Here is a 140922-nt window from a genome sequence, read left to right as displayed (position 1 = left end):
TTAATTTGCTGAGTTTTTTATTGGTTTGTAGGAGCTTTTTGTATATTACAGACATTAGCTTTTATCTTTTAAAAATGTATGTAAATATTTTCTGGAAGTCTGTTTCTTGTCCTTTAATATTTTCTGGAAGTCTATTGCTTGTCCTTTAAAAGGACTTTGGTGGTTCCTACTTACATAGTGGTTTTTTTTTTTTTTCATTTTAAAAAAAGTGTTTAACCCTTCTGTACTCACAGTTGCTAATTATTTTATTATGACTTGATATTTCTGGACTTGCTTAAGAAGGCCTTGAAAAAATAGGGCTTCTCTGGTTTGTGGGAGTTGAAGAGTGTGTACACATTCTACAGTGATATCCAAGAAGATGGAAGAGCAAAGGAAACATTCCTTTAACATTGAAAGGCTGTATTTCATAGAATAAAATATATGAAAATTGAATTATTCTTAAAAGTTAAAAAGGATTTTTAAAAATTAATATTTAGACTAAAGATCATCTACCTATACCAGAGAAGGATTACTTGCCACAAGAAACTGCCTATTAAAATCAATTTGAAAGTGAAGTTTAAATGCAAAGAAAACCACTAGTTTATAATCTCCTTATAGAAAATGGTTAAAAATATTGATCTTAGTTAAACAAAATCAAAGGAAATAAAAATAAAAGATGCTATTTTCATTCATCATAAAAATGGATAAAATCTAGAATTGAGGAGGAGGTGAGAAAATAAGCATTCATTTTCATCCATTGTTGACATCAACATAAACTGGACCAACATCTTTTCAAAGGACGATTTGGTAATACCCACCAAAAGTTAAAATGTATGCCTTCTTACACCCAGCAATTAAAAAAAAAATTAAATTAAAAAATAATAATAAAAAAAAGGCTGGAAGCAGCTCATGCCTGTATTCCCAGCACTTTGGGAGGCCTAGGTGGGCGGATCTCTTGAGTCCAGGAGTTTGAGACCAGCCTGGGCAGCATGGTGAAACCCCGTCTCTACAGAAAACACAAAAATTAGCCAAGTGTGGTAGAACCAACCTATAGTCCCAGCTACTCCAGAGGCTGAGGCAGGAGGATCACTTGCACTTGGGAGGCAGGGGTTGCAGTGAGCTGAGATCACACCACTGCCCCCCAGCCTGGGCAACAGAGCAAGACCCTGTCTCAAAAAATTTTAAAAAATTTTAAATTTTTAAAAAAGCTTATCCATCTGGAATTTATGATTAAATGTTAGCTCTATCATTTTGGTTTTCCAATTGGAGTACCAGTATACCACAACACTAAATGACCATCTTTTCCTCGCTGATTTAAAATGCTTTATGGCAGGGTGCGGTGGCTCACGCCTGTAATCCCAGCACTTTGGGAGGCCGAGGCAGGCGGATCACAAGGTCAGGAGATCGAGACCACGGTGAAACCCCGTCTCTACTAAAAATACAAAAAATTAGCTGGGCGCGGTGGGGGGTGCCTGTAGTCCCAGCTACTTAGGAGGCTGAGGCAGGAGAATGGCGTGAACCTGGGAGGCGGAGCTTGCAGTGAGCCAAGATCCTGCCACTGCACTCCAACCTGGGCACAGAGCGAGACTCCGTCTCAAAAAAAAAAAAAAATGCTTTATTTATCATATATATAATTTTCATGTAACTGTTGTCTGGGCTGTCTGTTGATGTGCTTGTCTATTCACTTCATTATATTCTATTACCTTATTGTCTACATCAGTATCACACTGTTTTAAATACTACAGCACTAAAGTGTCCCAAATTCTACCACTCACTGACTATAAGACCTCAGTAAACCTCTCTAAGTCTCATTTTTTTACATTGTTGTTTTAAGAAACAATACATAAAAGACTCAGTAAATCAGTGTTCTACACATGTCTCACACAAAATAGACATTCAATAAATGGCTGTTATTATAATTCATAATTATATAATGGAGGTAATAAAGAATTATAATTCATAATTATGTAATGAAGGTAATAATGAATTATATTATAATGCATACTTATATAATGAAGATAATGAATTATATTATAATTCATAATTATATAATGAAGGTAATAATGAATTATAATTCATAATTTTTATTACAACTCATAATTCATGATGAGATTAGATGGCAAAAATTTATGATAATAAGTTACGAAATATTTTCAAAATACAACTACCCTTGCTTCTCTTTTACTTCTCCCTGTGTGTTCAAGCTCCAACGAAACTTGTCCCTGTGGAGAGATCATTCGGATTCTGGAAGATGCTCTGTTCTCCTAGGCTAATGGTGTGAACAGCAGAAGGAACAAAGAGTAGCTTATGTAGGACGCTATGGAAGGGGAGATTGGGTCAGTAACAAAGAGGAGAGCTGGCACTCCACTAAGTTTCCCATAGGAAAGACTGAAAGCCTGCTGTTCACAGTTGCTTAGCAACAGGCAAATGTACAAGAAAGAAGTCAAAGACATCATAAAATCAGGCAAATGTTACTCTCTCACTCACTCATTTATTATTTCTACATTGTGCATAAGTCAAAGTGTGACTTCCAAAAAATAAGCCAGCCAGACAGTAAAGGAAATGCAGCTCAAACATAGGCATAAAAATATAGTAGGTACCCCAGAGATAAATGTACAGATGAAAGTACATGTGCTTCTAGCTGGATTCCAGCTTATAGAACCATTCTGCTCAGTGCAGCAAGTACTTGTAAGTGCTTCAGAGGATGCATGGAAGAGTATGAGGCAGCCCATGCCGGTAAGAAGTTTAAGATCTTCTAGGGTGGGAGAGACAACTATGCAGACAGCAACATCACAGGCAGGACTAATGTCACAACTGAGGAACTGCAACTTATATGTCCTCAAAGGTGGGAGAGATTAAGGCTTGCAGGGCATCCAGAAAAGCTTCACTGAAGAGACACCATTTGAATTAATAAGAGTTAAACAGAAAAAAAAGTTAAGTAGGATTTTTGACAGGTACATGGGGGAATAGGGAGTGCTTTTCAGGATATCAGGGAGGAAGTTTTAGACATGCCCAGAACAATAATCCAAATTTGCTGCAAGATAGGATTCTACTAGAATGACAGTGAAAGATAAAGTTGCTGCCAGACTGTGGAGGTTCTTGAACGCCACATTTAGGGGGGCTGTGCTTCATTTAATAGGCACTGAGAGGCTGAGTGTGGTGGCTTATGCCTGTAATCCCAGCACTTTGAGAGGCTCAGGCAGGTAGGTCACTTGAGGTCAGGAGTTTGAAACCAGCCTGGCCAACATGGCAAAACGCTGTCTCTACTAAAAATACAAAAATTAGCTAGACATGGTGGTATGCACCGTAGTTCCAGCTACTAAGGAGGCTGAGGCAAGAGAATCACTTGAACCTGGGAGGTGAAGTTTGCAGTGAACCAAAATCGGGTAGCAGTGAGCCAAGATCATGCCACTGCACGCCAGCCTGGGTGACAGAGCAAGACTCTGTCTTTAAAACCAAAAAACAAAAAAGGCACTGAGAGATGATTCAGGTGATACACCTTCAGGAGATTAATGTGGAAATGATAGTTCTGACTGGAGTGGCAGCAAACCATGAAATGAAGCAAGTAGGGAAGAAGAAATCTCAGCAGTGCAGGTAGAAGAGGAAGATAGTCTAATCTCAACAAGGATCAGGAATGGGAAGAAGCAGACAGATGATGGGGACGTCACAGAGATAAAATTTGAAAATGGTTACCTATTAGGTACCAGGGCTCAGCAGAGAGAAGAGGGTGAAAATTAACTCAGAGGTTGATAGCCTGATTTACTGAATAGCTGGAATAGATGGACGGATTCATCTGAGCAGGGGACGTGCTGGTGGGAAGAGGAGGGAGGGAAAAGAAGAGGAGGAGGAGGAGGAAATAAAGAAGGAAATACTTTGAACTTGATAAATTTGCTCATGGTACTATCAGGTGGTAATGTCCAATAAGTGGAAGAAAATATAGGATTGGAGTTTAGAGAAAGATCAAGGCTTTGGTAATTATCGACATGAAGGGCATAATTGAAGGTATGTGAGTAGATTCAAACACAAAGGAAAGAGATTAGATATCATCTTAAAGGAAGAAGAGAGCTGGCTAAGGACAGAACCAAGGGGCAGGAGGATGAGTGGTTAGTGAAGGGGACACAAAAAGAAGTGGTGGGAACTGGAAGGAGATCCTGGCATCCATTGCCAAGAGAACAACTTTTAGAAAGATGTGCAGATGGGCAATTATGGGGTAAGGTTTCCCCTTTTTTTTTTTTTTTTTTTTTTTTTTTTGAGACGGAGTTTTGTTCTTGTTGCCCAGGCTGGAGTGGAATGGTGCGATCTCAGCTCACCGCAACCTCCACCTCCCAGGTTCAAGCGATTCTCCTGCCTCAGCCTCCCGAGTAGCTGAGATTACAGGCATGTGCCACCACACCCGGCTAATTTTGTATTTTTAGGAGAGACGAGGTTTCACCATGTTGGTCAGGCTGGTCTCCAACTCCCAACCTCAGGTAATCCACCAGCCTTGGCCTCCCAAAGTGCTGGGATTACAGGCGTGAGCCACTGCGCCTGGACTATTTTCCTTTTAAAAAAAAAAAAATCTTTCACCAAAATCAGTAGTACTTTTGTAAAAATATTTTTAATCCGTTTATTTTAAAGAAATCATTTGTTATCAACAGAGGCAAATACCACAGAGACATGGGAGGAGAAGGGCTGGGGACAATATCACATTTAGTGACAAAGAGATTGTGTGTGCCCCTGTAGAAATAAACATGTTTCAGCAGAACAGGGAAGCAGGAGAGGATTGGAAGGCACACGGGAGGATCCTGCAAGTGACTCATTGGCAGCACAGGGGCATGGGGGCACAGGGGCACAGGGGCACAGGAGCACAGGAGCACAGGAGCACAGGGGCATGGGGGAACAGGGGCATGGGGGCACAGGGGCACAGGAGCACAGGGGCACAGGAGCACAGGGTCACAGGGGCACAGGAGCAAAGGGGCACAGGGGCGGGCAGAGGGGCACAGGAGCACAGGGGCACGGGGCACAGGGGCACAGGAACACAGGAGCACAGGGGCACGGGGCACAGGGGCACAGGGGCACAGGAGCACAGGAGCACAGGGGCACGGGGCACAGGGTCACAGGGGCACAGGAGCACAGGGGCACAGGAGCAAAGGGGCACGGGGCACAGGAGCAAAGGGGCACAGGAGCACAGGAGCAAAGGGGCACAGGGGCACAGTAGCACAGGAGCACAGGGGCACGGGGCACAAGGGCACAGGAGCAAAGGGGCACAGGGGCACAGGAGCACAGGGGCACAGGAGCACAGGGGCACGGGGGAACAGGGGCACGGGGGCACAGGGGCACAGGAGCACAGGGGCACAGGAGCACAGGGTCACAGGGGCACAGGAGCAAAGGGGCACAGGGGCAGGCACAGGGGCACAGGGACACAGGAGCACAGGGGCACGGGGCACAGGGGCACAGGAGCACAGGAGCACAGGGGCATGGGGCACAGGGGCACAGGGGCACAGGAGCACAGGAGCACAGGGGCACGGGGCACAGGGGCACAGGGGCACAGGAGCACAGGAGCACAGGGGCACGGGGCACAGGGGCACAGGGGCACAGGAGCACAGGAGCACAGGGGCACGGGGCACAGGGTCACGGGGCACAGGAGCACAGGGGCACAGGAGCAAAGGGTCACGGGGCACAGGAGCAAAGGGGCACAGGAGCACAGGAGCAAAGGGGCACAGGAGTAAAGGGGCACAGGGGCACGGGGGCACAGGGGCACAGGAGCACAGGGGCACAGGAGCACAGGGGCACGGAGGAACAGGGGCATGGGGGCACAGGGGCACAGGAGCACAGGGGCACAGGAGCACAGGGTCACAGGGGCACAGGAGCAAAGGGGCACAGGGGCGGGCACAGGGGCACAGGGGCACAGGAGCACAGGGGCACGGGGCACAGGGGCACAGGAGCACAGAAGCACAGGGGCACGGGGCACAGGGTCACAGGGGCACAGGAGCACAGGAGCACAGAGGCATGGGGCACAGGGTCACAGGGGCACAGGAGCACAGGGGCACAGGTGCAAAGGGGCACGGGGCACAGGAGCAAAGGGGCACAGGAGCACAGGAGCAAAGGGGCACAGGGGCACAGTAGCACAGGAGCACGGGGGCACGGGGCACAAGGGCACAGGAGCAAAGGGGCACAGGAGCAAAGGGGCACGGGGCACAGGAGCAAAGGGGCACAGGGGCACAGGAGCACAGGGGCACAGGGGCACAGGGTCAGGGAGGAGCGAGATAGATAAGGGGATTGTTTTCAGGGAAAAAGTTTAGAGGCACATTTGTTGAAGAAGGGAAGGATAATAAAGAGGGAAAGTTGGAAGATTTGTGTAGAAGTAGAAATTCTTGACCTAGCAGCAGAGAGAAAACGGGCAGGAGCAGGTGGGCTAGGAGCACAGATGTCAGCCTTGAAAAGCCAAAAACAGAGACCAGTCCTCTAATGTAGAGGAGTGTGGTGAGGTAAAAACTAGGAAAGGAGGCCGAGAGATTTTAAAGTGAATGGAGGAGAGTTGAGGGTTGTCCTGTATGAATGATTCAAGGCATAGCTGAACTTAAGGAGCGTTTGAGAGGAGCTGGGAAAAGCAGAAAGGCAGTCTGCACATTGTTCAGCAAACACAAAGGCTTTTTCTTCTTAAATCTTAGGTCTTAGACAGATATAGATAAACTTCCCCATGTGAGTAGGGGAATTACAATAGGCCCCAATATCAACCAAAAGAAGTTACATCTGAACCCACAGACCTTAACAAATACAGAGGAGACTAACAGGCTGGGCTACTATAGAGAACATGAACCACATAAAAATCATGGACACCTAGCACTCAGAGGGATCTCCAAAGGTCGTCGGAGAATGCACACATCCCTGACAACACACACGACTGCACACATGCACCAATTACACTATGCTCTGTGTACAGAGTTTAAACACCAGAAAGTCTTCTATGGAAAGAAGGAGAGAGGCACCACAGTAGATGGCCGGAAAACTGTGAATTGATGAGAAGGGAAAGATGGTTCACAGGACAAAGCCTGAGAAAACTGCAGTTCCAAAACTATGCCCCAGTTCGATTCAACAGATAAAATATTGCATGATGTTTGAGGATCTTTGTATCCAGTTCCCAGAACGATTATTTTAAACACCAAGAGATCGATCACAGGAAAAATAAAGGCTTCTGGATTCTTTGACCACATCAAGTCCCACAGGAACCATGGACACGTGAACTACACACTTGCTGAGTACATAACGTGACACTAGCCCATATTTCAGGACCTTTACTCTCACCTTGAATCCTATTTCACTGAAGTCATTTTTCTAATCGTTAACTGTAGCAACAGGGAGAAAACATTCAATGTGGCAAAGAGAGAAGCTACGATCCTTTGAGTCCATGCCTTCTCCACAGGAATCTCCTTGAAGTTTTTCATCAGCTGTGGCTCAAGGTGTCCCGCACCTCGAGGAACGGCACCTCTCCAGCACAGCTCTCAGCCTGCGGTTGCTGAAGAGCAGAATGATGGGGTGAACTGCTGCACACAGATAAATCACTGACTCCGCCACCCAGAATTTAAAGTCCAGAGGTGGAAAAATACCTGCAGCACTGAGCACCAGTGACAGGAAATACGAGATGAAGAGCATGGCAAAAGAGAGGAGAGCCAGCAGAGCCTTTACGTGTGCCTGCACACTGGGTTCTCGGAATCCTGAGGTTGTAAGGAGAGCCTTCTCCATGTGTCTTCCCAGAGACGTGATGAGCAAAATCATGCAAATGAAAAAGACAGCAGTGGGCATTGTCCAAGTAATCATTTTTAAAGGGAAAAAGTAGAATTTCTCACAGTAGCTCCGTATGCTATTGCCAGTGACATTCCAAGGTTGTAGATGGTTCCTTAAATAATTCTGATATATTCTGTGGTTGCCTATGAAAAATAGAATGGTGGTGAAGCTGGAGAGCCCTACAGAGCTGAAGAACATCCATGGTACCCACTCAGACAACTTGTGCTTTAGCCAGAGGAACACAGGGTGGGTGAAGGTGGCAATTTTCACACAATAGAAGACACTGAGCCAGCTAGAGAACCACAAGGTGGCAGCATTCAGGAAGTCCCACTGGAAAGCTAGAAACTGCAGTACAGGGTTGTATGGGAAGGCCGTCGGATACAGCAAAACATAAATGGTCTTACCCATTACCACCCACTGCAAACAAAAGCGAGAGGCCCCTAGGCTAACCAGTAACTTATCACAAGGCAACAACGTTCCCTGTAGCACCCACTCCACACCCAGAGCAGCAGTGATGAAGCCATTGCCTGCTATTGCTACCAGGCACAAAAGGAGTAAAATGATAACCAAGATGATGGCCTTCTCGTCAGTCACCGAAGATCCTAGAACCATGTGATCTCCATTCATCTCTCCGGTGGACAAGATGGGTCCCAAAGCTTCAAGGGCTATTTCTGTTGGGTTGCTCTGGAAGGTCTTGTAGGATATGGTTGTCCCTCCACCTGCCCCGAGTGCAGAGGCTAGGCCAGAGTAGAGGACACAGGCTATCAGCGGAGGGTGGAGATGTTTTTCTTCTCAGAGTAGATGCAAATACTGTGAAGGCTCAATTTTCAAAGTCCCCATACCTGCCCAAAAATTTGCCTGCTCTTCTGCCTATTCTCTGCCCATGTCAACATCAAAGTGGATAATATATCAGGCCCTGGCATTTAGTGTCCTTCCACAGGAGGTTATACTTCTCTAAGCTGACACCTAAGACAGGACCATGCACCTGCCGGCTCAGTAGTATCATCTGTGGGACACACCTGCTACTGAGCGCTCACATCCACAGAGCGAGGTGATTGTCATGTTGCAGAAATTGTTCTGAGTGCTCTCCTTAGTCTCACAACAACTCTATGAGGGAAGTGGTATGGCAAGACCCCTCTAACCAAGACAGAGAGAAAACTGAGCAAACCTTTACAGAGAAAGGTTAATTCAAGTCTTATTACTCACAGTGACCATCATCATAAAAAAGAACACAGGAGACAATTATACATAATGAGGCAGGCAAATTTTTTCAAAATTTAAAAATATATATTTTATAACTGGTGGCCTCTAAAATAGCAATTCACAGAGGAACCCCCAGTAGCGATAAGCCAATGGGATATGGCAGAATGAGCCCTGTACTAGGAGTCAAGACAGCCTTTAGTCCAAGCTTCACCCTTTATTGTGAGTTGTTGGATATGTCAACCCCTCTGCCCCTCATTTTGTCCATCTATAAAATATGAAAAGTATCCTATGTTCTAATTCACAAAGATGTCTTAGAATCTCAGCTTAGAACAAAAGAAGATACTAAAGATAATCTTACAGATAAAAGAAATAAGGCCCCAAATTATATATTAAGACTCCCACCTAAAGTCACAGTTACGCAAAGGAAAGAACAAGATCCAAACTGATTCCAGGACCAGGAATCTCTGCCATGGTTAGCAATACATGTTACATCTCCATCTTCTTCATCCCTAGCTGAACTCAGAAACCCAAAGTTTTGAGTCTTGTCACAATCACCACGGATCCTCAAGCAGTTAACCTCTCTGAACACCCACCTTTCTTCACCTATAAAAAATATGGATCACAAATAAATATGACCATGAATATGGTAAATATATTGGAAACTATGAATCTCTGCATATGGACAAGCAGCAATGATGATGATGACAATGACTTTATTAGAATGGCTGTCTTCTATTCCATCCATCCTGTGGCATAATAAGTAGCATAAGGAGAATTCAGGAGAGCATCAGGGATGCAATAGAAGTTCAGGGCACCAAATGTCAGACCATTGACATCAACCAGAGAAGGGCAGAGTAAAAAAAGACCTCATTCTTTATGGAAATGAGCTTCAAAGAGTCAAAAAAAATCAGCAATCAACACTCAGGTGAGTGTAAGTAGGTTAACGTGTCACAGGGAGATAGAAAAGCAGAAATTGTTCTGGGTCAAATACAGCAGTATTGAAGGCTCAGGATCAAGTAACATGACAGTAAGGGGGGTTTTAATAGAATACACATCTTCTGGCCGGCACCACAACCTACCAGTTCCGTATATAGGACCCCCACAAAATGGGAATAAAATGCATGTCAGCATCTCTTCCCAGTTCTCAGTCCACTTCCCAGTCCCCAGTCCACTTCCAGATGAAATTGTTTCTTCAACAGATAGGCGAACCATAGTGGACACAGTTCTTCTGGGTAAATGAAAGCAGATGAACTTAGGTAACTCACTCTGCCTTTCTGTGAAGATGCAAATTTCCAGGAGATAGAGTTCCCAACTGCTCTCTTCCTTGCCCTTTTTCTTCTGGCTGACATTTGGCTGTTTTCTCTTGGAACCTGGAGACATGGGGCAAACTTCAGGCTTATAGTTCTGGAGTATGGCCACCTACAAACCTCCCATGTGGAAAACTTGAATCTTTTTCATCCACCTCACACACCTTCAATGATAAAGATGTGCATTTAACCTTCAGTTCATTTAATAATAATTTATTAAGCATATCCTACATGCCATGATAACCCTTTGAAAGGGCTACAACAATGAATCAGATATCTGCCCTCAAAGCATTTTTATGAGCTAAACATAAACCACAAACACTTACTGGATGTATACTATGTGCAGAGTAAGTTAATCCAAAAGAGGGAATAATCATTTGAATTTAATTATGCAATGTATTTCGTGGTGATTCTTTTGTTGTTTGTCTGTTTGTTGCATTTGGCTTTCTCATGGCTAGATTTATCTTCTTAGCTAAAAGCCAAGTCTGAGAGTTTTTAACTTTTCATAACCAGTCTTTACAAGTGTAATCATGAGGATAGTAGGATAGGGATTCTGAGTTGGCTCTCTATATGGAATACCTTCAACTCAGTACTCTCAACAAGTGACTCCCAGTCTGTGGCTCTGTGTGTTAGGGATCATGCTATTCCCATCCCAAGATTTCTCAGAAGAGTTTAGCAGTAACAGCCCCATAATTGTGAGACAACAAATATGCTGTCTTGTATGTTGGAAGGAAAAAGATGAGGCATCAGTAAAGGAGGGGGATACATGATTATATCCAGAACAATTAGATACATTTAGCCACAACAGAGGACTTACACAGAGAAGATGGCATATCAAGCCTAAAAGGTAGGCTGGAGAGAGATCACAGAAATTTTTGGAAGCCTTGATGAGATATTAGATTGTATCTTTAGTCAAGATAGAGCCACCAAGTGTTTTGGGGCTTTTATGAGCTAGAGTTTAAAAAAGGAGATTGAGAACATCAATCAATCAGGAACTCCTGAGACAAGTCCACTTAACCTGGTATCACTCAGCTGTGAAGATGGAGCAGAACATGAGAGTTGAATCACCATCCACTTCCCGTCCAAACACCTTCGGTAAACTTCTGGAGCTCTGCCCAAGGGAAGGGCAGTCTTCCAGGTGCTCACAGTTGAGTAGAAGGGATACAGGAGAAAGATCTCCCCACCCCCGCCATGCTCCTGCCTTCCCTGCCTCCAACTAACTTGTGGCTTGAGCCCCAAGGCTCAGTCCCATAATTTATTATTAATCTACCTGTAGGAAGTCATTAACTCACTCATGTTGCTACAAAGAAAAAGAAAAATTCTTCATGATTGATGATGAGAATAATACCTGTTCTCTAGGTGGGATAATTCATAGACTTTAGGTGTCTATTTAATTTAAAGCCCGGCCACAGTGCCAGCTTCCCACAGGTTCCTCCGTCCTGCCTCACCCTCACTCTACCCTCTGGGGAAATCCCCCTAGGTTCCTCACCAACAACTTGAGAATCTCCTCTTTTAAACCTTTAATCATCTTCTTGCAAGAGAAAATTCTTGATCTTGTTATCTTGCCTCCGGTCATCCCTCTCTCTTCTCTTGCCATATCTTGGCCTCCAGCTAGCATTGTAGCATAATGTTTTGGGGCCTCAGCTTCCCAGTATTATTGGACATTTGACTATAAATGCATTTATCTATTTGAAAATTCTTTGTAACCTCGGTTCTGTCCTGTTATTTACTGCTTCTATTTTGACTAGTTCAAACATATGAATCTCTCTTAACTATGTGTAGAGTTTTTCCCAATCTCTTTTAGTCTATTGGTCTCCATACTTTTTTTTTATCATGAATTCCATCAGTAAAATATATATATATATATATATATATATATATATATATATATATGAACATGCAACCCACCAGCTATGAATTGAATGTTTGTGTCCTCCCAAAATTCATACACTGAAACCTTAACCCTCAATGTGATAACATTTAGAGATAAGGCTTTCAGGAGGTAATTAGTTCATATGGGTGAAACCCTCATGAATGGGATTGGTGTCCTTATAAGAAGAAACACAAGACAGATAAGTCTCTCTGCCATGTGAGAACACAACAAGAAGATATCTGTCTGCAACCCAGAAGAGGGCCCTCACTAGAACCCAGCCATGCTGGCACCCTCAGTTTCAGCCTCCAGAACTGTGAGAAATAAATGTTTGTTGCATAAACACCCAGTTTATGGTATTCTGTCACAGCAGCCTAGGCTAAGACACTACCATATGCATGTTTATTTTTAATTATATGCGTGTATATTTTACTAATACATTATGTGCATCATAAAATACCCCAAAAAATAGGGATTAAAAGAAAAAGAAAAATATAAATTGAAACTGAAATTGCTACAGGCCTAGTGGATCATCTTGCACAAGCTCTGGCATGCAGACATCCCAATCTGGAGATTCCCATCCTCAGCAGCAGCATCTGGGATCCACCTCCTGAGTGAGCGGACAGGAAGAGTAGGATCATCAAAATTAAGAACTGTAGGACATTTCCTTTGTTTTCCATCTATCTTCTGTTGGCCAAAACCTAAAAGCATTTTTACATCAGACAATTCCTTTTCATTCGACATGAACACATGAAGTTATGGATGTGACAGACAGTGGCACCAAACTACTATGTGTCCTTAGCCTTCTGTGAGATACAGCTGGAAAAGTTCCTTGGGTGGAATCAGTCTTAAGCAGAGCACAAAGGAAGGAAATGGTGGAGATTGGCAGAGAAAGGAAAGAAGGAAGTATTGCGTGGGCCCAAGAAGCACATGAGGAAGAAAAGGACTTGGGGGAAGAGGGGAAGAAGATTTATTGGGCTGAAGTGGAGACACGAGGCCGAGAGCACAGGCGTGGAGCAGAAGGGCAGGCGATGTCAAGTGGATGATGATAGACAATCCATGTCACTATAAAAAAAAAAAGCTTCAAGGGCAGGGCGCGGTGGCTCACGCCTGTAATCCCAGAGGTGGGTGAATCACTCGAGATGAGGAGATTGAGACCAGCCTGGCCAAAATGGTGAAACTCCATCTCTACTAAAAATACAAAAATTAGCCAGGTGTGGTGGTGCATGCCTGTAGTCCCAGCTACTTGGGAGACTGAGGCAGGAGAATTGCTTGAACACAGGAGGAGGTGGAGGTGCGATGAGATCGCACCACTGCACTCCAGCTTGGGCAATAGAGTAAGACTCCATCTCTAAAGTAAAATAAAATATATTAAAAACAAGCTTCAGTTTGCCAATAGAGACAACTGCTGACAGTTACAGTTCTCTATAAAGGGCATACAGACCAAAATGATGCTTGGCAAATATTAGGGTTGCTTACCTGTAGATTCATGGGGCTCCATGAGGAAATGAGGCCACCGGCAAAGGCCAACGTGATTGAAGGCTAGGGCTAGAGACTCACAGCAGTGGAGGGGATGGTAAGAACACAGACAGCAAGATGGAAAAGGGATTCTGAGGCATGGACAAAGTGGGAGAGAAAGAAGAAACTGGAAAGAGAAAGACAGAACCCAAACCATATGCATTCCTGCCAGAACCAGGATCATTCATCACAGGACTGGTTATTGACACGGATGACTCAGGAGCAGAACCACCCTATGGCCAGCACCTTCCAAAGCCCTATGAGCCAGCAGCACATGGGCACTGCAGCTGAGGCCATGTCTTCAGGCCCTTTTTCAGTTTGGGGCTCCTCAGCACCAGGAAGGTAGAGTGCAGACAGATGTTGGCATAGATTAGCACTTCCCAGGCCCAGTGCCAGTGATTCTGAAAGTTTATGATTTTCAAAGCAGAAACAAACAAGAACAGGAAGTACAATGTACAGAAGATGAGGGAAACGGTGAGTGACTTTAGAGCCACGGTGTAAGCCTGGGTGCTGGGATGACAGGGCCCGGGCCTGCGGTCCCTCATCTGCCCCAAGTGCCAGCACAGTGAGACTATGAGCAAGACAGTGGACACTAGGAACAGGAGGAATGGAATCAACAACACAAACCCTTCATAAAGGAAAAAGTAGAGCTCAAATGAAGCCTGCACTCTATAAACTAGAGTTTCGTTTCCGTAGGAATTCAGGGAGACCTTCCTCGGACCAAACAGTACATTCCCAGTGGCTGATGAGATGACTTCCAGGCCACAGATGATCAGGGAGACCTGGATCAGCCTGGGCACTGACCGAGAGATCCTCCACTTCAGCCAGGCGAAGGTGGGGTGGGAGAAAGATGAGATCTTCACACAGTAGAAAGCAGCAAGCAAGGCAGTAAACCACAAAGTGAGGGCATTGAAAAGGTCCCAGAAGGTGTTCACATAGGGAACTGTGCGCCAAAAATCTGAGGCCAGGAAGTTGTTCACCATGGCTACCCCATGGAGGCAGAACCGGGAGGCAGCGAGACAGGCCACAATCATGTCACTTGCGGACAGAGTCCGGCACCTTACCCACTCCCTGCCCAGCACTGTGACCAAGAAGCCATTCTGCAGCATTGCAGCCAATGACTCCAGGCAAAAGATGGCCATGAAGATCAATGTGGGCGAGGAGGGCATCTTCTCCAGGGAGGTTCTGCTAAGTCTCGGCTCCTACTGCAGAGGACTGGGACACATCTGCAGGGAAAAACAGTCTCTCTGGCCAAGTCAAGCCACCCTGTTGACACCAGAGACTCAGAAGCCCTTGTCCCTGGATTCATAGAAAATCCCAGCCACCAGCAAACACCCCCAGTCCCCAACATTTGAAAAGATAATTTCTGTAATCTCCTTTGGCATGCAAACCACTCCCAGCTCAAGGACACCGTCTCTATTTGCATAACCTGTATTTGCCTATCCTTTCTCAGAGCCAGATGCAGGGAAATGCTCACAGAACAGAGGCTGCCAGGGTGACTGAAAATACCCACATTCTGTACATTATGTCTTAACTGTACTATTTCTTTCCTAACTCTTCTTTAAAAGACTTTGTTACTCTTATTGTTCTCCCCAAACCACAAATCTTCCCTTCGCGTCCTGCCTTAATATTTTATTCAGTAGCCTCTATACACTGCCTTAGCTCACCTCCTGAATGGGTGGAACAGAAAACTCATTCACATGCACAAGGCTTCAGATTACCAAGAAAAGGCTCCCTAACCACTGACCTCTCATGCTGCCTAAAATTTCACTGTCAAGCTCCATATTGGAGTTCATGGAATCTCCAGTTAAAATGTGGATTTCTCTGATGTGTTACCATCAAATCTATTAACTATTATCCCCTTGGCTCCAGTGTGCTTGATCAACCAAAAGTAATCAGTTCCTAAGAAGCCTCTGAGGAAATGAGAGAGAGTAGATAAGTCATAATGAGAAGACGAGAAAGACAGAGAAGGGAAATTGACCCAGAGAGGACATCACCATAGGAGCTGGGGGAAGCAAGAGTTGGTAGAATGACAAGAGGAGCTCAGGGCAAAGCTGGGCCACACGGTAAGTTCTGCTTTATGTGGACTGAGCCCTGTCCTATAACAATCCTGAAGATATAATAGTAAAAACCATCCTGCTGGAACACCTTGTCTCTTTTTTTTGAGACAGAGTCTCACTCTGTCGCCAGACTGGAGTGCAGTGACGTGATCTCGGCTCACTGCAACCTCCGCCTCCCGGGTTCAAGCAATTCTCCTGCCTCAGCCTCCTGAGTAGCTGGGACTACAGGCGCCCATCACCACGCCTGGCTAATTTTTGTATTTTTAGTAGAGACAGGGTTTCATCATGTTGGCCAGGATGTTCTCGATCTCTTGACCTTGTGATCTGCCCAACTTGGCCTCCCAAAGTGCTGGGATTACAGGTGTGAGCCACTGCACATGGCCCTACCTTGTCATTTTAAAAGTGATTTCACACATGTTACATTTCGCCTTTACTGACAACCACACAAAATGACACTGGTTCAGATTAGCCAACCCAGGCTCAGGGAGCCATGAGGACAGGTTCAACTGAGGAAAGAATGCCTATGACCATGGAAAAAGTAAAAACAAAAAGGTTAAGAGGGAAGAGAGAGAAGGAGGGTAGAAGAAAGCAGAGATGTGGGTAGAAAAACAGGGAAGGGAATCCCCCGGCAAATGTCTCAGATCTTGGAGTCAGGGCTCTCCACCAAGAGGAGTCATAGAAAATGGCCTTGCCTACTTCCCATGGTCTCAGTCAAGATTTTACAGGTGACAGAGGCCTGTGTGTGAAAGATTAAAGAGAAGTAAAAACAAGGACAAACATTTATGACGGCAACTTCAAGAAAAAGAGGTTCAGTTCTCGAATACAGCAATTGCTTGAAGAGCTGTTTGTTTGTTTGTTTGTTTGTGTGTGTGTTTGTTTTGAGATGGAGTCTCACTCCATTTCCCAGGCTGGAGTGCAGTAGCTCGATCTTGCCTCACTGCAAGCTCCACCTCCCAGGTTCACGCCATTCTCCTGCCTCAACCTCCGGAGTAGCTAGGATTACAGGCACTGCCACCACACCCGGCTAGTTGAAGAGCTGCTAGTTTTTATTGAACTCTCAAAAGATTGTTAGAGAGCAGATAATTCAACCTGATCAACTGTTTTGTAACACAGCTTCAGTGTCTTTATTTAATTCTTTGCACGTCTTCCTCTGGCTTCTTGAAGACAACAGCAATGAGTGGCTTCTGCATGCTCCACAACATTTTGGCTCATCTCAAAATCCTTTGGCCGGAGCCCAGCTTCATGACGTCATCAAGAAGGGAGCCGAGGCCATGGTACACACGCCCTGTTGCGGTCACGTGTAACCAAGTAGACATTCAATGTTTGTGGGCAACCTTCATGTTCTCTGCAGAGGTGCCAAAGTGTGCACTTTGCCAGAGCAAGTCTTCCCCAGGACTTTTCCTTTCCTACAGTTGATAGCTCTAGAAAGTAAACATTTTCTCCTGTTTCAATACTCTTCTATAAGAAGGCTGACAGGCCGGGTGCGGTGGCTCAAGCCTGTAATCCCAGCACTTTGGGAGGCCGAGACGGGCGGATCACGAGGTCAGGAGATCGAGACCATCCTGGCTAACACGGTGAAACCCCGTCTCTACTAAAAAATACAAAAAAAAACTAGCCAGGCGAAGTGGCGGGCGCCTGTAGTCCCAGCTACTCGGGAGGCTGAGACAGGAGAATGGCTAAACCCAGGAGGCGGAGCTTGCAGTAAGCTGAGATCCGGCCACTGCACTCCAGCCTGGGTGACAGAGCGAGACTCCGTCTCAAAAAAAAAAAAAAAAAAAAAAAAAAGAAGGCTGACAGAGTACCTTTCCCACAGTCACCTGTTTATCCATCTCTCAATAGATATATCTTATGGGGGTCCCATGTCCCATTCATAGTCTGCCACCAAAAGAGGTCATAAGCAAGACGATGTTTTAGGTTTTCTCAGTTTTTCAAGACTCCTCCAAATATGAAATAGCAATCAAAATACAAGTTGTTTCTCACAAAAGTTTGGGTCACATTTCTCTTTTTTAAAGGTGTCCCATTCCTACAGCTGAAGCTAACGAATTCTTTTCTGCAGCATGATTGGAGATATTTTTTTTAGGATGAAGCCTGAGTCTTCTGTGAAATGGCAGTAATGGTAAACAAGTAACAGCAGAAGACTGGATTAAAATGGAAGATTCTGCAAAGAGCTACTAGCACTTCCCTCACGTTAGCCCTCGACACTAGTAAAGCGCTTTTTGGTTTCTGTTGATTCATTTGTTTTTTGTTTTTATTTTCTTATCACATTCAATAATACATTGGTTCATCTTAGAGACATACAAAAACACATTTCATTTGACAAGGTTTCTCAATCTTGGCACCCATTCCCAACTGGACCTTTGAGTGATGTGCATTGCAGAACTACTTCCACATATTTCCATGGCTTTATCAGGTAACTGATGGCCCACTCCAGGAAAAGGTGGAGGAAGAAGGAAATAACAATGTTTTTAATGGCTAGGCTGTGCATAAATGTTAAGCTAAACTATGCACAAATTTAATAATGATTTCTCTGCAGGATAAGTCCTAAATATTTTTTTCACACCCTGAAGACCTCCTCTGACTCTTATATTTAAGTAAGTAATTTAGAATAAACATTGGCTCTAATAGCAATCCAGCATAAAAGAGAATTTTAGCTTTCTGAAAGTAAATTTGGGAATTTCTAACATCTTCCATTATCAAAATGTGAATGTATAGTTAAATATTGTTTAATATTCAGGTAAATCTACAGACTTTCCTCTCAAATAAAAATAGCATTTGACAGTTATTTTTTATCATTATAAAGTTAGCCTGCAAGGAAGTTGAGTCCAATTGTATTTCAACTAAAAGATCTTTAGAATAAATCTTTCTCTTTGCCTTGCTCCATTCGAGCATTTAGAAACAATAAAATTAATATCTAAAGGAATAAATCGAATGTTCTTTCCATACTGCCATGAACTTCACTCAATGTCTAACATCTACTGGAGGGATAAGTTATGTTCAGTAACTTCTAAATCAGTGGTTTACAAATTATGCTTTCCAGGGCGTTCTCATGGTAGGGAAAGGGTAAGAGGAGAACTGAGAAAGTAAAACCACAAACCCTCATTTCCTTTTCAAACAGAGCAGTCCTGCTTATATGTATTTTATATACTGAGCTTCTACATACTATTTCAAAGAAAGAATTCCATTGCAAGAAACAAATTTAAACTGCTGCCATAGATAGATCCAAAGTCAACAAGAGCGGTAAGGACAGACTGCATCAACGCACCTTCTTTCCTTTCCTCCCCAAAACTCTTCTAAATTAACTGTGAAAGATTTTTGAGGCCAGGTACAGTGGCTCACACCAGTAATCCCAACACTTTGGGAGGCCAAGGCAGGCAGATCACAAGGTCAGGCGTTCAAGACCAGCCTGGCCAACATGGTGAAATCCCGTCTCTACTAAAAATACAAAAAAAAAAATCAGCTGGGCATGGTGGCATGTGCCTGTAATCCCAGCTACTCGGGAGGCTGAGGCAGGAGAATTGCTTGAATTGGAACCCAGGAGGCAGAGGTTGCAGTGAGCCAAGATCACGCCACACTCCAGCTTGACCTACAGAGAGAGACTCCGTCTCAAAAAAAAAAAAAAAAAAAAAAATATATATATATATATATATAGAGAGAGAGAGAGAGAGAGAGAGAGAGAGAAATTAAGGCATAAATTCAAATAAAATAGTTGGAAGAGTGATCAAAGATACAACAGCCCTATGAAAACAGAATCCTATCCAAGCAGAAGGAAAAGTCAAGAATGAACCTGAGTTTTACCCAAGATTTGCCATACCAGGTTCCTCTAGAGAAAAATTAGTTAAAAGTCAGTTTAAGATTCAGATTCCCAAATCACTGTTCCCCTTTTGTATACCTGGGCAACCACCACTCTCTCACCCTAGTATTCTCTGGAAAGGATAAAACAGGATCACTGAGCTGGATACATCTATAGCACAGTTGAGACAAGGGTACTATACTGAAACAGGGACATTAGGTGAGCAAATGCTCTCCTCTCATGTGGTTTTCAGAACTCTGGAACCCAGGCTTTTACCCTACAGGCAGATGAGTATAGTCTTTTCCAAGAACTCAAACATTCTAAAAGGAAGACATAAAGACAATGTCAGATATTCCTCAAATAATTGGTCCAGCCAATCACTTTATAGTGAAGCCCATAGTTAACAAGTCCCATTCATGAGTTCAGAGTTTCCAGTCAGCCTTTCCATCTCTTTTACAACAGGAGCAGGCAACAAGGAGCTTGCGACATCTGAGAATGGCACCTAGCATGGAAAATAAGACTGAAACAAAACAGGCATTTGGAGGAAGAAAACAATGCAAGAAGAAGAAAGCTTTCCCAAAATGATATCAGTATCTTTAGATTTATGAGAATATAATAGTAACATACAAAACAACAGGTTACTGTTTAAAAGAAATCCTCAAAATTTTTTAAAAGAAGGTTCTTGGAATTAAAATGACAAATCTGAGATTAAATGTCAATAGAAGAGGTGAAAGCTAAAATTTATTAAATATCTCAGAAAAGAGAGGAAATAAACCCATAGGTTAAAAACAAAAGAAAATGCCAATCCAGGATGTCTAATAACCAAGAAACAGGAGTTCTAAACAGAGAGATGTCATAAATGGGCGGAAAAAAATCAACAAAATAGAAGAAAAGTTCCCAAAGCTAAAGAACATGACTCTTCATATTAGAAAGACTCACCAAATTTCTGTCTCATTTCATATACTTTTAGAAAACTGAGCACAAAGAGAAGTTCCTACAAGCTTTTAGAGAGGGGAAAAAAAAGGAGAGGAAAAATACTAAATTCAAAATATAATATTAGGAATTCAAGTTATTTTAGACTTTTCCATAGTAATTTTGGAAGCTAGAAGGCAACAGAGCAATGTCTTCAATATGCAGAAGGAAAATTATCTCTACCTTGGAATTCTCTATCTGGATACTCAAATACAAGGACAAAATAAAGACTTTTCAGACAAGCAAAGTCTCCAAATAAAGTTAATTTTCTATGTTCTCTTTTTCTGGAGGATGCTGGAGAATATGTCCTTCCAAAGTGGGAGAGTAGGCACGATAAAGGAAGACATGAGTCCAGGCAACATGAGGTGAAAGGTGAGAGATAGGCAGAGGAGGCCACCACGCGGACTGTAAGGGCAGACCCAGGATGGAGGGAGGTGCATCAAGCCTGGGCATAAGTCCAGACTGGAGCAGGATATGAAGATCCAGGAGAAATTTTCTCAGGCAAATAAAATTTGAGGATACTTGATGATGGAATTGAGGACAAAAAGCAAACAAAACAAGGTAATTGTTAAATCAATGGAAACAAAAATGTGTACAGGAAAGAAAAATTAATTGCAGTTTAATACATGATTTCACCACGAATAGCATTTGCATTGGCATAATATTTTAAACACTAAATATTGATTTTACCATTACAATAAAACTATACTGAAAAGTGGGAGACAGAAGGGGTTTGCCAGGGGAATGAGGGTGAGAAAGAACTAAGGGTTCATATTCCACAGTGGAAAGCACACACGTGCACACATGCACACACACACGTGCACATGCACACACACGTAAACACACACACACATCAGGTAAAAGAGTTGAAAGTAGTTGCCTTGGGAAACAGAAATTGGAGGAGGATGGAAACTAAATCCTCTATTTTTAAAAAAATAAACAGAGAAATATCTGGCCCTTTAAGTAGAAATACCTGACTCTTTAGTCTAGATGCATATATCACTTTGATAAAATCTTAAGAAAAAAAATGCGAAAAGTCAAGAAAGAGAGGGGTACAAGTAAAAACAGTCAAACTGGTCGTCTTTGGTTTTCGTAAATGATGGTGCCCCCTAGAAGCAAAGACTCATTTTCCTCTCACAGTTAGATACTGGACTGCTGTCCTCTGTAAACAGGAATTAAAGTGATCTAATATTGCTCATAATTTTATTAGAATCTTCCAAGTATATGTTCTTCATAATTACTTGAAGGAAGAAAGGGCAGAAGACAATATGAGTCATGTTTCTAAAATGGCTTAATCATCTTGCAAAAAAAAATCCTAATCCAAGATTTCCATTTCTCAAATAATAACTTTTCTCCTGATTTTTTTTTTATCTCCACTCTGTTCCATCTTATTTCCCCCTCCCATCCTCAGACAGCCCCCGCCCGCCACTCAGCAGCCCAGCCCTTCCTTAAGGCACCAGGGGTGAGGGGAGTATTGGTGGTGGTAGATGATGAAACACTTTTTCTTAGAACAAGGCCCGAATGCAGCAACCTACATACTCACTCTTAGTGGTAGGACAGTACTGGGCATGGGAGGGTAAAATAAAGAGGTAAATGAAGAGGCATCTGCTGTCTTTCCAAAATAATGGGAAAACTAGCCCATTTCCTCTTAAACTCAATGGAGAAGGAGTTTTAAAAAGCATTCCCAATCTTTCAGCTCCTGACAACGCCCACAGAAATCCCTATGGTTTTACTTGCCTGCACGTGCAGAAATGAAGAATGTAGAGGAACTTCAGTGTGGCTAAGGTAGTGGCGTTTCCAGCTGGGTAAAACTAGGAAGGGATTTCAGAGTGGCGCAGGAGCACTAAGGAGTGAATGTGGAACCAATAGGAAATGAGCACCAGGCTCCCAGTAAGTCGGTTGATAGATGAGTTCATTTTCTTCCTCCATCAGATAATGGGAACAAAAGTAAGAAAAAAAAATTTTTTAAAAGATCACAAGGCCAAGCACAGTGGCTCAAGCCTGTAATCCCAGCATTTTGGGAGTCGAGGCAGGTGGATTACCTGAGGTCAGGAGTTTGAGACCACCCTGGCCAACATGGTAAAACCCCATCTCTACTAAAAATACAAAAAAAAAGGCCGGTTGTGGTGGCAAGTGCCTGTAATCCCAGCTACCTGGGAGGCTGAGGCAGGAGAATTGCTTGAACCTGGGAGGCGGAGGTTGCAGTGAGCAGAGATCGTGCCATTGCACTCCAATCTAGACAATACAGCAAGGCTCTGTCAAAAGAAAGAAAGAGAGAGAGAGAGAGAGAGAAAGGAAGGAAGGAAGGAAGGAAGGAAGGAAGGAAGGAAGGAAGGAAGGAAGGAAGGAAGGAAGGAAGGAAGGAAGGAAGGAGAGAAAGAGAGAAGGAGAGAAAAAGAGAAAGAAAGAAAAGAAAGAAAGAAAGAGAGAAAGAGAGAAGGAGAAAGAAAGAAAGAAAGAAAGAAAGAAAGAAAGAAAGAAAGAAAGANAGAGAAGGAGAAAGAAAGAAAGAAAGAAAGAAAGAAAGAAAGAAAGAAAGAAAGAAAGAAAGAAAGAAAGAAAGAAGAAGGAAGGAAGGAGAAAGAAAGAAAGAAGAAAGGAAGGAAAGAGAGAAAGAGAGAGAAGGAGAGAAAAAGAGAAAGAAAGAGAAAGAAAGAGAAGGAGAGAAAGAGAAAGAAAAAGAGAAAGAAAGAAAGAAAGAAAAGAGAGAGGAGAGAAAAAGAGAAAGAGAGAAAGAAATAAAGAGAAAGAAAGAAAGAAAGAAAAAGAAAGAAAGGAAGGAAGGAAGAAAGAGAGGGGGAAAAGGAAAGAAAGAAAGGAAGGAAGGAAAGAAATCAAAAACCACAAGATATTAAGTAGTTCCAGAAAAGAGATACAACCTCAAATTAAGCCAACATTATTTAAAAATCTAATATGAAGCTGACATTGTGCTAAACACATTCACATCCATCATTTTTTCATGTAATCTTGTTTAAGGATGTCGTACGCACTCCAGGATTTGCCCTTTTTTATGAGATACACTGTCTGTGCCTCTGTTTTTCTCAGAAAAATGTAGTGAAGCTGTGCCATTCTACGTTTTCCCTGGATGGAACTCCATGATACCACCTCGTTTCACGATATTTCACATCGCCTGATGGAACCCAAAGAAACCAGCTTTATTTCTGTGCCACTTCTCGGTGATTAAACCTCAAACTTCTGAACCAAAATTGCTGTTCTGAATAACTAACAAGTGTTTTCTCACTTTCCCTGTTTTTCCTTTTTCCCATAATATTTCATAATTATGTCACCAGGTGGCAATGAGTAAATATGCCCATGCAGGCAAATATTTAAAAGAATCAGAAAATAGGGTGACATTGCAAGGAAAGTTGCAAAAATAAAATGTTCATCATGACATTCTACCATTTTAAATTAATTTAGCATTGGTCTGTTACAAAATGCATATAATTTAGATTCAGAAGAATTGGGCTTCAGTTATACTTTTGTCACTTTCTCAAGATGTAACCTAGGATAAATCTCTCCCTCTTTTTCAAATTTGATGTGTACAAATGTAATAAGAAGCACTTGGCAACGTCAGGAACATTTGATAAGGCAAGACACATAAAGATATGTGTGTAGCCAGGCACAGCGGCTCATGTCTGTAATCCCAGCCCTTTGGGAGGCTGAGGCGGGTGTATCACCTGAGGTCAGGAGTTCAAGACCAGCCTGGCCAATGTGGTGAAACCCCATCTCTATTAAAAATACAAAAAGTAGCCAGGCATGGTGGCATGTGCTTGTAATCCCAGCTACTCAGGAGGCTGAGGCAGGAGAATCACTTGAATCCGGGAGGCGAAGGTTGCAGTGTGCCGAGATTACTCCACTACTCCAGCCTGGGCGACAGAGTGAGACTCCGTCTCAAAAAAATAAAAATAAATAAATAAAAGAGGGCCCGGGCGTGGTGGCTCACGCCTGTAATCCCAGCACCTTCGGAGGCCAAGACTGGGGGATAAGCTGAGGTCAGGAGGAGTTCGAGACCAGCCTGGCCAACGTGGCAAAATCCTGACACTACTAAAAATACAAAAAAAAAAAAAAAAGTTAGCCAGGCGTGGTGGCGCATGCCTGTAGCTCCAACTACTCAGGAGACTGAGGAGAATTGCTTGAACCCTAGAAGAGGTTGCATGAGCCAAGATCGCGCCACTGTACTCCAGCCCGGGTGACACAGCATGACTCCATCTCAAATAAAAATAAAAATAATAAATAAAGAAGGAGGTATTTTTATTTCTTACTAACAAACATATCTCAAATCTGGTAACAGCATTGTCTTAATATTTTGAATCCTACAATGGGCGTCAAAGACCTTGAGCTAAATATCTTCAAAGTTCCCTGCCAGCCTAAGATTCCAGGATTCCGACTTTCTCTCTCTTTCTCAATCACTGTCTAAGTACTTACCTCTTCCCTTTTCATCAGTCTCTCTGGGATGAAGTCCAGCTTTACCATCTCTTCAAGAAATGCCTTCAAGCTACTGACAATTTTAAATTAAAATACCTTGCTAATCAATGAATCTAATAATAGCTTCTGCTTATTTTGTTCCTATTCTGAACCTGACATTTGTCTAAGTAGTGGCATTCCCATCAAAGAGCTGTCTTACCAGAGATTAAATCTCACAATGTGTTTAGTTTACAAACAAGTCAGACTAGCTGAGGAGGGCCTTCTTGGAAGAGTAGGGTGAGCTCTTTGAAATCATGAGTGAGACACTCCTCTGAGAAGCCCAGTCAGCGTGACCTCCCCTAAGGAAGGCTGGATTCCCAGAGATAAAAGAAAGGTCATAACTCTGGGTTTTCTGAGTGAACTGGAATTTGCTCCATCCCAGGTCTGGAGACCACGTAGAGAAGAGAAACAGAAAATGAAACAGCCATCCTCTGGAGAAGTCACACTTCATGCCCCCGCCTAGTGAGAGCCCCTAAGTTGAAACAATATTCTTCCCTGAGGAATTGTTCTGACATGCACACAAAAAGGCACAGAGAAGGGTGCTTCTTGCTGCAAACCTCTACAGGGGGAAAAGAGCATCAGCATTATCATTAAATCATTGGTTCTTAACGTGAATAGTGCCTCCCTCTGAAAGGTATTTAGGAAATTTATGTGAGTGTTTTTGGTGGTCACCGTCTTCGGGATTACTATTGACAGTTATTGGTTGCAGCCAGGATGCACCACAAAATGAAGAATTTTACCCCATCCAGCAAGGACTTTGGGTGTCCTGCCAGGCATTCATGTGGGCGAAAAACATCTGAGCCAAGAATTTAACTACACTATATATAAAGTAATTCTTGCACACTTTTAATATACAATGACTTTCCTAAAAATGAAACCATCAAATAAATTGAAAGACTCTGGAACTTTGTTTAATTTGAATCTTTACCGTGAGTTATTTATCATCTCAGAAAAATCATGAAGTTGATGGCAACATCACACGCATTATTTAAATCCGTAACAAAACACACCTAAATCTGTCTGGATTTGGATCTGTCACATTCCCTTGCATCTCCCTATAGGGGCAAGCACCTGTCTATTTCATTATGTTATCTACTACAGTGTACCACCTACCTATCAAATGTGAACTATTTATATATCAAAATGCAGATTATTTTTATTATAAATTGCTTTCCTTTATATTCTTATATTCAATTAGGACATCATGTTCAGTTTTAATCATTTTAGGTAAATTAATAGAGTTTATGAATTTCAGTTCACCATAGTATGGGGGTCATTCCCCCAACATTTTTATAAAAGGAGGCATTGGTCCAGACACAGTAACTTTTTTTTTTTGAGATGGAGTCTTGCTTTGTCACCCAGGCTGGAGTGCAGTGGCACCATCTCGGCTCACTGCAACCTCTGCCTCCCAGGTTCAAGCAATTCTCAAGCCTCCGCCTCCTGAGTAGGGACTACACGTGCCCACCACTGTGCCTGGCTAATTTTTGTATTTTTAGTAGAGACAGGGTTTCGCCATGTTAGCCAGGCTGGTCTCGAACTCCTGACCTCAGGCCATCCACCCACCTCCGCCTCCTAAGTGCTAGGAATACAAGTGTGAGCCACCACACCCGGCTCAGACACATTATGTTTAATTACATAAAATATGATACGTTATACTGTGGAATATCCTGCCACAGTTAAAAGGATTAGCTAAATCTATATATACTGATATGGAGAAAGCTCCAAGACAGTCAAATGAAGAAAGTTGTTTCAGAAAAATGTATACAGCATGTACAGCTGATATCAAGTATATAAAAATCTATATATATATAAACACTCTATGCCTAATTAGAGAGAAAGAGAGAAAGAAAAAGCATGGGGGGAAGTCTGAAAGTTTAAAAATAAACTGATACGCAGGAGATTGAATCAGGAATGGTAGTCCAGGTGAATTTCTGCTTTATTTGTAATGCTGGAATGTGTACAAAGAGAACGTATGCAGGTATTCGTTACATAAGTGAAAAAAAAAAACTGGTAAAACAGAAATGTTGAAAAGAATTGCCAGGAAAAAAAAGCTGTGCTCAAGCTTTCATGGTTGTCACCCAGTATTCCTGGGTGATGGAAACAGCTCCACTAAAGAGTGGCTTTCTATAGGAACGGCCTCTTGGCATAGTGTCTACCAGAAGATGCTGGTCCCAGCATCTCCTGGTTACTGGAGGGAGCTCACCGAGCCTGGCATTCCTGAGCCTCTCTGAGCCCAGCCCACAGCACCCTGATGCCCCACAGCACTGGGCAGCCATATCAGACCCCTGCGTTCTTGTGCACACTGCACTTTGACTTAAAACCCAGCCTAGTCTGGGTGGCGCCCTCCACTGAGTAAAACCTTGGGGGAGGGGGCAGTCCAATGCTGAGGTGAGCCAGGCCAGTGAGCAGCATGGCATTATCATCATTAGCCGTCAAGAAGGCATGGAGCTTCACTGGCTTTTGGGTTTTAAGGCAACTACTTTGCAGCCATCAAACTGGGCTCCCACTCTCTTCCAGATCAAGACTCTAGTAAGCATTAGGAGACCCAGAGACATAACAGGATCGGGGTTGGAGTACCAGAGGAGGGTTAGAGTGAACTCCTGGGTCTCCTGCCGTCGCTATAAGGTGGAGGGCTTGGCTCACTCTGAGGAAGAAGGAGGCACCACATCCTACATGACTACATCATAGCCATCTCAGGGGTTATGGTCAGCATAAAGAACTCCCTTACAGAAGCTCATGGGGCTCACTGTCAATATCAAGTGCAACAGAAAAACTAGAACTCACCTTTTGGTAAGGCAGTTACAGCATCAGACCAGTATATTTCTCAAGCCCAGTTTGGAGGAAGAGGTTTTATACATAAAAGATCAATTTGTACAGTCATTTCCCCAGGTCCCCCCAGCCTGGGGGACAAATGACACATTGCAACTGCACTAGGCCCTATGCGCCCTGCCAGCTTGGTCTGTGGGTCTCCAGACCCAGCCCTCTCATGGTCATCCAGCCCCTGCATAGCTGTCCCGGACTCTGCTCCCACAGCGGCTCTGCTGCCTGCTGTTGCTGTCCGTCTCCACCACTGCTCGGCCTGCCCGTGACCTGCCACCAGCCTCCTGCAGCTCTCAGCCTTAGAGGAGTGGTCTTACCTCTGAGAACTGTGCTCTTTCCATCAGCTTTAGGTAGTCGAGTCTTTAAGGGATCACACAGACCTTTTTTCCCCATAGAAGACATACTTTCAATGGGTATCTCAGAAAGCAGACACTCTGAGGAAACTTCCTGGATGACAAGGTCAGTGTCCCATTTTAGCTCACATATCTGCCTTCTCTCCAACTCTGGATGCAAGTTACCTGCCTTCCAGGCATCCAATGAGGCAACATTCTTTAATGCTCCTTTACTTTGTACACCATCTAAATCCCAGAGTCTTCAGAACGTAGCCATCGCTACCAAGGCCTTTGCATAAATAAGATTCCTAGTGTCTACACAGAGTGGTGAGAGTTAAATGCAGCAATTGAGTGTGAGTTCTGGTGTCAGACCTTCTGGGTTTGAAGGTCACCTTGACTATTCCTAGCTGAATAACCTTGATTTCAGTTTATTTATCAGTAAAATGAGCAAACCACATGAGTTCTCATAAGATTGAATGGCAATGTATGTGAAGGGCTTGACATGGTGCTAGTTCATATAAGAACTGCAAAACAGCTATCAGAGTTCTGTCCCAAAGCCACCAACGTACAGATAAAGGCCCTGTTCCAACTTTTCCACACAGCAATGTGCATCTTAAAGGCTATATTATGCCCTATATACTGCTTCATTTTAGTATTCCCTTCTTATCTCTGAACTCTTCTTCAGAGTAAGAATTCTAAAATTATATTGGATCTGGCCAGGCTCAGTGATTCATGCCTGTAATCCCAGCACTTTGGGAGGCCGAGGCGGGTGGATCACCTGAGGTTGGGAGTTCGAGACCAGCCTAACCAACATGAAGAAACCCCATCTCTATTAAAAATACAAAATTGCCGGGTGTGGCGGTACATGCCTGTAATCCCAGCTACTCAGGAGGCTGAGGCAGGAAAATCACTTGAACCCAGAAGGCAGAGGTTGTGGTGAGCCAAGATTGTGCCATTGCACTCCAGCCTGGGCAACAAGAGTGAAACTCCATCTCAAAGAAAAAGGAAAGAAAAAAAATTATATTGGATCAATTGTGACTTTGTTTCTGAGAACTTCAAGTAAACAGCTGATATGGTTTGACTGTGTCCCCACCCAAATCTCATCTTGAATTTCCATGTGTTGTGGGAGAGACCCAGTGCAAGGTAATTGAATCATGGGAGCAGGTCTTTCCCATGCTGTTTTCAGAATAGCAAATAAGTCTCACAAGATCTGACGGTATAATAAGGGGGAGTTTCCCTGCACAAGCTCTCTGTGCCTGCTGCCATCCATGTAAGATGTGACTTGCTCCTCCTTGCCTTTCACCTTCTGCCATGATTGTGAGGCCTTCCCAGCCAGGTGGAACTGTAAGTCCAATAAACCTCATTCTTTTGTAAATTGCCCAGTCTTGGGTATGTCTTTATCAGCAGCGTGAAAACAGACCAATACAATGGCATTCACAAAATTTTAGATCTTAACATTAAAGGGCCCTTGGGAGATTATGTAGTCCTGCCCATGACTTTAGATAAGATCCTATTATCCCCATGCAAAGCCAAATGAAATCAACAGAATTGCCTAAGATTGCATGCCTAGTAAAAGATGAAGGATCAAAGCCAAAAGGCTTTGATTTACCCGAGAATATTGGGACTTTTGGCCATTTCCATTGCATGTGAGTGTCCATGGTTCTTGGTGATGGACTCTTAACTCCTTAAGTGCCACGAGAGTTTCTTAAAGTAGTTATGTTTGTCCGTTGCTCTCCTCACCAGCCACTTACAATTAGGTGCTTCATAAAGACTTGGTGATAAAGGTAACACTAATCATGATAATAACAAGGGCCATCTTTCTACTATCCTATTGTTTGTTTTATTTATGTATTTTAGTTCTGAAAGTTGCAAAAAGGCAGTGAGGGATGCATTTCAAGCTGCAAGAAGAGCAATGAAGAAAAACAGAACAAATCCTCACAAGGAAATAAAAGGCCAGTGAAGAACTGAATAAAGAACTGAGTGAACCTCAGAACCCCTTCTGAACAAATACAACCTTTTGGCAGAAGGCCAGACCCTCAGGGAGGACGGCAGGAGGTGTCGGTGCTGCTGGAGAGAACTGGAGAGCAAAGGCACCATCAGAAAGTGACTTTTATATTTAATCCCGCTAGACTATTGGGAGACACAATGTGAAATTCACGTCACAGAGCAGAAGCATAGAGCAAAATAGGAGGATTAGAAGAGCAGACAGCAGGAAGAGAACATATCAACAGAGGAAAGGAAAGAAAAATATCAGGACTTCACTAAAATTTTCATTCATTTTGTTCTCCTACCAGGTGACAAGCAGCAGAGGAAAACAAAAAGACTGTCTTAGTCATGGGTAACTGTCCTTAGTCTTTGGAATCCCATCCTTCCAAGAAAATCAAGACTCTAAATCCAAAAGCACTGCATAATGATAAAGTTTTTATAGAAGGTATTGCTGGGGGACAGAGATGGAGGATGCATTCCCTCCCACAACCCACTGCAAATCTTCATAAATGCCCCTTCCGTATCTTGGCTGTTTTTAACCAATGCTCTCCTCCTGAGCATCTGACATGTCTCTGCCTGCTTCCTGGGCTTTTCTCAACAATCCTCATCCAGGCTTTTCTGGTTCCCTGTCTCTCAGTTTCCCTTGCCAACCCCATCACTCAAAGTCTCCCATCCGCCAAACAAAATCCTAATTCGTCACCATTGTCTCTAAAGCATTTTCCCAAAGGGCAGAAATTTATTTCCAGCACCCATACGTTCACACTGAGATAAGATTTTTTTGAACCAAAAATATAACTACCCATCTGAATATGAGTATTGGTTAATTTCCCTCACCTCCATGTCTAAGCAGCCAACACATCCTGTCATACTACAAGTAAAATGTCACTCATCCCCTCCCTCTGTCCACTCATTGACCAAGTTTGAGCCCTTACAGTTTCTTCCCTGGACAATTATCTCTCTGATTCCAGTTGCTGCCTCTTCCAGCTCTTCCCCCGTTCAGCCACCAGAGCCCAAAATGCTCCTCTGAGCACGTGTCTCCCATATTCAAAACTTTCCTGGTTCCAGGTTAGATAGGGAGGAAAGTTCAGAGTCTAGTCTGGTCACCAATGCTGACTCCAGCCTTAGCCCATCTCCCAATTTCCCCTCTTTACCCCAATCCAGTCGGTCACACCACCCTGCAATGCCATTCCTTGGACAGAGGCCATTTTCCCATTTCGTACAGGTATCGAGCTGATGCTTGTGTGGGCCTGAAACATTTGCTGCACAGCTGACTCTTCCCAGCCCCTGCACAGTCCTGGACAACCTGCTTCAAGCCCCCTCATCTCTTATTTAGACCAAGACAACAGGCTCCTAACCTACCCATGCTTCTGCCCTCAGCACTCCCCTGCCTTGCCCCATCTGTGTTCTGCACGCTGGGCAGGTTGATCTCTTCAAAAGTAAGTCAGAGACTATGCATCTTGTTTTACTGGACTCCCTCTAATGGTTTCCATCTCACTCAAAGTCAAAGCAAAAATCTGTGAAATGGCCTGGGAGACCTTAGGTGTGCTGCTCCCCATCCAACACCTATGACCATCTCCCTCCTAAAGCTCTGGCCTCCCTGTCCTTCCATGAACCCCATGCATGCCTGCCTTGGGCTTTAGGGCTGTTTCCTTGGCCTGGATTGCTCATCTCTCCGATGACTTTTGTAGCTCATTCTTTCCCTCCTTCAATTCTTTGCTCAAAAGTTACCATATCTGTATAATAGAGCCCTCCTTATGCAATTCCTATTCCCCTTACGCTGTTTTAATTTTTCTCCCAGTATGTCTCACCATCTGAAGAATGCATTTTGTTATTCATTTATGTACCATCTGGCTCCTCCCCCTAGAATGTACACTCAGGGAGGGTGGGGTTTGGGTTTTGTGTTTTGTTTCGTTTTGTTTTTCAATTTTGTTGTTTGCTGGTATATCCCCAGCACTTAGAACAGTGCCCGACTCATAATAGGATCTCAATAAATTTTTGTCAAATGAATGAATAAAAACTGCCTGTTGAAGTCATTCTACTAGGCTCAACACAAAGGCCACCTTCTCCCATACTGTTCCTGTCAAAATTAGCCTACTGTATTCCTTGGCCACTTGCTTCTGCCTCCACCTTAGGGCTCACCCCTTTCACACAGTTCATCCCCCTCCCACAGAGGTGCTCCTGGAAGGTAAATGAGCCCATTTGCCTGTGAAGAAGCTCAGTCTCAGAGACGTTAAGAGAAATGTCCAAGTCTTACACATAGGAGACAGAAACCTAGGAATCTACAGAATCCAAAGGCTACTAAATACCCATTCCGTTAACTCCTCGTGCTTCTCAAAAACAAACAAGAACTTTCTAAGCAAACACTCAGTACAGTGGGTGTCAGGTTTTAATTTTGGTCTAATATTTAGTACTTCCCCAGAACTGTTGAAAGAAAGAAGAAAAGAAGGAAGAAAGGAAGGGAGGGAGCGGGGGAGGGAAAAGCTTCAGTCCCTTCTTAATTGAGGCTCTGTTCAGAAAACACAGCAGTTTCAGTGTAAGAAGACTTAATCAGGGCCAGGTGCGGTGGCTCATACCTGTAATCCCAGCACTTTGGGAGGCCGAGGCAGGCGGATCACCTGAGGTCGGAAGTTTGCAGACCAGCCTGACCAGACCAGCCTGACCAACATGGAGAAACCCCATCTCTACTAAAAATACAAAAAAGTAGCCAGGCATGATGGCACATGCCTGTAATCCCAGTTACTTGGGAGACTGAGGCAGGAGAATCGCTTGAACCTGGGAGGCGGAGGTTTCAGTGAGCCGAGATGGTGCCATTGCACTCCAGCCTGGGCAACAAGAGTGAAACTCCGTCTCAAAAAAAAAAAAAAAAAAAATTGATTGCTTAAAGCCAGGAGTTGGAGACCAGCCTGGCAACATAGTGACAGCTCATCTCTTAAGAAAAAAAAAAAGTTAATCAGAGTGTAAGTATATCTCTCTAGCTTACAACCTAACAGATACACTACAAACAGTGGGCACCATGTTTTCCCAGCCAGCGCCTCCTAGATGACTTAGTTTCTGGTTTTTTTGTACGTATCCGAAGCAGAAAGCCCAAAAGTGAGACAACATGGTGGCACACCCCTCCCTCCCTGCCTCACCTGGTCAAAAGGCTATCATTATTGTGATGACTACGTCAAGTTAAGAAAGCTACTTTCTAGCCTAAGAGCCTACCGTCTTTATAATAATAGGAATCTATAAAAATCACTGTCACTTTCATATCATGTTGAGAAATATTCCCATAGTATTCTAAGATTGTATAAACAGAAATTATCTGTGGTTCTCACACCCGGAATTTGAAGATATAGGTGCAATTATCAAATTTTCCCACTAGGTGGCTCTCATATTTTATGAACCATGCATGGCCTGGGTCTCCTAAACTCAGGGATAGATTTGCAAATGTGTACATTAATTTCTTATCGGAGGTGGTTGTTATCTATATGTTCAAATGTGTCTGTGTCTGGGTAAATAGATTTATAATATTTTCTAACTAGAACTTGTTAGAAAAACATATAAATTACCCTATTACTGATCCTTTTATAAATAACTTTTTCAAAGCAAAATGTAAAAGAAATCCAATCTGTGCCCAATTAAGAGGTCCCACATTTATCAAATTCTTTATTTATTTATTTATTTATTTATTTTTTGAGACAGAGTTTTCCTCTTGTTGCCCAGGCTAGAGTGCAATGGCACAATCTCGGTTCATCGCAACCTCCCCCTCCCGGGTTCAAGCGATTCTCCTGCCTCAGCCTCCAGAGTAGCTGGGATTATAGGCATGCACCACCACGCCTAGCTAATTTTGTATTTTTAGTAGAGACGGGGTTTCTCCACGTTGGTCAGGCTGGTCTCGAACTCCTGACCTCAGATGATCCGCTTGCCTCGGCGTCCCAAAGTGCTGGGATTACAGGCGTGAGCCACCGTACCCGGCCCAAATGCTTCTTTTGTAAGACAACGATATAATATTACCTCCTGACAACAGAACAAGTAACTTCAAATAGTAAGTATGGGTTATGCCAGTCTTCTTCCCAACCCTCTGTAGAAGTTACAAGAACTCCTAGCCTAGCTAGAAATAACACTGAATGTTTTTCAAACAAATTATGCTTGCTTAATCCGGAAGACAAAGCTGATAGTTTATTTCAGCACCCTCTTCTCGCAGGCTCGCTAAACTAAAATGGACTTCAAGACACAGCCGGTTTGTCACTTTCTCTTCCCCTCCCAAGCTCCAACCAGTAAACTTTTTGACAAGGACCAAGCTATCGCTGTGCTCCCGGGGGATTTCGGTATTTAACACTTGTCTCAACCTGTTCTTATTAAATTTCTGACATGCCCTAGTTCACTGAGACACATTTGTTCTCTTCCTTTCCCTCCCTCGCTTCTACCTGCCCAAGCATTAAGGCAGCATATTAACTTCTCAGGTTAGCAACACTATCTTCTCAGGCAGTCAAGCAAACAAGTTCAGGTAGAAACACAATGCTTTCTCATGAGACACACACAAATATCATCGTAAGATATTTGAGTCACAGCCACTTCACATGACTAACCCCTCCACATTTTCATTTCATGACTCAAGAAATCAAATGAAATATTAGGACAGTTGGGAATGGTTTTACTTGTACTTTGGTATGAGATCTGTGCAGAATGGGGGTAAGGAAGGTATTGAGATAAAGGCTTATATCTGAATACACACTTGGATATAACACACAACTCCACGTGAATTCCCGTTTGACTCCCTTTTTCTCTCCCATCAGCTCCAGATACAAGCCCATCTCACTCCCTGTGGCTGCTACCATCCACCCTTCAACTTCAGCTTCCCCTTCCATGTGTCCCACTGCTAGAATGCAATGCAGGTTCACAGCTTCTCAACTACCTCTTGTCTCTAAAACAAAGAGAATGATTTAGAGAATGTTAATATTACAGAGGTAGATACTGGATTAAAAAAAAACAAAAATCAGCACAGGGAGAATTGCCATATGTCCTGAAAGTGTTAGAGTGGTATTTATTTTCATATTGCATCATAATGTAAATGGGTGGGAAATGATCCCTCTTAGCAATTTTTTCTTTTTCTTTTTCTTTTTTTTTTCCGAGACGGAGTTTTGCTCTTGTTGCCCAGGCTGGAGTGCAGTGGCACGATCTCAGCTCACTGCAACCTCCGCCTTCCAGGTTCAAGCAATTATCCTGCCTCAGCCTCCTTAGTAGCTGGGATTATAGGTGCCCGCTACCACATCTGGCTCTCTCAGCTTTTTCTTTAGTTTTCTCTTGCCTCTTCTTGAGATCGAAGCTTCATCCAAACATCCCTTTTAATCCAGGGGCTGGTGCTACTTTCAGCAGACTATCCTTAATTCCTTCAAACCCATCTTGCAATTAAACCTGTACAGGAGGACACAAAAATAAAAAACATGTATCCTTAAATTGCATGGTGCCACCAGAAGCTTTTGCTTGTACACTTTCTCATATTTGTACTTTCCTCATATACTATGACCAACAACATTATCATCATTTCCCCCATTTTGCAGATGAAGAAGCAAAGGCTCAAAACAGCTAGGTGATTTGCCCAAGATCACTTGTCTGTGAAGTGACAACATTAAAATCTTCTAAAAGATAGCTTTGCTTTTGACACTTCAGAGAAAACTTCCAACCACCTCTATCACAAAACAGTTCTATTTCTAGCAAAAAGACAGCTTCCTAAACAATATCAGGTGTCTTCCTCTTAGCAAACTGACTGGAAGAAGGAAGGACATGCAGGGTTTCAAGGGGAGGGTGTATAATTGGGACCTGTGGCACTGCTCACAGACCGCCTCTGCATACTTTTAATCAATTAAAGAGTCATTAGGAGGCTGGGTGTCATGGCTCACTCCTGTAATTTCAGCACTTAGGGAGGCCAAGACGGGGGGATGACTTGAGATCAGGAGTTTGAGACCTGCCTGGCCAACATGGTGAAACCCCATCTCTACTAAAAATGTAAAATTTAGCTGGGCGTGGTCGCAGGTACCTGTAATGCCAGCTACTCAGGAGGCTGAAGCCGGAGAATCACTTGAACCTGGGAAGCAGAGGTTGCAGTGAGCCGAGATCATGCCACTGCACTTCAGCCTGGGCAACAGAGTGAGACTCCATCTCAAAAAAGAAAAAAGAGAGAGAGAGTCATTTGGATTAGGAAAAGTCTACTTTAAAAAAGGAAGTACGTTTTGTTTGGAAAGATTAAGCCTCTCAGAGACACACAGACAAGCTGTACAAACCATGGAAGTCGTCCAATGTAGCAATTCAAGGGTAGAACCTGAACCCGTTTAACCACAGGTCAAGAGGTTTTTAAAAATAAGGTGTTCTTTATACAGTGGGATACGATACAGCAATGAGAATGAATCCACACACAACCAAGGAATACATCTTCCAAATGTAATGGTAAAGAACTCGGACACCAAAGAATGCATATCAGATGATTCCATTTTATAAAGTTTAAAAACAGGCAAATCTACTCCATAGTGTTTTAAGTCAGGTGGGGGGTGGGGTAGTACAACAAAAGTGAGATGTTAGCAAACATCTCTGCTTCTTGAAACTCCAAATAGAGGTTAGGACACAGGACTGGGAGTCAGACAGAACTAGGTTTAAATCCTGGTTCTGCAGTTGAGTGTCTTTGAACTACTTTAATTCCCTGTGTCTCAGATTTTTCCACCTATAAAATGAGACTAATGATACCTTCCTCCAAGGGTTGGTGTGAGAAGTCAATGAAAGTCATGTATGTGAAGTGCAGCAGCCTACGTAGGTGCTATAATAAGTGGTAACTGTTATTATCCCCACCCCTGTTGCCTGGTGGTAAACGGGATCAGAGAACAGATAGGTAAGAGCACAGACAAGAAGGAAAGGGAAGGACCTAACTAGGCTTATGATTAAAGATGTGCAGAATCCACCAGAAGGCTGTACTGGCGAGTGCCATTTCCTCCCTCCCACAGCCCACAAGGTCTCCTGGATTTTGCTGCCTGCAAGTTTGGGCTGGCCCAACACAGTCAACCAAAGTCGGTTGGGTGCCATCCATGCAGGCCCTTGCTAGGGGACCTGATACTGTTATAGGAAAGGGGTCTGGATCCAGATCCCAAGAGAGGGTTATTGGATCTCACACAAGAAAGAATTCAGGGCGAGTCCATAGAGTAAAGTAAAAGCAAGCTTATTAAGAAAGTAAAGGAATAAAGAATGGCTACTCCATAGACAGAGCAGCCCCGAGGGCTGCTGGTTGCCCATTTTTATGATTATTTATTGATTATATGCTAAACAAGGGGTGGGTTATTCATGTCTCTCCTTTTTAGGCCATATAGGGTAACTTCCTCGAGTTGCCATGGCATTTGTAAACTGTCATTGGTGCTGGGGGGAGTGTAGCAGTGAAGACGACCCTAGGACCCTCCTGTGGCCATCTTGGTTTTGGTGGGTTTTGGCCAACTTCTTTACTGCAATCTGTTTTATCAGCAAGGTTTTTATGACCTGTATCTTGTGCCGACCTCCTATCTCATCCTGTGACTTAGAATGCCTTAACTGTCTGGGAATGCAGCCCAGTAGATCTCAGCCTCATTTCAACCAGCCCCTCCTCAAGATGGAGTTGCTCTGGTTCATATGCCTCTGACAATACTAGTCCAAGAAATTAATTTGTACTAATTCTCTCATAATAGCTGCTAGCAACATACTGGGTTACCCTGCTGGTGATGTTGGTTGCATTTTAACCAGAGCCTGTGGACATACAAGACCATGACCTAGGCTGGGTGTAATTTCACCTTATCCTCAGTCAGAAAGGAGCTGGGTAGGGAGTCGAAGGGGAATAATATGAACAGGGTAATGTTAAGGTCAAGGTTGCAAGAACAAGCCACAGCCTGGGCTGCAGGGACTCTGCAGGCTTTCCTTTCTGACCGCAGAATGAGAACAGGGACAGACGTCAGAAGGGGAAAGAGGTGTCCCTCTGGGAGGCCCCGTCTGCTGTGAGGCCTATGGTTCCTAGGGGATCAGAGCACAGGAGTTTTGGGGTTTGATTTTGTACTGTTAAATGATGTCTTAGGGCATCTCTATAGGGAATACTGCCCAGCATTGAAAAAGAGAAACTGCTGATGGAGGCAACAAGAAAGATGGATTGTAGAAGGATGAATCTTAGAAGGATGGATCTTGGGAGCATCATGCTAAAGAGAAAGACCCAGAGTCCAGAGACTGCAGAAAATTCTGGAAAGGACAAAACTTATCCAAATGGACAGAAACCCTAAGGCTGGAGGTGGGATTGATTCACAGGAGCACCAGGGAATGTTTTTAGATGATGAAAGTGCTCTGCATCTTGACTGAGGTGGTAGTGCATCTACATTTGTGAGAGCCCATTAAACCATACACTTGGAATGGCTGCATTTATTTTATGCAAGTTATGCCTCAATAAAGTTGATTTTGGGATGGAAAAATAATGATGTCTTAGTCACTGAGGTTGTTCTGCTCTGGGAGCAAGCTGGGAGGCCTGCAGGAGAACTCCAGCAATTCCCAGCCTCCACCATTCTCCTAGCCAATTAACGTTTGCTCAGTACCTTACAGTTAATAAAGTACTTTCTCCTCTTTTGATCATTACACCGACTCTGTGGCCTGGACATGATTAATCTCATTTCACAGCTAAGGAAACTGAGGCACATTATGGCTAAGGGAACTGGCCAAAGTCTCCTGACTCAAAATCCTGCTATCTTTTTATTTTCTGAGACCACCCCTGAATATAGCCTCAGAAATCATCCAGGTCTAGGGAAACTGAAACCATGGTCCAGAGAACGTAAATAATTTGACAAAAGTTGTACTGCTAGTTAAGAACACATACTAAACTTGAAGGTATGCCTCCTCTCATGACAAACCAACCAGAAAATGTCAAATCAAGATAATCCTGAAAGGAAACAGAAAGTGGACATTCATTCCCCATATGCAGAGACTTTCAGACCAGTCTGAAATTAAAGAGCCAACCCTAAAACAAAAAGCAAGACGTTTTTTTCCAGGGCTCTAGACTCCACGTCTCACTGCACGGAGCAGTCTCCCACACTCCACCCACCCACCCACCCCCTGGAGTCCCAAGGGTCTTGTAACTTTAACAAACTGCAGCAGCAAGCACATGCATTACCTCACCACAGTCTGGCTTATTTCCTAGCAGCAATTGTCCAAAGCTTGCTCCATTTCCCCCCTTCTGTTGGCTTTGCACCCTTCGCCCATTCCTCCCTGCTGAAATCACAAAGCTCTGACCCCCGCCAGCCAGTGTGAGCCTCCTCCTCCTTCCTGGAGTCCTTAACATTAGAAGCGAGGCCTCTGGTGCAGAGCAATGTGTATCAGATGGCCCCTCTGTATACACATTTTAAAAGCATGTAAGTGTGGGAGTAGAGGGAGAGAGGGAGGGAAAAATACACGATGATGTGTACACAGTATCATGGGCGTCCGTGTGAAGAGACCACCAAACAGGCTTTGTGTGAGCAATAAAGCTTTTTAATCACCTGGGTGCAGGCGGGCTGAGTCCGAAAAGAGAGTCAGCAAAGGGAGATAAGGGTGGGGCCGTTTTATAGAATTTCGGTAGGTAAAGGAAAATTATAGTCAAAGGGGGTTGTTCTCTGGCGGGCAGGAGTGGGGGTCACAAGGTCTCAGTAGGGGAGCTTTTTGAGCCAGGATGAGCCAGAAAAAGGAATTTCACAAGGTAATGTCATCACTTAAGGCAAGGACCGGCCATTTTCACTTCATTTGTGGTGGAATGTCATCAGTTAAGGCGGGGCAGGGCATTTTCACTTCTTTTGTGATTCTTCAGTTACTTCAGGCCCTCTGGGCGTATACGTGCCTGTCACAGGGGATGCGATGGCTTGGCTTGGGCTCAGAGGCCTGACACACATGAGGAAGGAATCCTAGGAGGACTTACAAGAAACAGTTGATGGTGGTTAACTTGGGGAACAGAAATTAGAGGGTTGGAGGGCAGAGGGTTCTACTTTCCATTTTGTTTCTGTATGTTCAACATGAATTTCCTAACCAATGCCCATGAATTACATTTATTTATGCAAATAAGGATAGTTTGAACCAAGAACTGACGGGCTGTGTTTGTCATATGCGTACCTGCATAAGAAAGGAAAAAAAAAAAAAACCTGAGACGCATTAAATTTTGGAAATGAGAAAAAGCACCTACAATCCACCACCTCCCTTCATTCACAGTACTGAAATGTGCAACAATGTAAATGATAGAAAAATTATGAACAATTTACCCAAATGGGATGGAGCCAAGGAGGAGTGAAAGAAGGAGGGGCCCGGAGTGGACTCCTAGCCTCTTTAGTAAATGCATCATTCTCCTTTGAGCCACTGTGGCTCCTGTGTGTACCTTGCCTGGGGTCCACTCCTGCCCGCCGTTTCAATCATCTGTGCAATTATTTATGTCTCAACCCCCAGCATCCCCAAAGTAATAGCTTATATAGGGCAGACATTGTCCTTCTGTTCTTAGGTGCTTCTAGAGCTTCCTGCATGCATAGTAGAAACTGAACAAATATTTACTAAATAGAATATAAGGAAGTCTCAGCAGAGCGCAGTAAGTCAGGCCTGTAATTCCAACACTTTGGGAGGCAGAGGCAGGGAGATCACTTGAGGTCAGGAGGAATCACTTGAGGTCAGGAGTTCGAGACCCGCCTGGCCCACATGGTGAAACCCCTTCTCTACTAAAAATAGACAAATTAGCTGGGTGTGGTGGTGCACGCTTGAGGCTTGTAATCCCAATTACTCGGGAGGCTGAGGCAGGAGGATCGTTTGAACCCGGGAGGCGGAGGTTGCAGTGAGCCAACATCATGCCACTGCACTCCAGCCTGGGCCACAGAGCGAGATTCCATCTCAAAAAAGAAAAAGAATATAAGGAAGTCTGCAAGGAGGTTAGAGGGCACCTTCTTGGTGGCTTGACACCACTAAGATGGGTTAAAATATTCTTACCTGCCACCTGTGGCTGGAACCTTAAGCAGATATTCATGTCTGCTGTGGAAGTGCATGGCAAGGTTCAAACTCCTTTTCTTGTTTACCCAGCCCTGGCCCGCACCTGCCTTTCTGCCCTGATTCCCAAGACAAATCCTGCGCCCCAGCAGTCAAACTGGTCCATTCACCACTCCCTGGGCGCACCTTGAGGCTCCCTGCCTTCAGGCCCTTGCTGGTGCCTTTCCCAATCTCTGCCACTGAAAACCCAGGTCACACCAGCTCTCCCTGAACACTCAACTAACGTGCCCCGATGACTGGGCTTGCTTCCTCTTCTAACCTCCAGATGCTTCACTGCGGGCTGTACCCCACCTTGCACTGTGGTCATCTAAGCCTCCCCTGCTGGAGGGTGAAGATGTGACTCTTACCCCTGCCTTCTCCGGTCCTATTACCCAGCTCTGGGGTCTGCAGAAAGAGAGAAAGAGGAATATAGGAGTGTAATTCAAGTCAGAGGTAGAATTAGGTTAAAAGCTGGATCAAGACTGGGTTGAGTTTAGGATTAGAATTGGGAAAAGGTTCATCAATTCTTAATCCCACCTACTAGGCGGCGCCCGCAGTCCCATTAGGGTCAAGACGCCTCCAGTTCTTGAATTTGATTACCAGTCTAGCAAGTTTCTTTCCTGCCCTGCTGTCCCTTTAAGAAGGTGAACCAGGTGAGGCCGGGACTCCGCCCCCAGCACTGGCCCCGCCCCCCGCCCCCGCCCGGCCCGCCCGGCTCCCCCTGTCCCTTGCGACCAGACCCTGCTGTCCGGGCCGCTGTCCCAGGTCCCGGCCCGGAGCCATGGAGCGGCGCTGGCCCCTGGGGCTCGGGCTGGTGCTGCTGCTCTGCACCCCGCTGCCCCCGGGGGCGCGCACCAAGGAAGGTACCAACCCCCGCCCTCGCGCCCCCGCCCTCGGGCCCCCGCCCCCGCGCTCCCACCCCCTCCCGGGGCCAGGCCAGCACCCCCCTGCAGAAGCCGGCATTCCTCAGGAGGCCCTGTTCCCCGAGACCCTCGCCAGCTCTCTCGCTGTGCCCGACCGCCGGGCTGTCGACTGGCCAGGCCCATCTTTGGTCTTTAACCCCAAGCGGCTGCTCTCCCGGGTCAGTCACCCCAACTCCCGCAGGCCAGCAATCGGCGCCTAGGAGTGAGGAGGGAGTTCCTGACCCTTGCCAGGAAGCAGCACCTGCACCCGCACCGCTGCCTGCATTCCCAAATAGTCCCAGCTTCAGGTGTCCACCCCAGAGATCTGAGCCCTTGGAAGTTGAAGGTGGCAAGTCGCCTCCTGCCAACCTAGGCCAGGGACAGAGGGACCCGCCTCCGGGGGAAGGGTTAGGACTGACGCCACAGGGGTTCCCAGTTGTCCGAGTCGAATATTCCATGTGAAAGCTGAACACCCTGTCCGGCCCTACTCCCCACCACTTCCCAGGCAGGGAGCTGTGCCTCTTATCCCCACTTCACGATTCTGATCACTGGCCAGGTCAGGCCAAAGCAGGCTTCGGACACTGGAGGTGAGCCTCCCTACCCACGAAACCACTTCCGAGGTCCCCGGTCCACCCTGCCCACTCCTGGCTAGCATAGGTGAGCTCCTCCTGCCCTCCACCCATTCCAATCCTGCAGCTGATGGGTGCCCCAGGCCGCAGCAGTCTGGGTAACCGAAGAGTTTTGTGGGGCTGCTCTTATTGCATTGACTTTGGTGGAAGACCCAGCGCTCCAAACCTTGTCCCACTCTGCCTTCCTTCCTTCACACACAGAAAGAGTGAAATCCCTGGAGCTCTTCACTCCTCAGTCCTGAGCCCTTTTTCTCCCCTAAGCCTCAGGAAGTCACAGCTTTTAGGAACAGGATGTTGCAGCCTGGGGCTGGGGCCCCAGAATGAGGAATGTGAGCTGCAGGGGCACCTCCTCCCCCAGAGGTGACAGACTTCTTTTCTCCCCACTTTCAGTTACTCTGATGGACACAAGCAAGGCACAGGGAGAGCTGGGCTGGCTGCTGGATCCCCCAAAAGATGGGGTAAGTGTCAGGGGAGGGAAGGATCTTGGAAGACTCCTGAAGGCCAGTGGGAAATGGGGTGGAGAGGTGGGTGGAGGAACAGAGAAAAGAGCAGGAAAAACTGGAAGTGTCTCCTCAGGGAGGGGGAGAGGAGGCTGAGTCAGAGCCTCCTGAATGGGACAAGGGGTGGGGGGGTCAGAATTCACCCCAAGATGAACGCTTGAATGGCCTGGCTCCTCCAGTGAATACTTCGGAATATTGTGAATACAAGTTGATACTTGTGAGGGGGAGAGGAGCTCACATACCCAGGAAGAGAATGCACCATGCTGGGGACAGTTGAAGACTGAGACCAGTGCTTTGCTTGGGGAGGGACAGAAAAGGCAGAAAAGCATCCTCAATCTGAGATCCATTCATCCCAATGAAGTTGCATTGATAGGTTTCAGGGGCTGGGGAAACCCCATGAAAGTGTACTGTAAATTCTGTATACGTAAGCGGGCATTTTTTTTTTTTTCCTAGAGAGGCCAGCCAAAACTTTCATCAGATTCTTCAAAGGGTCTTTGACTTCTCCAAAGTTAAAAGCTGCTCCCCTAAACGTTTCTGAGCCCTTAGCTCATCCTCCACACCTCCTCAGGCTGACTCCATGCACACCATGCATTCCAGCTGTTTGAAAGTGTCAGAGCTTGTTCCAATTCCCTTCCTTCCTTGGATGTTCCTAAGACTCAGTGAACAGGTTGTGGGGTGAGTCCGAGACAGCATATTCAGACTCAAATGCAGAGAGCACCTCTGATGATGTACGAAAAATCAAACTCAATTTTTTCCTACTGCACTCTCAACACAGATCACTTCGGTGACCTGTGGTCACCAAAATGCGTGGAGGGATTCCTCCTGCCTGCAGTGAGTTCTCTGGCAGATTCTTCACTGAACAGTAGCTGAGTGTCCTCTAATCTTATTCAGTTCTTACTCTATCTACCTGGAGATAGCCTCAGGTTGAGGGCTCAGCCCCACAAAACTGCCCCCCTCTAGACACCAATCACAAGTATCAGGTTGTCACCTATACTTCTGTTCCATCGGATGTAATCAGGTTTACCTGACCACCCTCCTCGGGTTCAATTAGTTTGCTAGGATGGCTCTCAGAACTCAGGGAAACATTGACTTATATTTACTGGCTTATGATAACGGATATTACAAATGATACCGTGAACACCAGATGGAATAGCTGCATGGGGTAAGGTATATGTGAAGGAGGAGAGCCACCCTGCAGCGACCTAATCATGTTTGGCTGTCCAGAAGCCCTCCAAACCCTGTCCCTCTGGGCTTTTATGGAGGCTTCATTACATAGGCGTGATTGATTAGATCCTTGGCCATTGGTTATCAGCTCAACCTTCAGCCTCTACCTTTCCTGCAAGTTGGGGGTGGGGCTGAAAGTCCCAACTCCAATCACAAGGTTGCTTCTGCCACCCAGGCCTCCCTGACCCCAGTCTAGTTCCCATCCCCGTCAGTCAGCTCATTAGCATATAAAAAGACATTTGTCGCTTTGGGGATTTTGAGCGTTTTAGGGGTTGTTTGCCAGGAAATGAGAACAAAGACCAAACATATATTTTACAATTCACAGCACCCTTTCTGCCGGCAGCACAGCTGGCCAGAGAACCACAGGGGGCTGCCTAAGTTACTGGAGCATCTACAACTCTGGCTCTGGAACCCCTTCTCTCAGGGTTTCCTTCCTTACCCCAGTACTTGAGACTTCAATCCAGCCTCTGTTTCTGGGGTCAGGGTTACTTGCTTTCTTTCCCTCTGGGTCCTACAGTCCTGGCTCCATTCTCTGTTCTCTGTTCTCCCACAGAGTAGCCTGTAATTAGAGCTAATAGACTAAACCATAGTGGATCCTCCAGGAGGGGCCGTTTGGAAGATCCAGTCTTATTAGGTGACTTACCTCATAAACCAGCTAATCACCCACAGTGTGATAGCTGCAGGTCCATCTGCGGGCTCCCATGGGCCTTCCTTGGGCCGTTGACACCTCCACCCAAATAACTCTTCCCTAATTTGACTGGAATGGCAGCAAGGCCCCTTTCTCAGCTCAGACAAAACAGTCCTGCATGCTGGGAGGGCAAGGAGACAGCCAGCAGTCACACACTCCCACTATCTACCTTGTCCCCCTCCTTCTCCCCATCTTTTCAAAACACACACACACACACATACACACACACACACACATGCATGCAGGCCTTCAGGTCCAGAATGCACCCATGTGGCAGCCAGCAGCGCCTGAGTGATAAGCTAAAGGATCCTTACTGCTGACCCTGGACAGCTGGCTCTCGCCCATCTGTCACTGCTGGAACTGGGAGAGGGAAGTCACAGCTGGGAACATCTGCTTCTCCTGGCTGCAGCTGCAGCCGCGGCAATCTGGCTAATGAGCTGCACATTAACCACCCGCCACCCTGTCCACCTGACCCCCGCCAGTGCATCCACTTGGGCTGTCCCAGCACAGCCTTTCTTAGGAGCAGACTCTTGGTGCCTTTGTCATTCCAGCTTCCTTGCCTTTTAGATACCCCTTGCCCAATCTTTGAACACCCTAACATAATGCAAAAATATGTGCCTCGTAGCAGCTTCTGTTTCTGCCCCACCTCACCTCAAATTTTTGATTAGTGATTTTTTTTGCCTTTTCCCAGAGCTGAGGGTAGGGATGAGGGCCCCTGTATTACAATGGAGTAAAAACCTGGGGAAAGTGAACTTTCTAAGGGCCTCAATCTATTCTGCATTAAATTATGGGGTTTCATAAACAAAAATATCAGTAGAATACTTTATAGAATTTGAGAGCTTTTGAAAATTCATCTGACAGAGGAAATACTTAAGAATGGTTGAGAAGAGTTTTTGAAGAATGAAATGGGAGACTTGTCTGACAAGCAGATAGCAGAACCATCAGCTATAACTAAAACATATGGCTTGCACAAGGTCACTCAGGTTAATGGGATAGAATAGAAAGTCCAAAAACAAGCCGACATATATGAGATTTTAGTATGTGATAGCATTGGAATTGCAAATCAATATGGAAAGTAACAACTAGTTAATAAACTGATAGTTAAATATGCATCATTTTTTAATAAAAATATAAAGATATATCTCTCCATTATACACAAAATTAATTCTAAGAAAGCTAAAATCTAAACCTAAAAGCCAACCTACACAAATTTTAGGAGAAAACATAGATCATTATAATCTTGAGGTAGGAAAACTTCCCAAGTAAAATATACAACCCAGCAATCATGAAGGGAAATACTGTAGATGTGATTATGGAAGAAATTTAGAATGTATGTCCACATCAAAACATCATTAGCAAAGCTAACTGGTATGGCAGACAGGGAGAAAATATTAGCAACATACATTTGAAGGAAATGATTCATGTCTATAATATGTTTAAAAAAAAAACTCATGCAAATGAATAATCAAAAGACAATAGAATGTCATGCAAAGGTTATAGACAGATAATTGCATAAACTTGCCAATAGCCAATGAACAAAAGAGAAATATACAACTTCCTCCTCTAAGAAATGTAAATTAAAATGCTAAGAAGCTGTGTTTTGACCCTAGGATTGGCAGAAAGCAAAAAGGTTATTAATATTCTATGTTGATGAAGTTTTGAGAAAATGAACCCTCTTGTGTTGCTGGTGGAAGTGTAAATTGATAAACCTTTTTTGGAAGACAATTTGACAGTATCTTGTAAAACTTGTAGTATGTCTACCCTTTGATATGGCAGTTCCGTGGAAATCTTACATCAATCTGTACATGATTTCTTTAAAAAGAAAAAAAAAAAAAACTAGAAGATGTCTAAATGTCCAACACTAGGTGAATGACTAAATAAATTATGGCCTTCTCTACAATGGACTATTACTTATGGTTTGCTAAAGAAAAAAAAAAGTAAGATAGCTCTATATACACTTTTGTGGCTATCTTTCAAAGACTTTTTTGAGAGGTAGTCTCGCTTTGTCGCCCATGCTGGAGTACAGTGGCAAGATCTTGGCTCACTGCAACCTCCGCCTCCTGGGTTCAAGTGATTCTCCTGCCTCAGCCTCCCAAGTAGCTGGGATTACAGGCAGGTGCCACCATACCTGGGTAATTTTTTTGTATTTTTGGGAGAGACGGGGGGGGTTTCACCCTGTTGGCCAGGCTGGTCTTGAACTCCTGACCTCAGGGAATCTGCCTGCCTCGGCCTCCCAAAGTGCTAGGATTACAGGCGTGAGCCACCACTTCCGGCCCTCAAATACTTATTATTTGTGAAAACAGAAAGTAGGTTACAAAATAACACTTGTATGATCCCGTGTTGAAAGCAAAACTCAGAAACATTCAAGCAGTTCTCTGGAGGCATTGAAAATGGTCTGGAAAGTTTTGCTAAAAATTGTTGAGGGTGGCTTCCTCTGAGAATGAGAGTGGAAGGATGAGGGTGAGGGAATTAAACTTTATTCTGTGTAAGTCTTTACTTTTTGACTTTTCACAATAAGCACACAGAGGTATAATGATTAAGAGCATGAATTCTGGAGCCCAGAATGCCTGACTCATTTTCCAGCTCTGCCTCTCCTAGCTGAGTACCTTGGCAAGTCACTCGACCTCCCTGTGCCTCAGTTTCCTCGTGGAAAGTGTTTAAACCGGTGACTGGGCCACAGTAAGCACTATGTTACTGCTAGCCATTAATATTACTAAGTTTAAAAGTTCTTTTCAGATAAAAGAAGCTAACAGCCTGGCCAACATGGCAAAACCTTGTCTCTACTAAAAATACAAAAAATTAGCTGGGTGTGGTGGTGCATGCGTATAATCCCAACTACTCAGGAACCTGAGGTGGGAGAATCGCTTGAACCTGAGTGGCGGAGGTTACAGTGAGCCAAGATTGTGCCACTGCACTCCAGCCTGGGCGACAGAGCGAGACCTTTGCCTCAAACAAACAAACAAAACGTTAAGGGGAGTAAACTAGATAGTATCAAGAAGTCCAGCCAAATCTGTCAATTGTTGATTTTGATGATGGCTATAATTGAAATATTGCAGAAGGTGAGAATCTCCTATACAGTTCTGTGCTTGTTCTTACCCTCCAAATCTAAGGGGTTTTAATAATTAAAAATAAATCTTGGCCTGTGTGTGGTAGCTCACACACTTTGGGAGGCCAAGCAGGAGGATCATCTGAGTCCTGGTGTTTGAGATCAGCCTGGACAACATAGTAAGACCTCATCTCTACTTAAAAAAAAAAAAAAAGGTAGCCCAGTGTGTTGGCAGGCACCTATAGTCCCAGCTGCTTGAGAGACTGAGCCCAGGAGTCTGACGCTATAGTGAGCTTTGATTATACCACTGTGTGGCCGACAGAACGAGACCCTGTCTCTGAAAAACAAAAAAATTCATCAATATCCTCTTGAACAAACAGAAGGGTTTTGTAAATGAGCTTTGCCTTGGGGGTACCTGACAGCTCTGCTGATGAAATAAGGGACCAGACTAACTGAAGGGACCAGGATCAACTGGGGATGTTAAGGGACTATTGTCTTACCCATCTTATAATCAAATAAATCCCCAACCCTAAACACTCAGTCTACTGTCCCAGAACTGAGGGGTGGGGAGAGGCAGGACAAGTAGCATAAACCTGAGGGGCTCTGACACAGCTGCTTCTCCATCAGCTCTAAAAACCAAGGGTTTGGGGAGCAGGAGATGATCTGGTCCCTGACTCTGATTCCCTCCTTGCAGTGGAGTGAACGGCAACAGATACTGAATGGGACACCCCTGTACATGTACCAGGACTGCCCAGTGCAAGGACGCAGAGACACTGACCACTGGCTTCGCTCCAACTGGATCTACCGCGGGGAGGAGGCTTCCCGGGTCCACGTGGAGCTGCAGTTCACCTTGCGGGACTGCAAGAGTTTCCCTGGGGGAGCCGGGCCTCTGGGCTGCAAGGAGACCTTCAACCTTCTGTACATGGAGAGTGACCAGGATGTGGGCATTCAGCTCCGACGGCCCTTGTTCCAGAAGGTGCTGCTTCCCTCCATGCCATCTGGGTCCTGGTGCAGATCCCTGCCTGGCTTCTTATTGGGTGCCAGAGAAGGTTGCAGAGACAGGAGGAGGGTGCAGAGGTAGAATCATGAAAAGCATTTGGCACTTGAGCCCTGGGCATGGTGGCTTGTGCCTGTAATTCCAGTGCTTTGGGAAACCGATGTGGGAAGATCACTTGAGGCCAGGAGCTTGAGACCAGCCTGGGCAACATGGCAAAACTTCATCTCTGCAAAAAATTAAAAATCACCTGGGCATGGTGGTCCATACCTGTAGTCCCAGTTACTCAGGAGACTGAGGCAGGAGGATCACTTGAACCCAGGAGTTTGAGGCTGCAGTGATCTGTGACTGTGCCACTGCACTCCAGCCTGGGCAACAGAGCAAGATCTTGTCTCTAAAGAAAAAAAGAACAATGTGGCATTGGAAATCAGAAGGGCTGGATTTGAGTACCTTTTCTGCTGTGCCCTGACTTCGGGGATGTCATTTAACCTCTCCAGCTTTTGTTGCCTAGTCATAAAATAGTGACAACAATAGGGCCAGCTATATCTATTTTATAGGCTTTTATAAGCATCCACTGAGATCACAGGATGCCATGGTGGAGGGGGGAAGTGTAGCACAGAGTTATTCAGACTTTTCCTATCGATACCCGTGATGTTCATAAGCAACCTACTCCCTTAGTATCACTGGAGTCACGTAGCAAGACAATTCCCTGCAGGCTAGTACTCTCTAACACATCTCTTTCTTTCCTACTCAAAAAAACATCCTGGGATGCAGAAGAGGAAGGAGCCTTTTATGATACGATGTGCTCTTGTTTCTTTCCAAAGAGAAAATGTTGTAAAATTTGTTACTAGTAAGAAATTGATAATGACATGCTCTATAACTGATCGTGTTATTGGCACTGGGTTTAGGGAATGCCTCTGAATAGTAGAAATTTTATGGACTGTAGAGTCCCAGTGCCTGGATTCCAGTCCTAGCCCCATGATGTGGTCTCTGTGTGATCTTATACAAGGTCTTTAACTTCTATTAGCCTTGGTTTCCTCATCTATTAAATAGAGACAATAAGCCATCCTGCCTCATAAGAGGATTGCATGAGCTAAATAGCATAATGCACATAAATTCTTAGCCTGGCACCTCACACATACAAAGCTCATCGTTCATGGTTGTGTAAAGTATTAAGCAAACAATTGTTTCTGTTATGTGGGAAAGAAGCAGAACTTTGCCATTGTTCCCCTTTCTTCCCCACCCTCTACCCAGGTAACCACGGTGGCTGCAGATCAGAGCTTCACCATTCGAGACCTCGCATCTGGCTCCATGAAGCTGAATGTGGAGCGCTGCTCCCTGGGCCACCTGACCCGCCGTGGCCTCTACCTCGCTTTCCACAACCCAGGTGCCTGTGTGGCCCTGGTGTCTGTCCGGGTCTTCTACCAGCGCTGTCCTGAGACCCTGAATGGCTTGGCCCAGTTCCCTGACACTCTGCCTGGCCCCGCTGGGTTGGTGGAAGTGGCAGGGACCTGCTTGCCCCACGCGCAGGCCAGCCCCAGGCCCTCAGGTGCACCCCGCATGCACTGCAGCCCTGATGGCGAGTGGCTGGTGCCTGTAGGACGGTGCCACTGTGAGCCTGGCTATGAGGAAGGTGGCAGTGGCAAGGGATGTGTTGGTAAGAATGGAGGTGGTGAGAACCTGAGGAACCACTCGGGAGGATTGCAGGAGTACCCCGGCAGAGAAGGAGGCCAGAGCTCTGCCTCAGTGGGTTTTTAACCTGAGTGTCCCAGAGCAGCAGACACACACATGCAGAGATGTTTCCAGTAGAAGGGGTTGGGGCAGGAAGGGGTGGTGGTGGTTCTGCCTGTAAAAACATTTACAGAACCACTGCTCTGCTGCGTTCTCTCTCCAGCCTGCCCTAGCGGCTCCTACCGGATGGACATGGACACACCCCATTGTCTCACGTGCCCCCAGCACAGCACGGCTGAGTCTGAGGGGGCCACCATCTGTACCTGTGAGAGCGGCCATTACAGAGCTCCCGGGGAGGGCCCCCAGGTGGCATGCACACGTGAGTCCAGGGGGTGGGGCGTGACCATCTGGAGGGAGGGTCTGGATCTTTGCTGAGATTTTGTCAGGGTTGGATTTTTCCAGAGTTTGTCAGATATTGGAGATGGTCCAGGGTGTCAGGCACTTTTAGCCCCTGCCCTGGCACCCTGCTCTCCCTAGAAGAATGCAGAGATGTAGTCAAACCCAGTAGAAATCAAATCTCCCTAGGAGGACTTCAGAGGACATTGAGGATTGGGTGGTGGTGGAGGCCGGGGATCAGCAGCTCGGGTGACAGCGCGGTTGGCTTCTACTGATGGCTCCTCTTCTCCCACAGGTCCCCCCTCAGCCCCCCAAAACCTGAGCTCCTCGGCATCAGGGACTCAGCTCTCCCTGCGTTGGGAACCCCCAGCAGACATGGGGGGACGCCAGGATGTCAGATACAGTGTGAGGTGTTCCCAGTGTCAGGGCACAGTGCAGGACGGGGGGCCCTGCCAGCCCTGTGGGGTAGGCGTGCACTTCTCGCCAGGGGCCCGGGGGCTCACCACATCTGCAGTGCATGTCAGTGGCCTTGAACCTTACGCCAACTACACCTTTAACGTGGAAGCCCAAAATGGAGTGTCAGGGCTGGGCAGCTCTGGCCATGCCAGCACCTCAGTCAGCATCAGCATGGGGCATGCAGGTGAGAGGCTGAGAGGGGCTGGGACAGGGACCTGGCTTAACAAGGGCTTAAGACCACAGGGACAAATTGGTGGGCAAGAAGCCATAGAAAATTACTAAGGTTATTTCCTTTTTCCTTACATATCCAACCTTATCCCTCCGGACCCCCAGAGCCACTGTCGGGCCTGTCTCTGAGACTGGTGAAGAAAGAACCGAGGCAACTTGAGCTGACCTGGGCGGGGTCCCGGCCCCGAAGCCCTGGGGGGAACCTGAGCTATGAGCTGCACGTGCTGAACCAGGTCAGGATGCTACTGAGAGACAGTCTTCAGTATCCGTGCCCAGCACACCCCAACATTCCTAGCCTGGGATGTGGGGTGGGAGGAATCCACCCGAAGTCCATTGTGTGGCTTTCTCAGGGCAAAAGGCTGTGAAGAACCCTGTCGTAACCATTCTGCTCTCCAGCCCCTCCCTGTGTGCTCTGATGCTGTCCATCACATCCACCCGGGTCTGGTTCAACACTGCCCGCTTAATGCAACTCCAACCCACAGGATGAAGAACGGTACCAAATGGTTCTAGAACCCAGGGTCTTGCTGACAGAGCTGCAGCCTGACACCACATACATCGTCAGAGTCCGAATGCTGACCCCACTGGGTCCTGGCCCTTTCTCCCCTGATCATGAGTTTCGGACCAGCCCACCAGGTGGGGTATCTTGTGTTCTGCCCCAACACACATACACCTGTTGCCCCACTGAGGCAGCTCAGCTCCTGTTCCACATAGCGACCCTTCCTCTTCCTCTATACACATGCACACACATTCCCTTCTTCCGGGGGTAGGGGACAGACACTGATCTGATGCACACTGAAAGATCTGACCCCTAGGTGTACCCAGGGCCCTGTCCTTTAACCCTCCTCATTTCTACGGACTGTGAGTCCCAACACTTCCTCACCCCTTTGTGCCTCCAGTGTCCAGGGGCCTGTCTGGAGGAGAGATCGTAGCTGTCATCTTTGGGCTGCTGCTTGGTGCAGCCTTGCTGCTGGGGATTCTCGTTTTCCGGTCCAGGTGCCAGCTCCTGCCCCCTCCCCAACCACCAGCCCTGGGTCAGAAGCCCCTGACTGCAGCCCCAATGACCCTCCCATCCCCTAGTACCAAAGCTCAGTGAGTCCTCACACCCATCCTGCACTCCCTCCCCATTTCTGGGGAAGATTCAGCCAGAGTCCCTCGGACCCCTGAGGTGGTCCTGGGGCCCTGAAGGAGCTGGTCCCCAACCCCCGCAGGAGAACCCAGCGGCAGAGGCAGCAGAGGCAGCGTGACCGCGCCACCGATGTGGATCGAGGTAAGCCAGGTGCACCTGCGTATGTCCCCACATGCATGTGCACACCTGTGTGTGTGTGTCCGTGTGTGTGTGTTGGGAGGTGGGAAGGGATCAAGGGACATAGTTGCTAGGCCAACTCTGGGGGGACATGTGGGGTTTGTTGTCCCCAGAGCTCTTGTGTTTTGCTACCTAATTAACTTTGGTTAATTAACTTTGTACTGATGGCCCCCAGTGGCTCTGATGCAATTATATGTTAGTGTCCGTTCGCTGCTGGTGCTGCTGTCTTGTCACCTTGGGCTCTGGACAGCCCTCCGCATCCTGGAGGCCAGGCCTGTGGGCCGAGGCCAGGCAGGAAGAGGATTGATGTCCTCAGAGGCTTATGAGCTTCTTGCTTGTCACCTCATTAGGTGACCCACAAAGGGGAGAGTGAGTGGTCCATCTGGGCAACCGGGGTGGGAGCCAGGCACAGCTCTGTCTGGGAATGTGAACGAGGTGCGACTGACCAGAGTGGTGTGGGGACTGGCCGCTGAGAAGATTGGGCAACTCAGGCAGCAAATATGCTCTTTGGGTTTGGATCCTGGCCACCGCCCTGGACCTTGTGGAGTGAAGACAGCAGAGCTTGGAGCATAGACAGGGAGAAGAAAGGCTTAGTTGCTAAATGGAGACTTTCTCCCACCTCAGCCCAAACAGGAGTCACCTTGGGAAACAGGGAGGTGTGGAGAAGTGTGTGGTCCGCTGATGGGCCTTCTCCTGACCCCCATACTCCTGAGCCCTGATGTTGGTACTCCCCAACCCCCTGTTCTGCCCATAGAGGACAAGCTGTGGCTGAAGCCCTATGTGGACCTCCAGGCATACGAGGACCCTGCACAGGGAGCCTTGGACTTTACCCGGGAGCTCGATCCAGCGTGGCTGATGGTGGACACTGTCATAGGAGAAGGTGAGTGCCGCTGTGCACCGCAGCAGGACCCCCCTGTGGGGCAGCACAGAGCCACCAGCAGGCCCCTTCCTTCCAGCACTTCTCTGGGGAGCCCAGCTGGCTTCTCTGGTCCAAGAGTTACCGGATGGACTCACTCTCTGCTCCGCTCTGTATCCTCTTTGAACCATTGTGTTCTTGTTAAAAACCCCTCATCAGGTGCCCTGGAGCAACCCCTGTCTCCTACACACTTGCTTCTGTGGTTTTGGAGTTTCTGATAAAGGGCATTGAACACATTGTTTTCATCCACAGAAGTGTTGCTGTGCTGAGGGCCCGGATGTTCTCTGATAATGCCCAAATGTAGGAGCCATTCCCTCCCTAGCCTGGCATTCCACCCCATCAGAGGCCCAGTGTCCTTGGGCTGCCCTGATCCCTTGGGTCACCAGAGGAAATGGGTCTCAGTGGAGAACAAAGCTTGGTGGTGTCCTTGCCAATTGTGCAGCTGAGCCAGGCGAGCTGGGACCAGAGGAGCTCACAGAAGAGAGGCGGCCATAGCCAGCGTCCCTGCCACTTGGGTACTAGCCTCAGACTGGCTTGCTCTTCATGAGTACGGCCTGGTCCCGCTCCACAGGGTTCATTCACCCTTCGGTTACCAAGCGCCTATTGTGAGCCAAGAACTGTGCAAACACTGGGAGACAGTGGTGAACAGGTCACAGCATTGCACTCCAGCTCCAGACTCTGACCTTCCCCAGGAAGGACAGCCCACGCCCTGTCCCGGGAAGGGCACTCCATGCTTCTGATTCTCCAGAAAAGAAAAGGGCCGGGGGACTGGAGGAGTTGCTGCCTGTCCCCTGGAGGAGCCCTGCAGTGCGTCGGGCCACAGCCTATTTTCTTTCTACCCAGGAGAGTTTGGGGAAGTCTATCGAGGGACCCTGAGGCTCCCCAGCCAGGACTGCAAGACTGTGGCCATTAAGACCTTAAAAGACACATCCCCAGGTGGCCAGTGGTGGAACTTCCTTCGAGAGGCAACTATCATGGGCCAGTTTAGCCACCCGCACATTCTGCATCTGGAAGGCGTCGTCACAAAGAGTATGAGGAGCGCTCTCCCTCAGCTGGGGGCGGGAAATGCAGGAAGGAGGGGCGAAACCACTGGAAGTGGAGGGAGGATGTGCGGCCAGGGGCAGGAAGCCTGCTTCTGAGTGTGATACGTGTGTCTGTGTCTCAGGAAAGCCGATCATGATCATCACAGAATTTATGGAGAATGGAGCCCTGGATGCTTTCCTGAGGGTGAGGGGGGCAGAGGACTAGCTGGGGAGGGGGATGCGCCATGGTGCCCTGGGCACTGGGAGGAGACCCGGCCCATCCCCTGACTCACCCGCTCACCCTGCTACAGGAGCGGGAGGACCAGCTGGTCCCTGGGCAGCTAGTGGCCATGCTGCAGGGCATAGCATCTGGCATGAACTACCTCAGTAATCACAATTATGTCCACCGGGACCTGGCTGCCAGGAACATCTTGGTGAATCAAGACCTGTGCTGCAAGGTGTCTGACTTTGGCCTGACTCGCCTCCTGGATGATTTTGATGGCACCTATGAAACTCAGGTGAGAGCCCGGTACAAACCCAATGCACATTCACATTGCCCCATAACATGCCATTCACACAGTCACGTGCATAAAGACTCAGCTAGGCGCAGTGGCTCACACCTGTAATCCCAGCACTTTGGAAGGCTGAGGTGGGTGGATCACGAGGTCAGGAGATCGAGACCAGCCTGGCCAACATGGTGAAACTCCGTCTCTACTAAAAATACAAAAAATTAGCCAGGCGTGGTGGCGCGCACCTGTGGTCCCAGCTACTCAGGAGGCCGAGGCTGGAGAATCACTTGAACCCAGGAGATGGAGGTTGCAGTGAGCCGAGATCACGCCACTGCAGAGCAGCCTAGCAACAGAGCGAGACTCCATCTCAAAAATAAAAATAAAAATAAAATAAAATAAGCAAAAGACTCATGCTCAGGTGGACACCGTAACTTTCCGTCCCTGACCCATGTGCCTTCTTAGGGAGGAAAGATCCCTATCCGTTGGACAGCCCCCGAAGCCATTGCCCATAGGATCTTCACCACGGCCAGCGATGTGTGGAGCTTTGGGATTGTGATGTGGGAGGTGCTGAGCTTTGGGGACAAGCCTTATGGGGAGATGAGCAATCAGGAGGTGAGCCCAGAATATTCTTCCTCATCTCATCTCTAACTCACACCTCTTATTCCCTCCCAAGGTTCTCCCATGGCCTTTTCCTGCAAATGTCTTTATTTATTGATGTCCCTTGGTTTTTCTGTACTCCTGGCTCCTCTGGTCCTTTACCTCATGCCCTGTTCTCTTTACTCCTCCCACCCTGATCCTCCCACTGTGATCCTCCCATCCTGGCCCTCCCACCTCCTCCCATCCTGCCTAAAATCTCCACTGCAATTATCTTGTGACCTTCGGTTTCTCATGGGCCTCCAGGTTAGCTTGCTACTCTAGAGCATCCTCCTGTCCTGCCGTGCAGGTTATGAAGAGCATTGAGGATGGGTACCGGTTGCCCCCTCCTGTGGACTGCCCTGCCCCTCTGTATGAGCTCATGAAGAACTGCTGGGCATATGACCGTGCCCGCCGGCCACACTTCCAGAAGCTTCAGGCACATCTGGAGCAAGTGCTTGCCAACCCCCACTCCCTGCGGACCATTGCCAACTTTGACCCCAGGTAACCATGTGGGGGAAGGACTAGGGAACCCAGAAGCAGTGCTAGGAGAGTGGAAATGGGCATTCAGCCACCTCCGAGTGCTGGGCCTGGGGAGCTCTGGACCAAGTCCAGTGTATGAGGCAAGACCACAGACATGCCCTTGGGGAAGAGTCCAAGAGGTCAGCTTTAGATCACGTATATTTGCAGAAAATCAGTTACAGCTGGGCCCCAGTTCCCTCACTTCACCTGGGCTCGAGGTTGGGGGTCCCATCTTTTCCCTTCTCTGGCTGCTTCACCTAGGACACTCCTGGAGCCATCCTTGCCAATCCCACTGCGTTGTACTGTGGCCCAGTCTTGGGATGCATCCTCTTCCCCATAGAAATATTTCTGCATGTGGAGGAAAGGGTCATCCATTCACGAAGTTTTGGAGGACTGACTGGTGCAAGCTGTTTGCTGGACATTGGAGATACAGCTGCCCTTATGACCTGGTACCTGCTCCAGGGAGCTTGGGCAGCCAGGCTGGGGTAGGGTAGGCAGGAGCAGCCTTGCAGGGTTTGGGAATGCTCCTGGATCACATGGCTAGTTTGTGGGGAGCTGAGGGCTGGTAGGTTGCAGATAGTGCAGGATGACTGCAGCATCGTCTTTCGGAATAGCATCCATGAGGTTGGAGAGACCACCAGAGTCAACACAAAGAGGACCAACCCTGTTGAGAAGTTTGGACTTTACCCTGAGTGAAGAGAACCAATTCTTTTTTTCTTTTTCCCCCGAGATGGGGGTCTTGCTCTGTCACCCAAGCAGGAGTAACATGGCACAATCTCAGCTCACTGCAACCTCCACCTCCAGGGTTCAAGTGATTCTCCTGACTCAGCCTCCTGAGTAGCTGGGATTACTGGCACATACCACCACGCCTGGCTAATTTTGGTACTTTCAGTAGAGACACGGTTTCACCATGTTGGCCAGGCTGGTCTTGAACTCCTGACCTCGTGATCCGCCCGCCTCGGCCTCCCAAAGTGCTGGGATTACAGGTGTGAGCCACCTGGCCTGGCCTAGAGAACGAATTCTTAAAAACTCTCCACAGGAGGGGACATGGTCAGAGTTGTATTTTACCAAAAATATAGCCTGAATGTAGAGAACGAACTGATGGGCAGGGGTGGGTGGGGCACTCAGGTCAGGGAGACAGGCAAGGCTGTACTTCAAGTGCTTTATTGGGTAGCCAGCGTGGCCAACTGACCTCTGTATCCAACCACCATATATAACCTTGTTTCTGGGAGAAAACATGCTCTAAGTCCCAACTTTTGAAACTATCTTTTGGAGCACAACTCCCTCGTACACTGGAGACTGCATGTGCTAATCTTTCTGGAATGCTGGATATTTTTTCCCCCAGCAGATTTACTTTGCTAATGGTTTTTGGCTCTGGTGAGCTTTAGTACAGGAACACTCATTGTATTGTGGGTGTCAGAGTGCAAGAATAACAGCCGAAGTTGAAGGTGGTGAGGAAGGACTGCTCCCAGAACTCAAGCAGCCACTACGAAAAAAGGCAGGACCACGCCCAGATGCCAGGGCCTCTGTTCTACCTTCAGCTTCCTCTCAGACAGGAGACTTCCATGTCTTAACCAGCCCCCAGTCAGGTGCCCAGAACCGGCCACTCCTGCAGGAGACAGGCTGGTGATCCACTTCTGTTGGGGCTTCCAGGGCAGTCCCTTTCCATAGGTCTGTCGACAGAGCAGGACTGTCAGCCAGTCCGCTGTTGTGAGTACACCAGGAAACAGGCCAGGAAATGGGCTCAGAGATAATGGTGGGGTCAATCCACAGTCTAGATGATCTCTGTGCCCAGACACCGAACTTCAGTGCTGGCTGCTGATGCTCAGAGGCTAAGGCCAACCAGATCAGCCCCTGTACTCCCGTGTCACCGACGAGCCCATATCCCACAGGGTGACTCTTCGCCTGCCCAGCCTGAGCGGCTCAGATGGGATCCCGTATCGAAGCGTCTCTGAGTGGCTCGAGTCCATACGCATGAAACGCTACATCCTGCACTTCCACTCGGCTGGGCTGGACACCATGGAGTGTGTGCTGGAGCTGACCGCTGAGTAAGGAGCTGGGCTGTCTGGGCAGGGGAGGGCTGTGGGGGTGGAGCCTCCGTACTCATGCCCCCACCCTTCCTTGCCCACAGGGACCTGACGCAGATGGGAATCACACTGCCCGGGCATCAGAAGCGCATTCTTTGCAGTATTCAGGGATTCAAGGACTGAGCCCTCCTCTCACCCCACACCCAATCAGGGAGCAAGGAGCAAGGACGGGGCCAAGGTCACTCATGGTCACTCCCTGCACCCCTTCCCACAACCTGCCAGACTAGGCTCTTGGTGCTGCTCCTGCCCACTCTCAGGAGAACCCTGCTCTGCACCCCAGAAAACCTCTTTGTTTTAAAAGGGAGGTGGGGGTAGAAGTAAAAGGATGATCATGGGAGGGAGGTGAGGGGTTAATATATATACATACATACACATATATTTTTGTAAATAAACAGGAACTGATTTTCTGCCTCCATCCCACCCACGAGGGCTGTAGGCACTACAAAAGAGCCGACTACTGAGAATTCTGGAAAACAAGGTTTTTTTTTTTTTTATTTGTAGCTATAGCTACAACCTGGCAGCACGGGGGAGGGTGGGAATGTCCTGGAGGGTCAGGGCATCTCCCAAGCCTCCGCAAGCAGAGTACAAAGGCTGCTCCGGGGGCTGGCCGAGAGCATGGGTGCAGCAGTGAAAGCAGCAGCACTAAACCTGGTGCCCCGCTCAGGTGGGGTGTCTGGAGGACGGTGGGCAATCCCTGCAGGATGGGCGAGGACTAGACCCCAGGGTGGGGACCCTGCATCCCTAGGCCATCTTGGGCCCTGGGTCAGGGCACCTGGGATGCTAGAGTGGGGTCGGGAATGGGAGGGGCTAAACATCAAAACAATAACTGAGGTGAGGGCAGGTGGTCTCAGTGTGGGTGGTCCACGATGGGGCATGGACTGCGGTTTGAAGAGGGCCTGTCCTCACTCAGCTCTGGGCTCTAGCAGTGTGGCACTTCCGACAGAGCACGTGACCGTCCAGGGGGAAGCAGCCATTGTCATCTGCCTCAATCGACAGGGGCTTCCCGCAGTCCTAGGAAGAAGGAAGGGTGAGGGGCACTGGACCAGAAGGCCCCTGCTCTGCTCCACCCTACCCCACCCCATGCAGCTCCATCGTGGAATTAGAAAGATGCTTCATGGCTCACAGCTGGTGTCATCGCATTTTCCAGCCACACCCAACTCCCCATCCCTATCCTGCTTCCAGTCACCCACTAGGACCTTCCTGCAGGAGGGCAAGCAGTGGGTAGAACTGCTTCCAAGGTGTTTGCTCCCCTGCCCACCACCGCCCTAATAAAAGAGAGGTTTGGGGGCCTCTTCCATCCTGGCTCACCTCCATTCGAAGACTTCTTCTCTCAACTCCTGTCTCCCCGTCCCCTACCACAGTAAAACACCATGCCCTTCCCTCCTATTGGCTTGTCCTGTTTCTTGGCTTATCCATGACTCAAAGTGACCTCAGAAGTCCCACAGCCCTGTTTCCTGCAGCGGCAGGAAGGATTCAGGCAGGGCAGATGGGCTGCCACCATGAGCCACCCTCAAAATCACAGCCCTGTTTCCTGAATGCTGGCGCTTTCCACCACCCAGTTAGTAAGCAGCATCTCCCGCCACCTCCTGGTCAGAACCAGCCCAGGGAGCCCAGAGGGATGGCTGACCTCACACTTGTAACACTTCATGTGGAAGTTCTTGTCCAGGGCAACCACTCGCACGGTCTCATCTCGGCCAGGCTCAGGCATGATGGGCTCAGAGCAGACGGAGCACCTCGGGGCGTACTGCCTGAAGGGGCAGAAAGGGCCAGCAGTTTAGCCAGGGCTTTCATCCCCTGTGTGTACACACATAAGCCAGGCTGTGCAGCCAGGAGGCAGACTTTGCCCTGCATCTCTAGGTGGAGGAAGCTCACCAGAAGGGCCTAAGACTGAGCCACCAGGACTGGCCCTCATCAAAGGGAATTTCCTGCCTCCCCAGTCACTCTCCCAAAGCAAGATATCCTCCCACACACCTGCCACGGTGTTCTCTCCCACCAGATCCTTACTGTCCCATTCACACTGCAGCTCCTGCAGAAAGCCAGCCCTGAGGTACCCCTCCCATCCGATCCTGCTTCCCTGACCCTCACCTTCCCCCAATCCTCCCACCCCAACGCATGCTGCCTCTGCCCTGACTGCCTGGCACTGTGGAGGGATGTGAAGTTGTGGCCACCCCACGTGGAATCCTAAAAGTGTCTGCCCAAACACTGACCCCCACTGGAGGTGGGGGCCAGATTCTGCACTGTTCCCACAGCTGCACTGAGGTTCTGGGGGTCAGCCTGGGAAAGGAGTCATCTTCTAAACACTGTTTCTGGGGAGAAACCAGAATTCCAAACAGCTGATCTCCAGAAGAACTTTTAGAACCCAGCCTGTGTGAAATGAAGTCACTCCAACACACTTCACGAAATGCTGACATAGACACACAATAAGCTTCAGTGATCAAGGGCGAGGGAGGGACCAGCCAGCAGCAGGACTCAATGTCCAGGCCTAAGGCCCCTGGACAGCTACATCCAGATGACTTGGTCCCTGCTGTCTACACACAGGACATGGGACCAGAAAGCAACACCAAGGGTTTGGGGCTGTCCTGAGGCTAGGGTGACTACCAGACCAAGCGCAGCAGGAGCCCAGAAGGCAGATGGCAGGTCCTCACTTGTGGTAGTCGGGGACACAGTGGGGCCGGTTGGCCTGGTCCACAATGAAGGAGGTGCCCTCCAGGGGGCGGGCACAGACCACGCAGGTGAAGCAGTGCGGGTGATAGGCCTTGCCCGTGGCCCTCAGCATGCGGTCAGTGATGGGCTCCCCGCAGGTGTTGCACTTCTCCAGGGTGTCCTGAGGAGGCAGCAGGAGGAGGTTGGCAGGGAACCGGCACCCCACAGCCAGCTTCCAGGGCCTGACTGCCCAGCACAGCCCAACTCACAGTGTAGCAGCTCTCGCAGTACGGCGCCCCCTCCAGGCTGTAGAACTGCTGGCCCTGGAGCTGCTGCGCACACTGGTGGCAGGTGAAGCAGGCGATGTGGAACAGCTGCCCCAGAGCGCGGACGGCTGGCTGCGCCCGGGCCAGGGGTTGATGGCATCGACCGCAGAGTTCTGGGAAAGCCGGAGAAGACAGCAGTAAATAGAAGGAAGTATGTAGGGCTGCGAGGTATCAGCCCGCTCGGATAGGGGGCAGGGTGGGGCTGTCCCGGTGGGGTGGGCTCACCGTTGACGGCCACGTTCTGCCTCTGAGGATGCTCCATGTCCTGCATTAGCTGCTGGGTCAGCTGCTCCAACTCCTCCACCTCCTTCAGAGTCAGGGGCCCTGGGGCCCCAGGGGAGCGCACCTGCAATCCCAACACTTTCTTCACACTCTCGAGGGTTGCTGCCTCCACCCCCCCAGGCCAGCCTACCCGGCTTCTTCCGATGAGGACTTAGCTCCCAGCTCGTGTCCCAGATGCTCAGGCTTGACCCTTAAAGCTTCTCCCTTGTCCCCCTACCCCCGCCATCCCCAGCACCACACAAATAACAGGGGAAGAGGACCTAAGCCTGGATCTCGTACAGCAAGACATTTCCGCCCGCTTTGCCCAAACCCCCTGAGCAGTCACAGACAGGCCAGAATGACTGAGCAGACGGAGGCCACGCACACAGCAGCTCGGGTCACTGAAGCACCAGACACTCCAGGGCCACGCATCAACTCCACAGAGCATGCTCGGACATCACCCCCATGGGACAGGGGCACGCAACAGGTGCACACACGCGCACACACACCTACCCGGCCTGCCTGCTGCTGAGCAGCCCCTGTCAGCGTGGGGATACAACACAGGCAGGAATTGCAGGTTAAACCCACTGAGCTGTCTGCAAGAACCCAGCCCCGCCCCCACACAGAGACCCTGTCCCTCGAGTGAGGGACTTCTGGACTACCTTACTCAGGTCCCTCCCCAGCAGCCTCAGAGAAGGTCCAAAGGCCGTCCCCTAGGCCAGTCCAACCTTTCCATTTAGGGGATCCTGGGGACTGGGGTGGGGAGTGGATGAAGGACAGCGCTGCCAGTAACCCTGAGAGGTAACCCTGAGAACTCCAGGAGGGGCTGTCTGACCTGCACCAGGACTGCCAGGAGACACGCCCACAGAAGCAAGTGCACTGAGTGGGTCTTTTCTATGTCTGGGAAAGCCTACCCAGGACCGAGTCCCCATCACCGAGTGTGCTACCTGCGGATGCCTTCATTCCCGTAACACCTGGAACCTCCAAAGCTCCCCTGCTACCTCCTTCCATAGCCCCTCTCCCCTCAGCCCTGGCTTCACTGCCCCTCACCCTGACCCCTATCTGTACCCAGAGTTGCATCCTTTCTGCCCAGTGAAGCATGCGTCCATAGAAGTCCAACTCCCCAGATCTTAGCCATTTTCCCTTAAGATCCTGCCATCTCTTAACTGACTCGTTCCCTGGAACACTCACTTCAACTTTGTCTCCTCCAATCTTCCCTTCCTGGCATCTTGGGGACAGAGTGACGGGCCTCAGTCAGTCCTTGCTCTCCAGTGCCATTCTAAATGCCTGGCTCCTCCTTCAGAAGCACAGAATCCTCATGTGCATCACCTCCCATGGGTATCCCCGTTCATCAGGACCCTCTATCCAGAACTGTCCCCTCTGCCAGCCTGCACCAATGCCACCGCTTCAAACCAAACTTCCCTCCAACTCAGTCATCGTCCATCATGGGACATCCTTGACCTCAGATTTACCTCCAAGTCCCCTGCCAGCCATGATCTGCCTCTCCTCTTCCCCATCCACACCTACTATGCGAACCCAGAAAAGCCTTAGCTCCCCCACCCGCAACCCACCCCTGGACTTTGTCCACCATGCCCCAGCCTGGTCCCCTGACCATGTACTCCTACAAGGTTCACTGTCCCTCCGGGCACCTGCAGCCACCCGCAGCTATCCGGCCCAGTCTCCAACCCCAAGTCACACCACCGCCCGCTTCCTGTTTCTGCTTCCAAGCTGCAAAAAGCAGTGGAGAGGTCGCTGAACACTGCAGAATGAGCTCACAACACTGCAGCGCCCGCACGACCTCCAGCCCGGCCTTCCCCACAACAGCTGTTCTAGACCTCTCCATCTCCTTAGCCGCGACCTGCTTCACCCGCTTGCTGGCACCATGACCTCACCTCCCACATGGCTGAGGACATGGAAGCCAGCCAGCTTAAGCTCCCTCATCGTCCTTCCTATCCACACTGCAGCCACTCTGTCCTTGCTGTCTGGGATGCCTCTAGGGGAAGGGAACATCACCAAGATCTCTTCCAAGGACCGAAGCAGCCTGCCCCTATTCTCCCACAACACTCACCCTCCATCACCTGCTTCCCCGGGTTACACACGTACTCGAGCCCTTCTCCCCTAACTTGCAAAAACCACATACACTACACCACAGACTGACACACCCTCACACATACATACCGACACACCACTCACATGCACACATACACCACACACCACTCACACATATACCACACACATTCACACTCACACATATACCATACCACACACACAAACACCACTCACATGCACACTCACATTCAGATATACCACACCAAGCCAGGCACGGTGGCTCACGCCTGTAATCCCAACACTTCAGGAGGCTGAGATGGGCAGATCACTTGAGGTCAGGAGTTCAAAACCATCCTGGCCAACATGGTGAAACTCCGTCTCTACTAAAAATACAAAAATTAGCCAGGTGTAGTGGCACGTGCCTGTAATCCCAGCTACTTGGGAGGCTGAGACAGGAGACTCGCTTGAGCCTGGGAGGTGGAGGCTGCAGTAAGCACGGGCGACAGCCTGCACTCCGTCTCAAAAAAAAAAAAAGGATATACCACACCACACACACCACTCACATACTCATATATACACGTACACCACTTGTGTGTATATGTGTGAAAGTATGTATGTGCTCATTCGCTTGTGCATACTTTCACACATACATACACAATGAATGTATGTGTTCATTCGCTTGTGCGTACTTTCACACATACATACACAATGAATGTATGTGTTCATTCACTTGTGCGTACTTTCACACATATATACACAATGAATGTATGTGCCCATTCGCTTGTGCATACTTTCACACATATATACACAATGACACACTATACACATCACACTGACACACCACTCACACATGCACACACCTTCGCTCACACATGCATACATACACTCATATACACACTTTCACACAATCATACCACACTCACACCACTCATACATTCATGCTCACACATGCACATATACTCACATACACATACACCATACCCACACCCACACACTAACACACACACACGCCACTCATATATTCACATATGCATATACACACACACACACACCACACTCACATCACTGATACACAGTCCTTCCCTTAGTCCTTTTCCCTGCCAATCTTTAAGACCAGGCTACAACAGTAGCCCCACTTCTCACCACCCACTCTCTCCTCAACTACTCACATTGTGTTCCCACTACAGGGCACAAACAGGCCATCCCAAGACCGGTGACGATTTCCCAACAGTCTAATCTCTAGCCTTGAGTCCTCACTCCCTCAAATACCCCGCTGAAGGGCTCAGCTCTCTTCTCCAAGTGCACCCTGACTCTCCTCCTGACTCTTCTTCCCACACCTCCCAGTCCCTGCTGTCTGTACTCCCTGGGAAGCTCCTCAGCTCCGACCCTGACCCTGCAGCGTCACAGTGTCACTGTGTCCCACTACCATGCTAGACATCTCTGGCCCTGTCCTGAAACCTGGCCCTGAATTTCTAACTGAATGACGGCCCCAGCTGAAAGTCCTCCTGGGACCTGTTGCTCAATACGCTGACAGCTGGACCCCTCCTCTTCCCGTCCAAACCATTTCCCCTTCTGGACTTCTCTATTTTGTCAGCAATCTTGTCATCCGCCCACACCCCCAATCTCCAAATCGCCCTGGAGACTTTGTTTTTCCTCTTCCCCTCACCCTTGTCTTCCAGTTGCTTATCCCTGGCTAAGTCCTGGAGGCTGCGCCTTCCCAACAGCGGCTTCCCAACAGCTCTGGCACACAGCTCTCACATGCAGGGCTTAATATTCATTGCAGCTAATATTACTATTGCCCAAAAGTGAACTCATACCCATCACTGACCTCCCTCGAATACACATCTCTGCTGGTGAAACTTTCCAGAAAGCTTCCAAAAACACTGCTTTCACCAGTCCTCCTGACCCACCCCGCACCTACTCAAAAATCATGAATGCCTCTCCAGTACTCAAGAGCTCCTTGGGTGAGCCACTTCACCTCCTACGCCCTCCAGCCCCGCTTGCCTCTCCAAGTACAGCTCCATCATTTTCCTACAGGAACCTTCCACTTTCTGTTCTCCAAACATCCCTCTCCTCTCCGGAGTCTTACGTCCTACCCATCCTTCGAAGCCTCTCCTAATTTGCCAGGCCCCAAGTGGACTCCCTGGTCTGAGTGCCTGTGACTCACAGGATTCTGCAAAGCTCACTGGTCCTTGGCATTTCTTCCTATGCTGTGTCTGAGTGTAAGTAGACATCCACACTATCAGTGGACTCTATGGATGCTTGGACCAGCATCGTCACCAGAAACTGGACGGTCTTATTTCCTGAACTAGAAGGCAAGAACCATTTTGTAATTACAGCTTTTGTATTTTGAGCATTCATGTGCTAGATACAGAACCCAACACTCTCTAGGTTCTTAGCTCACCTAATCTTTACAACCACTGTATGGAGTAATGTTAAAAAGATTGAGAAACTGAGGCTCAGGGTTCACCTAACTTGCCCAGTCTAAGGGCTTGGGAGAAGCCCGAACCAGGAATTCCATTCCAGGTCCATCTGACACCTGAAGGCTGAGCTTCTTGCAGAGATCTTGTCCCTCCCATGTCCTACCCTCCTGAGCACAGAGCACAGTGCCTGGCACGTGGTAGATGCTGGCTCAGCCAGTGTTTACTGGGGCTGACTCTTATCTCCAAGCCCTCAGGCAGAAAGAGTGCTCAGAGGAGCAGGGAGATTAACTCAAGACCCAAGAATGGGAAAAACCAAGGTGGGACTGGTGATCTCATCCCTCCCTTTAACTTTCTGGGGTAAAGGCGCAAGGAAAGGTCCACCAGATCCTGCTAATTCAGAGCCTGTGCTCTCTGTGCCCTCCCAGCCAGGCCCCACCCAGCCCCACACCCAGCCAGGCCTCTCCTCCAGAAGAGCATTTTCTTACCATTGTTCCACCAGGCTAACCTCAGAGGATGAAACTTCCTATCCCGCCACCCCCCCGTGTCCACCCTGACTCTCCAATCACCTTCATGCTTCTGTTCTGGCTCCTGACTCAGCCCCGCCCCAGCACCCGGGTCCCAAGCCTTGTCCTATCACCATCCCTTACCTGGTTTTGGTTCTGAGCCGGTGCGGGCACGGGGTGTTGCTTCTCCTGCACTCGGGGCTTCTCCCTCTGCTGAGCATAGGTGAAGCTGGGAGGTTGAGGGGAGCCTGTGCCAGCGGAAAGAGCTTCGGGATGCCCCAATTTTTGATTTGGCTGTGACCCAGATCCACCTGGGGCTCCAGGACTGAACTTGGAAGCCACGGGAGTAAACTTAGGAGTCACTGGAGAAAACTTAGGGGCTGGAGCTGGCGATGAGGCTGGGGGACCTCGGGGCTGTGTGTTAGCCAAAGACACAGGCTGGGGCTGGGACTGGACATGGAGTTGGACCTGAGGCTTGGGCTGGGGCTGGGGCTGAACATGGAACTGTGTCTGGCTCTGAGCTGGAGCCGGAACCTGGGGCAGAGGCTGGGAGCTGGAAGGGGCCTTCCAAGGAGGCAGGGGTGCTGTGCCCCCAGCTGCAGGCTTAGTACTGGACTTGGAAATGAATGGAGTGGCCACTGGTGGGGGGACATATCCAGATGACACCTGCAAGGGGTGGGAGAGGGAAGAGAGATGCAGACAGGAGGACACCATCCTCCATAGCTCTATCCCCTGCCTCTCTGGCCCTGGGCCCTGCTTTTCCTACTCTGCGGTCCCTTACCCGAGCTTTGAAAGGATCATTCTTGGTCATGTCATCCAGCAGTGAGGACAGAGAGTCGATCTCCAAATCAATACTGCTCACCTTCTCCCTGGGCTGGAGGGTCAGAGGTCAGAGCACCTATTCCATGCCTCCATCCCCCCCACCCCCAAGGCAGAGGTGCAGGGGAGGTGAGAAAGGGCCCTCTTCTCCTGGCCTTGGGGGTGTCCAGTGCAGCCGCCCCTCCCAGGCCTCCATACCTGCGGTGGGGACGGTATGGGGGCCTCAGGCCCTCCCTCCTCTTCCAGAGGAGGCGGCGGGGAAGGGAAGATCTCCTCCTCCAGAGGCGCAGGGGGAAATGATTCCTCGATCGGGGGAGGGGGCGGCGGGAAGGCACCTCCCAGAGCACCCTCAGCATCGTCGCCATCCCCAGCGAGGGGAGGTGGAGGCAGGGGAAAGTCTGGGGTAGGAAGGAGAAAGACGTCGCCCGGGGTCCCTCTGCCCCTCACCCAAGCTCCCCTCGGTTTACCGCTCTAACCCCTAACCCAAGAATTCTCTCGAGGGTCCCAGAGCGTGTGGGGACACAAAGGCGGGGCGCAGGGCGCTCTGGGAGTACCAGGTCAGGAAAGGCCGGGGGCACGGCCGAGGAGTGGTGCAGCTCCCGTTACACTTCGGAAAACGGACCCGGAGGGGAAGATTCGTGCCCCACATTCCCGCCTCCCACCCCCAAGCGGGGGACTTGGAACGGTCCCAGGAGCTCTGGCTCCCAGCCACGAGCTCCACGATGAGGTAAGAACATCTGCTCGGGACAGGGTGGCTGCGCCCAGGCCCCTCGGCAACAACCTTTCCAGACATCCCCAGATTCCCGAAACAGTGCCCCCCACCCCGGCGCCCGCTGGGGTCCAGCCCCCAAGCCCCGCCGCATACCTTCCGGGGGCGGCGGGGGAATCTCTCCCACCCGGCCCATCTGTGCGCGCTGGGCCCCGGGTGCCGGGGGAGGCTCGCTGTCCCCGGGCCGGAAGGGATTCACTTTGGGTTTTGGGGCCACCACAGGGCCGAACTTCTTCTGCGGGGCGTAAAAAGCCGGAGCCGAGACCGAAACGGAGATCGCGGGAGACGGGCGGGGGGCCGCCATGGCCGGGCCGGACTGCTGGGGTGGGTCGCCGGGTTACGCAGCGCAGAGCCCGGCTCAGGAGCCCCGAGCGGTCCCAGCTCCCCTTGGCGACCCCCATGCGCCCCCTCCCGGCGCCCCGCGCCCCCTCCCCGTGGGGCCGCCCTGCCGCTCCCCGGACCTCACCGCGGGCCGGAGCGTGCGCGCCGCGTCTCGGGTGGCCTCCTCGGCGCCGGGTCCGCGGACTCTGCGTCCCGGTCCGGAGCAGCCTCTAGCCGGGCGGGGAGGGACACACGGAAGGAGGAGGGAGGGAGGAGGGAGGGGGCGGGGAGAGAGCGGCGCCCAGACCATACAAGGAGCGGCCCGGAGAGGGGGCGGGGAGAGCGGGGAAGGGCGGACCAGGCAGGAAACTCCCCCACGAAGGGGCCCTGATCCTGCCTCAGGCCGGAGGCTCCGCCGAGGTCCGCCCGCCCCCACCCCACTCCACTCACTGCCACCCCCGCCGCCCTGGCCCGGCTCAGACCCCCGCTCCCTGAGCACAGGCCTCTGATGTCATTTCCTGACCTGCCCTCCCCCCATGCCCGACCCGCGGGTGCCGGAGATCTGACTCACCGTCCCCCTCCGGGCTTAGCCGGCGGAGGTGGGGCGGGTGCCGCAGAGGTAGCCAAGCAGCCCCTGCGCGCCTCCGGCCTGGCCCAGCGACCTCCTCTCCGGCCTGCAGTTACCCGGTCCCCTCCCGCCACCACCCGCTACCCGACCACCTCCGAGTCCGCCTGGGGTGGCCGAACGTATGGAGCTGGGCTCCAGGGTGCACGAGGATGGGGGATGAGGAGCGGGGCGTTCTCCCTCCCAGCACCCCCCAGCTGACTGTGCCCGGAGAGGGTGTGTGAGCTGGAACCTCCAGCATTCTCGGGGATACGAACTTCCAACGCTGGGCAGCCTCTTAAGGCTTCTAGGAATTCGCATCCTCCGCGCCCCCGCCAGCGGATCGGTTGCGAGAGGGACCGTTCGGGCCCGCGGGGCCGGGAATGGAGGTGGGAGGGCGGGGCCGAGGCGGCGGCCGCCTGCGGACTGGGGACCCGGGAGGACGGACGCGGACGCGGGCTGCTAGTCTTTTACAGCTCTTCAGCGCCCACCACTACCCACCCCTCTAGAAGACCCCGGGCGATGGTGGGGCTCTTGGGCATTCTGAGACTGCGCTTGGTGGAGCCCCCTACTGGCCCGACCGGATTTCTCAGCCTGCGACTCAGCCCCAGGCTACGCGAAAGAGGCCGGACCCGGGTAATTCTTCTAGTTCTTCTTCTTCTTCTTCTTCTTCTTTTTTTTTTTTAAATTGCACTGGGAAACTTACCCAATCTCGGCCCCAGTTCTTTCCCACTCACTATCTGCAAACTAAGGAGTCATGGCCTTTCGCCCGCTAGTCCAATATGCATCCCTAGGCGCTTCATTTTATCTCCTCTTGTCAGCTTTTACTGCCTCCTGAAGCCTTCCTCTTGTTCACACTGAGTGTCCAGTCCCTCCAAATCTGACTACACTCTACTGGCAAGGAACACCTGGGCCATGTTTTAGAGATCATCCGAAGACTAACCCCAAAAGTTTATGAAGAGAAAGCAGAGGCCGAGCTGAAGATGGACCAGGGTCACACCCAGGTAGAGGCAGGATCTAAACTGAAACTGGTGTCAAATCTGGTTGCCTTGAAGCAACACTGGGCAGGATAGAGCAGAGTGAGGTCCGAGTGTGAAGATCCAGCCTGATGCCCAAACTGACGCCTCTTCATTCTCCCCCGCTCCGTCTGTAAAAGTCAAGGGTTAATCCATCTACTTTATTGCATTATATGGAGAAATAAATGAAATGTCATAGCTGTATGCTCTATATGACTCAGTATTATTATTCAAATTCCAGTTCTGCCCAGAATGAAAATTCTGACCCGGTTACACTAAGGCGTTTTCCCCCATATGTTCCTTTCTGGGTTGCCAGGCACATCTCTCAGGGGCCTTGGTATTTGTAATGTCCTCTCTTTCCTTCAACCTTATTAAGTCCTTAATTATACCTAAGACGACATCCTAATCACCTTCGCAAACCCCACTGATCTTTTTCTCTGCCATCTCATTGTCTTTGTCACCACCAGTATTTCTCACAGCCACAGGCATGTGTGGCCATGTATGATGGGAAGTACACAGCGCACACCTCTCTGACACGCTCAAGCCAGTCCTGGGCCTGTCTCTGAAGACCTGTTAGAAATTTGATACTGGATTTCCTGTGCATGTTGGAGATTGTGTCTTGGGCTTCACAGACCAAAAGTCTCATCACAAATCCTTCAAACTATGGCCCCTTTGGGGGAAAAAAAGATAGTTAAGAAGATGATTTCCAGATAACTTCATAGGAATAAAAGCCATCTATCCTCTAAATGTCTCCTTAAGTAATGTGTGTGTGCAAAATAGAGTATGTGTAATTGTTAGGCAGCTGAACCTATTTATAAATCAGAAATAGAAGAGTGCGTAGGCAGGCATAGTTTTACTGACAACTAAGAGCATTCAGGATGCAGAATATTCAAACAAAGACTTTTAAGCCAGCCATTCTAAATACAAGTAGAGACACCCAGAGTATCCCAGAAGAACAGAATCACTGCCCAAGATGTCTCAAGAGGAGCAGCAGAGTCAATGCTCTTAAAATGAAGACAATAGGCTGGGCACAGTGGCTCATGCCTGTAATCCCAGCACTTTGGGAGGCCAAGGCAGGCAGATCACTTGAGGTCGGAAGTTTGAGACCAGCCTGACCAACATGGTGAAACCCCATCTCTATTGAAAATACAAAAATTAGCCTGGCGAGGTGGCGGGAGCCTGTAGTCCCAGCTACTGGAGAGGCTGAGGCAGGAGAATCACTTGAACCCAGGAGGCGGAGGTTGCAGTGAGCCAAGATCACGCTACTGCACTCCAGCCTGGGCAACAGAATGGGACTCTGTCTCAAAAAAAAAAAAAATGCAGGAAATGAACAAGAGTGGTCTTAATGACTGGGCATTTTTCTTAAGTAAGCAATTCTAATTGATATCCTTAGGCAGTATGTGCGAAGTACAGCAAATAAGTTCCTGATTAAAGAATGTCCAACAGCTTAAGACCAGGGCAGGGAGACAGTGAGAAAATGGCCACTGCCCTTTACTACCTAAAACATCTCCACGCACCTCCAAGGATTTATAACCATCAGGTACCAGCAAGTTCTCTTCAAGAGTGCACAGCATAAAGTACCAAGTTAAGAGCGGTCATGGAAGGAAAAGGAAAAGACAGTGTCATGACAAAAAAATGATTTCTAAAATGGAAAGAGAAATGCAACCAGGAGGTTCTTTCCATATGCCAACTGCAGATGGATAGAGGTTCCCTCATAGGCCAGGCACCACGTGAAGCATTCTGAAAACAGCAACAATAGCAGCACCCTAACAATAACATCAACAACTATAATAGCAGCACACGCTGAGAGAATGCTTAGAATATTGTTTGAGGTGCAGTGCTAAGCACTGTAAATATATTAGCCCTGGCCAGGTACAGTGGCTCATGCCTGTAATCCCAGCACTTTGGGAGGCCGAGGTGGGTAGATCACCTGAGGTCAGGAGTTCGAGACCAGCCTTGCCGATATATAGTGAAACCCCATCTCTACTAAAAATACAAAAATTAGCTGGGTGTGGTGATGTGTGCCTATAGTCTCAGCTACTCAGGAGGCTAAGATGGGAGAATCACTTGAAACTGTGACGCGGAGTTTGCAGTGAGCCAAAATAGCACCACTGCACTCCAGCCTGGGTGACAGGTAGAGACTCTGTCTCAAAAAACAAACAAACAAACAAATATATATATATATATTAGCCCCATCTAATCATCACTATAAACCTGTGAGGAATATACATCATTACCCCATTTTTAATTTAAGGAAACAGGCTAACTGGATGTTGGATTTTTCACTCTCTAAACTGCAAAAATTTTTTGCAACACAAATATTAAGACTCTCCTGCCCCATCCTTGCTTCTATCCTTGTATTCCATCACTTCTACTCAGGCCTTCCTACCTTGTCCATCAACAGCCCCTTTCAAGTCTGCCTTCACCCCAACACCCCTACTTTATACCTGTGGGCCACCATTTTCTCTTTCTGTCTCATGACACCATCAAATTCTGTCTGTCTATGTATCTGTCTGTATCTGCATGTGAACACATACACACATTTTGTATATGTAAGCTATATGTATACGTGCTTTTGTAAAATAGCACATTTCCAGAAGACTTCAAGAATTGTTAACAGTACAGTCAGGTTCAGTGGCTCACGCCTGTAATCTCACCACCTTGGGAGGCTGAGGTGGGCGGATCACTTGAGGCTGGGAGTTCAAGACCAGCCATGGCCAACGTGGAGAAACCCCGTCTCTAGAAAAAATACAAACATAAGCTGGGTTGGTGGTGTGCGCCTGTAATCCCAGCTACGAGAATTGCTTGAACCAGGAGGCAGAGGTTGCAGTGAGCCGAGATCGTGCCACTGCACTCCATCCTGGGCGAAGGAATGAGACTGTGTGTCAAAAAAAATAAATAAATAACAAAGAATTGTTAACAGTAGTTAATGTTAGGGAGTAGATAGAGGAGGACAGAAGGCTTTTATACTGTTGTATTTTGTCCCTGTGAACATGTATTACTTTATAATCTGAAAAAAAAAAAAAAGAGAGAAATGAAAGAGCCATTGTATCTTTTTCCTGATATCGGAGCACCTGCCTTGCACTGAGTACTGTGTGCACTCAGCCTGCGGCTTCCCACTTGCTACCAGATTTACTGCCCCCCTCATCCCACTGGCCTGCGTGCTAGTACAAAAGAATCTCTCCCTAGAGGGGCTGCAGACCCGGTGGGTGATGAACCATGGATGGGTTGGGTGGGCATCAGGATGAGATTAGGGTGAAGCACACAGCAAGACCCAGAGATCTTTGCAGCCAAGGCCAAGGTTGAGCAGCCTCCTGCCCTGTCCAAGGGCCACTCCCCCAAGAGAGGGGTGGGAGTGACAACCACAAATGCCTAGTTTTCCTTCTTTCTTCAGGGTCAGCCCAGGAGGCTGACATCAGAGCATCATCCCCTATACACTTTCCCTCCCATTCCCAACCTCAGTTCAGCCAACATTTACCAATTAACTTCTATATTCCAGGCACTCTGGATATCAATAAAAATAAACTCAGTTCTTGCCCTCAAGAAACTCTCCATCTAGGGGGGGTGGGAAATACTTAAGTAGATAGTTTTAGTATAATAAGTGTTACGGTTAGAAAAAAAAATGTTCTAATCACCCGCCCAATAGAGCTGGCTTGGTGTGGTTACTAATTACAGAACCTGGATGGCCTTCTCACCGTGTAACCTCATTATTATCCCACCAGATCAGAAGCAGCAGTGAAGATTCCAGGACCACGGAACGAGAATCAACGTAAGGCATCCAGGGAGCAGAGGTCAGAGAAGCAGAAGGCAGGAGTCCCCTCATCCCAAGGGCTGGGCCAGCAAGCGTCAGCAGCCAGAAATGTGTGGTGGGTGGAAGGGGCAGAGCGAAGCAGATGGTCAGATGGCGAGGAGTCAGCAACCAAGGGAGCTGAGAAGGGCGGACAGGAAAAAAGACCCAAGGCACCAACAGCAGCACAGCCAGGTTGCTGGCACCGAGGCAGCCGCTAGTGGAGCATCAGCTGCCTTCATCCTTCCTGCACCCAGAGGAAGCCAAAATCAGAGAGCCTGGCCCTGAAGCTGGAGTGTTTGTCACTGAAAATAGTCGACTAAGGCACTGGTGGGAGTAAACACTGCAGAGTGGAGGCTGAATGTAGGTAGATAACCCATCTTGCTTGAGGTGACAAGTACTAGTTGCTTCTAGTTGCTCCCCTACCTCCACTTCCTTTAATAAGGTGGGCTTCATATGAAGAAACCCGCTAGGCTGAACTGACACAGTAAGTGGGTGCTTCTCAGCCACCCTCAGAGCTTGCTCAAGGTTCCTTAGGCTGCCCTTCCTGCCACCCGGTTTGTAGTTATTTATGCCACCCCCAGAGATGTGACCCATGTAGCCAATGGACACTGTCTCAGAAAAAGGGAACAGGTGGACCCATTAAGGCCTACCAACAACAGCAGACTCGGACTCTCAACATGCCTGAGCAAGCCAGTAGACAGGCCTTTGTACCCAAGTGTGAGATGCTACCAGAAGACACTCATGCCATTCAGTCAGCTCCCTGGTTCCAGCAAAGTCGTTCCAGTGTGCCTAAGAATAGTGGAGGAGGGCCCAGTGCGTTTGCTCTATACATTTGCTGACTGAAACTGAGTTCCAGAACCATTGAAATCTCACTCTAGATCAAGGCAGGCCCTGTATTTGGTAAAGCTTAAGGACCTTTATTGCATCACTAATTATTCATTCATGTATTCAGTAAACATTTATTGAGCACCTACTATGTGCAGGACAGTTTGTTAGGTGCTGGGGACATAATAATGAGCAAAGACAGGCATGATCTCAGCCCTTGGTGAGTTCAGGCCTTTGGAGGGTCTCCTAGGGGAGAAAAACACTAATGAAATAATGACAAACAAATGTGAAACTGTAACTGTTACAGGAACCTCAAGAGAAAGGAATAGGATGCATCTGGTAGAAACTGTACGTGGGAGATGTGACCTGTTTGGGGAGTTCGGTAGAGGGATATCCAAGCAGAGATCTGAACAATAAGTAGAAGTTAAGTATGCAAAGTGGGAGGAGAGAAATATTCCATGCAAAAGGATAAGTGTTTGCACAGCCCTGTGACAGCTGTGCGCACACTAGAGACCCAAAGGCAGGTAGGTGTAGCTGGCGTGTCAAGAGGGAGATTCCTCACCGGAGGCACAGGCTGAGGAAAGGCTGGACAGGTGGGTGCAGAGAGGTTGCAGAGCATGTGAAAGGGTTTCAACTTGATCCTGAGAGCAATGGGGAACCACTGCAGAGTTTTGGGTTGAAAAGAGGGGCATGAAGAGACTTGGGAATTTTGGAAGTGTCACCCTAGGGACAGTGTGGAGGATCACAGGAGGGGTCAGTGCAGATGTGTGTAGGACAATTAAGAGGTTCTGGTAGAGCTCGAGGTGAAAGGGAGGAGATTTGTGGAAATGGACAAAAGTGGATAGATTAGAGAGCTTTGTAGGACATGAACTCGTCCACAGAAAGAGTAGGATAGAAAGAGAGAGAGACATCACAGGCCCATCCCAGCTTCTGGTTGGTACCTATGTGGAGCGTGGTACTCTCCACTGAAAAGTACACGTCTGGGAGTGAGATTGTGTGTTTCATTCTGGACGTACTGAGAACGAGTAGGCGTACAATGGGCAGTAGGATATCCAGGTCCAAGGCAGAGAACAGAAAATTATACTGAAGATCCACATTTATGAGTCATCTGCCTTCACATAGCAATTTGAAGCTGTTATTGGCTGGGAAAAAATATCACCTATCCTATCAAATATTGCATGAACAGTCGAGAGGGCTAGGATATGGGCTTTGCTGGATTCTAGCATTTTATGGATAGGTGGAAGTGGGAGGTATGCACTTTCTGAGTAAAAGTCACCCTTACTCAGATGCAAGGCACATCTGCTCTTCCCCAGACCTCCGCATCTCTGCCAGCGGTGAAGAAAGGATGCTTACTCCTCCCACTTCTCCTGTACTGTGAGTGTAGGAGTGCCTTGCCCACAGTTGCTCGCTTGGAGACCACCAGAGCTAATTTTAAGTCCCTTTTATTAACCCCAGAATGTCACTCATGGGAAGAAGCCCTAAATTCCTAGCTCCCGCTAAACCTTGGGCCCTGGCTCGCCTCCTGAAAACCGGTCCAGGGTGCCTTCAGAGCACGTAGGCCCTTTTCAGCAAGCAGTCCTCTTTTTTTGAGAATCCTCTCTCCTTCTTACTCTAACCTGGATCATCCCTGAGGACACATCTCCTCAGCACCCGCCGCCAAGTGGCAGGCAATGTTTTCCCCATAGCCCTGAATGTGGAACAGATATCTCTTTGAACTCTCATTGCTACATCCAGACAATTCTCCCTGCCTCCTTCCTAAAATCCCCCAGTTTTGAATGTCATGTAATTAAACTACATAACTACTGCCCATCCTATATAGTCATCTGTTGCCCTGGGTCACACAACCTCATTACTTTCTCTTGCTCTATTGCCCAGGCTGGAGTGCAGTGGCGTGATCTCAGCTCCCTGCAACCTCTGCCTCCCGGTTCAAGCGATTCTCCTGCCTCAGCCTCCTGAGTAGCTGGGATTACAGGTGTGCACCACCACACCCAACTAATTTTTGTATTTTTAGTAGAGACGGGGTTTCACCATGTTGGTCAGGCTGGTCTCGAACTCCTGACCTCAAGTGATTCTGCCCGCCTCAGCTTCCCAAAGTGCTGACATTACAGGCATGAGCCATGGTGCCTGGCCAAAAGTAAAAATAAATGAATAAAAAGAAAAAAATAAATGAGTAAGCCTACATACCCAAACATGTAACTACTAGTGGTGTAACCACTATTTTTTAAATTATTTATTTATTTATTTATTTATTATTTTTTAATGTTTTTGAGATGGATTTTTGCTCTTGTTGCCCAGGCTGGAGTGCAGTGGCATGATCTCGACTCAACTGCAACCTCTGCCTCCCAGGTTCAAGCAATATTCCTGCCTTAGCCTCCCAAGTAGCTGGGATTACAGGCACCCACCACGATGCCTGGTTAATTTTTGTATTTTTAGTAGAGACGAGGTTTCACCATGTTGGCGAGGCTTGTCTCAAACTACTGATCTCAGATGATCCACCTGTCTCAGCCTCCCAAAGTGCCTGGATTACAGGTATGAGCTGCTGTGCCAGGCCTTAAAAATTATTCATGAGGTATTTTACTGTTTTGGCACTAAGTCGTGGGAATTTGGTGTGTATTTTACACTTACAGCATGTCTCAATTCGCACTAGTCCCATTGCAGGTGGTCAAAGGTTACACATTGCTGGTGGCTCCCACATTGCATAGCAAGTTCTAAATAGACCCTGAGCCATCTCTTTACAATCCTAGTTTTAAGCCACACTTTCTCCAACCAGCTCCTTCTATTTTTCTAGTCATTCTCTTTTTGAGCTTCAACAATCCCTTGACCCACTGGGACCTGCCATTCATGTCCATACCAGCTGACATTTCCTGGATAATCATTAGAGTCACTCCCTTGCATCTGTCTCAACTTCCTGTGCCTCTTTCTCACCCTGTGGTGCTCACTTGGCAAAACCCCAGCCTGGGCTGAGTCCAATTCTACCAACTCCATGCCTGCACCCACGCAGCTCGGTGGTGCTAGAGAAAAACACACAGCCCTTCTGACAGATCTCGTAAACTCCATGGCTGTGAGCTGCAGATGCCATCTGACCATTCTATGTCCTGATAAACATACCAGTCTCGTTTTTCCATCCAGTCTCCTACTCTCTCGGAAGGCTGCTAGACCTTCTCCTCTCTCTCCATGTCTCCTTCCACATCCTCATGCATAGCTGATGCCTTGCTTCTTGTTGCAAGGAGAAAATTAAACAAATTGAAAAAAAAACCTTTCCTAGGCTCCACCTACATTGAATCAAACTAATTCCACATGCTCTCTGGCCTTATCTCCCAGCAATCATTTTGCCTCAGCCACAATGGCCTTGTCACTGTTCCTCCAATGTGTAAGGCACATTCCCATCTCAGGGCCTTGCATTTGCTAGTTTCTCTGCTGGGAAGGTTCTTCCACAGACCTGGATGTTTTCCACAGATCTGTATGGATCACCCCATTATCTCCATCATAGCCTTCCTCACATGCTGACCTCTCAGTGAGGCCTCCCGTGACCATCCAGTTTAGAATGACATATACCAGCCCTTTCATTATTATCCACCTGTTCTTTTTTTTTCCTTTTCTTTCTTTCTTTTTCTTTTTTTTTTTTTGAGACAGGGTCTTGCTCTGTTGCCCAGGCTGGAGTGCAACGGCATAATCATGGCCCACTGCAGCCTCTACCTCCCAGGCCCAAGCGATCCTCCCATCTCAGCTTCCCAAGTAGCTGGGACCACAGGCATGTGCCACCAGACCTGGCTAGTTTTCTTTTTCTTTTTGTAAAGACAAGGTCTCCATATGTTGCCCAGGCTGGTCCTGAACACCTGAGCTCAGGCAATCCTCTCACCTCAGCCTCCCAAAGTGCTGGGATTACAGGCATGAGCCACCATGCCTGGCCCTTCCTTAATTTTTCTTCATAGCAATTATCACCTTAAATATATCATTCCATCCTGGGTTTTGGCACTCCCCGCAAACAATTCAGTCTCTTAATTGTTGTATTGCTGTTTCTTCCCCACCACTTCTCACTAGACTATAAGCCCCATGACAGCAGGAGTTTTAGACCATAGCACCTAGAGAGGTACTGACATAGAGTAGGTGCTCCCTAAATACTTGTAATATGGAATGAATGAATGAATAATGGAAAAAACTAACAAAAAAAGACAAAGAAGGAGCAGTCGGAAAGTCAAGAGGAGAACCAGGAAAGAGTGTTTGGAAATTAGGAAGTAACCATGAGTCCCTCACGAGGGTATGAAATGCCCCTAATGTGCCACTTAAGGTTAGAAATGAAGAAAATATGTTGACATGGAGGCTAAGGGTGTTACAGGAAAGAGGTCCCAATCCAGACCCCAAAAGAGGTTTCTTGGATCTCGCACAAGAAAGAACTCAGGGCAAGTCCATAGAGGAAAATAAAAGCAAGTGTATTAGGAAAATAAAGGAATAAAGAAAGGCTACTCCACACACAGAGCAGCCCTGATGGCTGCTGGTTGCCCATTTTCATGTGTTTTTTAAAAATTATATGCTAAACAAGGGGTAGGTTATTCATACCTCCCCATTTTAGACCATAAGGTAACTTCCTGACATTGCCATGGCATTTGTAAACTATCATGGTGCTGGTGGGAGGGTAGCAGTGAAGACCAGAGGGTACTCTCGTGGCCGTTTCAGTTTTGGCGGGTTTTAGTCAGCTTCTTTACTGCAACCTGTTTTATCAGCAAGATCTTTATGACCTATGTCTTGTGCTAACGTTTTATCTCATCCTGTGACTTAGAATGCCATAACCGTCTGGGAACACAGCCCAGCAGGTCTTAGCCTTATTTTAACCAGCTCCTATTCAAGATGGAGTTGCTTTGGTTCAATCGCCTCGGACAGGGGAGCCCCCTGTGTGAGCTGCTTCAGTAGAGTGAAGATGCCAGATTGGGTGAGTTGAGGAGTGCAGAGAAGTGAGGAAATGGAGAAGATGAGTGTTGGCAGCTCTTTCAAGAATTTTGACTGTGAGAAGCTAGAGATCCAGGAAGAGAAAGATCAAGGGGCAAATTCCAGCTCCCACCTTAGAAGGAAGACATTGCTTGCATTCCTTGGCCCTGCCCCCAACACGGTTTTCCACCATCAGTAATAAAATTCGGCCTTGACTACCACTAGCCACCTCATGCATATACATGAACAAAGAAGTTGGAAAGGAAATTTTTCTTTAAGTTAAAGAGAGAAACACACCCATCACGTGGCATTCAAAATTTTCAGTGTCCTTTGGACTTTCCTGCCCACGTGGGTCCCCTGGCAGGATAATTGTGATTGATTGATTCAGTGAGTGAACAGCTTTCAAGTAGATCCCCACCCAGGAGAGCAATGCCTTGTCCCTATTAGCTTATCACCATCACAAAACCTTAACCAAACAGTGGTCTGAACCTACACACTAGGATTACATACCCATTCTTAAATGAGCTCTGAACTGCTAAGTTAGAAAGAACAATGGCTTTTTTTTTCTTTTAATTTTATTGTGGTTGGTAAGAATGCTTATGAGGAGATCCACACTCTTAAAACTTTTTTTTTTTTTTTTTTGAGACGGAGTCTTGCTCTGTCGCCCAGGCTGGAGTGCAGTGGTGCAATCTCAGCTCACTACAACCTCTGCTTCCAGGGTTCAAGCAATTCTCCTGCCTCAGCCTCCTGAGTAGCTGGGAATACAGGTGTGCGCCACCATGCCTGGCTAATTTTTGTATTTTTGATAGAGACGGGGTTTCACCATGTTAGCCAGGCTAGTCTCGAACTCCTGACCTCAAATGATCCATCCCCTTCGGCCTCCCAAAGTGCTGGGATTACAGGTGTGAGCCACTGCGCCTGGCCAAAACATTTTTTTAACTCGTTTTATCTGCAAGGAGTTGAACAGTCTCCATGAGCAAAAAGATTATGAGGCCTGGGCTTATTTCAACAGGGCTTAATGTTATAATAAAAATCATAGAAAAATAATATAACATAGCTTTAGAGATGCATCATAGGATAAGGAGAAGAATGTTAGACTAAGAATTAGAGGACCTGAATTTTGGTTGCAGTTCAACCACTTACTAACTCAGCCACTTACTAACTGTGTGACTGTAAAAATCTGAGAGGTGGATTTTCCTTGTCTGTGGAAGTACAGCAAGGAACTTGATTTCTTTTCTTTCTCTTTTTTTTTTTTTTTTTTTTTTTTGAGATGGAGTCTTGCTCTGTCGCCCAGCCTGGAGTGCAGTGGCGCGATCTCCGCTCATTGCAAGCTCCGCCTCCTGGGTTCATGCCATTCTCCTGCCTCAGCCTCCTAAGTAGCCGGGACTACAGGCGTCCGCCACCACGCCTGGCCAATGTTTTATATTTTTAGTAGAGATGGGATTTCACCGTGTTAGCCAGCATGGTCTCGATCTCCTGACCTCGTGATCCGCCCGCCTCGGCCTCCCAAAAAGCTGGGATTACAGGCATGAGCCACTGCACCCGGCCAAGGAACTTGATTTCTAAGTACTCACCCAGTTTTAATACTCAGTCATCTGTAACTAATGCCCTATATATCCACCACTCTTTCATTGTCAGGAAAATGCCTTCACTGTTTTTTCTCTGGACTTGATTGCCTCACTTAAATAAGGACATAGCCAACTGGAGCTACAACTACCCATTATGTATTAAACACACTGTTTAGGAACAGGACCAGTTGTGGGAAAGGATAGTTAGACTTTGTAGCTGAAACAGATCTCCGCCCAAACAAGTGTTTGCAAGAGGAATCCAAGCTGAAGTTGCAGGATATTCCAAAAGCTAGCGAAGGAAAAGAATTGGGGAACCCAGAAGGAAAATATATCAGGAATCTGAGAGGTAGGCTGTTAGCTGTGCCTGGTGATAGAGAAGTCTGACAGGTTGATAGAGCCTCAACCACCAGGCTGCGGCTTAGAGGCAGAAGCTGGGGAGGATGGCTTATAAGCATAAGGCAGGAGCTCGAGGCAGAAGCTGGGGAGGATGGCTTATAAGCATAAGGCAGGAGCTCTCTCCTAGAGGAGTATGCATCAAGGTGAGGGCTAAGGGGTCTGAGCAGGGGAGACAGGGAGGCTCCAGTGGTGTGATATGACATCCGCTGCCCCTCTCGCCTGAGTTCATAAGTACTAGACAGGCAGCTACTGGAGACGATCAGGACAAGCCTTCCAGTTCCGGTTCTCATTGGTTCTCCATGGAGGAAGGAGTATAAAACTGGCAGATAGGCCTACTGAGGCTGGAACAAACAACTGCCTTGGATTCCATATTTGATCTTTCCCTCTCTTTGTCAGTGCTCTGGGATTTGCTTGACCTCGAAAGATCCCATATGGTTCCTCTCTCTGGGATTGATGAACTCCATTTTTTACTGCCCACCTGGCCTCTGACTCATGGTTGCCCACACTCTATGCCCTGCCTCCTTGGTCCTGGCATCCTGCCTGGTCGCTGCTGCTTGTGGCCTGGTCATGGCGAGGACACCCCGAGGCGCTGTGTGTGCTTTGGGCCTGACTAGGAAGCAGCAGGAAAGCGCTGACATTCTTCCAGGTTTTCTGGCAGATATGCAGGATCCCTGGCTTGACTTTTGTCATCAGAATGTTTGGATGGAACCCCTAAATCTGCAGTAGGGGTTGCAGGCTTTCCCACAAACCTGCTTCCCAAAGAAAACACAGGGCAAATGCATCCCCTTGGTCACCTGAAGCATAGGCTCTATGACAGTCACCAAAGAAGCAGTTGTCTGGGCACTCTCTTCTGCTGAATCCTACGGAACGTGATTTGGGGACGTTGACCTGCCCATGCAGGAGGGCTTTGGCTCATGGAGACCTGGGGACTGCACCAAGGAGAACGTACCTGCCACCTTTGCCCATGCTGGTAAGCTTTCTTTTTCTTTTTCTTTTTTTGAGATGGAGTCTTGCTCTGTTACCCAGGCTGGAGTGTAGTGGCGTGACCTCGGCTCACTGCAACCTCCGCCTCCTGGGTTCAAGCAATTCTTCTGCCTCAGCCTCCTGAGTAGCTGGGATTAAAGGTATGCACCACCACACCCGGCTAATTTTTGTATTTTTCGTAGAGACAGGGTTTCACCATGTTGGTCAGGCTGGTCTCAAACTCCTGACCTCGTGATCTGTCCGCCTTGGCCTCCCAAAGTACTGGAATTATAGGCATGAGCCACCGCCCCTGGCGATAAGCTTTCTTATCTAACTAAAAATGGAAGTGAGCTCACCTTAGATCCCCAATATTTTACAAGATTTCAAGCCTTATCTAAAAGTCAAATGAGCATGACCTGTGCTGGTCTATCTTTCATAGTGTCCAATAGATCAGAGATTGGTAATGTGAGGCCTTTTTGTCTCCACCACCAACACTGAAACCATAGAACTTCTGCCATGGACTGTCTCATCCTCTAGCCATCCTTCCTCAGCAAACTTGCTGTGCCCCAGCACAATGGCCAGGACCCTCATCTGTTGATTACTCTGGGAACCCAGCTGGGGATGGCAGGTAGGGGTCGGGGAGAAAACTATATCGACCACTAGAACAGATTCTATGGCCACTTCCTACACTGTGGGAATACAGCTTACACACTGCGAACACCTGCACTCATCCATGACTTGCCTCTGAGTCTGCCCCTGTGTATGAATGGGGTCCCTTGTCAGCAACCTAATGCCCCTAAACCCCACTCTTGGTCCCCCTGTTGACTGAGTGTTTAGGAAATCACTCTGATTTTAAAGAAAATAGACCTCAGGCTGGGTGCAGTGGCTCACGCCTGTAATTCCAGCACTTTGGGAGGCTGAGGCAGGTGGATCACCAGAGGTCAGGAGTTCGAGACCAGCCTGGTCAACATGGTGAAACCCCATCTCTACTAAAAATACAAAAATTAGCCAGTCGGGTGCCTGTAGTCCCAGCTACTCTAGAAGCTAAGGCAGTAGAGTTGCTTGAACTTGGGAGGCGGAGGTTGCAGTGACCCGAGATCTCACCACTGCACTCCAGCCTGGGCGATAGAGCAAGACTCCATCTCAAAAAAAAAAAAAAAAAAAAGAGAATATAGACCTCTGTTACTGACCGTTGTGATTTCCACCCAGTCCCCAAAACTGTTCTTACAAGTTCTCCAGCATCAGCACTCTCACTTCGGACCTTTAGCAAACAGGGTATTTGAGAACCACTAGGAGTGCCCCAGAGCTGACTGATCTTCAGGGCTGCCTGAAGATAGAGACTCTGACACCATACAAGGACATTGATAAGTAGGGACTAAGACACTTATCATCAGTATTTTATGAAAGCACCAAAGAGTTATTGCTACAAACCACTCTGAAGAAAGATCATTGCTTTTCCATTTCAAAATTTAGAAATGTAGATAGATGTATTCCTCTCTTCAGCTTATGGTCCCACCTTAATTAAAGAAAGGCAAGCGTGAAAGAATGTGTATCCACTTAAATGTCCTGAGCTGAGTAACTTTAATGTTTTTAAGTGAACAAATAAAGCACTTTCTACAACATCCGAAACGGATTTTCCATCTGAGGAGCTGAGTTTAAATGCTGGCTCTTTTGGCCAGGTGCAGTGGCTCACGACCATAATTCAAGGATTTTGGGATCCTGCGGTAGGAAGATTGCTTGAGGCCAGGAGTTCAAGATCAGCCTGGGCCATACAGTGAGACCCTGTATACAAAAATAAAAAGTTCAAAAATTAGCCGAGTAGGCCAGGTGTGGTGGCTCACGCCTGCAATCCCAGCCCTTTGGGAGGCCAAGGCGGGTGGATCACTTGAGGCCAGGAGTTCTAGGCCAGCCTGGGCAACATGGTGAAATCCCATCTCTACTAAAATATGCACATACAAAAAATTAGCCGAGTGTTGGGGCACATGCCTGCAGTCCCATCGACTTAGGAGGCTGAGGCAGAAGGATCACTTGAGCCCAGGAGCTTGAGGCTGCAGTGAGCTATGATCACGCCATTGCTCTCTAGCCTGGTGAGCGTGAAACCCTGTCTCAAAAACAAAACAAAATTAAACACACACACACACACACACACACACACACACAAAAGGTGCTAGCTCTTTCTCTTTCCAACAGTGTCACAATAGGCCATGAACAAGTTTCCATGTCAACAAATGCAGTCATAAAATCTTAGGGAAAAGGAAGTTAACTGAATTCTCAGTCCCAGTTCTCTCAACTGCAAGGCAGAAAGAATATCTTTCTTAGAGGTTTGTAAGAATAGACTGAAAACTCTATTCTTTAAATCAATTGTAAATTGATATTTGCACTTTAAAGTGCGTTTTATTTTTTTCTCTATCTCTCTCATTCTGACTCTCAATAGATGATCTCGCCTCCTACTTGTCAGAGAAAAGTAGATGTCGTCAGACGGGAATCCCTCATTCTCCCGACACTAAACATGCAGCCCACTGGCATCTGCCCCGTCTTCCCTGCTGCTGGAAGAAGAGCTGGACTCCTCCCGTATAGTCTCATCCCCCTCCCTGAGCTCTGCTCCCATCTCTTGAGGTGGTTTTAGGAATTTACATTCAATATTGATTAATCTTCCCCTCTCTTATACTTTGAGCCTCCCCTTCTCAATTGAATATTTTCATAGACCTTTAACTTTGATCTAATATATCCCAATAAAATAAAAGGAACACTTGATTAAGTTGTGTTTTGCAGCCGTCTCTCCATTTGTTGGGATGGATGTGAAGCTTTGGTACCTTCTTTCAATCCTGCAGGTACCACTGAAGTACCTACAGTTGTCCCTGGAGACCCTAGCCGCAAAATGGGATAAGTGTCTTGCCTAATCATTTTATCTGCGGGTTAAGCCCCTGCAGAATTAGTGAATCCCCCCCAACTGAATATGTATTTTAAGTCCAGAAGTTCTTAAACATTTATGTGCCCCGGACCTCTTTGGCAACCTGGAAAGTCCATGCTTCCCTCTCAAAATAATATTAAAAGTATAAAGTAAAATACATATAATTACAAAGGAAATCAACTATATCAAAATGTAGTTATAAAATTGTGATATCATAATACATCTGCTTCCTTTTATGGAAGCATTAAATCAGAAAAGGTAGAGGCAGGTTTAATACTACCATAATTTCAAAGTAGTGATAGACATTAAAGGATATTGTAAAAAATTTTCAGGTAATACAAACATCTGTGACTTCTATTTGATTAAGACACAGTATGATACAATACCTCAAATACTACTGTGGTTTTCTGTCTACTTGTATAACTGAGGTAAATGGGGAATTTCAGTTACAAGTGACTGAATGTAAAAATGGAATTTTTCCCATCCACAGTTATAGACTCTGGGTTTTGTCCATGGGTCCTGGGACAAGAATCTCAGTTTTAGATAGTACTGTCGCTGAACTTGATTGGTTCCTTTTGTCCAAGAACTATCCACAGGAGATTAGGAACACACACCAGCAACAACAGAGAGAATGGAAGGCATAGTCTCACCTTGGGGCTGTGTCTCAAAGGGGAAGGGTTAGGAAGTGCCAGCGCCACAGTGGGGGCATTCTGCCAAAGTCCTATATTTTTAGACTTTGGAAATGAACTGGTTAATATACTGATTTCATTGTCGAACTACAACCTTTGAGTGGCGGCAGAGACTTACACAGGCTTTCCCATAAACTACTTGGGATGGAAAGAACGACAAGACAGGAGGAATGTGTGTGTGTGTGTGTGTGTGTGTGTGTGTAATTTGTTTGTCACCCAGGCTGGAATGCAGTGGTGCAATCCTGGCTCACTGCAGCCTTGACCTCACTGGCTTAAGCAATTCTTCCACCTCTGCCCCCTGAGTAACTGGGCCCACAGGCACCTGGCACACACACCCCGCTAATTTTGTATTTTTTGTAGAGACAAGGTTTTACCCTGTTGCCCTCTGCTTTCAAACTCCTGGGCTCAAGTTATTTGCACACCTTGGCCTCCCAGAGTGCTGGGATTACAAGCGCGAGCCACGGCGACTGCCTGTGTGTAATTTTTAAAGAAAAATGGGTATACTCTAATTCTTATAGCCTATTGTTTTACAGTGTCACAATAGGCCATGAACAAGTTTCCATGTCAACAAATGCAGTCATAAAATATTATTAATGTCTGCCTAATATTCTATTATGGACGTATACCATAATTTATTTAATACATCCCCAGGTTTGAATGTATAGGTTGTGTATAACCTTCCTTATCATGTAAACAGTGCTCTGATGAGTGCTGTAGTTAAATTGTTGTCCACATTCTATTTTTATTTCTTTGGAATATTCCTATAAAGGGAATAGTCATAGGACAATTCAGTAACAACCACAACAGTGATAGATATTTTAAAGATTTTTTTTTTTATCAGTACTGTCAAATTGTCCTCAAGAAGGGTTGTTCCAGTTCATACTAGAACTAGGATCTTTGGCCTTGGCTTAGAAGATGGCAAGGCAACTGGGACAATGGCCCTAACTAGTGAGAAGTAGCAGAACCTTTGTATAAGAAGCCCTGCAGGGAGCAGGAAGGAAGCTGGCCAGGAATACGCCTAGAATATTCTACTTTTTTGTGTGTGGGTAGCGGGGAGGGACTGGAAATACCTTCAAGACAGAATGAGACATGGGACTGAGTCTCCAAGACCTGGAATCCCTCATGTTAAATCATTTGGATAAATGCAGCCTTATATAGTTGTATTAAGGAGACCAAGGGGAGGGGTTTGCATCTAAGTTGGGACCACAGTAAGAGATACATAGTCATATATAAATATATGTATTACTCAGGGAGAGCCATAAGGAGACAGAAGTTTCAGGTGGGAAGGCAAGAGCATAATGGCCACGTGGTCCATTGCCTCATTACCTGGTCAGTCCCGTCGTGTTTTCTCTGCTCAAATAATAGGGATGTGTGGGCAACTAGAATAATGGAGGTTCTTTGTTCCTTTTTTTTTTTTTTTAATCATCTCTCCATCTTCTTTCCTTTGCAACTGGACAGCATATTCCATGAGAGCAGAAACCATTAGATACTTCTTTTATATAACCAACAATAGTAGATATGAAAAAAGAAAATGCTTTCTAATTCTCTCCACTGTTGAAATAAGGTGGCAGATCCTGCCACAAACTACACTAAACGATTAAAATCTAAGCAGACCTGCAACTGATTATTATCTCTTTCCTTCCCGCAGTTTTATAGATGTAGATTTGGTTTATTTCTTCATGCACATACACCAAAGGTGGATTCTCTCACCATAATCCCATCTCCCCAATCTGCAATTCAATTGTTAGCGTCTTCTCCCACATCTTCATCTGCCACCCCATGGGATTTAGCTCTCCACTCACAATCTAAAGGTTACAAAGTTACATCCATAAGACTTAGTTTCCCTGTTAGGAGCCCACATTAGGGACCCCTGGCCCATTACCTTCTCTCTCTGCAACCTCGGAGGGACCAAAAATGGGCGAGGTGTAGTCAGAGCCTGGATGGGCACTTGCTTCTGTGAATGCCCGCCTGTCCACTCTCTCACACTTTGGGCTTTCTGGGTATAGCTTAGACAAAAAGGTCTCCTTGCCCTTTCTCATACATCTTTTCTGGACTCCACTTCTTGCCTGCTGTAACCAAAGTGCTCACTTAACCCTTGCAACTTAGACCTTCATCTCCTCCCCATGTATCTACCTGGCCCCATCCCACGAGCCAGAGGCCAGTCTTTCTCTTTGCTGCTTCGGGACCGCCTTGCTTTCATTTGTCCAAGAAGACCACGTCTCAGAAAAGTTACATTGGATTCAAGACGATGTCTTCTAGCCAGCCTCGGGTCCTGACATTGTTGTTAGTCTACTGCGAATAAACTATGCTCGTCATACTCTCCCATCCCCAACCAGGCCTGGAGCTCGACTATCTGCATATCCCTACACCCACCCCTGAATGTCCAGCGAGCATAGAGAAGTGACCCACACGATCCACTTGCAAAGACTTCATGTTCTGTTTGGGTGGACAAAATAGCGCACTTGAAACGCAGAGCCCAAAGCTGTGTCCAATCACGTTTCTGTGTGTGTCCCAGATGCGGCCCCAGGAAGAAAACAAGTGTTTGCGGAATTTGGTGGCCAAAGGCCCTTCGGCCCGGCTTTATTCTCACCACCACCCCACTTTCTCTCAGGGCATCCCTGCCCCCAGCCCGCAAAATCCATCAACCAGAACCTCGGGGTAGGCCCTGGGTTCGTGCCCCGGTTCCCGAAACCCAAGCCGGGGTTCTCCAGGCGAGAGCCCCGGGAAAGGGGCTGGGCACGGGCAGGCGGGGGGGCGCGGCGGCGGGGGTCCCAGATCCCCGAGGGAGCGCCGCGGCACGGCCTGGGCAGGGGCGGGGAGGCGTGGGGCGCAGCCAATCCCCGGGCCGCCCCCTCCCAGGCCGCGGCGAGCCGAGCCGGGGCGGGGGAGCCAGGCGGCGGCGGCGGCGGCAGCGGCGGCGGCGACGGAGCTGCCGTGGGGAGGGATGGAGAGGGGAGGGGGGAGCGGAGCCGAGCGGAGACAGCCGCGGCGCTGCAGAGCGGCTGGGGCGGCGGCGCGGCTCCCGGTGCTCCCCCCGGCGCGCGCCCCGAGTCGGTGAGGGCCCGGCCCGGCGGCCCCCGGAGCCATGGGCTGCATCGGCTCCCGGACTGTGGGTGGGTACCGCGGCCGGGCGGGGACAGGGCTGGGCCCCCCGGGCCGCCCTCCCACCCCCTCCCCCATCCCTCTCCTCGCGCGTCCGGGCGCCCCGCTCCGCACCCGCCTTGCCCTGCTAGCTCCTTCACTTTCCCTCCGTCCGCCCGCGGTCCCTCTGTCCCTCCTTCCTGCCCGCTCTCCTCTCGCGCCTCCGGGGCTGCCATCCCGCTCGGCTCGGTTCGTTCTCCCCGTCGCCCTCCCGCAGGCGCGGTCCTCTCCATCCTCTCCATCGTCCTCCTCTCCTCTCCTCCGACGCTCGGCCCGACGCTCGGTCCCCTCATCCCTGCCCCTCCAGGCCATCCACCTCTGCTCCGCCGTCCCCAGCGCCTCCTCGCATTCCCCACTCCGGAGCAGCCCCCCGCGAAGGACCCCCGGCCTCCGCGCCAGCCCCGAGTCTCTTTCGCACGCCCCCCACGCCACCCCCTGCTGCCGCCTCCATCTGGCTCGGGTGCTTTGCCCCATCTCTCTCCCTCTCCGTTGCCTTTTTCTGTCGTTCCTGCCTCCTCCGATTCGCTTTGTTCACGTGCGTTTTCCCTCTGGGGCGGGGGCGGGATGAGCCCGGGTTCCACGCCCGGAGGGACCGGGCCAGGGCCGGGTGGAGGGAAGGGGCTGGGGGACGCGGGGAGGAGGTGGGGGCTTCGAGGCGCTGAGAGGGGTCGGGAGCGCGCGGCCCGGGAGGGTGGGGCCGGCCCTGCCTCGGCAGCAGGGGACCCGCCGGCACCTGTCAGCGGGGGCCGGCGGGGCGGGGCCGGCTCTTTATTTACCTTTGACGCGGGGAGGGAAGAGAGGCGCCTCCTAATCCACCTTCTCCCTCCAGCTTCTGCCTGGCTACCGCCCCAGACCCCCACCCAGGCATCCACTCCACTCTCGCCGCTCAGCGAATTCATCCAGCCCTCTCCCACCCCCTCCCCCATTCTTCCCCTTTCCAACTCCCAATTTCTCCCGCCTACACCTCCTGGTGACCTCAGGCTGAGAGAATAATTCGTATTATTATTACAAACAAACTCACTCTCCAGAAGCCTGATTTCCCTGAGACCGGTTTATTTCCATGGATACCCCCTCCTCCTCTGCTTTCACCCCTTCTCCCTGGCTCTCCCCCTCCCCGCTGCCCCCCACAGCTCTGACTCAGCTCTCCGTCTCCCACAAAGGCCACCCCCCGCTCCCCTCTCCCCCCGCCGCTGCCCTCCCCTGTCTCCCTTCTCCTTAGGCTCTTCTCCGCCTGCCCCATTCCTGCTGTGTCCCGAGGGCCATCTTTTCTCTTTTCCCCCAGTCACCACCCCGCGGAGCCCCAGGGAAGAGCAGGCCAACTTTGGAGGGTCCTCCCTCCTCAGTCCAGTTCACCACAAGCCCCTTCCTTTCCCCCACCCTTGCTGATGTGCGGAACGCCTCCTCGTGCCCAGCCCCATTCAATGCTCCCCTTCCCAAAAATGGAGCTGACCCTAAACTCACAATTGTAAAACCTCATAAGTATAAAGGGTCTGTATGGTCAGATGGTTCAGGCAATCATCTGATGCTTGAATAGTCCCTTTAGGAAGACCCAAGCTCTTCTTCCCCAAGACTTCCCGGAGCACCATCCTGCCCTCAGTCCAGGAGTCTCCACCAGGAGCTCTGTCCTGGCTCTAACAAGCACCCTCCTTCTCCTGAGTCCTGCAGTTTCCCACTCAGCCCTCAGACCCTGTCCACCCCTCCCACCATCTTCTGTCTTCTCTCTGACTTGAATTCCTATTTTCTTAATTCCTATTTTAAAAAGTTCTCTCTTCTCCTTGTGCTCCCCACCTTCCCTCCACTTTAATCCATCACTTGTGTCCCCACAGTCAGGTGAAATGCCTCCAGGTCATCCTTGGCTTCTCAGCTCACTGTTTCTGGGAGGACACACCCAGCTCCTTGCTATCCAACTCCTGCCTCAATTCCCAGGAGTCCTCTTCCAGTCAGTCAGACTCACGGACGCTTAGGAAGGGCCCACAGTTGGAGACACATCCCTGCCACCCTAAGCCTAGAGAAAAGCCCTTCACTAGAGCAGTTCTGCCCTTATCTATAGACTTGTAATAGAGGACAGCCCAGCTCCCATACAGAAACACTCCAAGAGTCCTCAGGAAGGAATAAGAATTGATTTTCTGATAAAACCCAACCTCTGACCCCTCCACATAAACAACAACAAATAAGGCCATATATCAGTTATTCTGAGTGCACTATTCTTGGTTGAGCTAAAACTGGATATTTGGGCTCAGCATTACCACTTGTCTCTCCTAGAATTTGGAGAGCGCAGGAATATAAGAGGAAATGGGCAGCTGGGGTAAGGGAGGGGTGTGAAGGGCTGGCCCCAGGGTGTCACCTCGGCTGCACAGGGAGGTGAGGGCGGGCAGCTAACTTTCTGGCCCCCTCAGGGAACGAGGTGATTGCAGTGGATTGGAAGGGCCTGAAGGATGTCGATCAAATCAACATGGACAGCACCAGCTCACTGCACGGGAGCAGCCTCCATCGGCCATCGACTGAGGTGAGACCTCACTCAGCCACCCCGAGTCTCTAGCTGCCTGCACTTCCTCAATTCCAAGGCAACAACCTAAACACTCCTTCAGACTGACACTTCTACAGAACATTTCTCGCAACACATGCCAAGCAGTCCACACGGAGAACCCAGGCAGTGGTGTCAACCTCAGGAAAGCCCTCACATCCCGCACTCGTGGAAGGCCCTCTGAGGAACGGGGCTTCCTTGCATTCCTGTGAGTGACTGGGATGCCCATTCCCTTTCCTCTCTCCACAGCAAACTCGAACTGATTTCTCCTGGGACGGCATCAACGTGAGTGCAGCTGCCCCCAGACCTCCCCATCCTCCCGAACTCCTCTTCCTTATCTTCTCCCTTGCACCTTCCAACGAGCACGGTATTCCTTGGCTCCAACAGGCACTGTGAGCCCTCACATTCTCAACCTGTGCCCCAGCTTTCCAGGGCACTGGGGGCATATCCCTCCTTGGGACTCTTGGGTATAGTAGCTTTCCTTATCATCTGCCCTAGCTCAAATACTTTTTCCTGGAAACCATGAACCTTCTCCAAGTATAAAGCACGCCCGTACCTTCTTATTTCTCTGCCCTTCCTCCCACGTTCCCAACCCAGCTCTCCATGGAGGACACCACTTCCATTCTTCCGAAGCTTAAGCGAAACTCTAACGCCTATGGCATTGGGGCCCTGGCCAAGTCATCGTTCTCAGGTGAGACTCCCAATGTAGGAATGCCTTCAGACAAAATAATGCTGACAGACTCCTTGGCTCAGTCTCCCTGCTCCTTCGAGGTTGATGAAGACCCTCATCCTCACACCCTGACCTATTCACCCTTCTGTCAAGCCTCCCATCTTCCAGGCCATTCCCCCCACCACCCCATCTATGGAGTCCTTAGGGGAGCCTGCCCCAGTGGGATGGAGTCTCATGGGGCTGGGGTGGGAGGAATGGGGAGGGTCTGGTTATGGGTGTTGTGTGATATTCTGGAGGATGTGGGAAATGTCTGGCCCTGTAGGGATCTCGCGGAGCATGAAAGACCACGTGACAAAGCCCACAGCCATGGGGCAAGGCCGGGTGGCCCACATGATTGAGTGGCAGGGCTGGGGGAAGACACCAGCTGTTCAGCCACAACACAGCCATGAGGCCGTGCGCAGGGATACGGATGCCTACTCCGATCTCAGCGATGGCGAGAAGGAGGCACGTTTTCTAGCAGGTATGTGCACCCTAAAGCCTCAAGAGACACATTTTCAGGATGAGGTGGATGGCCTCCAACCTCATCCCCTGTGGCAGAATTAGCTCCATCCATATTTTGACCATAGATTCACATTTCCCAAACAGCTCTAATTCTAAATATTTTGATGTGCTAATTCAAATAAGTGCTCTTAAACATATTTTTATAATCATCTCAGAAAATGAGTGGAATTAGATGGGGATTTGTGCGTCCACCCCACAAAAGAAGGCACCCAGATGCCTTCTCTCCTCATCATGAGACTGTCCAAACCCTGAACTCCCTCAAGTGCAGGAAAAAAAAAGTGCAGGCCTTGGTCTTTGAAAGAAAGAAATACCTTGGGGATTTCTTTTAGTCTTTGCCCCTTAGCATTTCGAGTCATGAATTCGCCTACTAGACTCATTACTTGTGACAACCACTAGAAGATTAAGGGAACTGTGTGAGGAGATGGGAGGCCTACAGAAGAGGTTTAATTCCAGGAAAGTAGTGTAGGTCTGATAACAGGCATGCAATGTGCCTACAAGAGTGGCCAAGCCCTAGTGCAGGTCTAAATAAGATGCCTAGAAAGGGATAGGTCTGGAAGAGAAAGGAAGTATCGTTGTGTTGGTGATACGGGTGGGAGGAGAAATATCAGTGAAGAGGGTCACAAACATGTAGGGTGGGGACCAGGGACAGTACCAGCTTCAACGCACTCATGGATTTGACTAGAATAGGGATCCCATCCCTATAGGAAAAGTCTACCTATCCCCTTTTCCTTCCAATCCCTTGAACTTCCAGTTTTATATCATGGTGGACCCACAAGCCCATGATGCTCTCTTGGGGATCTCTGTTGATCTTGAAATCTACTCTCTAGATTGCAATTCCTAAAAACCTCCAAAGATAAATTTCTGGAAATCCCGAATTTGAATCTCTTAGGATATCTCACCAGAAGACCCGTAACTCTTTCCCCTAGGAATCCTAAATCTGACTTTTTAGGAAGTCCCCCACAATACTCCATTCTCTGGGGACATACACAAAGGCTGTGCTGTCCAGTACATTAGCCACTGGCCTCATGTGGTTATTGAGAACTTGGTATGTGGCTCTTCTGAATGGAGATGTGCTTTTAAGTGTAAAATACCAGCTGGATCTCAAATGCTTCATATAAATAAAAGAATGTAAAATATCTCACTAATGACTTTTATTTCAATTATATGTTGAGATGAAAATCTTTTTATATATCGAATTAAATAAGTTCTATTATTTCAATTGATTTAACCTGTTTCTTTTTAATTTTAAATGTGGCGATTGGAAAACTTAAAATGATATAAGTGGCTTGCATTGTATTTCTACTGAACAATGCTGCACTAAGATGTCTTCCTACCCCACGCACGTGTCTAAAGATTTCGTGAGATATTTTGTGGTCGTTGCATTTCTTCCTGCAGGTGTCATGGAGCAGTTTGCTATCTCTGAGGCCACACTCATGGCCTGGTCTTCCATGGATGGTGAGGACATGAGTGTGAACTCCACCCAGGAGCCATTGGGCTGCAACTACAGTGACAACTACCAGGAATTGATGGAGAGTCAGGGTGAGAGATGTTCCGGAATCCAACCTCTGGAGCCTGCAAGGCCTCCCCAACTATCTCAGCTGCCTCCACTCAGCTCCATTCTTTTAAGACTTCCTTGTCCATCTCGGCTTTCCCATTGTCTTCCCTACTCCCTGTGCGCTCTGTATCTTACTCCCGGTTCTCTGTGCTGTCTCTTAGCTGTCTCTTGTGCTGTCTGTGCTGTCATTCCTGCCCTTGACATTTTGTGACCCCACTGACCCCCAGGATTCTTTTTCCAGATGCCCTGGCTCAAGCCCCCATGGATGGATGGCCTCACTCTTACGTGTCCCAGGGTATGTACTGTCTGGGGTCATCAGATGCCTGGGAAGCCAGCGACCAGTCCCTCATTGCCTCTCCAGCCACAGGATCCTATCTGGGGCCTGCATTTGATGACTCACAACCCAGCTTGCATGAAATGGGACCTTCCCAACCGGCTTCAGGATACTCTGCTCTGGAGCCTCCACCTTTGCTGGGGGGAGACACTGACTGGGCTCCAGGGGTAGGTGCGGTGGACCTGGCAAGGGGCCCTGCCGAGGAGGAGAAGAGGCCATTGGCCCCTGAGGAGGAAGAGGATGCAGGATGCCGGGATCTGGAGTCACTTTCCCCAAGAGAAGACCCTGAGATGTCTACCGCTCTCAGCCGGAAGGTGTCTGACGTCACATCCTCAGGTGTGCAGTCATTTGATGAGGAGGAAGGCGAGACCAACAACTAGCTTCCTCCCCCAATGCCCTGCCTTCCACTCCCACCTGAGGGCCATGGCTGTGACCCATACATTCCCTCCCCCCAGCAGTACAGCTGAAACCGGTGAGACAACATTGGGGAACCCAGGAGCTTCCAGTCCTCTCCCGGAAATGGAGGGCCAGGATGGGATTTTATCCAGGCTTACACTCTAGAAACCCACAGGCCTGGGAACTGAGACCTGGGCAACTAGATGGCCATGAGCTTGGTATGACTGTGGAGAAGGACCTGGGCTGCGGGCTTCTGGGTCTGTGCTGACAAAGCCTCCAGTGTGTGCACCCTGAAGACGGGGGCAGTGCAGCTGTGCTCAAGACTGGATCTCAGTTCTTCACTCCCCGATTTCGTCTTCCAGGCGCCGTAACTGTGCTGTCTGAATGCCTCCTTTCTCCATTTCACTCTTGCTTTTCCCAACTCTGTTTTCTCTGGCTGTGGCCCCAGCTCATCCTTACTGAGAGAACAGACCTTAGGGGCTGTTGGACATGGCTGGACAGGCGCAGGGGAGGCTGCCTGAAGGGCACGTCCATGTGGAGGGTGGAGAGGCTGCCTCAGCGGGTCATTTGGCTTCTGAGATCAGGTGGACGTGGCAGCTGAGACCTACAGGGGGCACAGACGTGGTTCTTTCTATCAAGGCCTGCCTAGAGACAAGAGTCACTGAGGAGACCAAGAACAAACACAGCCCCTTGCTCTGGGATCTTGAATATCCCATGGCTGAAAGGAGGATCCTAAGGATCTGGGAAAAGACCCAGCTGGGGCTGGCTGCTCCAGCTCTTGCTTCCCTTTCAGCTTTCTTCCATCCCTGCTCCCGGAGCCTGGCCCTGAGGAGGGTGCGGGGACACCCATCTTGGATACACCAACGCAGGATGCAGGTGTCACCAACAGCGGGGGGAGCATGAGGGCTGTCTCCCCCTATCCACCCCTGTCCTCTGAAGCTGTTTACACTTTTCTCTTTGCCTTTTCTACATTTTTATAACTTCTTGGGCACTCAGGGTTGAGTGGGGTGGAGGGAGGAGTCCGGTGCTGTCACTCCCTCAGCCAGTCAGGGTTGCAGCTGAGGGCCAGGGTGGGCACTCGGCACCTTCTGGCCCTTCTTCAGCTCCTCCCAGGACTCCCAAACAGCTTCACAGCTGTCCTCCCTGCCTCCCCAGGCCTCCTACCGGAGGAAGACAGGAAAATTCGCGGATTCTTCTTTCCAGGATGGTGTATGGTGAGACACAAGCTTGCCCTCCCACACTTGGCATCCATGCTGGTGGGGACTGAGCAGCATATGCACCCCAGCACTACTGTAAGAGCACAGGCAGAGGACAGGCGGAGCGAAGCAGCGGCGCTGTGGACTGGAGAGCACTTGGCCCTGCCACTGCCAGGGTAGCCCCTCCCCAGCCCTTGGCACAGGCAGAGTTTGGGTAGGAGAGAGAGGCCTAAGAGGCTCACTGCCCTATCTCTTTCTTTCTTCACACCCTTCCAAGGCTCCAGCTCCCAGGCTTGTGTCCTACCCACACTCTGTCAGGAGTTCTACCACTTGCATCCCCTGCTGGAAGGGAGCACTGTCGTCCTCTCCCAGCCTTGGGCACAAACTTTGCCCTCACCCCCAGGTCCCAGAACTTATTATTTTATAATGAGGAGGTTGAGAGTTGGGGTGTTTCTGTCCATCTATGATCTTGTTCCGCCATCAAGTTCATACTCTCCTACACACACTCCTGGGATGCAAGCAGGGCAGGGGGTTCTGTGTCTTCCCTGGAAGGGGGACAATGGTTATCCTGAGGCTGGTTTTTGGAGGAAACATGGGCTTAGGCAAGGGGAGCCAAGGCAGGTGCAGTCACCTAACTGAATCCTCCTGTACAGGGGAAGAGTCCTCTTGTACTTGCTAACATGTGCTAACTCCGTGTCCCAGGACCTCATTTCCAGGAACTCTGAGAGGTGGTTTAGCATGCCCGCCCTGGCAGCTGTTCCCCACCCATCTCCTGCTGCAAGCTCTGGGGTTTTGCATGTTCATGTGACCTTCCTTCCTCGGGGTCCCTGGTTCCTCACCTTCTCCAATGTGTGCTATTCCCACATCACCTCTTCCTGTCATCTCATCCTCTCAGTGCCCATATTATCTCCCCAGACCACAGTGGACAGCTCAGCCACTGAGTGCGTTCATTCATTACAGTTCCTTTTTGCTCAGGCCCGGGGGAGTTAGGAAAGGTAGACCACAGCAGCTTTCATTCCTCCTTCCCTTTCCCAAGGAAGCCACATGGTCCCTGACAAAAGATGACTAAAGGTCTGAAGGACTCTAGCAGGGTTGATACATGAACCTGGTGTCCCCAGGGTGCTGGCATATTGCTGCAGACAGAAATCAGGTGGGGGTCTGTCTTCTGCAAGGAGCTCCCACCCGCTCTGAAGACAGAGACTGAGGAGCTGGCTTGGGACCATCTTAGGACTCTTCTGGTGCTGGGGGCAGGGTGCATGGGGGTTGCTTATCGCCTATTTCAGGGGGTGGGGAGGGGCATGTGCAGGAAGAGGCTGCTGCCGGGTGGGAAAGGGTGGCTTTTCCTTTGGGGTTAAGGCTGTGCAGCACGTTTTACAGCAGTCCTGGAACAGGGCTGTTTTTATATTCTTGTGAATGAAACTGCTCTTGCTAAACGATTTTCTTTTTTTGGGGGGGGGGTGCACTTTCATTTTCAAATGACTTTATTAAATGAAAATCCAAATCTTCCATTCTTCCCCTCCATTGCCCCCTCCACCCCCACACACCTTCCTTCTTGTCCTCATGTTGAAGTGGGGATCCTGGGGAATGAGTTTAGTATCTTCTCCTCGTCCTGACCTATACATCCCACACACCATCTTCCAGGTCTGGGAAATATCCATTTTTATGGCCAGTCTCAGCATGTTTTCTTAATGTGACATTCCCACCCCAGGCCCAAGAGAGATTCTATGACATATATTACAGAGAGAATTCTATATCAATATATATAAATATTATAGATTATGTACACAAGGGCATGGGCTCAAATGCCCACTGCCAGTCCCCTACCCAGGCTTCAACGTCTCTCTTGGCCTGGGGAAGTGGGAGGGACGTGATGCTGGAGAAGGTTACAGGCTGTGTTCAATGACACTAAACAGAACATGGTGGTATCCTCTGGCTGTGACTGTCTTATTTGGGGGATGGAGGAGACTGGGAACAGGGGAGGCAAAGGAGGAGAATGTCGGAGTGGGGGCACAATGGCAGAATTAAGCAAAGCGTACGGGATGGCAAGGTTTGGGGAGAAAAACCTTGGGTACGGAGCAAGGGTTTGGGGATGCTCACAACACCTGGCCTCCCTTTGTAGAGAAAGCGCGCTAATGGAGTGCACAGCCAGGCTTCCTGCTGCTGATCTGGGGAGGGTGAAGATGTGAGTGTCCCAAGTGCGGGCAGCACTCAAAAGCCCTGCCATCTTGACGCTTAGCTCCTAACTCTCCACCCCTAGGAGAGGCATCTGAAGAACCAGTCTAAGAAGGGGCTGGTGTCTGAGTGATCCAGTGACCTAGCTGCTCTGAGCCCTGATTCTTGGCAGGAGAGGCCCTGGCTAGAGCAGCTCCAGGGCAGAGCTGACCTTTGGCAGGACAAGTCAAGAACTACAGTGGAGCCGGGCGCAGTGGCTCAAGCCTGTAATCCCAGCACTTTGGGAGGCCGAGATGGGCGGATCACAAGGTCAGGAGATCGAGACCACCCTGGCTAACACGGTGAAACCCCGTCTGTACTAAAAAATACAAAAAACTAGCCGGGCGAGGTGGCGGGTGCCTGTAGTCCCAGCTACTCGGGAGGCTGAGGCAGGAGAATGGCGTAAACCCGGGTGGCGGAGCTTGCAGTGAGCTGAGATCCGGCCACTGCACTCCAGCCTGGGGGACAGAGCGAGACTCCGTCTCAAAAAAAAAAAAAAAAAAAAAACAAACTACAGTGGAGAGAGGGAGGATGTGTTTCCTAGGGAGTAACCTGGACACTGGAGGGCGAGGAAGCTGTGCTGTGGAATAGAAGGTTTTCTGCCAGAGGGAGTCAGCGGACATCATGGGGGCACGATTGTTGGACAACAGGGCACCTGCTTCTCTCAGTGCCCTAGTCACGGCCTGGCCTGGAGACGCATCGGGGTCAGAGGCAGATTGCAGAAGCGGACGTGGGCCAGCGCAGGGCTCCAAGAGAAGCGGCTGTGGCTGGCCTGGAGGCACATTCTGGGGTGGTCAGTGCCTGAGGCCATAGGATGGTCCCATCCCCTCCTCCAACATGGCACTTACAGGGCCACAGTCGTTCTGGGCCTCCCCTCACCCCACTTCTTGTAGACACTGAGGCACAGATAGCACAGTACTGGGACAAGAGCACTGGGGAATTGTTGGGGGCAGCGGGAGGCAGAGAGAGGCAGGGGATTCCCTTGCTGCATACCAGGAACACTCAGGAAGCCCCATGGAATATCAGGGGTGCTTTGCTAGGGTTAGGGCCACCTGCCTGGCTGGGAATGGGGAGAATAGTCGAAATAATTGACCAAGGCTCCTCCCTGCCTAAATGCTGATTCCTCCTTTAAGACTATCACTATCACATTAAAAAATTCCTGGAAGAGGCATGGAATGTGGCATGACCTCGCCACATTCAGGATGCACCCTGCCCCACACAAGTTCACCCTCAGACTGGGCCTCCGGACAGTCTTTATGAGGAGGTCGTGGGAGGGGGTCAAAGGATCAGTTCATCCTCATCCTCCTCGTCTGTGGATCGCAGGCTGGGGCCCTGCAAGATGTCAGCCAGCTCCTCTTCCAGCCCTGGACTCTCCACCAGTTCCAGCTCCTCCAGCTCACCCTCTACCTTGCCTGGGGCCAGGGAGAGAGGGGGCTCTGGGGAAGGGGATGGCACAGGGGTCTCTGGGGAGGCAGCAGTCACATCCCCTGCTCCAGTGGCTCCAGGCCTATCCTCAGGCAGGTTCCAGTTCTCTGTAGAAGGTGGGGGTCCCCCGGGACTCTTTCGAGTTGAAGTCGTGTTCCGGAAGCTGGCAAGGGGAGGGCGGAGCTGCACCCCAGACTTGGTGTGCCCCTCAATGGCCTTCTGTAGCTGAAGAGCAGTGGGAAAGGAAAAGCGGGTAAAAAGTTGGAAAAAGAAAAAAGATGGGGGCAGTGAGAGACAAACAGAAAAGAACAGATACAATGAAAGGACAAAAGAACAGGAAAGATACAGAGTGGCAAAAGGGGGAGAAAGAGAAACAGACAATAAGGAACAACCAGAGAAAGAAGACAGAAAAAGGACAAGAAAAGGGGCGTGACAAAAGATCCACCTGCCCAGACTCAGACCCTTGGGTGACCTCTTCCTTCCTAGTGACCACCTGCAGCCACATCCCCCCACTGCCCTATTTCCACAGCTTTCCCCAAAGCACATCCCCGAGAAACAGTGACTCATGCCTGGAACCCCATCTGAAACCCACACTATCTACGGAAGATCACATGGGCCCCATCTGGGGTGGAGAATTCCATTCCCTTCAGGGCTGTGGCCATAACAGGCTTTGTAGTCTCCTCTACCTCGGCTGGCTGCTTCCTCTACCCTCTCCAATCTCTGCATAAGAAATAGAGAGGGGAGCCGGGCCCTGGTGGCTCACATCTGGAATCACAGCACTTTGGGAAGCCAAGGTGGGCAGATCACCTGAGGTCAGGAGTTCGAGACCAGCCTGCCCAACATGGTGAAACCCCATCTCTACTAAAAATACAAAAAATTAGCCAGGTGTGGTGGAAGGCGCCTGTAATCCCAGCTACTCAGGAGCCTGAGGCAGGAGAATCAGTTGAACCTGGGAGGCAGAGGTTGCAGTGAGCTGAGATCACACCACTGCACTCCAGCCTGGGTGACAAGAGCGAAACTCTGTCTCAAAAAAAAAAAAGAAAGAAATAGAGAAGGGAATCTGAGGGGACTTCTGAGATGCTAATATCCCCTCTGTCCTCCCTGCATCCCCTTATCTTGTGCCCAGCCTCCCTCCTGCTGCTCAAATGGGACACATCGTGATTACCTCCTCCAGGGCCAAGACGCCCCTGAGCTTCCCCATGCTGGTCACATAAGCGAGGTGGAGGCCGAGGAGTGAGAACAGGGTGTGAGTCTGAGGACGAAGAGCACAGGTCAGTGCATGTTCCTTGCCCCACAGCTCTCCTGCCTTCCCTGCAGCCCTGAGCAGTCAGCAAAGGACTCACCTTGTGCAGGGTTGTCTGCTCCACCAGCTGGAAGGGAGACTGGTCAATACAGCAGGAATCAAAACAGACAGGTTGGCTCAGCTGCTCCTGCTCCCAGGCCTCAATCTGTCAGCCAGAGGATGAAAGTCACGAAAATCACGGAGCCTCCTTTCACCCCAGATACCTGATTTTGATCCCAAACAGCCCTCCTAGCCCCTGCCCAGAATCTGGAAACATGCAAGAACTGATCACAGATCCCCCAGATCAGAGGCCCTCCTCCTTCTTCCCGGGCACAGAGCCTCTCTGCCCTTCCTCATCAGGAACCCCCAACCTACCCTGCAACCCCCAGGTACCCAGAACATCCCTCCCTGTTCTAGGCCCCAACTCTCCCATCCCCTGGCATCCCAAACATTTGTTATTCCCAACCTATCTTTCCCATCTATTTTCCATGACTACTATAAGATGCGGGGCTCCAATCAAACCAGACTGCTTTCTGCTCTTCAAACACGCCTTCCCCTTTGTCTTTGCTGTTCTGACCATCTAGAGTTCCTTTACCTGCCCTACCCTGTCCCTGCAGTGTACGTATTTCCTGACTCTCCCAATCAGACGTGCCTCTCCCTTTTTAAAATTCTCATAGTATTAGCTGGTCTCACCTTTTCAGAAATGACATTGGCCATACTTCCTGCTGTATTGGCATTTGTCTTACCTTTGCACTTGTCTTGAGTGTTATGTGGTATTGGCTGCTGTATATTGTGAAGAAACTACCACATCACCTCTCATGCAGGGAACCATGGTGAGTACTTGTTGAAACTGAAGAGCTATACTGGACCTCATGGCACTTACTTGACTTGAGCAAAGCCAGTTTTTGTTTGCTTGTTTTTGTCTATGACAGAAGCATTAAGGCACAAAGGCCAACCATCCTCTTGACTTTAGATATGCACACCAAAATTCCCAAGAGTCCAAATAATCCATTACATCTCTGGCTCTCATACATTTTTCTAAAATTTCTAAAATCTCTTTTCAGTCAGTACCCTCTGAATGATCTAGAACTCTATTTTCCTATTTGTCCAAATCTACACCTCTCAGACTTCAGAGAACATCACCAAAGGGCATTATATAGATTTAGGATCTAGTGTGTAGCCCATAGTGACGCTCACTCCACCTGTCCTGTCCTGATATTTCTGGATTACAATCATGCCTCCTCTATACTCTCATCTTCCTGACTAATGGATTACACAGGGTTACATAGCATAGGATGGATGACCACTTAGCAGGTGTGTTGTAGAGAAGATTTAGGTATAGGATGGGGGCTAGACCTTGCCAACCACCGTTTGGTCCATCCCATCCTCTTGGTCTTTTCTATGATCATCTGTGGCCTTACGTTCCATTTTTGCCTTGCCTTAACAATAACACAGCAACATTTTCAGTGAATGATTATCAAGTACATCCTCTTTGCCAAGCATTATTCTAATTGCCGTACCCGTCTTAGCTCATTTAATCTTCTCCAATAACTCTATCATTATCTTCACTTTATAGATGAGGAAACAGAAGCACAGTGTGGAAGTCATTTGCCCAGGATTACACAGTCAGTAACTGGTGGAGCTGGGCTTCTAACCTTGACTGCTGTTTGCATTCCAGGTGCATCTCCAGCTTTTGCCCAAGGGATGCAGGACGTTGCTGTTGAGGCTGATGTGTTCCACTACTTGAATAAGCTCGGTACCAGTTAGAAACAGAGCTCTGTGTGTACTCCAGAGTACGCAGAATTAAACAAATCCTAGTAGGGACTTCTGGCAACACATAATTGAATCTTTCAATACTCCCATACTGCCCCCATACCGTTTTTTGGTCAATATCAACATCTTGATATTGTCAAGGGTATCATCTGGTCTGAAAATTGTGTTCAAAATATCCTGAATTTCAACTCCTATTGGATCTTATCCCTCTAAAATGTCTCAGTGGGTCACATGGGAATTGGTAGCTCCTTGAAGTCCTCCCTGGGAAAGACATAAGCTAGAAATGGTGGTCTATCTTACTTTTAATCCCTGGCTGCACTTTATTTCCAGTGGTCATTTGATAGCCACACTGATAAACTAGCTGGTTTTCAATCTTTGGAGCATTAAATTAAAAAAAAAAAAAAAGAAAAAAAGAAAGGCTTATTATTATTGGTTTGAGCAGCCTAACAAAGTACTCCTTAATTGCAATTATGGCCTTTCTGATTTCTGCTTGTGGGCAGAAGGAATAGTTGTTCCTTTCCCTCTGTGATCATCTATTTGAGTTTTTCACAAGTCATTTGTCAGAAGTGTGTGTGTTTTGAGGGGTGGGGAAGGTTTTCCTTCTCTCTTGTCACTCACAACACCCTCCTCCAACCCTGTAATGCTTTTCATTGTCAGCACATATATATTCCAGATATCCAATAAGATGTTTATTTAAAAATAATATCCGCTGTGTTTCTTTGTCAGCTTCATACTTTACAAGCTTTACGTTTTCAGCGTTTGCAGCAAACTGTGCATTCTTTTACCATATAGAATAGTTGCCAATGGATTTTTTGTTGTTGTTCCTCCACAACCCCTTGGTATGTTCTGATCTGGACTGTTCAGCTGCCTGCTTCCAATCACTATTCCACATTCTGTTCCCTCCTCACAACCAAGTGCATTCAGAATGCTTGACTTTTCTCTCTTGAAGGTTTGATAACCACCTCTTTTAGGGAAGTAGGCATTTGTTTGTCCCCATGAGGCACCATGGTCATTATTTTCTTCCTTTTTCAATTCTTCCCAGTAGCAATGCCTAGCATTTTCCAGTTGTTCACTGTCTCAGGGCCCTGATCAATCCAGCACAGTAACCTCCACCAGGGGCAGATTTCCTCATTTTGGTCATTTTTTTTTTTTTTTTTTTCCTTTTTCTTTTCTTTTCTTCTCTTTTCTTTTCTTTTCTTTTTGTTTTTGTTTTTGTTTTGTTTTTGTTTTTTTGTGGGATTTTTTTGTTTGTTTTTTTGTTTTGTTTTTGAAGTGGAGTCTGGCTCTGTCTCTCAGGCTGGAGTGCAGTGGTGCGATCTCCCCTCACTGCAAGCTCCGCCTCCCAGGTTCAAGTGATTTTCGTGCCTCAGCCTCCCAAGTACCTGGGATTACAGGCGTGTGCCACTATGCCCGGTTAATTTTTGTATTTTTAGTAGAAATGGGGTTTCACCATGTTAGCCAGGCTGGTCTCAAACTCCTGACCTCAAGTCATCTGCCTGCCTCAGCCTCCCAAAGTGCTGGATTACAGGCGTGAGCCACCACGCCCAGCCTCCCATTTTAGTTTTTTAGTTTTGATGTTCTTCTTCCATGTTGCTGTTTTAGTGCCAGCCTCCTGGTGACATTTTGCCTCCATTAAAGCTTTGCCTGATCCAGAAAGTCCATAATCTCTAAAAGATCTCGGGCTCATCTTAGCACCATGGCCCCATTTACTCATGGAGGCTCAAAGTTTTTCTCCTGAAATGACATGTCTCTCCGAGAATACCTCCATGTCCCATCACACACTCATTAATCTCTCCATAATCATCCTTATTTCCATCCTGTCAAAATACTTCCCATCTAGATCACATTCTATTTCATGACAACACAATAAAGAAGGTAGAAACAAATGAGCAGTATCTTCATTTGACAGAACAATCTACCCCAGGTTTTGGTTTTCCTTACTCACCTCTTCAGGTGACATGTTATCCACTAAATCTGTGGAATCCTAGAGAAGAAAGACACAGGTCCAAGTTCTTTCCCTTTTCTTCCCATGGTTCATATGGTTCCCAATGAAACAATAGCCATCCCTCCCTGGCCAGGACCACCGATGCCTCCTTTCCATTAATCATCCCTTCCATATGATTAAACTCCTCCTCCTTGGTGGGGTCTCTGCCTTCCTGATTTAAGAACCATGGGTTTCTCACTCTTCAAGGGTAGGCTCCCTTTCCCCTGTATCCCAAACACATCTCCTCACCTGGGTTGCTTTCTTCTTTGGGGGGCGAGCTCTGCCCAGCAGGCAGTGAAGCAGGGACTGGAAGATGGAGGGTCTTTGACCTGAGAGGAAAGGTGAGTGGATGGAAATGGACACAAAGCAACAGGAAACGGCCAGAAGCCCCACACAGTGCCTGACACTTGCTCCAAAGAGCTGCACTTCCCAGGTACCTCACCCTCTCTTCCACCATCCTAAATCACCCTCTGCTCCCACTCCCTGGGACAGTAACAAGGAGAATTGTTGAATAAGAACCCTTTCCTCCTTCAATCCCCCAGCCTCACCCCCAACCCCACACCACATAGGAGTTGCATGCAGGTCAAGGTCAGGTCCAAGTGACCAGAGATAACCTACAAGGCATGAGTTGGGGTGCATGAGGGAAGAGCGTCACCTGCAGGCTCTGGTGCTTCCGGCTGTAGTTTGTGGCCAGGCAGAGGCCCATTGGGCTCTTCTGGGGACAGAGGGGCAGTAGTAGAGGGGTGGAGAGGAAGGGAAGGAGGAAGCTGTAAGGAAGAGTAAGAAGTCTCAGCCTGGAAGCAGAGACTGCCTGGGTGGGCCTTCACTGCCTTTACCAGTCCGTGGATGTTCTGGGAAAGCGAACTCTATTCTTCCCCCCAGTTCAGAAATTCCTATATCCCTTTGAATTGTCGAGGAGACCATCATCTGCAACCTTATCTTCTTTAGTCCCTGGACCCAGAGGCACTGGTCTCTCTGGTACCTGACCCAGAATTTCTGGCTTTCTCAGTTACCAGCCTCTCCCCTCCCTCTTCCCACTACTTTCAGGGAAACTACCCCTGTCCCAAGCCCAGCCCAGCCCAGACGACGCTTTTCCTTTTGCCCCTGATCTATCCCACTCCCTGGCCCTTCCTGGCGCGGTCACCTCGCTCTTCCCAGAGACGTCTTCGTCTTCATCCTCATCCACAAAGGCGAAGGACTCGGGCCGGCCTGGAGGCGCACCGGGGAGCCCCTCCCCAGCCAGCCGCGCCTTCCCGTCGTAAGGCAGCTCCGACAACTTCCGCGCCATCTCCTGGGCCGCGCGCAGCCTGCGCTCAGGACACAGGTGGCGCTGCAGGAGGGCCTGCAGTTCCGACCGCTCCACCGAGCCCAGCAGGATCATTGAATCTGAGGGAAACCCACGCCCTGCCTGAGCGCCCCCTCCAAGCCGTCCCGCACCACCGCGCTCCGCACTCCTGAGAAGGAACGGAGAAGCGCCCCCCCCCGCCCCCCCGTCCCCCCCCGCCCCGTCCCCACATCTTTCTCAGCTTCCTACAAACTCATTTTAAGAATCCTGCAAGATTAACCTCACTCCCTTTTATTTCATCCATTTAGCAGGTACGGGGCCAATTCCAATTGGTAAGCACTAATTGGGCTAATTTGTACTTATTTTGATGAGGCCTTATATAGATTTCAGATAGGTGAGCTGATAATTAAGTAGGCGAACCAATGCTGTCCAAATAAAAAGAAACATGAGAAGCCATTTAAATCAGCTGAGACGTGAATCACGCTTTGAAAGAACTCTATAAGCAATACAAACATTATATCTCTCCCTGGAAGAAGGGAAACAAGGGAACTCTCCCTTTTGTATCTGACATTTCATCATTTAAAAAACCTGGGCCGGGCGCGGTGGCTCTCGCCTGTAATCCCAGCACTTTGGAAGGCCGAGGTGGGCGCGTCGCCTGAGGTCAGGAGTTCGAGACCAGCTTTGGTCAACATGGTGAAACCCCATCTCTACTGAAAATACAAAAATTAGCTGGGCGTGGTGGCAGGCGCCTGTAATCCCAGCTACTCGGGAGGCTGAGGCAGGAGAATCGTTTGAACCCGGGAGGCAGAGGTTGCAGTGAGCTGAGATCGCACCACTGCACTCCAGCCTGGACAACAAGAGCAAGATTTTGTCTAAAAAACAAACAAACAAACAAACAAAAAACCCTGCTAGGATAAAAACAAAATGCCTACTTTTCCTGAGAAGGTTCTTTTATATGATTATAGAAATTCTGCTACTATAATTAACATTTTTATTAAGTTTTAAGGCCATGACATTGCAGCAGTGTTATGGAGATGAATTCTGCTGTTAGGTCTCAGTCATTATTATGAAAACCTTGCCCCTCACTTCTTGGCTGTGCCCCTGCTCTAATAAAGAGCCTCTGCTGTAGAACATGGAAGGTATCTGAGATTTGGGAAAATATTTGAATTAATCCAATTTGAGAAATTTGGATATTCCGATTATCAGAAATCAGAACTAACAATCTTAATGGCTCTAAATGACCCTACATAATTTTTCTTAATTACACTAATTCAAACACTAGGAAAGAGTTCATTTAATATCTAGTAGATACCTATAATAAGGCACTCTGGGTATATAGAATCCATAGACTCTATTCTCAAGGAATGCCCACCTAGTGAGGAAGACAAGATACAGATATATAAACGACAATAAGAAATCATACAAAGCAGGATGAGGTGTCAAAGGATGGTGAAGGCAGAGAAATGTGAAATTATTGTTTACTAAAAACCATTCACTCCTCCATATGAAACAGTTCCAGCCAGGCGCAGTAGCTCACGCCTGTAATCCCAGCTCTTTGGGAGGCTGAGGCGGGTGGATCGCCTGAGGTCAGGAGTTCGAGACCAGCCTGGTCAACAAGATGAAACCCCGTCTCTACTGAAAATACAAAATTAGCAGGGCATGGTGGTGTGTTCCTGTAATCCCAGCTACTCGGGAGACTGAGGCAGGAAAATTGCTTAGAACCCAGGAGATGGAGGCTGCAGTGAGCTGAGATGTTGCCATTGCAGTCCTGCCTGGGCAACAGAGCAAGGCTCTGTCAAAAAAGAAAGAAAGAGAGAAAGAAAGAGAGACAGAGAAGGAAGGAAGGAAGGAAGGAAGGAAGGAAGGAAGGAAGGAAGGAAGGAAGGAAGGAAGGAAGGAAGGAAGGAAAGAAAGAAAGAAAGAGAAAGAAGAAGAAGAAGGAGGAGGAGGAGGGGAAGGAAGGAAGGAAGGAAGGAAGGAAGGAAGGAAGGAAGGAAAGAAAGAAAGAAAGAAAGAAAGAAAGAAAGAAAGAAAGAAAGAAAGAAAAGAGTTCCAACTCTTCCATAAGTTGGGCATTAAAGAACAAGCAGGACTTACTGAAGCATCAAATGGAACCATGTAAGAAGCTATGGGATTTACATTAATTGTCATTATTCATGGATTCCCTATTTGTGAATTCAGCTAGTCACTAAAATATATTTGTAACACAAAACCAATAGTAGAGGTGCTTTCAGTGTAATTTGCAGACATGCATAGAGCAACAAAGATTTTTAGTTGCCCGATGCCCCTGTTCGCAGCTGAAGTTGAACAAAGCAGTGCTCTACCTTCTTGTTTCAGTTTTCACACCGTAAACAGGTGCTCATTTTGTAGTCTATTTAATGCCATCCTTTTTACATTTTTGTGCTTTGTGTTGGTGATTTTGTTGCTAAAAATGGCCACCAAATATATGTCAAAGTGCTGTCTACTGTTCCTAGTGCAAGAAGGCTGTGATGAGCCTTATTGAGAAAATATGTGTGTTAAGTAAGCTTAATTCAGGCAAGGGTTATAGTGCCGTTGGCCACAAATTCAATATTAATTAATCAACAATATCTATGAAATAAGGTGTCTTTACCAGAAACACACATACAACAAGGTTATGTATTGATTGGTTGATGGAAATGTGACCAGAGACTCACAGGAATCCAGGCCTGCATTTTTCCTAGGAGCAATTGTTCAGTATAGTATTTGAACTTAATACTTAATTGAACATGACTACCATGAATTATGAGAATTGACTGTATTTAGTGGGGATTTTTTTTTTTTTTTTTTTGAGACGGAGTCTCGCGCTGTGTCACCCAGGCTGGAGTGCAGTGGCGCGATCTCGGCTCACTGCAAGCTCCGCCTCCCAGGTTCACGCCATTCTCCCGCCTCAGCCTCCGAGTAGCTGGGACTACAGGCGCCCGCCACCACGCCCGGCTAGTTTTTTGTATTTTTAGTAGAGACGGGGTTTCACCATGTTAGCCAGGATGGTCTCGATCTCCTGACCTCGTGATCCACCCGCCTCGGCCTCCCAAAGTGCTCGGATTAGAGGCTTGAGCCACCGCGCCCGGCGGGATTTTTTTTTTTTTTTGACAGAGTTTCATTCTTGTTGCCCAGGTTGCAGTACAATGACGTGATCTTGGCTCATTGCAACCTCCGTCTCCCGGGTTCTAATTACAGGCATGCGCCACCATGCCCGGCTAATTTTGTATTTTTAGTAGAGACAGTGTTTCTCCTGTCTTTGGTCAGACTGGTCTCGAACTCCTGACCTCAGGTGATCCGCCCACCTCGGCCTCCCAAAGTGCTGGGATTACAGGCATGAGCCACCATGCCCAGCCCTTTTAATTGGATTTTTAACTGTCTTTTTGTGCTTGTGTATGGCTTAATTTTTCCTTCCTTGTACATAGCACATTGGATGGCTCCTAAAGACAAAGCCCCCACCACGGGGCCTCCTCTACCTCTATGTGACACTTATTCAGGTCATTAGCTCTGGAGTCTGCTTCTTTCCTTCCCACTGACCTTTTGAGTCAACCAGTGGTAAAGTCTTGACTGTGGTGGTCTGGAGCAGGGTTCGCAACTCCCCATATGTGTAAGAAGCTGAAACAAACTTCACATCACGTACCATGATGTCCTCAACAAAGATGGTATATTTGCTATGGAGGGAGAAAGCATGGTGGGTTAGCCCCACCATATACCTATCCCTTCCATTCCTCCCATAAGATTTGCCATACTTTCAGTAACTCACAATATCTATTAAATGCATGAGAATATAATAATAATTTAAAACAATGTTTCCAAACATTAACCCTAAGCTCAATCTTAGCCTCTGAACCTCCCACTCTCCCCATCAGATCTGAACTAATTCCATCTAGTGCCCCTGACCTGAGCTGGTTCCAGCCAAGGTCAGGCAAGTAGGGTAGCTTCTTGACCTGGATGATGCTGTCATAGAGAGAGGGCTGCAGGCTCTGAGCCACCATGTTGGCCAAGATAACAGCCACCATCATGGGCAGGATGTGAGCAATCTGACCCGTTAATTCGAAGCAAATCACAGCTGTGGAGACTGTGTGGGACACGGCACCAGTCAGCGCTGCTGCTCCTAGAATGACACAGGAATGCACCTGTAGGTTAGGACTACCGTTCTTAGCATGGAGGACATATGGGGATGGGATGGGAATAACACGGAATGAGAGACAAGATCCTGGTCAGTGCCAACACTCATAATGATTTGTCAAGAATAGGGACTAGAATACTAAACTCTTAGGAAATCATCATTTTGATCTCATTCTATAACCTTCACCAAGTTACAAAATCTTTGTGTGCGCCAAAATTTTCATTTATAATATGAAGATAGTGATGTCCTATCCATTCCTTGCTTTTAAAAGTTTGGATGATTATTCACTGAGCATTTTATTTTATTTATTTTTTATTATTATTATTATTTGAGACAGAGTCTCACTCTGTCACCTAGGCTGGAGTGCAGTGGTGCAATCTCGGCTCATGGCAACCTCCACCTCCCAGGTTCAAATGATTTTCCTGCCTTGGTCTTCCAAGTAGCCAGGACTACAGGCATGCACCACCACACACGTCTAATTGTTGTATTTTTAGTAGAAACAGGGTTTGCCATGTTGGCCAGACTGGTCTCAAATTCCTGGCCTCAAGTTATCCGTCTGCCTCAGCCTCCCAAAGTGCTGAGATTACAGGCATGAGCCACTGTATCAGGTCTCTTCACTGAGCATTTTACAACTCAGTTATGACATTTTTTTTTACGTTGGGCTTTAGGTATTAATGCCAAGAATTAATGAGTAAATAGAGTGGAAACCCAAGAATCGTGTTGTGGACTTGGAGCAATGAGACTTGTGTCAGATCCTGCTGTTACTATTTCTCAATGGAATGAGTAGAGCTTAATTCCTCTGGAATCCCATGCTCTCAACTATAAAGTGAAAGGGGTCATTTAGATGATTTCTAAGGCCCTTGTAGATCTGAAACTTTATAATTCTATAAGCTCCCTGAAGATAGAATCTATCTTGTTAATTTTTGGTTGTTTTCCCACTAACCAAAATAGTCACTTGTGCATTAACTATATTTCTTATTTAAATATGGAAGAGATATCCTATGGGGAAAATGTAGAGGAAGGCACATATGAAAATGTAACAAGAAAAAGTCAGCTGTGCGTGGTGGCTCATGCCTATAATCCTAGCACTTTGGGAGGCCAAGACGGGTGGATGACTTGAGGCCAGGAGTTTGAGACCAGCCTGGCCAATATAGTGAAACCCCATCTCTATAAAATTACAAAAATTAGCCAGGCATGGTGGCATGTGCCTGTAATCCCAGCTACTTGGGAGGCTGAGGCAGGGGAATCACTTGAGCCCAGGAGGCAGAGGTTGCAGTGAACCCAGATTGTGACACTGCACTCCTGGGCAACAGAGCAAGACTCTGGAAAGAAAAGAAGAGAAGAGAGAAAAGAAGGAAAGAAGAAAGGCAGGAAGGCAGGAAGGCAGGCAGGCAGGAAGGAAGGAAGGCAGGAAAGCAGGAAGGAGGGAAGGAAGGAAGGAAGGAGGGAAGGAAGGAGGGAAGGAAGGAAGGAAGGAAGGATGGAAGGATGGAAGGAAGGAAGGAAGGAAGGAAGGAAGGAAGAAAGAAAGAAAGAAAGAAAGAAAGAAAGAAAGAAAGAAAGAAAGAAAGAAAGAAAGAAAGAAAGAAAGAAAGAAAGGGAGAGAGCAAGCAAGAAAGCACCACAAAAGGGAAATATAGGGAGGAATGACACTACTGGATATTGCATACAACATGCTTCAGAACATAAACAATCACAGGATGTGTATACAAGGAAATGTTCACAAGGGAGGCATGTGTACCAGGAAGTCATGAAGATGGAGAACAAGAGCAGTGACCCTCATTGATGAAAGAGGCTTTTATAAAGAAACTGTGTCAGGTGAGCAGGGTACCAAGTGAGCTAGAAAGCTGGTCAGCAATTCTCTATCTAGGGAAGGCATGGCCTGAGATGCTATGGAATTTTGGTGAGGAAGGGAGGAAGCACAATAATATCAGGATTCTATTGGTGTTAGGCATAGCTCTATCTTAGAAGTCATTTTAGAATAAAGAAACTAGGGCTCAGAAGCAGCTATCTTGCTTCATGGTCACTGATAACAAGCAGCAGGAGAAATCTAGAGCTATGTTTCTTAGCTCTTAGTCCTGTGCTCTTAACTCCCCATCAATATAAACACGTCTTAGGTTGAGTCAATCGCCTGCAACCTGAGCCAATCACCTGCATTGTTGGTTCCATGATTCCTAGGAAGGAAAGATAGAACGTTTATCAAACATCCAGACACAATCCTAGAATCTTACGATCTCATTTGATCCCTATGACCCTTTTCCACATGAGGAAACTAAGGCTCACAGAAGTTCAATAAGAAATAATGAGAGTCAGAGTCATAGGTATGTTATCTGAGTATAAGTCGAGTTCAGTAGCACTAAATTAAAATTGTATTGTGTAGCCTAGAATGAAGATCCAATGGGAGAGTTTAAGTGTGGGAGTCTGGAGTACTCAATGTTTGATTACAGGGAAGTGGGAATGTTTCTCACCAATTACTGCATAGCCCCCAGGTAGGATCTTATAGATGATGTCATCAAATAAAATACCATCAGGAAACAGCATGGCCATGATCTCTCCTACCAGCCTTCCAAATGCAGCTCCTAGAGGAAAGATAAAAGGAAGTTATCTCAAAAAGATAAAAGAAAGATAAAAGGTGTTACAAGATCCAAGTTCCTTGCTCTCTGTTTTCAGAACCAATCTCTCCTGGGGTGTTAAGACGAAATACAAACTCCCAGCATCCCGGGCCTTTCCTTATGTTTCCGGTATCCTAGATTGCAACTCTGAGTCAGACCCCAGGCTTCCCATCAGAACTTACCTAGCACAAACACAGGCATGAAGCCTCCGCAGGGTATGGGCATAGTGGTGGCCACGATGGACATCCAGAACTGCAATAAAAAGGAGCGTTGGAATACCCTTTCAACTCTGCCCAGTAGACAGGCACACACACTTCTCCCTTCCCACTATCGTTTCTGCAGAAATCCTGGGATAGCTGATCCTTCTGAAAGCTACTTTGTCTGTCACCCTTCTTCCAGAAACAAAAACCATAGAGCTCTCAGGCTAAGAGATTACCAAAGACAATACAGGAATACTATCAGAAGTTTCCTCCAGATGACTAGACCAAAGCCCTCCTACTTTGAGTGCCTGTATTTGCCTTTCAGCAGTCTAGAACAAAGAATGGAGACCCAGAGTACTTCTCTTTCTCTGCCCCAAAAGAGCCCCAGCCCACTGTACCCTTTTAGTCCAGAAAGTTTGCCTCAGCAAATAGCCTGAAACTCTTGAAGCTGGAGGAAAACTTTTCCTACTCAGGTTATATTTCTGAAAAGGAGCTCCAGTTCTTTCTTTATTTTTTATTATTTTTATTTATTTATTTATTTATTTATTTTGAGACAGGGTCTCGCTCTGTCACCCAGCACCCAAGCTGAAGTGCAGTACCATGATCTCGGTTCACTGCAACCTCTGCCTCCAAGGTCCAAGCTATTTTCCTGCCTCAGCCTCCCGAGTAGCTGGGACTATAGGTGCATGCCATCATGCCCACCTAATTTTTTTGTATTTTTAGTAGAAATGGAGTTTTGCTAAGCTGGTCTTGAACTCCTGACCTCAGGCAATCTGCCCGCCTCTGCCTCCCAAAGTGCTGGGATTACAGGTGTGAGTCAGTGCGCCTGGTCGAGGAGCTCCAGTTCTAAGTGTCAGACATTTAAAGTCTGAGTGACTTATCTGGTCATTCATAGAACCATCTATATGGTGAAACTCACAGTAGAACCTGGAGAGAAGACTTACTTGCCTAAGCCACTTGCTTTAATCATCAGATCACCTTAAACAAGGATCAAAATTTAGATCTGTCCTGGCTATATACTGGAAGGGTAAATTGAGAAAGCTTGATAAGTCAGCCAATGTAATGGGAAAAAAAAAATCTCTAAGGCCAACTTTGTAAGCTAGAACTCCAATAGAAATTGAGACAATTTTACAAAAAGCAGTATGTACATTTTGAGGCAAAGAGTACAAAAGAATTGGCCGGGCATGGTGTCTCACACCTGTAATCCCAGCACTTTGGGAGGCCGAGGTGGGTAGATCACAAAGTCAGGAGCTCGAGACCATTCTGGCTAACACGGTGAAACCCAGTCTCTACTAAAAATACAAAAAAAAAAAAAAAATTAGCCAGGCGTGGTGGCGGGCACCTGCAGTCCCAGCTACTCGGGAGACTGAGGCAGGGGAATGGCGTGAACCTGGGAGGCGGGACTTGCAATGAGCTGAGATCTTGCTTCTTGCCACTGTACTCCAGCCTGGGCGATGAACGAGACATGGTCTCAAGAAAAAAAAAAAGAGTACAAAAGAATTGAGAAAGAGAATGGAAAAAAGGCTAGTTGTTGAACTTTTTAAATATCTGTAAAAGAAATAAAAGTATGAGATGTAATATGTAAGCAAAGCAACAGGTTTATATGGCCCTTCCAAAATAAGTAAACCACTCTCAGAAAAGGATCTCAAACTTATTAGGTACAAGAGGGTAGCAGCTAAAGTTCAGACAAACTGCCAAGGTGAAAGTATTCACAGTTTTAGAGCTGTGCGCAATTGCACTGTAAGCTAAAGAGAAATATATTTCTTAATTTTCAGAACCTTAGAAAGAAAGAACTTCCCCCATCCAGGGCTGACCTCAGGAAGCAGTGACAAAGACTCAGAGAAAGTCTCATCCCAGAAGCTCTGAGATGAGCCAAAACACATACTCCTTCATGTCAGAATATGACTATTCAAAACAGTTGAGAACTATAAAAATAAATGGGCAAAATGAAGAGAATAGAGACTGAGAATCCCCTGAGGACAGAGAGTGCATCTTGTCCTTTCTGCCTTCCCTCTGCACTGGTGCATAGTGCTCAGTAAATGTAGGAACGATGTAGCTAGGTGAGTAGGTAGAAAGGAAGGAAGGAAAGAACAAAGATGGGCTGAACAAATAGTATTCATGCAAAGCAGGAAAAGCTTCTCAGAGCTAATATTTGCTAAAACACTAAAGAGTAATGCTCATCCAAGGGAACTTGTTTTAAAATGCAGATGACCAGACCCCACTGGAAGCTACCACATCAGATTGTCTGCAGATAGGGCTATAGGCACTTGTAATTTAAGCTTCTTAAGTGATTCTGACATTTAACAGTTGGATACCCCTTGAACTATCCTGTACCATCTCTTTGAAATAAGTACGTAAGAGCCATAAGAGATTTTGTAGGCTCAGGTTAATCTGAAAGCTCTAGCAATTCATATAACAGGTGACCAATAGGTCTGATTTCAGAGGATGTACTTTAGATTAGCCTCCAAGATATGTGTAAGAACAGTATTAAGATCAGAGGACATTGAAGTTATCAACTCCGGTAGTAAGGATGTTGACACATGAGATTAGCAAACTTTTTTTAGCTATTGGCACGTGAAAGAAAAGATCCAGAAGTAATGTGAAACACAAATAACTCCCAAGACTGTCTTCTTTCTTTCTCTTTCTTTTCTTTTTTCTCTTATCTTCTCTTTTCTTTCTCTCTCCTTCCTTCCTTCCTTCCTTCCTTCCTTCCTTCCTTCCTTCCTTCCTTCCTTCCTTCCTTCCTTCCTTCCTTCCTTTTTTCCTTCTTTTTTTTTTTTTTGACAGAGTCTCACTCTCTCACCCAGGCTGGAGTGCAATGGTGTGTCAGCTTACTGCCACCTCTGACTCCTGCATTCAGGCAATTCTCCTGCCTCAGCCTCCCAAGTAGCTGGGATTACAGGCACCTGCCACCACGCCCAGGTAATTTTTGTATTTTTAGTAGAGACGGGGTTTTGCCATGTTGGCCAGGCTGGTCTCAAACTCCTGACTTCAGGTGATCTGCCTGCCTCGACCTCCCAAAGTGCTGGGATTACATCCAGCTTTTTTTTTTTTTTTTTTCCCAGATCTAGACCTACAGAACTCCCAAGATCTGAAATACTCAACTCCAGGGAACTGGAAAACTGGAAACCCATTATTTGGACCCTTCATTAGAAGGAGTGAAATGAAGGATTCACCTCGGGAGAATGAAGTGAAAAGAGTGAAAAAAAATTCTACAGAGCCTCAGCCTGTGCAGAGAACTTAGTGATACTAGGTAACAATGTTAGACTTACTAAAAGCAAACTGAGGATTTGGAATGGTATTCATACTCATTGTAAAAGCTCTTCTCTTGATGTATAATGTAATGATCTTTCCATGTCATGAGACTGAGGAAGATGGAAGTTCCCTTCATTAATACTATAAAACACCTGAATTGGCCGGGCGCGGTGGCTCACGCCTGTAATCCCAGCACTTTGGGAGGCTGAGGCGGGCGGATCACAAGGTCAGGAGATCGAGACCATACTGGTCAGCATGGTGAAACCCTGTCTCTACTAAAAATACAAAAAATTAGCTGGGCGTGGTGGCGGGCACCTGTAGTCACAGCTACTTGGCAGACTGAAGCAGGAGAATGGCGTGAACCCGGGAGGCGGAGCTTGCAGTGAGCCGGGATCGCGCCACTGCACTCCAGCCTGGGCGACAGAGCAAGACTCCATCTCAAAAAAAAAAAAAAAAAAAAAAAAAAAACAAACAAAAAAAACCAGCTGAATTGAGAATCTTACCTGCCTGTACAGGTGCTGCCAGAAGACCACATAGACTACATTTCAAATTAGACACTGGAAAAATTGTTTCAGTCATGTTTATATTTTAATTTAGCTACATATCCTACCTAGCTAAAAAATAAGAGCATGGTTATTGTGTCCAATGACAGTGAAAATGCTGAGAAGTGGTGATAACCAGGGAATATCATAGATTTGTAGCAGGGAGTGGTTTTATGCTTATAAGTATTATAGGATATTATAGGCCAGCTGCAAAGTGTTGGGCTTGAAATATAGTCCAGGAAGTATAAGTTTCTTTTCCTGATACATGTATGATGTAACATTATCAAGGATATAATCTAGTGAGAAATTAATAAAAGTGGCATACAGTTGGGTCCTCTATATCATCTAAGTAGATTTCTCCCAATAAGCTTGAATTTGTGAAGTGGAATCCAGACACATATTTATGAATCTGGGGAGCTGGGATGAGGTTTAGGAGAAATGTTGAAAAATATACAGTATTTTGTTTCTACAGAACTTTTCAAAATCTCGATCTTTTAAAGGTACATATGATGCCAATGTTGCCATATAGCTCAGTCTAGAGAAATCTCAGAAAAATATAGTTATAATCATTGGACTACCATCCAATTCTGAGATCCACCAACATGTGTACTTGGTTACTGTAGGTGGGTTTGTGTATTCAACAACTAATTATAGGAGGTTGGGATTTATAAATTAGAGAAGATGAACTCTATAATGAAAGTCTAAAAATCAAATCCCTAACAAGACACTGATAACTTCTTTTATGATAAAAAAGGAAAATCTTTTGAAGAAAGACATTTTAAAGGGATTAAATTAATAAAGTGGGTGTGCAAAATATGAATGCTATAGACCCAACTAAACCACCTAAAGTGGAATGGGGAAGATCATTTGCAAATGCAGTTTCTAGAAACCCTGGGAATATGTTACAGAGTTGAAATTCAGTGTTTCAAGTATCTGCTGTCTCTAGTCATAACATCACTGAAAAGTACACTAAATAAACAGCAAAAAATAGAAGAACATTTTTAAATATTTTGAATTTTTTTTTTCTGTTGCAAGCATAAGATTAGCTAAAGGTTAATGATGAAATATTATGTACTTGGCACATAGTAAATGCTTAATAACATTTATTGAACAAATGAATATATGAACTCACTGTAGCTACTGCAATATAAATATAACTTAGTGACTCATATCCTGGGAAAACATAGATTTATAAAAAGTATCATAAATAAGTTAATAGCAAGGTATTCAAAAGCTTGAAAGTTCAGTATGGACAGACTTATAAATGAGAACTCTAATATATAGAGGAAAGTGTTGTGGTATTTAGGCAAGACACACTATTAGTAAAAAGATAATCACCACAAAAGAAAAAAAAGGCAATCAACTTTTTTTTTTTTTTTTCTTGAGACGGAGTGTTGCCCTTGTCGCCCAGGCTGGAGTGCAATGGCACAATCTTGGTTCACTGCAACCTCCACCTCCTGGGTTCAAGCAATTCTCCTGCCTCAGCCTCCCAACTAACTGGGATTACAGGCATGCGCCACAACACCTGGCTAATTTTGTATTTTTAGTAGAGACAGCGTTTCACCATGTTGGTCAGGCTGGTCTTGAACTCCTGACCTCGGATGATCCACCTGTCTCGGCCTCCCAAAAGTGCTGGGATTACAGGCGTGAGCCACTACGCCCGGCAAGCAATCAGCAATTGTAATAGATGTCACAACCAGGGTTAGGAATAAAAATATCTTATTACAAGGCAGTAATTGAGAAGTCTATAAATACATAATCCTTGATGGGCAGATATGAAAAAAAAAGTGATGTAAAAGAGATCATCTTTTATTGCCCAGTTGAAGCTAGAAGAATCTGGTTTGGGAATAGCAAAATCCTCACAGCTTCATCACCTAAATAGAGAATAATAACATTTATAAAAATTATGTGTAGTCACTAATACAATTAATTTAAATATTTTATCTCTTTTGAAGCTCTGCAAAAGAGATTATCGACAAGCCTGGGGAATAAAGATGCTCAAATCACCTAAAAATGGATCATCAGATACATGGAGAATGAAGTACTTAATTATCTAATAAGTGGGGGGATTTGTTTAATTAATCCAGGGCTTTTACAGTTATTTATAATGCTTAACTCTATCTTGCACTTTTTTACTTGGCTATTGTGACGGCTTAGTCATTTAGCAAGAAGAACAATTAGAAGGGTTAGGTAACTATGCCAAACAACACTAAATTGACGTGAATAGAGCAATTAACTCAGATACTGGTTTACTTCTACACCAACTTACTATTCTATAATTATTATTATTATTATTATTTTTAGACAGAACCATGCTCTGTCACCCAGGCTGGAGTGCAATAGCACAATCTCGGCTCACTGCAACCTCCACTTCCCGGGTTCAAATGATTCTCCTGCGTCAGTCTCCCAAGTAGCTGGGATTACAGGTGTGCGCCACCATGCCCAGCAATTTTTTTTTGAATTTTTGGTAGAGATGGGGCTTTGCTATGTTGGCTTGGTTGATCTTGAACTCCTGGCATCAAGTGATCCGCCTGCCTCAGCCTGCCAAAGTCGTGGGATTACAGGCGTGAGCCACCTTGTCTGGCCAACTCTATGGTTTTCAAATGACTTATTTTTAGGTTGGATGAAGACCAAATGAAGTTCTACCCCTTCCTACCCTATGCAAACCCTGGGTTCCTAGATGGAAAACAGATAGAGCTAAGTTTAGGGTGTTGCTAGTGTCAGGAGCAGTACCTTCATGACGAAGAAGAGAAAGATGATGATGACAACGTTGACGCGGGGGTGAATCCACACAGCTGACTGGCCCAGGCTCTCAAGATCACCTGCATGTTTCACCCACGTATTGTTGTCGAACAAAGTACTGATGGCTTCTCGGGGCATCAACTGAGAGAGGAAGAAGCAGAAGGGGTGGGTACTCCAGGGATCTCCTGTGCTTCCTTTTTTAGAAAACTTATTCCGCAGCCTCATTATTCAAGGGTCTCTTTTGCCCTTTTCTCAGGGAGAATCGCAAAAGTCTGTCCTTGGACAAAACTACTTATACTCTGAAGCCTGAGGGATGTCCGTGCTGTTTCCTCTTTCCCATGCGGCCCCAGTAACCTAGTCATGTGCTCAGTGACCCGACCCCACCTCAGCTCCCCAAAAGCTGACCTCTCCGGCCATGAATTGACCCACTCCTGGTGGGAAGGTGAATGAGGCAATGACAAAGGTAACAATTCCAGGATACAGCAGGCGGCTGAAAAAGAAACAGAGTTAACCCCCACAATTCAGCCAACTCACAGTAAATACCATACTGAACGTTGGCAAGCTGAAGCTTCCTGTCCTCCACTGTAGTCTCGTTTATTTAACCGAAATTCTCTTCACACACACAAAAAATATTTGAGGCTGAGTGCGGCGGTTCATACCTGTAATCCCAGCACTTTGGGAGGCCAAGGTGGGCAGATCACCTGAGGTCACAAGTTCAAGACCAACCTGGCCAACATGGTGAAACCCCGTCTCTATTAAAAATACAAAAATTAACCAGGCATGGTGGCACATGCCTGTAATCCCAGCACTTTGGGAGGCCAAGGAGGGTAGATCACCTGAGGTCACAAGTTCGAGACCAGCCTGGCCAACATGGTGAAATCCCATCTCTACTAAAAATACAAAAATTACCTGGGCATGTTGGCCCACGCCTGTAATCCCAACTACTCAGGAGGCTGAGGCATGAGAATCGTTTGAACCCAGGAGGCAGAGGTTACAGTGAGCCGAGATCACACCACTGCACTCCAGCCTGGGTGATGGAGTGAGACTCTGTCTCAAAAAACAAAAACAACACAAAAATGATCTTTAAATGGGAGACCACACAATTTTCCCCCTCACCACAGTATCAGGGCTTCCTTATACTTTCATGCAAGCCACTCAGAGGCATTTAATGCCTTTCCCAAAGATAAAAAGGGAGGAACTCTTGGAGAAACCAGAAAGTAAATGGGTAGGGCAAAAGAAGGGCGGTGACTCACTGCTTAGCAAGAAACTGGCTGAGGGCCTTGTGATTTCGGACACCGAGCATGACTTGGCGATGCAGATACACAAATACAGCTCCCAGGAGCCCACAGCAAATCCTGAGGGTGTAATTTATAGAGTTGGAATCTTACAGATGTGAAATCCTCATCTCTTGGACCTGACTACTGCAGGGAAACAAATACCAGGCTTCCGTCTTTCCTATGGGCCCACATGCCCCCAGCAATGTACTCTATCTGTGCCAACCCCACCTTCTTTCTGGCTTGGGTCCCTTCCAATCTACAGCCTCACCCCACACCCTGCTCACCACACACAGAGCAGGTAACCCCACTGACCCGATGGCAGCAAAAGCTGGTAGTTCCTTCAGGTCAAAGGGGAAATCCATTCGGAAATTGGTTCTGAACAGAGCAGTGATGGTGACTGTAGGATGGAAAGGCCAGGATTATGGTGGGAGCTTTGTAGAAACCCAACAGGGAAACAGAGGTGGGCAGTTTTCAGGATTAATTCCTTCCTTCCTCCAATCCCAGTTTCTCCTCTTGAATGTATTTTCCTTTTTTCTACGCACACCCCTCCATGGACATACTCTCCCACTCCATGACCTGTATCTTTGTCATACACCCTTGGGCCTTGGTCCCACCCCACAAATGATCCCGCCCATTATTCCTTTTCTGAACTGCCCCACAGAGTTTTCCTCTGCACCTCATTCCCAGTCTTTCTATTTCACACAGCCTCCACCCCAGGCCTCCTTGGTTACCAGCATCCTTGTTCCACACTGCCAGCACTCGGAACACGAAGGCGCTGAACGTGGCTGCAAAGAATCCTCGCCAGTAGTTCCGAACAGCAAAATAGGTGGAGGTGACCTCGATGCTAAACAGCACTCCTGCAGGGGCACAGAAGTGTGGTCGGGGGCAGACAGCAGTGAAAGGGCTCCCCCACACTCCCCACTCCTTGGACCTAAGGAGCTTTTGCTGAAACATGAATCTGGGAGGAAGCAGGAGTGGAAAGTCATGAACTCTTGGATTCCCATGCTCAAAACCACACAACCGCTCAGGCTAGGAGTTTTTTATTCTTATTTTTATTTCAGACAAGGGATGGGTTCAACAAGACATAGAGAAGGTTGAAAATGAATGGGCCTTCAACTTCCAAAACATGAGGATCAAGTGTCCATGCCCTCTGCATCCCTTAGAATGTAGGGTGGAATGGGGTTCACAACTGTCAGATATCCACAGGGACTAAAAGGTAGTTGAAAAAAATCTGCAGAAAAGTTAAGAGAGAGAAAGTTCCAGAGCAGGTCCTCAGTAGAGTTGCCAAGCAGAGCTCAGGATTTACAGGGACTCTCCTTAGCACCCTCCTCTGGACTTTCCTACCGCTCTACATATACCATGTACCCTGGAGCAACCTTATAAGGAAGACAGAACAAAAATAGGAGGGGACTTTGCAGGAGCTGACAATTCTCGATAGTTCAAGAAAAGAAGGTAGAGGAGTCATACCAATAATGATAATGATGATAATAATAATAATAATAATAATAAACTAATACTAGGCCGGGCGCAGTGGCTTATGTCTGTAATCCCAGCACTTTGGGAGGCCGAGGCGGGCGGATCACCTGAGGTCGGGAGTTCGAGACCAGCCTGACTAACATGGAGAAACCCCATCTCTACTAAAAATACAAAATTAGCAGGTCATGGTGGCTCATGCCTGTAATTCCAGCTACTCGGGAAGGCTGAGGCAGGAGAATCGCTTGAACCCAGGAGGCGGAGGTTGCGGTGAGCCGAGATCACACCACTGCACTCCAGCCTGGGCAACAAGAGTGAAACTCTGTCTCAAAAAAGAAAAGAAAAGAAAAAAACCAAAAAACTAAAAACCTGACTTAAAAGGACCAACGCAAGGGGAAAAGCCAAGAGCCTAGAAGAAGATAAAAACAGTCATGCTTAAGAAAAGTGGGTGAGGCAAAAGGAAAGCTAAGTAGTAGTTCTAAGTAGTACTGTTTCTGAGCGTAGGTGCTGGAGCAGAAATTGAGGGGGTAGATCTACAGAAAAAGAACAAGGGTTGGTAGGGACAAAGTAAGGAATGCCAGTGAGGGCATAAAAAGCAACACTCAAGAGAGGCAAAGAAAAAAAATCTTTCAACATATTAAGAATAAGGGGGGTGGACTTTAATCCGATGCAAAGTAAAAATTGATGACAAAATTACCTAAAACCTAGCTAAGCCTCATCTTTATCAAAAACGAGGAAAAAGAACCAGGGAAATGCAACCATGCACATAATTGGATGAATGGAGATGAGGCCTGACCTCAGGAAACCTTGAACTAGGCCGGTTTGTCCCCTTTCTCTCCATGTGAACAGAGTGAACGCCCTCTTCAGGCAGCATCTCACATCCTAGTAATTTTCTTCTCCCTGTGCTATACTCAAAAGTCACATCTCTTGAATCCCCCAGGACCACCACCTTCTCTTCTATAGGTGACAGTCGACTAGTTACATCAGGTCATTTGCTCCAAGGGGAGGGTGGCCTAATGGTTACATCAGGTCATTTGCACCAGGGGGAGGGTGGCCTAATGGTTACTCCCGAATACAGCAGCTGCTGCAGTTTGGCAGAGGATTTCCAGTGGTCAGTCCCAACTCCCCTTCCCTGGGAAGCCATCCACAATCCTCCTCTTCAGGTCGAAACCATCTGTCCTTCAGCCTGCGCTTTCAGAATTTTGGGTTACTATAGCACTACCACTTTCAGATCCAGATATTTGTTTACATTTCTGAGATCCCCTAGGATTGAAAATTCCTTGGAGGCCGGGTGCAATGGCTCATGCCTGTAATCTCAGCACTTTGGGAGGCCGAGGCGGGTGAATCATGAAGTCAGGAGTTCAAGACCAGCCTGGCCAACTTGGTGAAACCCCATCTCTACTAGAAATACAAAAATTAGTCAGGTGCAGTGGCAGGCACCTATAATCCCAGCTACTTGGGAGGCTGAGGCAGAATAATTGCTTGAACCCAGGAGCCGCAGGTTGTAGTGAGCCAAGATCGCGCCACTATACTCCAGCCTGAGTGACAGAGCAAGACTCCGTCTTGAAAAAAAAAAAGAAAAGAAAATTCCTTGGAAACCAGCACCTAGTACGGTGCCTGGTGCATAATCAGGGCTGAATGTCTATTCTAGGGATGAGCAGGGGAGGAGAGGAAAGGACAGGATGAGGATAAAAGAGAACAGAAGAGAACAGAATTTCAGGAAACAGAGCAAGGCAATGGACAATGTGGGGCAGACAGAGCTTCGTCAGTCACCCCTTCTGCCCTGCTCTTCACATCACATCAGGTAAGCAGCTACCTCTGGGGCCTAAAAGGAGGATTTGACACAGCAGGAATCAGGTAGAGTGAGTCTCTCTCCTTTTCTATACCAGTAACAAAAGCAGTCAGCTTTGATTTGCCTGGGTGTAAACTATCCAACTGATGAATATTTTACAACAATTTTTTTGAAATCCTGGGCTAGGTTTTCTTTCCCATGACGTGGTTCTGGGACACTTTCCCTAGCAGTCTGTCACTGTATGCTCTGGAATGAGAGCTAATTTTAATATTAGCCTGAGCCAAACATAAAATGTGCAGTTAAAAGGAAACAAAGCATTAAAAACAAAAACAGCTTTTGGAAACTCTCCGCTCAGGTTCTGGAACATTGCTCTCTTCTCCCACCCTGGATTCCCTCTCTACCTTCTCTGCTGCTCCTGTGCCTCTGCTCAACCCCAGCCTTTGTCCTTGGTCTCCTATTCCTCCTATTCACAAACACACTTTCTCTCTCAATTTCATGTATGCTCGTGCCATCACCTACACCTATATGCTGCTGATTAGCAAAGCTATGTTCCTGAGCTTCAGACTCGTCAACCCTGCTGCAAAAATGGTATCACCTAGATATGTCACAGAAACATCAAACTGAACACACTCAAAGTGAAATGTATCAGCTAGCTCCTCCCACCAGATCAGTTTCACTTCCCGTATACCCAATCTTGGTTACTAACACCACTATCCACCCAATCGCCCTTGTAGGAAAGCTGGGTGTTAGCCTAGATCCCTCCTCTCTTTTACCCCACACAAAATTAATCACCAAGATGCCAGGCACAGTGGCCCATGCCTGTAACCCCAGCACTTTGGGAGGCCGAGGTGGGTGGATCACGTGAGGCCGGGAGTTTGAGACCAGCCTGGCCGACACGGAAAAACCCCGCTTCTACTAAAAAAAAATACAAAAATTAGCCAGGCATAATGGCATGCGCATGTAGTCCCAGCTACTGGGAGGCTGAGGTGGGAGAATTGCTTGAACCCAGGAGACACAAGTTGCAGTGAGCCAAGATTGCGCCACTGCATTCCAGCCTGGGCCAGAGAGCAAGACCCTCTCTCAAAAAGAAAAAATAAAATTAATCACCAGGTTGTATCAATTTTACTTTCTATCATTCTTCTCTTTCTCTTCTGCCTCTGTCCAGTGCAGTCTCTTATTATACAGCATCAGGACTATGACAATCGTCTTCTTGTTAATCTCGGATTAATCCTGTTAATCCTCAGGCCGATTTTGTCCTGCACACATCTGACAAAGGGATTGGGTGGACACTCAAGGCTGGCCATGTCACTTCCTTGTGCACAAGTCTTTCATGGCTTTAATTCACCCATAACAGCATTTCCCAAAATCAGGTCTGTGAGATACTACAAATCCCACGAGACAGGGTTCTGTGGGAAATGGTGCATTAGAGCTACATTTTGGATATTCCCAATGCGTGTCACCATATCAAATGTTCTGGCAACTTTTTCTTTTTCTTTTCTTTTCTTTTTTTTTTTTTTGAGATGGAGTCTCACTCTGTTGCCCAGGCTGGAGTGCAGTGGCGCAGCCTCGGCTCACTACAACCTCTGCCTCCCAGGTTCAAGCAATTATTCTGCCTTGGCTTCCTGAGTGGCAGAGACTACAGGTACCTGCCACCACACCCAGCTAATTTTTATATTATTAATAGAGGTGGCGTTTCACCATATTGGCCAGGCTGTTCTTGAACTCCTGACCTCGTGATTCGCCCACCTCGGCCTCCCAAAGTGCTGGCATTACGGTCATGAGCCACCGTGCCTGGCCACTGATAACTTTTCTAGTTTCAGAAAGAACTGTCTCTCTAACCAAGCACTTTCCAACTGATTTATAGAACCATTTTTACACATTAGATCTACAAAACCATGAAACACATTTATGCAAATCCTAGTCTAGAGAATAAATTCCATATTCTTATACATAGCCATGAGGGTCTCCATAATTCAGTTCCCCTTTACTTGTCGAGACTCATTTGCTATTATTCCTTCCTCTGTATCCCCTGCTAATACGCAGCTACTGCCCCCATCTTGACTTTGCAATGCTAGTTCCTCTGTCCAGAATACCCTGCCCCCACCATCCTCCTTGCCAGTCCTACTTATTATTCAAGCCTCATATCAAATACCACCTCTTTTGTGACGCTTCATGGGCTCTTGTAGGCAGGTTAGCATAAGGTTCCCACTGCACTTTGCCCCAGCTGCCATTGGGCCACTTTTTCGAGTGGGCTATGACGATAGGTTTGCCTGCCTGTCCAGCCTCTCAACCAGGAGCACCCTGAGTGTGCAAGATCCAGCACAGGGCCTGGCATAGAACGGGAGCAAGATGCTTGTCATTTTAGCAGAATGCTGAATTCTATTTATTTCATTAGTGTAAGAAATTAAGAGCTGACTCCATAATGAATACATCATTTCGATACTAATTTTCCTTTCAGAATTATTCAGTATTCATTTTAAAAAATCAAGTAATGGGCCAGGCACGGTGGCTCACATCTGTAATCCCAGCACTCTGGGAGGCCAAGGTGGGTGGGTCACTTGAGGTCAGGAGTTTGAGAGCAGCCTGGCCAACATGGTGAAACCCCGTCTCTATTAAAAATACAAAAAATTAGCCGGGTGTGATGGTGCGGGCCTGTAATCCCAGCTACTAGGGAGACTGAGGCATGAGAATTGCTTGAACCTCGGAGGCAGAGCTTGCAGTGAGCCAAGATGGTGCCACTGTACTCCAGCCTGGGTGACAGAGCAAGACTCCATCTAAATAAACAAACAAACAAACAACAACAAAAAACCAGGAATGCCACCTGCAAATACCTTTGTCATTTACCATGTAATACAAACAGCCTAAACATAGCACCTTAATTTTTAAGTTCTTAACAATTTCTTGTGTCAACAGCAATGCTTTATCTGTGAATTTTTTCTTCCCTTTTCTAGCACAATGGTTTCAGAACTGTTGCCTGTAACTTCTCTATGATCTTTACCTCTCCCATACTTGACACAGGTCCAAGAAGAACCTTTCTGATTCTTCTCAGAAATTCCAATGTTATCAGGAAAATGCAAATTCTCTTCACATTAAGAGAATCTGGCTGATTGAAACAAAATAACAAAAGTCTCCCAGTCTAAAAATATTCTTTAGACCTCCTGGATTTGAAAGGCTAAAGAGTAAATAAAGGTGAAAGTGGGTACAAATGTAAGTGTGAACGTTTAACATGTGCAAAAATCCAAATACACTATCCTCCACTGACAAGGATTAGTGATTTTAATGAGTAGAGCTGAGGACAGAAATGTAAACAGGATGCTTGCTGGTATGCTTGCTAACTTGGGCTCCTAAGTCTGTGCTTTGCCACAGTGTTTGCATAAGTTAGATCATGCATTTGCATTAACTTTAAACTCTTCTCCATTTATCATTCCTGCGCCAAGTCATTTTAGTTCCCTGGAAGACTCTATGAAAAGATTGCTTAACATTTCCATAACTGAAAAGAAACCTCTAACAGTGGGTCTTTTAAGAAGCAAATGCCCTTCCTACAATTTTGTTTCTTCACATATCTACTTAGTGTCCTTTTTATTATCAATGAATCCAATGAATGACCTGTATAATTCTGCCCTGCTAATCTAGCGTTAATTGATTTTGATGAGTCAATACACAGATACGACTGCTTTCTCCGACTACATCCATTTGTTAATCATCCATGATAAGGAAAATAATCTGAGAAATCACTATTTGCCTTATACTTGGAGAAAGAGCTAAACTTAACTTTAAATTGCTATCAAGGGACATTTATCCTTTGAAACTCTCCTAACTATTCTTCACTAAAAGCTTACCATTAATCTAAATAAGGTCTACCTGAATTCCCATGCAATTAGTAAAGCACAACAAAATGTGGGTTTTTCCCTTGAAGGAGGAAGTTCATAGAGTTCTCCGTTAGAGATGTCATCAGCGTAGGGCAAAAACATCCAACAATACAAACAGGTTTTAAAATAATTAAGGGAGCCACGGAGACTGCCTTGGTTTTAATTCCCAGCTTGGACCTTACTAACAGAATGAACTTGCTCAAGTCACTCTCCCTCTCTGTAATTCAGTTCTCTCCTCTTCCTCCTCTGGAATATCAGTCTCATATGGCTTTGGCCAGGAGTAAAAGTAAGTGCTTAGAACGTTGCCTGGCACATAGCAAATGCTTACTAAAAGTCAGCTATTCTTGTAAATAACCTGGTAATACCAGCACTTATGGATACTGATTCAAACTGTTTTGGGAGTCAGGCCAGGCAAGATGATTGATGGGGGAGGGGGCCAATCACTTGCCTCCAAGTGGTGTCCCAAAACAACAGCCGACTCCCACAGCACAGCCCACCGTCAGGATATCAGAGTAGTAGTATGGCTGCTACTAGGGGAGAGACAGACAGAGAGACAAATGGAAGAGAGGGAGGTGGGCAGGCAGAGGACAGGAAAACAAGCAGGGATGGGGAATAAGGCAGAATGAGAGGCCTAAGTCACAAGTAGTCCTTGTGGTCCCATGTCCCCTATGATTCCCAGGCCAAGAGAAACTCAGTGAGTTTGGCAAAAAGGAATTAACCTCATAGCACAGCACCGAAATGAAATAGAAAGTAGAAAATGAAATAAAAGTTAGGCAAATATATGCCAGGCATATATATCAACAAATGATAAGCAGAAAAGAGAGCAAGAACTCCAGAAAGCAGTACTAATACGTCCTGCACCACACAGCAAGCAGTCTCAAAAGAATACACAGCCCTTTGGTGAAAAAATACAGGTATCTGGATCCTAGGGGCTGTGATCCACAGCCATTCCCCGGATGCCCACTCCAAAGCTTGTGGCAGCCACCCAAAACCCCCTTCTAAGTCTTGCTTAGGCAATCGGGATAGGGAGGAAGTGCAACTTGCCTCCAACACGGGCTGCAAAGCAGCATCCCACGCCCACCGCACAGGCCGACACCAGGAGGTCAAGCTGCCCAGGCACGGTCTGCAACAGAGAAGCACGCGGGACAAGGGGGTGGAGGGGTGGGGCAGGCGGGGCGTATGTAAGAGGTGGGGTGAGGGATTGGGAGCTACACAGGGAAGGGGGAGCACAAGAGGGAAACGTGGAGGGAAACTGACACAGGGGGTGGTATGGACTAGCAGGGAGAGCATGGGAGCAGACCACAGGCCAGCCCTCCATGTGGGGGCACAGGTCAAAGAGGGGTGGGCATTCAGAGGACAGGCACAGGTTAAACAGAGGCATTTATGTGGCTAGGGTAGGCGGACAGGGGGACGAGGAAGGGAGCGTGGATTAGTGCGATGCTCCTTCAGCACCACAGCCAGCCCAGAGCAGAGGCAGCCCTCCCAACACCCTGGACACACAGCCGGACTCCTTCTACCACCTGGCCCTGGCTCATTTCGCTGTCTCAACCTTACCTCATACACCCCACAGAACACAGACATGAACTTGCTGAGGACAGCAGCACAGATGCTGGCAATGTGGACGAAGGGGCCCTGGGGGAGGGGGAGCAAGGGGGCGGAGGTCAGAGGCCAGATGTAGGCTCTGCAGCACTCACTGGACTAACATTCCTTACTCCGGGCACTGTGCCAGGGGCTGCAAATACAGGAGTTACGCAGAGGTCCCGTCCTCATGAGGCCTCATCCCAGGGAGGAGGAAGACGAGAAACCAGTGTATTTCTCCTCTCCAGAGAGCAAGGGTGGCGGAGGGTGGGAGGGCACGTGTTTAGAGGAAAGAGCCTGAGGAGCCTCCCTCAAGCAGGGCTCTGAATGATAGGCGGGAGGGAGCCACGCAGATGTCAGGAGGAAGAATGTTCCAGGCTGGGAAAACAGCACACAGGGGCCCTGAGGGGCCCAGGGCAGAGTGACTGAGGGACAGAAAGGAAACCTGTGAGCCAAACACAGGGAAGCGGGGGCAGAGGCCTGGAGAGAGGAGCAGCCGGAGTTCAGGGTCTCGAAGGCCATGTAAGAAGCTCCGATTAGGCCGGGGCGTGGTGGCGCATACCTGTAATCCCAGCACTTTGCAAGGCCAAGGCGGGCGGTCACCTGAGGTCAGGAGTTTGAGACCAGCCTGACCAATATGGTGAAACCCTATCTCTACTAAAAATACAAAAATTAGCCGGATGCGTTGGCTTTTGCCTGTAGTCCCAGCTACTCGGGAGGCTGAGGCGGGAGAATCGCTTGAACCTGGGAGGTGGAGGTTGCAGTGAGCCGAGATCGCACCACTGCACTCCAGCTTGGGCAAGCGAGCTAGACACTGTCTCAACAACAACAACAAAAAAACTTTCAATTTTATTTTAAGAGGCATGGAAAGCCTTAAGAAGTTTTTGACCAGGGGTCAGATGAGGCTGATCCCATTTTTAAAAGATGCCTCTGGCTGCTGGGTGGAATATGGCAGTAGGGGGCAAAGGTGCACACCAGCAGAGAACAGAAGGAGGCTGCACCCTACTGAGCAACCTTGAAAATAGCACAGCCTCATTCTCAGTCCTGGTTTTCTCAGATTCAAGCAAAGGAATTGGTCTGGATGATCTCTAAGACAGTGTTCTCAACCAGGGGAGATTTTGTCCCCCAGGGTCCATATGGCAATGTCTGAGGACATGCTGGTGTCACAACTGGGGGATGCTGCTGGGCATCTAGGAAGGGTCAGAGGCCAGCAATGCTGCCAAGTCCCCTCCACTGCGCAGAACAGCCTCCGACAGCACAGAGTTATCCCGCCCCAAATGTCAGGGGTGTCCAGGCTGAGAGCCTGCTCCAAGCTCCCCAGGCTGTGCGGCTTTTGTCATTGGACCCCAGGTGGAGGACCTTCCAAAGCACTTCCCCTTCCTAGTGTCCCCTGGCCCTGGCCTTGGTCCTGTCCCTCTGATCCTCTTCCACTCCCAGAGCTCCCTCTAGAGTTGGTACCACCCTGGCTCCTGAGGGCCCTTCCCAGCTCTTGCTTCTGTCATGCCAGACCTACCTCTTTCCCCACGGGGATGCCACTGCCCAGGCCCGCAGTCAGGGCGACAACCTTGGCCACAAAGGCTTTTATTGTGAGGTATTCCTTCAGGACAACCCCACGAAGTATTGTCTTCATTTCAGGGATTCCAGAGCCTAAAAGCGTTGAAAGATTATGTGCGGAGTCAAGGTGGAGGTTAAAAGGGAGATGACTGTTCAGAATATGGGAATGGGAATTGGAGAGGGCTGAAGAGGCAGTGGTGGGGAGGATGGGGCCAGGCAGCACCGGACTGTGGGTGGGGCTGGATGGTGGGGGAGACAGACAGGGCCCCTCTCAGGCCACCCAGCTCAGGCTGAGTCTGGTGGCAAGTTCTCACCAACAGCCTGGGGAGAGATGAGGTGGCAGAAGAGGGCGCTGAAGAGGATGAGGACGAGTGGGAAGGTGACCCAGACCAGGAACTGCAGAGGAAGGCTGGGCCGCATCTGCGCGTAGGACCACTTGTAGGCTGCGGAGACACATGCCTGGGGTTAGGCAGAGCGTGGCTGAGCAGCTGTGTCCACAGCACCAGGAAGTATACCTGGCGTGTTCTCAGGCCGTGCTCATTCTGTGTGCCCCTTCCAAGATGGTGCTGCTCTCATTTGACACATGGGAAGCCTGAGTTATGGGAGGTGATGTGGCCTGTTCCAGTTGGTAGTTGGTGGCTGTGTCATGAATCCCACTGGAGTTTTGACTTCTCCCTTGCCTTCCCCTCACCCTGCCCTGGTGTGGTGGTTAGCATGGGACCAGCTAGAACAGATCTGGCCCTTGAAGGGCTGGAGGACTGGGTGTGACCAACCACCCGGTGTGCCCAGAACCAAGGGGCTTCCTGGGATTCAGGATGTTCAGTGCTGAAACTGGGAAAGTCCCTGGGAAACTGGGGCAAGTTGGTTACCCTATTAGAGGGCATCCACTGTTTGGGTGGCAGTGAGTGGAGGGGCGTAAGAAGTGGAGCAGGGCTAGGTCTGGTCTTTTCTGGGCCTGGAGTCCCACCTGATCCCTCTCTGTGCAACATTCGTTTCCCATAACACACCCTGCTTACCCTAGGTAGAAACTCCAGAAACAGCTGTGGGCAAAGGTCCAGGTTAAACCTACCCTGAAGGCTTTTGGCACTGACGTAGTCCATGCACCAGCTGACCAGAGCCATCAGCAGTCCCAGAAGCACCAGAAAGATCCAGTCTTCCCCTAACTTTCTTCTCACCACCTGTCCCACGCGGCGGACACAATCTAGGAAGAGATGAGGGGAATAAAAGAAAAAAAAAAAACATATATATATATATATATATATATATATATATATAGAGAGAGAGAGAGAGAGAGAGAGAGAGAGAGAAAGAGAGAGAGAGAGAGAGAGAGAGAGAGAGAGAGAGAGAGAACAGCTAACCAGTCACTACTTTGGGTGCTAGACCCAAGATGGGAGGGCAAGCTTTGGGTCCTCAGGGTCCATACATCTTACGCACTGAGTTTCTCATTACCCCTCTGCTGATCGCTGCTCTGGCCCCGGCAAAAGGCACCAAAGTCCAATTCCCCATGAATACTTGAATTTCTTTCTAAAACTCATTTCTTGAAGTTGTGGGAGGAATAACAGGGAATAGGCAAAGTGCAAAGGAGGTGGAGAGAGGTGCCTTTTCCTTAATACTTAGAGGGGCCAAGCATGGTGGCTCACACCTCTGATCCCAGGACTTTGGGAGGCTAAGGCGGGAGGATTGCTTGATGCCAGGAGTTCAAGACCAGCCTCAGCATCTCTACAAAAAAGGTTTTAAAATTAGCTGGGCATGGTGGCATGTGCTTATAGTTTTAGTTACTGGAGAGGCTGAGGCAGGAGGATCACTTGAGCCCAGGAGTTCTAGGCTGCAGTGAGCTATGGTCACTCCACTGCACTTCAGTCTGAATGACAGAGTGAGACCCTGTCTCTTAAAAAAAAAAAAAAAAAAAAAAAAAGGTAGAGTTTTTGTAGCAGGGAAAAGAGTACGTATGTGCAACGGGATGACCAAGTTATTCTCCTAATCCCTATACCTCTTTCTACTCCAGATTTATTTATTCCTCAGTCCCCATCACCTTGACATTTGGAATAGTGATCCTCATCCTTGCTGTCCACAGTAGAACTGGAGCCCGTCTTCTTGGGCATCCCTATGTCCCGCTCCCTGTCTGAGAATTGTTCTTTGTGATGGCCATAAATCTGGACAGAGAGAGAATGATCAGTGTCTGCCTTGTTGAAGAGTAAAAAAAAATAATAGACAGAGGGCAGCAGACAGACTCACAGAAGAAAAGAGCAGCAGCTTTTTTGAATTCTGGGAGTTGACTGCATGCAGGGTGACTTTGTGGTCATCCCTGCCCTCTAGTCTCCACCCTCCATTTCCACATTTCCCACCCTTTCCCTTGTCCATTCATCCTACCTTCTCTCCACCCATTCTCCAACCTGTACTCACCTTGACCCAAGGTAACCTTTATAAAGGAGGCCAGTTTCTGCTTTGAAGCAGAGGTACAGGACTGTGCTGAACCCAGCAGCCCATATCAATCAGGTGTTTTGTGTCACTGCTTTCTGTATGTCTCACAATTTCCCCAGACCACCTGCATTAACTTTCCTCCTATATGAATGGTGAGGACAGACTGGGTTATCAGGGCAGTCTTGGTTGCACTTTGCCTTGGGGTGTCTAGCCTTACCTGAGGCGCCTCAGGTCCTCTGTCAAGCTTCAAGCCCATCTACCTCATCTCCCAGCGCTTGTATGCACACACAGGAACTAGCTCGAAAAGGCAGGTCAATCTACTTCTTCCTACAGCCAGATAATTAGACCCCCACCTGCCCTACATGTGAAGGGGGCAGAGCAGCTTCCTCAGATCTGGTGGCCCTCCACTTCCATCCCGAGACAGAGCACGTGTGTCTGTGTGGAGTATGCAACAGCTCAAACTGCTTTTAGCCTGCCCCACTCCCACTGCACTAACCGTCCTCTGGGGCCAGGGTCAGTCCAGGCCATGTTGCTGGATTCTGGGAGAGCCTGAGTAGAAGAGATCTGATTTCACAATATGAGCAGCATTTTACGCCGCAGTCCTGAACAGGCACACGCACGAATTACCCTGCTCATGGCTGTTTGTCTTCTGGGTTAGTGACCGAGGAAGGCAGTGTTTCCTTCCAAACCCTACCTGGGACCCAGAGAGAGAAGATACTTCCCACTGGAAGTCAGACAGCTGAGGCTGTCTCAGCTCCTCGAGGCCCCAGGCCGGTGGAGACGAGGAAGGGGGTTGCTTCATATCATCATACCTGGGCTGGGAAAACACTTCAAGGGCCAGATCTGTTCTAGCTGGTCCCATGCTAACCACCACACCAGGGCAGGGTGAGGGGAGGGCAAGGGAGAAGTCAAAACTCAAGTCTACAAGTGATACAATGTCTGGGATTTGTTAAAAAGTATTCCACCGTGTAAGCCAGGCTCGGTGGCTCACGCTTATAATCCCAGCACTTTAGGAGCCTGAGGCGGGCAGGTCACCTGAGGTCAGGAGTTCGAGATCAGCCTGACCAACATGGAGAAACCCCGTCTCTACTAAAAATACAAAACTTAGCCAGGCATGGTGGCGCATGCCTGTAATCTCACCTACTCAGGAGGCGGAGGCAGAAGAATCGCTTGAACCCGGGAGGCGGAGGTTGCGGTGAGCTGAGATCGCGCCATTGCAACTCTAGCCTGGGCAACAAGAGCGAAACTCCATCTCAAAGAAAAACAAACAAACAAACAAAAGTATTCCACAGTGTGTAGAGGGGTGAGGGTGGGGAAGGGGAGAACAGATGTAACAATAGTGACAAAACGTTGATAACTGGGGGGTTCTTGGGGCTTCACTATACCATTCTGTTTTTGTGTAAGTCTGAATTTTCCATAATAAAAATGAAACAAAGAAAAACTAATCCAAACTCTTGTTTGCTTTTGAGACCTGTAGAAAACAGCTCAATTTTACTCCCCAAACTAACCATAGCTTCCCAACACGAGGCTTCATGCTCACCTGGCCAGTCTCCTCACTGTCACCAGGAAGTGCCATAATGGCACTGTTACTCAAGTTGTCATCCCACCCAGATACGACCATGTACATCAGTGAGAGCACAGGGCCGGGGGAGGGGTCTTCCCCCCTACTGATCCCAAATGGTGTTCAAAGGCCTAGTCAGACCCCGCTATCTCCAGGGAACCTTCCCAACGCTCGATACCAGCCTACACTGACCTGTATGTCCCTGTTCTCTACTGGGTCCCTGGTGCTGCCTTTGCAAATACTCCTGGGGGTTGGTCAGAGACTGAGAGCAGATCCTTTTGACCCCCAGTGTTGAGATCCCCTGCACAGCTCATGCCTCAGCTTCCCAGCCCTAAACCTAAAGGAACTGTAGGCTCCCTATTAAAAAATTAATTAATTAATTTAAAAAAGTATTTTAAGTTATGACCAGACGGGGCGCAGTGGCTCACAGTTGTAATTCCAGCACATTGGGAGGCCAAGGTGAGTGAATTACCTGAGGTCAGGAGTTCGAGACCAGCCTGGCCAGCATGGCAAAAACCTGTCTCTACTAAAAGTACAAAAATTTGCCAGGCATGGTGGCAGGTGCCTGTAATCCCAGCTACTCAGGAGGCTGAGGAAAGAGAGTTGCTTGAACCCAGGAGGCAGAGGTCGCAGTGAGTCCAGATAGCACCACTATACTCCAGCATGGGAGACAGAGTGATATTCCATCTCAAAAAAAAAAAAAAAAAAAAAAAGTAAGTTCTGGCCACCTGTCCTCTGGACAAATTCTATCCTCTGTTGTTCTCTGCATTCTTTGGAGGGAGAGGCATACTTACTTATTAGCCATGACCTATCTTTTTCCATGACAATTTCACAACCTTTCCTTTAGTTGTGCCCATCCCCATTCCCCCTTTCCTTGGTGGTCATATCCCACCAATCCCACAGCAGGAGGCTGCCCATCCCTAAACACTCCTAATTAGTCTGCATACTTCTGTTGCTGGGATCACATCTCTGCACTTTTTCAGGTGCCTAACACTTAATAGGTTCTTACTTGATCATCTTGCCACCTAAAAGCTTGATTACATCTCTGCTCATTTTGACGTTGGTAGATCTTTGATCACTGATATGCAATTCAGTCTGTTTTCTACACTTGTCCAGTTCCTTTCTTCTGCCTTTCACAGAAAGATTCGTGTGTTTGTGTATTCTGCAGAGGGTCACAGAGGCAGAAATCTGGCAGTGTCTGCCTGTGGGTGAGGGTGTAGGAGACAGCTCCCAGCACACTGCAGTGTGGGCTCCTACGCAATCCACTCCACGTAGGTTATGTAAGCACGAGCTATTCGTGCATGTGAGGCTCTGCTGTTTCCCCATAAGATTCGGGTACTCTGTTGGTAAAGGTTGTATGAAAGTGCATGCATTTCTCTCTAAGTGCATATTTAGGTGAGCCCAGATTTCCAAAGATTTTCATATTTTGAACACATTACCATGTACTTGTTTTTTAAGTTAAAAAAATGTGACACTGCTCCCTCTTTTTACCCAATTCCTAATTTTCACCAGTCTCTGGCACCACTGTCTCCCCTCATCCGTGGCTCCCCTCTCCCCTTATAGCACTTTACCTGTGTGGGGTGGACGTTGTGGCGGGGGCCTGCATCCTTCCGGAGCCTGTGCTGGAGGCCCCCGTTCTCAGAGGGCAGTCCGTAGCTGGTGCAGTGTTCAAAGGGCATATACTGGTACTGGGGGTCACTCCCCCACCAGCTTTGTTCACCCCCACGCTGCTGTGACCGGGATTGCTCCATGTTCCCTCCCCCCGAGCCCCGGCCAGGCCTTGGCCTGCTTGCCCCTGTCCTTCCCCCAGTGTAGCTCCTTAAGCCTCTGCTCTTGCTGTCCCCAAGGCGTCTGGGGCAGCATGCCCACCTCCAGCTATTTATAGCCCCTTCTCCGTCACATGATCCCCCACTGCCACATCTGATCTGCTTGGGGTCGAAGCAGGTGTGAGTGCAGTGCGGGGGTGGGGGTTGGGATGAGGACCTGAGGGACAGCCCCACAGGGGATTCCCTCTGCTGAGCCAGTGGCATTGTCCCCCTCCTTAGTCACCAGTAGTAGACTTCCAGCTCCATGTCACTGGCCCCTCTATAAATATCGCCTGGATCTGGATGAGAAACTGCTGAGTATGCTCTCAAACCTATGTGTAGAGCCGGATCTGCATGGAAGCCCTCCAGCTGCCCATCTCTCTTCTTCAGGATGCGGAAGGTGAGGGGTGGGTGCTGGATAAAGATGAAGTGACTCGAAGATCTGGAAACACTGGGGCGTTAACTCACCTGGGAGAGTAACTGGTGCCTCTCTGCCACCTCTCCTGGCTGGCTTGTTCCCAACTCTGTGTCCACCCAGGGTTCTGTCTGGCCAGCTCTGCCAGCCCATCCCATGTCCAGCGTTCTTCTCCAGCTCTTTGCCCTCCTGTCTGCCAGAGGCTGCTAATGACAGCTTGGGGGCATCCCCTGATCCCATCCTTATCACCCGCTGGGTGTGGAACGCTTATGGGAAGTGGGAAGTCGGGGGTCGGTAATAGACTTGGGTTCTAGAATTTCTCCCACTTCCCAGACTGTTAGGCGTCAGCCACGCTGCTAACCTGGAGGGACTGAGCTTCCATTTGGACTGTGGAGCGCCCACACTGGCTCCATCAGATAGATTACAGGGGAGATAGCAGGGGAGAATCGAAAGTAGACAAGAGGCACAGGGAAGGGAGAGGTGGCAAAGGAGTGAGGGCTTCTCATGACAAGCCCGACAAACATGAAAGATGATGGGGAAGTGCTCTCTGCTATTCTTCCCTTTTCAGGTCAATAAATACTTTTTGGCCAAGGACAAACTTTTCTTTCTGGCATCACATTATAAAACCAATTTTCCTATGACATATCTTCCCTATGAACTCGTCACTATAGGAGAAAAGTTATGAACTGGGCCGAAGTGAAGTTTAGGATCCATTACCAAGTGGGGTCTGTCCCAGGACAGTCCAAGTTTAGGGACTGCAGGGCAGGGACAGCAAACATCTGGTCTACAATGTGATTTCGACCTAGGCTAAATGGAACCACCCAAAGCAAGAGGGAAGCCAATATCATTAAAAGTACTTTTTCTAGGGCCTCAACATCATTAATCATCAGGAAAATACAAATCAAAATCATAATGCAATATCACCTCATACCTATTAGGATGGCTATCATCAAAAAAGCAAGAAATAGCCAGGTGAGAGGGCTCATGCTTACAATCCCAGCACTGTGGGCGACCAAGACAGGCAGAATGCTTGAGCCCAGCAGTTAGAGACCAGCCTGGCAACATGGGGAGACCCCGTCTCTATAAAAAATACAAAAATTAGCCAGGCATGGTGGTGCATGCCTGTAGTCCCAGCTACTTGGGAGGCTGAGACAAGAGGATCACTCAGGCCCAGGAGGTGGAGGCTGCAGTGAGCTGGGAAGCCACCACTGCACTCCATTCTGGCTGACAGAGTGAGATTATGTCTCAAAATAATAAATGAATAAAAAGATGAGATAAATGTTGGCGAGAATGCAGAGAAAAGGGAACCCTTGTGCACTGTGGGTGGGAACATAAACCGGTATAGTCATTACGAAACAGTACAAAAGTTCCTCAAAAGGTAAAATCAGAACTGCCATATGACTCAGCAACTCCCATATATCGAAAGGAAAGGAAATCAGTATCTTAAAGAAGTATCTGCACTCCCATGTTCATTGCAGCATTATTCGCAATAGCCTAGAAACGGAAAGAACCTAAGTGTCCACTAACAGATGAATAAAGAAAATGTCATGTGTACATAAATATATATAATGGAATACTATTCAGCCCTGACAAAGAAGAAAATTCTACCATTTGTGACAACATAGATGAACTTGGAGGACATTATGCTAAGTCAAAACATGACATTATGCTAAGTCAAAACATGACATTATGCTAAGTCAAAACATTGCAGACGCAAAAAGAAAAATACTGCATGATTGCACTTGTATGTGGAATCTAAAACAGTCAAACTCATAGAAGCAGAAAGTAGAGGGTAGTTGCCAGGGGCTGGGCTGGAGTAGGGGATGGGAGAAAGGGGACATTTGGTCAAAGGATACAAAGGTTCAGTTATACAAGATGAGAAAGTCCTGGAGATCTAATGTACATGGTGACTATAGGTAGTAATACCACATACTTGAAATTTGCTAAGAGGGTAGATCTCGAACGCTCTCACCTCCCTCCACTCCCACAGCAACTATGCGAGGTGATGGATACGGTAACCGGCTTGATTGTGATCATTTCACAATGTATACATATATCAACACATCAAGTTGTACACTGTTGGAGGCCGCACAAATGTTTCTTATGATTAGGCACAATTGAAGCCTGTCAGTAACAGTATGAACCTGTGATCAATTAAGCAGCTGCCCAATCATTACCTCCTCCTTGTTCTTGTTACCCAGTAAATATCAAGGGCTGAGAAGTTTGGGGGGGCTACCTTTGCTCACCAGAAGCAGGGAGTTCTCTTCTCCATGTTGCCTTTCCTTAAAACAGTTTCTTTTGTCTTAAGTTTTCATTTCTACATTCGTCCCTTTGTTTAGTCATAATGACGGTTTCAAGTGGTAACAGTAGTAACTGCTGTAATCATGGTCTCAAGTAGTAGTTGTGGCAGTCAGCCACAGTACACCTTAAATATGTATAATTTCTATTTGTCAATTATACACCAATATAGCTTAAAAAAAATCTGCTCTAACAACAGTCCTACAAACCTCAAGGCCTATAAATCTCTCCAAAAAATTACAAGTGAATTGAGAAACTAAAGATTCTGTGATGATACCCACCTTTTCTGCAGGCAGAAAATAAGGACAGACATCTATGGGACTGGTATGAGCAGAAAGGATTACTTTCTTAATAAAGAAAATAGAATCCATGGGTTCCGCCCTCCCTCCGCGCCTCTACCCTGGCTGCTGCATGGGAGAGAGGCTGAGATGGCAGGTGAGATCGCCAAAGCTCAGGTCACTCGGCCTGGTGGCA

The 140922-nt window shown here is 47.8% G+C and overlaps 7 protein-coding genes and 1 pseudogene across 17 annotated transcripts in view; 4 read left to right on the top strand and 4 right to left on the bottom strand.

Moving 5' to 3' along the window:
- Positions 1-7413: 7413 nt before the first annotated feature.
- Positions 7414-8370, bottom strand: TAS2R60 (taste 2 receptor member 60). Its single transcript, XM_025380991.1, has one exon. The coding sequence runs from the start codon at positions 8368-8370 to the stop codon at positions 7414-7416; it is 957 nt and encodes a 318-aa protein (XP_025236776.1).
- A 5423-nt stretch (positions 8371-13793) lies between these two features.
- On the bottom strand, positions 13794-14810 carry LOC112621728 (taste receptor type 2 member 62). The gene has a single exon (XM_025381100.1). The coding sequence runs from the start codon at positions 14808-14810 to the stop codon at positions 13899-13901; it is 912 nt and encodes a 303-aa protein (XP_025236885.1). The 3' UTR covers positions 13794-13898.
- A 26953-nt stretch (positions 14811-41763) lies between these two features.
- On the top strand, positions 41764-59240 carry EPHA1 (EPH receptor A1). The gene is made up of 18 exons (XM_025378290.1): positions 41764-41926; positions 42985-43052; positions 48747-49028; positions 50301-50703; positions 50941-51096; positions 51409-51753; positions 51903-52030; positions 52280-52430; positions 52694-52790; positions 53006-53064; positions 53855-53980; positions 54860-55045; positions 55182-55243; positions 55350-55556; positions 56010-56159; positions 56491-56684; positions 58595-58750; positions 58834-59240. The coding sequence occupies exons 1-18, from the start codon at positions 41845-41847 to the stop codon at positions 58910-58912; spliced, it is 2931 nt and encodes a 976-aa protein (XP_025234075.1). The 5' UTR covers positions 41764-41844; the 3' UTR covers positions 58913-59240.
- Positions 59241-59253: 13 nt separating this feature from the next.
- ZYX (zyxin) lies at positions 59254-69331 on the bottom strand. Of its 6 annotated transcripts, none has more exons than XR_003118479.1 (10): positions 69049-69331; positions 68679-68901; positions 68012-68211; positions 67776-67868; positions 67139-67660; positions 61984-62104; positions 61698-61871; positions 61435-61613; positions 60417-60537; positions 59254-59800 (listed from the first exon to the last, which is right to left on the bottom strand). XR_003118479.1 is itself a non-coding variant. In XM_025378293.1 (10 exons), the coding sequence occupies exons 1-10, from the start codon at positions 69211-69213 to the stop codon at positions 59696-59698; spliced, it is 1899 nt and encodes a 632-aa protein (XP_025234078.1). In that variant the 5' UTR covers positions 69214-69331; the 3' UTR covers positions 59254-59695. The 6 variants fall into 6 exon arrangements, 5 of the variants coding, with proteins under 5 accessions (XP_025234078.1, XP_025234079.1, XP_025234076.1 ...); XM_025378293.1 differs by having other exon boundaries at positions 61702-61871; XM_025378294.1 differs by having other exon boundaries at positions 61702-61871; positions 68679-68898.
- A 133-nt stretch (positions 69332-69464) lies between these two features.
- LOC112620131 lies at positions 69465-71266 on the top strand. The gene is given in 4 exon segments (XM_025378302.1): positions 69465-69730; positions 69732-70012; positions 70015-70143; positions 70329-71266. Coding segments are annotated over 4 exon segments (477 nt in total). The 5' UTR covers positions 69465-69680; the 3' UTR covers positions 70346-71266.
- An 18246-nt stretch (positions 71267-89512) lies between these two features.
- FAM131B (family with sequence similarity 131 member B) lies at positions 89513-98888 on the top strand. 5 transcript variants are annotated; one of them, XM_025378296.1, is made up of 7 exons: positions 89513-89701; positions 92126-92235; positions 92503-92538; positions 92851-92944; positions 93246-93443; positions 94880-95023; positions 95281-98888. In XM_025378296.1, exons 1-7 carry the CDS (start codon positions 89674-89676, stop codon positions 95751-95753), a joined length of 1083 nt encoding a protein of 360 aa, XP_025234081.1. In that variant the 5' UTR covers positions 89513-89673; the 3' UTR covers positions 95754-98888. The 5 variants fall into 5 exon arrangements, with proteins under 5 accessions (XP_025234081.1, XP_025234086.1, XP_025234082.1 ...); XM_025378299.1 differs by lacking the exon at positions 89513-89701 and adding an exon at positions 90209-90264; XM_025378301.1 differs by lacking the exon at positions 92851-92944 and having other exon boundaries at positions 89530-89701.
- A 1527-nt stretch (positions 98889-100415) lies between these two features.
- CLCN1 (chloride voltage-gated channel 1) lies at positions 100416-137762 on the bottom strand. The gene is made up of 23 exons (XM_025380252.1): positions 137502-137762; positions 133981-134101; positions 133018-133149; positions 132263-132391; positions 131908-132041; positions 130371-130448; positions 129265-129343; positions 122414-122539; positions 121995-122079; positions 121659-121760; positions 120811-120895; positions 120397-120546; positions 113849-113918; positions 113523-113633; positions 110826-111039; positions 110463-110596; positions 106785-107026; positions 106296-106407; positions 105890-105969; positions 105602-105640; positions 101945-102049; positions 101767-101853; positions 100416-100826 (listed from the first exon to the last, which is right to left on the bottom strand). Exons 1-23 carry the CDS (start codon positions 137679-137681, stop codon positions 100455-100457), a joined length of 2967 nt encoding a protein of 988 aa, XP_025236037.1. The 5' UTR covers positions 137682-137762; the 3' UTR covers positions 100416-100454.
- A 3114-nt stretch (positions 137763-140876) lies between these two features.
- LOC112621119 overlaps positions 140877-140922 on the top strand; it is a 532-nt pseudogene continuing 486 nt past the window's right edge. The window contains exon 1 of the transcript XR_003118666.1: positions 140877-140922. This exon is cut by the window's right edge and continues 486 nt beyond it. The product of XR_003118666.1 is annotated as a histidine triad nucleotide-binding protein 1 pseudogene (transcript).

This window comes from Theropithecus gelada, chromosome 3 (genome assembly GCF_003255815.1).
Source record: "Theropithecus gelada isolate Dixy chromosome 3, Tgel_1.0, whole genome shotgun sequence".
In the NCBI taxonomy this organism is placed as follows: domain Eukaryota; kingdom Metazoa; phylum Chordata; class Mammalia; order Primates; family Cercopithecidae; genus Theropithecus; species Theropithecus gelada.
Note: the sequence above shows the minus strand (reverse complement) of the source record. Positions and strands in the feature narration are given on the sequence as shown.

What these genes read in the sequence shown, in the direction of transcription:
- TAS2R60 (XM_025380991.1), bottom strand. Translation starts at nt 8,370, where the DNA reads ATGAATGGAGATCACATGGTTCTAGGATCTTCGGTGACTGACGAGAAG.
- EPHA1 (XM_025378290.1), top strand. Translation starts at nt 41,845, where the DNA reads ATGGAGCGGCGCTGGCCCCTGGGGCTCGGGCTGGTGCTGCTGCTCTGC. An exon ending in CATCAGCATGGGGCATGCAG is followed by an intron (nt 51,754 to 51,902) that starts GTGAGAGGCTGA and finishes CCGGACCCCCAG; the next exon opens with AGCCACTGTCGGGCCTGTCT. An exon ending in ATGGCACCTATGAAACTCAG is followed by an intron (nt 55,557 to 56,009) that starts GTGAGAGCCCGG and finishes GTGCCTTCTTAG; the next exon opens with GGAGGAAAGATCCCTATCCG.
- CLCN1 (XM_025380252.1), bottom strand. Translation starts at nt 137,681, where the DNA reads ATGGAGCAATCCCGGTCACAGCAGCGTGGGGGTGAACAAAGCTGGTGG. An exon ending in ACCACTGGTTGACTCAAAAG is followed by an intron (nt 107,027 to 110,462) that starts GTCAGTGGGAAG and finishes GGTTTCCCTCAG; the next exon opens with ATTCAATGATCCTGCTGGGC. An exon ending in AGCAGACAACCCTGCACAAG is followed by an intron (nt 101,854 to 101,944) that starts GTGAGTCCTTTG and finishes CTTCGTCCTCAG; the next exon opens with ACTCACACCCTGTTCTCACT.
- FAM131B (XM_025378296.1), top strand. Translation starts at nt 89,674, where the DNA reads ATGGGCTGCATCGGCTCCCGGACTGTGG. An exon ending in CATCGGCTCCCGGACTGTGG is followed by an intron (nt 89,702 to 92,125) that starts GTGGGTACCGCG and finishes TGGCCCCCTCAG; the next exon opens with GGAACGAGGTGATTGCAGTG. An exon ending in GGAATTGATGGAGAGTCAGG is followed by an intron (nt 95,024 to 95,280) that starts GTGAGAGATGTT and finishes TTCTTTTTCCAG; the next exon opens with ATGCCCTGGCTCAAGCCCCC.
- ZYX (XM_025378291.1), bottom strand. Translation starts at nt 69,213, where the DNA reads ATGGTCTGGGCGCCGCTCTCTCCCCGCCCCCTCCCTCCTCCCTCCCTC. An exon ending in CGCGCACGCTCCGGCCCGCG is followed by an intron (nt 68,902 to 69,048) that starts GTGAGGTCCGGG and finishes GACCCACCCCAG; the next exon opens with CAGTCCGGCCCGGCCATGGC. An exon ending in TGTGTCCCCGACTACCACAA is followed by an intron (nt 60,538 to 61,434) that starts GTGAGGACCTGC and finishes CTGCCCCTTCAG; the next exon opens with GCAGTACGCCCCGAGGTGCT.
- LOC112621728 (XM_025381100.1), bottom strand. Translation starts at nt 14,810, where the DNA reads ATGCCCTCCTCGCCCACATTGATCTTCATGGCCATCTTTTGCCTGGAG.